General features: G+C 42.0%; 15 protein-coding genes across 16 annotated transcripts; 6 read left to right on the top strand and 9 right to left on the bottom strand.

The window, feature by feature from the left end:
- Positions 1–9953: 9953 nt before the first annotated feature.
- On the top strand, positions 9954–11251 carry LOC131262605 (proliferating cell nuclear antigen). The gene is made up of 3 exons (XM_058264648.1): positions 9954–10082; positions 10183–10685; positions 10751–11251. The coding sequence occupies exons 2-3, from the start codon at positions 10190–10192 to the stop codon at positions 11035–11037; spliced, it is 783 nt and encodes a 260-aa protein (XP_058120631.1). The 5' UTR covers positions 9954–10082; positions 10183–10189; the 3' UTR covers positions 11038–11251.
- Positions 11252–11331: 80 nt separating this feature from the next.
- On the bottom strand, positions 11332–14228 carry LOC131262067 (DNA replication licensing factor Mcm6). The gene is made up of 4 exons (XM_058263982.1): positions 14067–14228; positions 12948–13981; positions 11640–12853; positions 11332–11575 (listed from the first exon to the last, which is right to left on the bottom strand). The coding sequence occupies exons 1-4, from the start codon at positions 14156–14158 to the stop codon at positions 11468–11470; spliced, it is 2448 nt and encodes an 815-aa protein (XP_058119965.1). The 5' UTR covers positions 14159–14228; the 3' UTR covers positions 11332–11467.
- A 16313-nt stretch (positions 14229–30541) lies between these two features.
- On the top strand, positions 30542–34531 carry LOC131262507 (short neuropeptide F). The gene is made up of 5 exons (XM_058264526.1): positions 30542–30629; positions 31906–32063; positions 32180–32365; positions 32502–32714; positions 33099–34531. The coding sequence occupies exons 1-5, from the start codon at positions 30542–30544 to the stop codon at positions 33153–33155; spliced, it is 702 nt and encodes a 233-aa protein (XP_058120509.1). The 3' UTR covers positions 33156–34531.
- An 8858-nt stretch (positions 34532–43389) lies between these two features.
- Positions 43390–51925, bottom strand: LOC131261922 (serine/threonine-protein kinase 11-interacting protein). The gene is made up of 12 exons (XM_058263783.1): positions 51895–51925; positions 51355–51597; positions 50179–51240; positions 49205–49342; positions 48586–49113; positions 48403–48517; positions 48065–48330; positions 47738–47968; positions 45392–45587; positions 44467–45324; positions 44224–44399; positions 43390–44156 (listed from the first exon to the last, which is right to left on the bottom strand). Exons 2-12 carry the CDS (start codon positions 51479–51481, stop codon positions 43609–43611), a joined length of 4245 nt encoding a protein of 1414 aa, XP_058119766.1. The 5' UTR covers positions 51482–51597; positions 51895–51925; the 3' UTR covers positions 43390–43608.
- Positions 51926–52635: 710 nt separating this feature from the next.
- On the bottom strand, positions 52636–56009 carry LOC131265501 (uncharacterized). The gene is made up of 6 exons (XM_058267773.1): positions 55798–56009; positions 54742–54868; positions 53564–53742; positions 53109–53482; positions 52850–53041; positions 52636–52786 (listed from the first exon to the last, which is right to left on the bottom strand). The coding sequence occupies exons 1-6, from the start codon at positions 55948–55950 to the stop codon at positions 52636–52638; spliced, it is 1176 nt and encodes a 391-aa protein (XP_058123756.1). The 5' UTR covers positions 55951–56009.
- A 461-nt stretch (positions 56010–56470) lies between these two features.
- LOC131262761 (protein disulfide-isomerase A5) lies at positions 56471–59190 on the top strand. The gene is made up of 6 exons (XM_058264831.1): positions 56471–56650; positions 56751–57185; positions 57248–57468; positions 57529–57967; positions 58031–58172; positions 58235–59190. Exons 1-6 carry the CDS (start codon positions 56624–56626, stop codon positions 58873–58875), a joined length of 1905 nt encoding a protein of 634 aa, XP_058120814.1. The 5' UTR covers positions 56471–56623; the 3' UTR covers positions 58876–59190.
- Positions 59191–60294: 1104 nt separating this feature from the next.
- On the bottom strand, positions 60295–61576 carry LOC131262227 (large ribosomal subunit protein eL24). The gene is made up of 4 exons (XM_058264181.1): positions 61443–61576; positions 61290–61365; positions 60917–61164; positions 60295–60604 (listed from the first exon to the last, which is right to left on the bottom strand). Exons 1-4 carry the CDS (start codon positions 61445–61447, stop codon positions 60472–60474), a joined length of 462 nt encoding a protein of 153 aa, XP_058120164.1. The 5' UTR covers positions 61448–61576; the 3' UTR covers positions 60295–60471.
- A 1131-nt stretch (positions 61577–62707) lies between these two features.
- On the top strand, positions 62708–63950 carry LOC131263738 (transmembrane protein 138). The gene is made up of 3 exons (XM_058265993.1): positions 62708–62909; positions 63001–63248; positions 63312–63950. Exons 1-3 carry the CDS (start codon positions 62776–62778, stop codon positions 63416–63418), a joined length of 489 nt encoding a protein of 162 aa, XP_058121976.1. The 5' UTR covers positions 62708–62775; the 3' UTR covers positions 63419–63950.
- Positions 63951–64378: 428 nt separating this feature from the next.
- On the bottom strand, positions 64379–68243 carry LOC131263157 (Krueppel homolog 2). The gene is made up of 5 exons (XM_058265315.1): positions 68106–68243; positions 66702–66863; positions 65378–65627; positions 65170–65303; positions 64379–65071 (listed from the first exon to the last, which is right to left on the bottom strand). The coding sequence occupies exons 2-5, from the start codon at positions 66860–66862 to the stop codon at positions 64831–64833; spliced, it is 786 nt and encodes a 261-aa protein (XP_058121298.1). The 5' UTR covers position 66863; positions 68106–68243; the 3' UTR covers positions 64379–64830.
- A 532-nt stretch (positions 68244–68775) lies between these two features.
- On the top strand, positions 68776–69640 carry LOC131263158 (protein-lysine N-methyltransferase CG9154). The gene is made up of 3 exons (XM_058265316.1): positions 68776–68986; positions 69050–69215; positions 69275–69640. The coding sequence occupies exons 1-3, from the start codon at positions 68840–68842 to the stop codon at positions 69637–69639; spliced, it is 678 nt and encodes a 225-aa protein (XP_058121299.1). The 5' UTR covers positions 68776–68839; the 3' UTR covers position 69640.
- On the bottom strand, positions 69492–70154 carry LOC131263160 (prefoldin subunit 1). Its single transcript, XM_058265318.1, has 2 exons — positions 70134–70154; positions 69492–70058 (listed from the first exon to the last, which is right to left on the bottom strand). The coding sequence occupies exons 1-2, from the start codon at positions 70152–70154 to the stop codon at positions 69693–69695; spliced, it is 387 nt and encodes a 128-aa protein (XP_058121301.1). The 3' UTR covers positions 69492–69692.
- Positions 70155–71056: 902 nt separating this feature from the next.
- Positions 71057–72678, top strand: LOC131263159 (uncharacterized). The gene is made up of 2 exons (XM_058265317.1): positions 71057–71800; positions 72069–72678. Exon 1 carries the CDS (start codon positions 71081–71083, stop codon positions 71600–71602), a length of 522 nt encoding a protein of 173 aa, XP_058121300.1. The 5' UTR covers positions 71057–71080; the 3' UTR covers positions 71603–71800; positions 72069–72678.
- Positions 72679–72900: 222 nt separating this feature from the next.
- LOC131263466 (uncharacterized) lies at positions 72901–74300 on the bottom strand. 2 transcript variants are annotated; one of them, XM_058265667.1, is made up of 3 exons: positions 74272–74300; positions 73803–74182; positions 72901–73725 (listed from the first exon to the last, which is right to left on the bottom strand). In XM_058265667.1, the coding sequence occupies exons 2-3, from the start codon at positions 74129–74131 to the stop codon at positions 73296–73298; spliced, it is 759 nt and encodes a 252-aa protein (XP_058121650.1). In that variant the 5' UTR covers positions 74132–74182; positions 74272–74300; the 3' UTR covers positions 72901–73295. The 2 variants fall into 2 exon arrangements, with proteins under 2 accessions (XP_058121650.1, XP_058121649.1); XM_058265666.1 differs by lacking the exon at positions 74272–74300 and having other exon boundaries at positions 73803–74265.
- A 534-nt stretch (positions 74301–74834) lies between these two features.
- Positions 74835–76004, bottom strand: LOC131263209 (mitochondrial import inner membrane translocase subunit Tim23). The gene is made up of 3 exons (XM_058265376.1): positions 75868–76004; positions 75528–75777; positions 74835–75466 (listed from the first exon to the last, which is right to left on the bottom strand). Exons 1-3 carry the CDS (start codon positions 75920–75922, stop codon positions 75175–75177), a joined length of 597 nt encoding a protein of 198 aa, XP_058121359.1. The 5' UTR covers positions 75923–76004; the 3' UTR covers positions 74835–75174.
- A 1720-nt stretch (positions 76005–77724) lies between these two features.
- LOC131263517 (insulin gene enhancer protein isl-1) lies at positions 77725–115442 on the bottom strand. Its single transcript, XM_058265726.1, has 8 exons — positions 115295–115442; positions 89260–89449; positions 89014–89144; positions 88737–88949; positions 82488–82608; positions 80064–80226; positions 79778–79990; positions 77725–77931 (listed from the first exon to the last, which is right to left on the bottom strand). The coding sequence occupies exons 1-8, from the start codon at positions 115440–115442 to the stop codon at positions 77725–77727; spliced, it is 1386 nt and encodes a 461-aa protein (XP_058121709.1).
- Between the last annotated feature and the right edge of the window lie 24919 nt (positions 115443–140361).

Here is a 140361-nt window from a genome sequence, read left to right as displayed (position 1 = left end):
TCATTAAGAGAAGTCGAGCAAAGTCAACTGTCAAATGGTAACAAATATTTGAAAAAAATTGAAAGTGTACTGCAACCTTTTATAAACCATTATTTATATAATAATGGTAAGCAATCGAGGCACAAAAGTTCGTTTCTTTGATTGCTTTATTGTATGATTTAGTTTTTTTGGATTCGTTTAGGATATTTTCTGCACAGTTTGTATTGTATTGGTTTTCTTTCTTTGTTTTTCTATAAAATCTTCGCTTATCTATCTCTTGTCAATTACGATATGTTACCGTTATAGAAATTTTTTATATTAGTTTCTTTTCCAACGACGCTTTGCTGAACTCGACGCATTGCTAGAGTATTGTAAAAATAAAGTATAAAAATGTATTTGGCTTTAGTGTTTGTCGTGGGCAAATTATTATTTCACGCCATTTTTTATGAGCTATGAAAGAAGCTTACTAAACTGTTTGTTTATGAAAAGATCTAGGAATTACATATAAAGAAGACATGTTTTTTCTCATCTGGATTGTGCTGATGGAGTGGTTTTATAGGTGATGATTTCCTACATTTACCAACACAACATTGTAGTAGCTTAGTTCATGTTTCTCATCTAGGCCACTAATTTTAAAAAGGCATCAAATCCTTTCACCTCAGTCGCGTGAAGGTCCTGGAATGAATTTCCATAAGAAAACTGAAGTACTCAAGCTACGATTCTTAAACATTACACTCAGAAACGTGCGCGCGGGACCTCTTCATACCATGAATACAACTCGTTGAGTAGAAGACTTCCGGCTAGAACCGTCGGGCCAGGACGATGTTGTGTCCCGGAATGTTGAGAATTGCTTGCAACGGAAGGGATACAACATTGGACTTCTTGTAGCGTAGAAAATGTATGTATCTTTGAAGTTCTGGTAGTCAAACATAAAGCAGACTTTCGTTTCAGTAGAAACAAAGTTGTCATACCATGAGCCACCAATGTCCGCTAGTTGCATAATAATTGATATTCGGACGATTTGAGACGTTACAGACGTTGCGCAAAGAATGGCCTTCGTGTCGTCCAATCGCCATTGATTGGAAATCAAAACGTTAATAATGCAAAAACTCGCCCTCATCGAGATGATAAATGAAGCCAGCAGCAGCAGCACCAGCGGGATCATATTGCACACGTGCCTTGGCATCCGGCATGCAATGCGCGACACGTTTATTTCATTATTTTGCAGCCCGTTCTTCTATTATTCATGAATTATGTGCTCGAGACAATCGAATTCATAAGTTTATTAAATTGTTTGCTCCTCAAGCTGAGACGTACACGGCACCGGAAGAATGTCGCTGGCGGCATTCCCACAACACCGCCGAACAGTATCGAACACCATTTGGTAAAACAATAGTCATAGAGCATCGGGGTGCACGATCTTGTCCGTTGTCAAGGTTCCGTGCTGGGAATTGTTGCGGGCGCATACTATCACACTAATAGGAAAACAACAGCCTGACTCCATTGCATGCCATCGCCACGCATGCCATCTTCCCAGAAACGACTACGAACCTGCATTTTACCAAACCGATAGACAAAACAGAGTTTGAGCGGTAATTAAATTGACCCGATTCAAGTTCAATCTGTTCGAAATTATTCGAAATGTAGATTTTGGGTCAAAAGGGTTTGTGTATAGATTGGGTGTGTTGGTATTGGCATCTATGTCTAAAAGCATTAGCTTCTCATTTAGGAACGCACGGTGCATGTCGATGAGGCCATGGTGGTACACTCCTTTGAGATTTAACAAAACGTGTACTTCCATCCAAATTTGTAGGAAAAATTGTCACAAAACCAACGTCTAGAATAAACTGAGCCAATTATACCATGGTTGTATCGCAGCTTGGAAGGTTTATCACTAGAACTTAGTTGAGACATACTGTTTCGTTTTACATTTCTTCCTCTTTACTCCTGCCTGCCTCCTCCAAACTTAATAAAACAAATTATATGGCCTGTAGTCTATATGTAACAATTTTCTTTCTTTCAGCTTGGTTACAATGTTCAAAGAATGTCGAGGAGCAAAAGCGTGCTAAACAACATTACATGTTTGCCCAAGTCTCACTAATGAATCTGATAGAACCCTTGATGACAATTCATGACGAAACCCTAACGACCGCCGGAAAGGAAGTAGTAAAACGTTACTGACTTTTCTGTACATAAATCACCAGTGCAGCAAAAATGTCTTCCAGTTCCATCAACTTTACGATTCATTCATCACTCACACAAGAGATTTCAATTAACAGCAAATCAAGCGGCTTATCAAGCACGACTATTTACAGTACAGATATTAAATGCCGCTGGTTCATAGCGGTGGTTTCTGTTTTACACCCCAACCATCACATTTAGAAGATTAAGCTGAAAAAAAACACTGAATGTGTGTAAAGACAAGCAGCAAATAACAACATGAATTCAGCGAATGATCGTGCAAAAAGGTAAATCTGTTGATGCGTTTGTTCCAGTTCTCCTCGGCCGCTTTCCCATCCATTTCTTATCTCATTCTCTTTTCGACCCTTTCAGTACTTATTTTTGTTTTAGAATTTATGCCCGTTTTTTTCTTCCAATTCTTCCAATCGTGCACCAAGCTGTTTCAAAGAACTGCTCATTTTCAACGTTGAAAGAAAGCGGCAAAAATGCTCTATTCGAAGGCACTATGAATGGCTAGCGGCCATGATGGTGGAGGTCGCCATCGAAACCCTCTATGATATGATTTATAACGAAAACGTCCATAATACAGCCGCGGCCCATCAGCCGAGCCATACCACCATGAAGCGCCTCCCGGAAGACACCGCCAGTCGTAGTGACCGCCAGTCGGTCGGTAGTTGTCGATGCTTAAAGAAAGGTTTAAGCATAATTGCACAGACTACGAAAATCCTTACCACAAAAATCTCTTTTGATATAACCTTTCACGCTGATGAGAGCATTCTGCTTACAGAAGAAATTCCTTTTCCATCAAACATAGTCCCTATTTTACGCCCTCGCTGTTGAAACTACAGTTGTTTATAGCGAATTAGCTCACCTACTTTATCCTTTAGCTGAAGAACATTCATGCTTTCCGCTTCTCTTGTCCTACATTGTACATTAATGGAAATGTAGAGTACATGAGGCTTGTTAAGAAATATAAAGATGTTAGTGGTAATATAGTTATGTTTTGAATTTATGAAAACTGTGAATCGTTCTAGCACGCTCTTTCGCATTTATAATCATAAATGGAATTCTTTTAAATATGTGCTTGTATTTAATTTATTTTATTTCAATGTATTTCAATATTTGCAACATTCAATAGATTTGATTGTCTTTCATTATTTCCTTAATATATTTTATTAAACTTTTCGTTCCTTTTTATTACTTTCATATTAAACAGTTTTCACAAAGTGCTAATTTAAAACGATTTAAACGAATTTAAAATTTGTGTAGCAATATAAAAAAACACCCTGCATCGTGTCTTAGCTCTTTTCTAGATGTCATATTTAATTTTGCTCTTTACAACCTTCCAAGTATATCATAGTCCCTAACACAGAATCACTTCTATAATCACTTCTTTTCACCAAAACCAACCTTCGCGACTCTCCGGAAAGGTGCCAAAAAGGGGCCAAAGTGCAACGGCAAAAAACCCATCGCTCAACGGCCACTTAAAATTGTTGAACCGTGGTAGCCTTCCTATCAACCTAGCCATGTTGCCGATCGATGGCGGTCATGTGTGAATGAATATCCCCATCTCTCTTCACCTCACAGCCTTATAGAGTTTTGAAGCGAACTAGAACCAGGAATTCGGTTGCGTTATTGAATTCCGCCGTGCGTCAGAACGGAGTTGGCTGGATTGGTGCTTCCGGTGAAAAACTTAGAAAACTCAGATGAACGCTCATGCATGGAAAATCAGAAATCGATACGTTACCTTCACTTGTAGCAGGGGCGAGTGCTAGCCGCAATGACTTCTTAAAATGATTTATATGTTAACTTGTTCTGAGAAAAAATACTTCTACTTTTGGGAAACTACAGCAAAAAGACCGAATTTTGCGTTTTAACATCACATCTCATCATAAGCAGCAACCAAAAAAATGGATGTTGTCAAAGCGCAAACAATAAACCGTTTTAGAAATGTCACACAAGATAAGTGTTTTCTTTGCTCAAATGCTTGCCACCATTTGTTACAGGGCAGCAGGGGTATTTATTCGCGTTATGCGCGAAATAATCAACATCCACGGATAGAGTATCATATATAATATAAGCTGACCGTGTCAGGATTCGTCCTAACGAGCGCGCATAAAAGTACTGAACGAAATTGCTGGGAGCGCTTTTTTCCTCTACTCGTATTGATTTCTTATGGCAACTGCAACTTTATACCTTCGACCCTGTGTCGACAGGCCAACCTCAGGGATCATTGATCCTGCGATCCCGGCGTGATCAGTCAGCTGATCGCTGAAGTACCCTTTTCTTTGATCACTATCGATCGGGCTATATTTTCTTTACCCAATCGATCCATCACAATACCAGCACTTCTTACGAAAGGGTTTTCTCAATCCACGGAGAACAAACTGTAGCAATTCCATAAAGAAAGGCATACGACCTGTAAACTTGGTTAGGTGATACATTATTTTTGATGATTGGTGAATAGACCAATATAAAAAAATGAAAATTACTCAAACATGCTGGTTGAAGCTTGACATGTGTTGAAGCTTGCTTGTTCAAGCCATGTTTCAAGTTTAAAAAAGGTTTATTTCATATTTTTTTTAAATGTGTAAAAAAAATCCTTTCATAGTTTTGTATATTGATTGGTTATTTGACGGTGGTTACAGTACAAGTACAGTCTAGCTTATTAAATAATTTTATTTTGTTTTGGGAAAGAATTCTATACATGATAATGCTTTAATAATTGTGATTGCTTTTGAAGCAGTTTGAAACAGAAACGAGAAACCAAATATTTCTAGATTAATATGAAACAGATAGCTTTAAGGGACATTTACTTGAAGTTTAGTTGATACTGTTCTTAATTTTTACAATCAAGGGGAAATTATTGTTTTGTTCATCGTAGCGATATTCCAAAGTAAGGTGAAACAAACCCGATCTCGTACACATTCGACTGGATATTTCAACAAGGTCTATTCATTCAATATACTTGAAAAATATCGAATTCATACAAAATTCTCATAAATGTGCCTTTCCCGATGTAGGCCGTTGATTTACCTGGGTAAAAAAAATACTATTCAACATATATGTTGACTAACATTCCCCACCATCGATACACAGAGAGTGACCCTTGCAAACATGGACAGTTATCATCTGTTTGAAATCAGTAGACACTGCCAGGGTAGGTTATGCTTTCCGATATTCAATTTCAATCAACGTTAATAGCAGTTCCGCTGAAGATGCGGAATGCGCGTACAGGTCGAGAATCGCGCGCTCACTATCCATTCACATCACGTTTGGCTGCGCTAATGCATTGATGGTATCATGTTTAATACGAACGGATGCAGCAGGGGAAGCAGAAAGTGCAGAAATCAAAGAAGTTTCGCTGTGTCGCTTTCACTAGCATTCCTGTCCGGGTTAATAGATGTATCGGAACGGAGAAACGAGGCGCTGCTTGAGTATCGCAACGAAAATATGAAAGGAAATCAATGTCCAGTTTTTGCTTGTCCATTACATGGGCAAATTGTTAGTCAAACGTTAAGTATCGTACACAACATAAAAACAAATAATTGACTAAGATGAAGCTGGGCCAGGAACAGGAAGACATCCTCATGGTATGCAGTGCTGGTGAAGGTTGCTTAAAGAGTTGAAAATAACTGCGCTTATTTCCTTCTCAGGTGGAGGATGTAAGTTACTGTAAAAATGCCCAATAAATCAAACCGTTCGTCTGTTTCTTAAGGTGATAGCATGCTGCTTTCGGTAAACTTTCTAAAGTGATGTATTGCTCCCAGAAGAAACAATCGAGCTAGTTGAGATCGTTTGTAATGTGCTGCATGCTAGGAAGTACAACACCTCAACATCTACGATGGAAACTGGATGACGACAATGGCGACGTCGACCGCAGAGCGTTAGTAAACACCAATTCTAGTGAATTTTTTCCCCCGTGGTCATCGTCTTCACTTATCTTCCGGTGAGTCCACGATGAGTATACGATTCCCGCTGGCGTAACAGAATGTTCGCAGTATATAGGTTGACAGTAGCTGGCTAAAACAGATGATGATCATGTGGAGGAACAAAAGAGTTGAAAATTAGATAAATTTTCCAGCAAATAATGACAAATATGATTTGTTTAGTAATAACGTGATTAGTGTAGCAAATATCTTCCTTAACTCTGTCAATCGGTAGCAATGCTTTTTTCGGATATTATGATAATTGTGTTGCATTCATTTCCGCAAATTTCGAGTTTTGTAAGCTCTTTTTAAAGTCCTTTCAATTGATCCATTTATTTCGTTTAATTTAATCAGTTGGCTTTTAATTATTTCCAAGCATATTGTGTTTTTTTTATGCTGGACATATAAAATAGTTCGTTATTTTTCTACAAAAAATTATTTTGTAAATTATTTCAAACTAGCATTTATGTTTCACCTGACGAGAGTACAGAAATTGGTTCTGGAAAAAAAACAATCAAAATAAATAATATGTAACTGTCGTGTATAATACTATCGCGTCTGAAAAATGTAATATTATACGCACGAAAATACGGTAAATAGTTTTTTCTAATATTTTTGAAGTACTCATACGCCTATGGAGTGATAAAAATTGAGCGAGAATAATATGTAAAACTGTCTGCAAATGCATTCAAAATTACCGTTAACCAATGACACTATCTGTAGATTGCAGGCTTGCCATTTGCAGGCTTGCAGCACGAAGACAAACAATTCACTTTTCCTTTTGCTTATTCACGCTCATTAGCTCATCTTCCTTTGTCCATTCTTATTCAAAACACATCAATCACTTGAGTATGATTGTATTGGAAGAAATGGATTATGTAAACTTACAGACATCTTCCAGGTGGGAAACTCTTTTCTTTTGGTCATGTTTAGGCTACGTGAGACAGCCTTTCACCAACTACTTCCCCTCTAGCATATCTCAGGGAACTCAGTCGGTGTTTTTTCCGTTCGTAAAAACATTACTTCCAGCGCATGCTTACTTTGCAGAAAAACACGTGTTTAACGACCATCTACGGGAAGTCGGTAATGCCGGTGTGTTCGGATTGCTTTGGGGCGCAAGCATAAACCATAACATGAAACAGCACCGTACAACATGAGGTATGAAACACGATGCCATATAAATGTATTAACGCGCGATAGCGTCAAATAGAAGAATCGCTGCACCGGCTCGTAACGCCATTGTAAATCCGGGGGACATTTGTTGTTTCCATTAGTCAAAAAATCTCGGACCGATTTATGCAAGGGCTATTCGTACCGTACGCCTAACGTCAACCATGCTGCCTCGGTTCCTACCGATTTGACGTAAAGTATAGTCGAACCTACGTAGTTGCATTCGCAACCGAGTCGGGTTTAGGTGCAGCAAGTGATTCGTGCTACATTGCCACAGGCTTTAGGTCAAATCGGTAGCATTGCAGGATGGAAGAAAAACATGCCCACAGCAAAACCTACGCACCATAATGCAAATGAAAAATACCTACGACGTTCGTTCAACGCAACAAAGGATATCTTACTTGAAGAACGATTTCATAGTATTTTAACCCATTTCAATTCTTCTCTTTGCTTTTCTAAAGTTTGCATGACTTCAAAGTTTGGTATTCTTCATTTAAAATCTGACCCATTATCATATTTATGCAACGCTCTGTTACGCAAAGTGTTTTTTTATGAAAACATATTAAAATGCATCCGCTTTGATCTACCTATGCAACATTGAACTATAAAAATCCTATAGATGTAGTTTTTCTCTTCGGGCTATGATTTATTTTTAGACTTCCACAGTTTGCGTAATGCGAAACTCTTTCAGTCGCACCAGGAAAAACATTTTGCACGTTGCAGTTGTAGGCGCCACGATTGTACAAACTATCAATATATCAATTTTAATGATTGTTCCTTCCACGTTAGCCTACAATATATAGATGTATCCGTTTCGTATTAAATTTGAATACTTTTAAATTGCCACCACATCATCCTTTATCCTTTCATAGCTTCCAACAGCGTACCGAACAGTGAGCCTTTATCGGCTAGCCATTTGCTGCCCCGACGCATTACGCCTTCCGACGTTTTCCAGGAAGCCCAACCGACCGTGGCCACATTCTTCAAGACAGTGACGACCCATACTCAAGCACTTTAACTTGAGCCATCAACACCACTGACCAAAAGGTTTATACGAACGTATTATGCTCAATTATATGCAAATTAGATAACACCGATCAAATTCAAATTTACATACATCAGACACGTACACCTCAAGCTTTGTAATTAATTTCTTGCAAATTTAAACGCATCCTCCAAGTTCGTGGTGCTGTTTGTGAACATACTTGCAAACCTTCTGAGCCAATGTTCAGCGAACAACCTTCTATTAGAAAAATGACCGAACATCGACTAGCATACGTGGTACATCATATATCACAAATCCGTCGTACTTATCTATAACAACGTGCCGACAGCGGCGAAAGCACCATCAGACACAACAACCTTCGCCAACAGGAAGACGAAAATGGTGGTCAAATTTTCGTCCACATATCCATCAATTTATTCAGCATCGCGTGAACGAACGGAGGCATCGCATGCCATCTGTTCTTTTTGAATACCTGGTAACCATATACCCTTCGCGGACGTTCAAGTCCATTTTTGAACAATCGCTAGTCGGTACGGTCCTTTTCATTGAGTGAGTGATCTGACCGTTTTCACAATACCAGGTGACTACAATTCTATAGAAAAATACAATAGAACATTATAGACATCACACAGACTGGACAGATAAATTATTTGTTGTATTCTGTTCCACACATTTAAATAAAAACAAATGATTTGGATCTAAACAATCCAGCCACAGTGTGAATTGTTTGTAACCCATTTTAAAGTCTTTTAATAGTGAATTGATACCAACATAAAACATACATAAATAAAGCTATCAGAGATGACGAACATTCTCCATCTCACGAACATTCTGTAAACCACATTTGGTATTGTCAAATGCCATGCTAATAAACCAGCAAACAGTAAGTAAACCGAAATTAATCCGTCTATCGTAACGATCCGTATAACAGTGAAGGTCGATATGGTAAACACAGGGCGATTATCAATTTAGGCAAAATTTTGTCAATTTGTTAATTACTTCTGATTCTTTCAACCGATCTTCACAATTGACACCTTAAATGAAAAAAAATTGAAAAAGACACGCAAATTGACGTGAGATTTTCGGTCCTGATCAGTTTTCACAAAACGTGATGGGAAACTCCATCCTGAAGCGAAATGAAACAGCACCCTGGGGGCGGATAGTGAAAGCGATCTTGAAGACCATTCGCAGAATCGAAAACATTTTTGTATCAATCAACACTTGATTGTCTAATTGTTTCTTTAACACCAGATATGACAAATCGGCAAGTTAGATGTGCGCGAATGAGATGACGGATTATGATTCGGATTCAGAGATCCGGATCTCCCAATGGATTTGAATCGAAAGATTCGAATCCAGCCTTGATTTGATTTTCCCAACACTAGTTGGGAGCTTTAAAGCTCAGCTATGTTCAGGTGATCCAAAACACTACCAGCACCGAGTGTTCCGGAACTGGTAAAAGAAAAACAATCGATTGTTCCTAAATTATTAAGTAACAAATTAACAACAGTGCAGTTATTAAAGACCATTTTCCTTATCGTAGTTACTGAAGATTGAACGATTCATTTTCAATTCGTCTGGCAATTTTTACTATGTCGATATTTACATGGAACTAAACTCATCATTCCATAGTTAGGAACGGTGCAAAGTTGTAGGTTCAATTTAGAACTGTCAACCCTACACTTCGCGCCAAATTGTTAGCATCGTCGTGTTGAAATTGCAGCAAAAATTTTCATTCATCTTCCAATTGTCGTGTGAGCTGAACGTCTGTGCCGATCTCTTGAATATTCCTGTCTGTTCAAGGCCTTGCCCTACTGGTAAGTATTCATTTTGCCACCAAGGCTTCGATATCACTTTGTTGTTTATCCACCTATCTGTACTCGTAAACTTTCGTTTACGTCTTGTTTCAATTTACAGAACCAAAATGTTCGAAGCGCGACTCAACGCTAGCAGCGTCCTGAAGAAGGTGCTAGATGCCATCAAGGACCTGTTAAATGAGGCCACTTTCGATTGTAGCGATTCCGGTATTCAACTGCAAGCGATGGACAACTCCCACGTTTCGCTGGTGTCGCTATCGCTACGCTCGGATGGATTCGATAAATACCGATGTGACAGGAACTTGTCGATGGGCATGAACTTGGCAAACATGGCCAAGATCATGAAGTGTGCCAACAACGACGATACAATTACCATGAAAGCACAAGACAATGCCGACACCGTGACGTTCATGTTCGAGTCACAAAACCAAGAGAAAGTATCCGACTACGAAATGAAGCTGATGAACCTGGATCAGGAACACCTGGGCATTCCGGAAACCGATTACGCCTGCGTCGTTCGAATGCCCGCGATGGAGTTTGCCCGCATCTGCCGCGATTTGTCGCAGTTCGGTGAATCCGTCGTTATCTCCTGCACCAAAGAAGGTACGAGATTCTTCCGCCTGGTATTGAGTCTGATTCAATCTAACAAACGCTTACCTTTACTACAGGTGTGAAATTCTCCGCTTCGGGCGATGCAGGGTCAGCAAACATCAAATTGGCGCAAACCTCTTCCGTAGACAAGGAGGATGAATCGGTTATCATTGAAATGCAGGAGCCAGTTACTCTCACTTTTGCCTGTCGCTACCTGAACTCGTTTACTAAAGCCACACCACTGTGCAACCAAGTGCAGCTGTCCATGTCTGCGGACGTCCCGCTGGTCGTCGAGTACCGAATCCCGGACCTGGGACACATCCGTTACTACCTAGCCCCTAAGATTGAGGACGATGAGAACTAAGTTAAATAATAACATTCGCCTATATTTTTTAACAAAATGTCTTTCTTGTCTTGTATTTGCGTCACGAAGACCAGTAAACTTTTAACGGAAAAACGATAAAGTGGAAACAAGCACAGAAGCATTTTGAATTCAATCATACAGACAGGAAGTACGTTGTGGTCGTTACCGATAAGAATTATACATTAATAAAATTATTGAATCCGTTCAACACCTACATTATAAGTGTTTCGTTGTATCTCATACTTACCTGAGAAAACCTTCGATCAACAACAATACAGCATTAAATAGACAAGCTTCGTTCATGGCATTTACCTAAGTTTATTGAATTCAGATGTGTAACGGCATGTGTAATTAAAAGGTCAGTACACACACACACGATAAATATGGTAAAAAAGTATAAAATACGTCAAACAAATTGAGAAAAAGAGATTTAACTTTCCACGATGTAGTTCGGATGCACGACCAGCAGAGGATCTTCATCTTCGGTTAACGCCTTTTCGCCCAATGTTGCCATTTTCAGTGGAATGATAACTTGGTCCTAAAATAAAAGTAAAACCGAATTTGTCAAAAGAAAAATACCCATCATTAAATCCCATACTTACATGGTAGATCAGACGGTCGACCACCTTCTCGATCAATGTTTTTCTTTCTATGAGCTCTTCTTCGGATTCAATCTGCTCGGCTACTTGCTCCAAATACCAATTGATCAGTTCCGACTTCTTTATGCCCTCTACCTCCGCTTCCTCCGCTTCCAAGCGGCTTTCCTCGTTTCGCATATGGATGACCAGCATGTTCGACAGGTTTTTGTACTCTTCAAAGGAAAGTGTCAGCTTCTTCTTGGACACCGTCGCCCCTCCATCGTGTCCGTTCTCATCCGTTCCATTCGTATGTTGCGGCGTTCCGCTGGCCGTGTCCTCCGCCGTGTCCATCATCGCAATCTCATTACCTTCCTCTTCTTCATCATCCAGATGGATGTCGGGTTGTTCAACGCGAATGATCGATTTGTTCAACAGCCTGTAGGCTTCTTTCACGTGCTGCACGGTGACCTCCTCGCTGCACTCCATCTTGGCCATAGCCTCACTCAGTCGAATCATGCTCTCCAGCTGCCTAACAGTAATGCGCCAGGTGCTCTTACCAGTCGTGCCCGTGTCGCGTTGCCGCAAATGTCCGTAGTTCTCAACGAGCAGATCCAACGCTTCTGGCGTGATGATCGGCTTGAACTGACGAGCAAACATAATGTACCGAAGGACGTCCTCCCGCGAGTATGCCTGCTCGACACGATCCTCAATGTGCGAGTGTAGATCGACGATCTTGCGTGCGATCGCGTAATCTACAAGCTCGTTGCATTCATCGACGAGAATAAAGAACAGATCAAAACGCGACATAATCGGTGCGGTTAGCTGAATGTTCTGTTGCAACGATTTCGAACGGTCATAGCGACCTCCGATGGGATTGGCGGCAGCCAGAATCGACGTACGAGCGTTCAGTGTGGCCCGCACACCTGCTTTAGCGATCGAAATTGTTTGTTGTTCCATGGCCTCATGGATTGCCACCTGATCGTGTGGGTCCATCTTGTCGAACTCGTCGATACAGCAGATGCCGTTGTCGGCCAACATAAGTGCACCAGCTTCGATAACAAAGTCGAAGCTTTCCTCATCGCGCACCACGGCGGCAGTGAGACCGGCAGCTGAAGAAGCCTTTCCGGAAGTGTACACGGCGCGCGGAGAAAAATCGGCCACTTGCTTCAAGAACTGAGACTTTGCCGTACTCGGATCGCCGACAATGCAAACGTTGATGTCCCCACGAAGTGTAGTTCCTAAATTCAATCAAATAATATCAAGAGAAGAACATGGATATTTTTGCCAAAATATTTAAATAGAGTTTTGCCTTTCTTGAAACGAGATACTTACTTTCTAGGGTAGTTTTGGCCACACCTCCGAACAGCATTAATAGGATTCCGCGCTTCACTTCGTCATTCCCATAGATAGACGGAAAAAGGCTATTAATGAGGTGCTGATAAAGTCTCGAATCTCGCGACATTTCATAAACCTTGTTCCATTCAGCATCCGTCATGTGCTTCTTCATGTCCTCCGCAGTGACTTCGCTCATGGGCCGATCGGTGCCTCCGAAACGCGATGAGGTCACTTGAACCGAACAGGCAAGGAAAGCCATTTTATAGTTTAAATCTCGCACACCCAGTGCCTTCAAGCCACGCACTCCCTCTGCCGCATTATCGCCCTGCTTGTGACGTGATCCAATCTCAGCCTTTGCCCCCGGCAGCTGCAGGGCTCCTACGTCCGGGATGACGATCAGTGTTCCGGTGAAATCGTATCGATCGCCCGCTTGCACCGTTTCCACCATCTCTGCGCGTAGGATCACCTCCACCGAGCGGGGAATGCATCCACGCGGAAGTTCTGCTTGTGTTTCCTGAATGCGCACTTTCTGGAAATCAACGAACAGCGACTTGTCCACCTCGAGCATGAACCTGCGCCGATTGGCACACACCGGATTGCGACAGATGGTGGGATTGGTGAACTTGAACTGCTGCTCCACGTCCCGTATTTCTGTCTGACAGTCAAGACAGACGAACGTTCCCGTCACCAGCTCTGGGTGAACCGGGTGCGTGCGTACAACCTGGCCGGAGATGCGGATAAGCGTACCAATTTTGGAAGTGCTTAATTCGCGCACCTTGTGGCGCGTCGGCACGTCCACGAACGATACGTAGCATTCCTTGGGCTTCTTAAGGTTGGTGCGGTCGCGGACAAAGTGCGACACCGACTGACACAGGTAAGGGAATATGCGGTAGTATTCTTCGACGATGGCAGTAGCGAGCGTTTGGTTGTACTTTTCCACATCGTCGAAGCTTACTTCCAGCGTCGAGCGATCAGGATTGACCAGACCCTGCACGGTCGTGAGATACTTGATTTCACCGTCTTCCTTATACCTAAGACAAATTGAAAGAAAAAGGAAATAACACCTGGTAATCGACGCCGGGCGTACAAACAACCAGCCAGTGGGCAGTTACTTACTCTTCCAAAAAGTCCAGGAACAACTTTTGGCATCGAACTCCAACTTCGTCACGTACTCGAAGCTGCCCAACGTGTGCATCAGCTACATCCATGATTATTGCACGAAAGACACAAAATAAAACAGCTTAGAAAGTTATGAAAATGGTCCAGAACAAACAGTGCCTCCACAACAGAGCCCGAAATATTTACGCTTTGGGCGGGCGTGCTTGTCAGTTTGCGCGCCAAAATATAAGCCACCACCTGAGTTCAAAGTCGTATTCCCACCCCTACTGCCTATGTAAAGTGTGTATTAGAGTTGGGAAATGAAGCTCCGAGAAGAGATACAATTTTCACGCTCCGATCCAGGAAAGGAGCGAAACCCTTCATTATCTCCGGGCTCGCGAATAGACAAACAAAAGAGCCCTCTTAGAAAAGAGTCACCATATCGTTGCATTCATTGTATCGATCATATAACGATAAACTTGGTATGATAGTGTACAGTAGCTTTCGAAGCATGTAATATAAATCACATTTTTGAGTTTATTAGTTATTTACACTAAAAAACTATCATTTCAACAGTTTGTCAGTATTTTCTCCCTCTTGTATAAAATTTTTGGCCAACTTAAAAAATACAATTGGTAAAATCCCAAATGAGGCCAAGCCGTCGCCGCATCGTGCAATAGGTGGCACATCTATTCAGTTAGAATATTTGAACCGTTGAATTTCCGTTAGAAGCTGTAATGATTCCAACTAATCGGTTAAACTGGGCAAGATGGACAGCATAAACCAATGATTTGGACTGAGTTTGAAATGGAGTCGCGCCAGATCTATCGAAAAAGGGAGTTTGTTATAAATTTGTGAAATAAGAGGAGCCCGTTGGCACCCCCCCCTCATACCGCACTCCTAGGTTGATTGCGTAGTCGAATTTTCATAAACTCATGCAAGCAAAGCATGAGGGAGTTCATGTTGTACATCCTTTCCAGTATAACCATAATCTTTAATTTAACGAGAAATTCAATTCAAACGGTTCACACAACGGCATTTGTTTCACTCATTGCATACCTTTTAGGTACATCCGCTCACAAATGGTGTAGCCACGACAGCGATTTCGGCTAGGGGGGCTTCATTTGGAATTTTAATTACGTATTTTATGTATTTTATTATTTAAATAATTTTTAAAATTTGACCCAAACCGGGAATTGATTTTCCCAACACTACTCCCAACAGACTGATGTGTACGCAGCCTAATATTTATTTCAAAATTGTTTCGGAGTTAATTCCAGCGTAAGGAACTAAGTTTAGAACGATCCTTACAGGAATGTACGCAGCCGAAACATTAAGCAACCGGCTGAACCGGTTAAAAATATTCAATTTTATGACTGATCCGTGACTGATTTCGGTGAATCAAATCACCGACTTTGATTTAAATAACATGCGATAAAAGTAATCAAACCCATCGTTTTCTTCTCTTTGTCTTCCGTAGTGTATCGTTTATTTGAATGATATTCTACATCTTAGAAACCGGAACTGTTTGTTGTGTGGTACTCTTTTTTGGTATAAGTTTCCGTAGTCACAAACAATTTCATAACATAAAGACACTTTGCATTGAAATTATCTTAATAACATATTAATTATCTCGTCATCCTTGTTAGTGCATATATAAGTTTTCATATAAGAAGTATTAAAGGAAGTCCTGATTATGGTCAAGAAAGGTGCACCTTCCAAACATTTACCTGATATAGTCAGAAAGTTATTGCACCATGCCCCTGAATGTTTACAAAATAATGTCGCTAAATAATACTGGATTTTTCATTCGATTTTAAGTTTTCATCTTAATGAAAATGCAACAGTTTCAACGTTACTTCAATTAAAATAAAGAAAATGTGCCTTATTATAACATATTTCCGAAGGACTGTCACTTAAAGTCAACGTCCTTGTTTGAATGTAACCAGTTATAATGATGTTAATGCGTTTTTAGTTTTTTTTTGCCATTCATTCATAAAACTCATCAATCACTTGATGTGCGAATTGAATAGTATTGAATATCATTTTAATGATTTCCATACACGAAAAGAAGGTACCCTATCGACTCATCTTCAATGTCTCTTTTATCTTACATTACCCTAAGGTCAATTGTTGATGTTCACCATTCTAAATCCATATGCACAATCATTTAAATAGGTAAAAAGTTTATAAACAAAATAAACCTATTGTAGTTTGAAGATACAGAGCTTAGAGTCGTGCACAATTCGGTTAAATATTCAATGTGATATCTTCTAGAAATGTTTAAGTCATATCAAATGTACCGAAATGAATGAAAGTGTTTTAAGAAACATTTTCACAATATTTCACCAAAAAAGGAGAATTATAACCACTATGTAATCTCAGCTGACGTCACCCTTTCATCTTAATTTAGGCCTATAGCGACTTCTATCCACGCAACGTAGATAATTGCAATAAGTTCATGCCTCGGAAGCATATGTGAGCACGGGTAATATAAACGTTTTGTATAGAACTAAAAGCATCATGTCAGATTTCAATAAGAATAACACTACCGAAACAACACAATACTCCAAGTGATATAAACATCAGACCATGAAAAACCAATGGATTTAGTTTGGGATGTTGTCTACATGGTCTAATTTTAAATAGTAAATGATAAATACTTGATAAAAATAGAACAAGTAGCACGAATTTTCGTAACAATATTTAATATGATGAAGTTTTAACATTGTGTTTTGTGTTACACTAAACGTGCTTCGTCGTAGCTTCGGTACAGGAGTGCTTTTCGCGCCATACTTCTGCGCATTGCTACTGCGCTGCTAGCAACGGATTCGCAATTGAAGTTTTGTCCTCGTTCTAAATAACCTATCGAGTACGATTTCGTGGAACTGAATGCAGCATCCGCCCGTGCTTTTTATAAATACGTGTGTACTAACGTTATAAGCGCCATAAAGTTCCCACAGTGCGGCGGGAAAACACAGATAGACCTCCGACCCAAGTTAAACTTACTTTTAACAATTGTTAATATCCTTATTAATTTTACTGAAGGGCGGTATATTGTGGAGTGCCATGTGTTTGTGATTTAAATAGTGTAACCAAACTACAAGTGAATTGTTTTCACTTTGAATATCACTTAGCTAAAGTTTCAGTGATTTTTGAATACCATTGGAAAGAAATACTACGGTGAGCTATTATCAACATATATGTTGCTGTGTATTAATTTGCCCCCCAATATGGTACGATGCTAGTGGTCTTTTGCAAAAACAAAACTAATATTTGTCTCTAATAAGCGTTACAAAACAAACATTCTGAAGCAAATTATTGATTTAAAGCACATTAAACGAATAGTGATTTGATTCATAATAATGTCTATACTTGAAGTGTTAACTTCATAACTCACGACCATGAACAATATTGCCATGAATAAACTCTCGCCAATGCTTAATGTAAAGAATGGCGACACAGAAATAACAGCTTGCATTGAATGAAGCATTATAAAAGTCGGCAATAAGTTTACGCACCATTCTACCTAAGTGATGTGGAATCTGCAGACGGCTGCACGTGTCTTGAACAGTTGATATTCTTACACCTGCTCGTGAAAACCTTCCAATGTTCTGCTACGCGACAATGTGGACTGCATGATTCAATTTAACCATTAATTTTGTAGTCATCGCAATTGCCGATATTTTCCTGTGAAATCCATGTCCTGCGTATTCTCATCACACAACATGCAAGTTCTAATGTACGAGTGTGTACGCATAACCATAATGATCAAATCGTTTTGTATAATCATTATATTAGAAAAAGGCCGTATTATATTTTGTTAAATAATCAAAGCGTTTGAAAAATTTATTAAAATGTAAAATTTACATATTTTTAAATGCAACTTATAGTTTGTTTTGCCAAAAACTACTACAGTCTAATGACTAATGTTTCTATTGCTTTGAGATAACTATGTGTGAATTATTTGTTTCCATTCATATTGCATTCTCATTTGTTACCCTTTGTTACACATATAGAAAAATACCGTAACTTTCATTCATTTTAAGCGAAAGTTTCGAATGATGTGTGTTTGATATATTCTCAACTATACTTATTATTACGAATTAAAGAGTCTGTTCCGTACGTCTTTCACAGTCATTATTTCTAATCTAATAATCTTCTTTGAGACAGCCTTAACATATGCATTCATCGAGGTGTAATTTAACCTAAATTTCCATTTACCATCGCATGAAGTCAGACGGGCTCCAAGTTTCGGAGCCAGGTCGGCAAATCAATTTGAAACTCTCAAATTATTCACATCAGGTATCGGAGTGGAAGTTTCTTTCTAAAGAATTCTTTTGTCACAATTTTGTCACCACGGAGAAGCGAAGAACAGACAGATGATACCGGTGCGATAAAAAGCAAATCAAACCACGCATTCAGTTACCACCACGTGTATTGATCAAATGAATCGGTGAATTTAATTGGTGTAACAGGTGGCAGACTGCTTCAGGTAAAATGACGATGGCGTGGTTTTGGAACCAAAAAAAGGATCACCCTCCAATAGCACATCAAACATATGATGATGGTTAGAGATAGGACACGGAGTGTTTACATCACAAGATTTATTTATAGAATGCGTTTGTAAAAAATAAACTACGTGTGTCCCAGTCGCTGTCTAAATGTTGTTCATACCCTTCCCTTTGTTGGACACCGTTTAAAACTCGTATGCCCTCGTATATGCTTCCTAAAACCCCTGCCATAATAACCACCATTGCGATAAATTACGCACCCTCATCACGTGGGTCTCGCGGCAAAAGGTGGTGAGATAAAACATGCTCCATCAATCCGATGACATGAACGATAATTGCTTTAAATCAAAGCTGACATGAATTCATTATTTTCGCGACTGGAAGCAAACACTCATACGGCCCCAACCCCCGAAGCTGTATTTACTGTGTGAAGTGGATCCTTTTCCGGAAATTATAGTTCCTACCTCGTCAATTGGCGTCAGATTTGTTTTGAAACTGAACAAGCTTTTGTTTGCGAAGTACAAGACTGTTAACCGCTAAAGGAGCAATTGGCGAGTCCAAGAAGTAGCTTATGGTTGTGTTCAGCTAACCACAGGAAATCAACTAATTGGTAAGTTGGATTCTAGCTCTCGTAGATGATATCTTTCAACACTCGATAGAGTGTTTGGGTTAACACAAAATAAATGTCCTCGACATTGTTCTTAAATAACCTATTCAGAGACGCTGCAAACCGGATAAATTTTCAATTTGATTAGATTAAGTTTGGTTAGCATAATTGCTGATTTTATCAGGCATTTAACAGGGCTGTGCATTATAATTTCTCCATGCATTACAAACATATTTTTCTGTACACCCGGTAGGTGTAGTAAATTCAGCTAGGGCCGAGTTTTTAAAGATTTTTCTAATTTATAAAAAATGACGGCGTTTATAAGAATGTCATTTGCGCAATAAATTGAACTATTTATTATTGACTGCATTTTCCCGTGTATAATAACGTCTTTTCTATCCTCAATACTATTTTGGAGAGTACGGTGGTGTTCTACACAATCCGTTTCACCTGTCTTTATTTCGTAACAATTTTCTAATATGCTGTAGGATTCCGCGACCAAAAGACGACGAGGAGTTTTGGCCGGTAAAAATCTGGCACTAGGCACATCTCTTTTCTAATGTTAAATTTTCAACCATTAACTTTTTGTTTAGTCAATAATAATAATAAAAATTAATATAGTTAATAACTTATTTAAAACATGTTTTAAACGTAAGAAACGTACAAAGTTTAACAGGTGAAAATACGGTAGTTACTTTATGAATATTTATTTTGACAGAAATAAGTTTATCTCCTTAGAGTTATGATTAAAATAGCCTAGACCGCTCTGTTCGTTAAGGGCAATTAATTAACTTTTAACACGACTATAGTTCAATTATGATATTTTTCCGAGCAAATCCCATGATAGTCTTGTAAATCCCAGTATTAATTATTTCAAACAGTTTCCCGTTGTCACATGCAATTGTTCAATTGAAGATGATATATGGCGGAATATTTGAAAACTTTTCCCCACAACGCTGTCCATATCGCAAAATCCCAAAGGGCACAAGCTGCTTTCTAAAGGGAATCGACAAAGGTAGGGAATCGTTTTCTCAAACTCGTCCACGGCGTCGTGCCGCAAGTTTTGGGACTCGATGTCCGGTTCGCAAGCATAGCAAATTACCTTCACCAATATTTGATGGACTCAATATCCCCAATCCGGGCCGTTCTAAAGTTGGCGCGCTCATTAATTATTATAATATCATTCAAAGGTGCGGGCCCTGGTAACGAGTGTCCCTTTCACCTTTGATTGCAAATTATGTTTGCATATTATATCGAACCCGATGACGCCTGTCGATAGCGTACAACAATGCGTCCACAGTTTACCGGGGTGGTGCTTGGGGGTTGAAGAAATATTCCAAGCTCAAACGGGGCAGCCTTGAAGAACCAAGGTGCCAAGGAGGGGATACAGGATGGAGAAATTTATAAGAAAACGTTCATCAAATGTTCCCAGCAAGGAATGCGTTATCGATTAGCGTCGGTGCCCAGAAGACACGCGAACCCCGGCTAAAATTGGGCAACAACTCCGGAAGTGCAACAGGTTCGGCAAGGTGTCGGGCTGAACGGAACGCGATGAGTATCGGCTTACGATTTAACGATTTAACGTTTGGAACGCCCCCGTTGGAGCAGTCTACAACAGGTCCCAGTCATGCACTCGCGGTAGATCACCTCGCTGAATTTTGCTTCTTGTGCTTAATTACCTGCGTTTAAACTTGACACGTGAACCGTTAGGGAAACGGTTCTACGCTTCCCAGTGATCGCCGTTGTGCTGAGGTGTGCGTTTGTTGATGCGAACGGCCGCAAAGTTTATTTCCTCCTGTGGACACGTGGGTAGCGGCGGCACATGATTTATGTTCCTCAATTTTTCATCCCATGCACGAGCACACATACACCGCCATACGCCAACTGGCGCTGGTGGTAGGACTTTTTACGGCAATTCTGTTCCCTATTCCCTTATCGTATAATGAAGTGATAATGAATTGTGAAAACGTGCAATGATATACCATTTTGTAAACCATTTAACCATGGAGCTTTCCCATCAGTCTCAGCGTCGTTTGTTTTTCAGTCTTGTTTCACTTCGTCCGTAAAAACAACCTATCTTGTTCGTCCCATCTCTTACACTCCAATAGGCGCTACTTGGAGCCACGCGCCACGCCGAAAAGGGAAAACATAAACATCCCTCATCCAAAAGTCCATTCATCCTAAAGGGATAACGAGCGCAGGATGAGCCCAACTGCATGTGCCTTTTTTCCCATCCAGTGGTCATTTCGATGTGATGTATCTATCGGCCATGATTCAGTGGATTAATCGGCGGCGTAAATTCCGAACCGTATTAAAGAAGTTTTCAAATTAACAGTTGCTCTGTAGTTCATCAACAATGTGGCTTCTTTCCCCTAAAACCCGGCGTTTTTTGAATTGTGTTGTTGTTCCTGTAAGGAATAAACATACAATTTAGCATAAAGGGCATATGCCACTCTCAATAAATGCGACATCCTTCGCTCAACGGTGTCCACCAAATGCTCTCCCAACGCATCCGGATGGTGGAAATTGTGGGAAATTTAATTTTCACAACAAAAAAAGTTTTTTGCACAATCCGGCCAATCCATCATTCTCCGCACACCGAGGCTCCATTACAAACCCCGTTAAAAACAGTTACACTGTTGGCAAATGGTTCTGTTTTATCCACACACACATCCACACGAATGCAAACAAATACAGTTCAGGATGTTTGGTGAAGTTGCACGATGGAGTTTGTTGAATAAATTATTTAAATAATTAAATTGTTTCCCTTTTCGCTCGTAAACGACGAAGGCGAATGTATTCTCTCGGCAGCAGGTGACCAGACCCTGCATCTGGGAATGTGCCCAGCGAAGCGTACGGCATGCCGTTGCAGTCCCATGAAAAGGAAGAAGAAGAATCTGGCTAAAGCGTGTCGAATGATTCGTGTAAACCAGGTGAAATTGTTGAGCGTTACACGCTGGCCGTTGGTACTGAAGTTTTCAAATGAATCGGTATGGTGGTGAAACTTTTTTCCTACCATTCATTTATCTTCTAGCTGCGGCTGTGCTCTCAAGGCATCTTCTGTTTGGTTGATTTTCATGAAGGGCGGTCAACGTAATCAAAGAAAACTGTATGGAGTTCATTCAACTATCAGCTTTTTGCCTAATTGCTTGCCACAACATTGAGTGAGATGATATAACACCTGCTTGTATGAAACTTCTAATGTAAATTTTGATTGTTTATTAACTGTCTGATGACTATGAACAAAAACATGTTTATCGGGTAAAAAGAGACTGTTGATGTTCAATGTGAGGCGTTTGAAACGACGAACCCACTTTCGGTCAAGCCACTTTCTGCAGGAACCAGCAATCTCGCTAGGAAAAAGCGATGACAACCAAGTGCATGTAGTCACTTTACAAAAGAAAAGCCGAGATAACATTATACGCTTATCGTCCACAGATGCCTTGCTTATTATAAGCGTTCTACCAGCAGTGCAAGACGAAGGAGCGTTCGGCTATTGTTGGGCGCAAAGCATCCCGACAATGGGGCACAATTGCAGCAGAAGAATTTTCATTGTCCTCACGCGGAGGGTCCTACATAGCATGCCTCGGAATGTTGACAGGCGTTCAAGTGTTGATGTAGCAAATGCTACCACGCCGTCTGGCTGAGTGACTGCTTGATGGAGAGATGCTCGCTGCGATACTCCCGGCGGTCCCAAGTGGCGAATGGAGTGCTGCAGCTTGGAATTGGAACCATGTACGAAAGGTGTGAATTACATGGACGTAAATAAAATAGCACCAATCTGGGGTTAAACAGCTCATCTCTCATATCTACCTTGCATTCGTCGCATCACATGCAAGACCGTTGCATTCCAAACAAGAGATTATTTTCGCGATATCTATGCGTAACTGAGTATCATGGTAACATAAATGAACATGTCGACATTTTTGTCTTACTGAGGTCAAACTTTATTTGGTCGACGTTTGAGACAACGAGCACGCTTAAGTTATACTTATCCCATTCGAAAGTTGCTTCGTGTTTGTCAGCTTCTCGCGTATTGTTTATCTACACAACAGATGTGTATACGAGTTGCTTGACAATTCTGACAATTTTTATTTTAAACATGTATCGGTGAAAGCCCCGGTCAAATAACCAGACTTCAGTAAAAATATCTCAGCATGGTCATGCTTTTCCCTAGACCGTGGGTTGACAAAAATATGGACTCTACCATAAAGGTAAAAAAATAATCCTTTTTGCTAACCATTTGTGCACACTTGTTTGCAGTGAAAGGAATCCCATGCCCGACTCCCAGAGGCGTATAGGATACCAGTGCGTGGCAAACGAACGCCACCGATGTTGACTGTCCCTTTTTACCAGCGGCATGCAGCTAAAACAAAAATCTAAAAAAAACAGCCTACCCATGCCGCTGAAAATTGTGACCCGAAAAGCGTCATCCGGTCTGCACACGCGATGCGATGGTACCCGCGACGATACCAAATTCAAACATTCGGTTTGTTTGAACAGCGATTCATAATTTATGAAGCCAGTAAGCTTATTTTCCTGATACTGTTCACTTTCGCGCCATGGCATGCGCTGGCATCATCTCATTTGGTGTCTAAGGACGGCAATCGTGTATTGTTTTCGTACGTCAACAAGGCGCGACGACGTCCGGAGCGTGATGTAGGCGACACATTAAAAAGTGCACAAGAAAAAAAAAACAGGAAAGCGCCAATGGAAACCAACCTTTTCCACCTACACGACCTACACACCTGGTCGGCTCGTAAAATGGATAGGAAATGATAACTTTAGAGGAATACTGCCTCGGAATCGATTTTTTCCGTGTTTTACACTCTGAAACGATGGCACCGAAGCCACAGGTCGCGATGCCACCCAAACGGTCATAGAAACGTTGGCATTGGCTCCATTTCAGCGGCAGCTGAGCACAATTGCCAGCAGAAGTCGCCAGCAACGTGGAGAAATAAATGGCTTAGACTAAAATCAACCGCGAGCCACATATGGGTCCCCGCATGCCAACCCCCAGACTGGTAGGCTATTTGTTTATTTAACTGAAATTTTTCACTCCATTAATTTTTCTATTTGCCACTTTATTTGCTTCCACTGGCAAGTGTCCGTTCCATACGAATAATCCAAAGAAATCATTAAAACACTGCAAATGTTGTTGTGAAGGAGGGCAGAACATACAGCGCGTAAAAAATAATTACATTGCACTCGTTTGATAGAGTTAAATATTTTGTTTTACGCGGAAATCCTCTTTTACTGAAAATGCGTATAGTAATTGAATTATACATATAGAAAACATAAAGCTATCGTGAAATCTATTCTATTCCTGGTTGTTATGCATTCGTTGGAGAACATATTCTTCTTCTTCTTCTTGGCGTAACGACCTCTTTGGTCATGCCTGCCCGTTAAGGACTTACGAGACTTGTTTCCCTATTGTACGTAGATAGTCAGTCCTCTCGTACAGGGGAGGGTCCGGTCTCGGTTGGGATTCGAACCCACGCCGTCGAGGTGGGGAGTCCCGGCGCTCATGGGCCGATTTTCTAACCGGCGCTACCGCTCGGCTGTCGCGGACCCCCTATTAGAACATATTAATCTACTTAAATAATCTTTCTAAGTGTTTGATCTCGAATGGTAGATCGATTTTAATTTATCCTTTAACACCATTTGGGCCACCTAAGGGGGCACAGTGTTGAAACACATGCTTTCGTTACCAACCGCCACCGACGGAGTCAGTGTGTCCTCATGCAGAGCTTGGCGGCTGCATTTAGGACGAAATTAATGGAACATATGCTATTAGCAACCATTACCAACCCACTGGTGCTCATTCGCTCACTTCAATGCAATGTTGCCCCAAACTGAACGAACCCACAAGAGATCAACTGTGCATGGGCACCTACTATTTGCTTCCAGACCCGAAGTCAATATTCAAACATAATGTCAGCAGCTTTCGGCGCATCGTTGAACTGCGGGACTCTTGTGCTTAGCAGTTTTCATTATTGCAATGCTAATCGCATAACGAGTACACAGTGCGGTCGTAAGCGAATGTAGCAAGTGCGATATCAAAGGTGTTTCGTACAGGTGCGGTACAGAATACCATTAAACAGGACGGCCTGGTTGCACTAAGTGACCGGTGCTACTACCCGCATTCATGAGATATTTATCAATCCATCGTAAACCTCGCTCCGTGACACTTAATAAAATACCGATGGGAAACTGGAAATAATGTGTTAATGAGAGAATATGTAATGAATCGTCGATTTTATCCTTCTTAAGTTTATTGGGAGTTTTGATGTTAATGTTTCTCCTAAATGTTTTCCCATACCGTTATTTGAACATGTTGATTTATTATAAACATAAATTACAATAACACTCAAAAAAGAAGAGTTTGATTATTTTCTAGTCCATGCATCTTATCATTTCTTTTTATTATTTTAGAATTTCAAATAATTAGTATTAGTATTATCATTTCAATCAAATCTAGTCGCAACATTTAGTTATGCTGATCAGATCTTTCTGTTTTTCTTAAAATGAGATGAATTAACCAGAAAAGCACAAATCCTAAAGAATCTCACAAAAAGTAAGGTTTCCTGAGAAAACGTCAATGAATAAGAACCGAACGGCTAACATCTCTGGGAAGCCTCACATAACTAATTTTACATTTAAATTGATACCCCCTACACGCGCGAAAGTGGTAATCACTTTGTAAGTTGATAGACTTTCTTTCAAAGCGATCCGCTTAGCTCGGATGATTGCTTACGGAGATTGTGTACTTTAACACCGGAGCGTCTACGATGTACAGAAAAGAACAACTTTTCCTCTTTTAACTCCAGCCTTCCCAACGCGCTAGCATATCTTCGTGATTCCCTTCTCGATAAACCTTTTCACCGATTATACAAATGCTTTCGTATTTGTGTGGACAAAATAAAAAGGCGGCTATGAAAGGGAAGGATTACTCGGGGCGTACATGTGAGCATTTTCATTTGCATTTGGAGAGATGAGCCGACTGCGGTACAGACAAATGGTTTGTTCAGTACATCGCATTTTAATGTAAGGATAAGCCACACTGTGAGATCCGTAATGATTTGGTCGTACTAAAAGTAAGAACAATTTTGATCTAGAGCCAACGAAGCCGAGAGCAAAATAAAGTCATATATATAAGAAACGATTTCATGAATCAATTTTAATGCAGTCAAATTAAATAAATCAACACTTAATTTTTAAAATAAGGAATCATTACATAGTTACATTATAAAAACGCCTGGTTAATAAATCCACCACTTATCTGATGAAATATGACTGTCTCTGACTGTGTGAATGGAATCATTAAAACGATATTTGATCCCACTCAATCAACGAGCTCATTTTCCCCTTCGCTATACGATGGAATGGTATTCACTTCATCATCTGCTCATGCATAAGCGATTACAGATCGGTCGCATCAAGTAACTAAAACCTCGCTGTCACTACCTTGCTGCTGCCTGGTAAAAATAATATCGTGTCAAATATAATAATTGAGCCGAAGATTGATTGATCTTATGCTTCCAAAGCTCGAGCAATATGTGATGGGGCGACACTATGGACCGATAAGCCTGAGCATTTCAATTCGCAGCTTCGTTCGACGACAACACTGATCAATTAAGCAAAAGCTCAGATCTGATTACTATTAAATGACCGAACGTGTTACATATATCTACCGATATTGTTGAAAACCGGTCAGTTATAGACACTTGGGTTTTTATTTTTATTTTTTCCACTAATCAGAGATTCAAATTCATTATTTTCTTTCTGCTGTCTCTTAAAAAATCTCTAAATATCGTGCTACTACATTGTAGCTTAAAATATCACCAGGCGAGTTGTCTAAGGCCCTTGAGATAAAAAAAGTAAAACCTCTTCAAATGCGTCAATTAAGATAGCTTGTAGGTATTTTCACTGCTATACAGGCATTGATTATCATGCTTTCGAAAGGGCCAAGTGATCCATTAGGCGACAATAAATCGATATAACTTTATCCTTTATACAACGATCCGAGATGCATACGATAGGGCGTATGCTAAAATCGATGTCCATTAATCTATTATCTTCTCTTAGCTAATAACACCTGATTGTACCTGGCACGCGCTGCAGTGTTCAAACATTATAAGCACGTAGACGTACGCCATTTAAAAGTCGCGTGCAAAGGAGTTAAAAATTACAAAATACATGATTTAGTAGCACTTCTAAAGTTTCAAACACTAAACAATACTGCCTTTTAACTATAAGAAACATTACAAAAGTAATCAATATCATTGTAGTTACGGTATTCGTTTCTGCTTAAAACCGCATGTTGCCATGTTTTATGAGTTTACAATCACCATGAAAATAACAGTATTGAAAGTTGTCTTCTTTTAAAACTTGTAAAGTTCTGTTTATGATGTAAAACAATGTGGCAAAAAGTAACACAATCGAGAAAACAGGAGCACATAATTCATCATTGTCGATCCCGACCGGGCTCGTGGCTCATTACTTAACGTCAGGCGATTCATACTCATTACTGCAATGAGTAGCATGATTTTACACGGTGTTTAGAGACGCGTTTTCTCTGAAATGCAACCAGCCGAGCCGTGGTTCATTCAACGATGAATTATTTTCCCGCCTAACCGTACCTGGCCCGTTGTGAGCCATTTTCACCGTATGTAGTGCTCGTTTTGTTTTATTATGTATCTCCCAGGCGCCAGATACGTTCCACCCGTTTTGTATGACAGGTTTGCGCGCATAAATAGAAAATCGCGGTTATCAGCATGGCCGCAACAAACCGTTTGAGGCCAAACCCAACGAAAAGCTATAGCTTGCTGCTTCAACCATGTTAGGCAGAACACGCTGGCAAAGCGACGGTAATGCAAACTCAGTTATGACCCGTTCGCCACATGCACTATAATCCACTAGGCTTCCTCCTCGGCCCGGTTGTGCGGAAAACAACACAACAAACTCCGCGTAAAAGTTTTTCTTTCATCTTACCCAACGGCAGCACAGCAGGAGTTTGATTCAAGTTTATTCAATAACATCAATGGGGCAGGGGAAAAAGGCATGTTGCCCAACACTTTCCTCCCGTTTTCGTTGGACTTCCCACCGACGGCAATCAGTCTGATCAAACCTGTCAAGAAGGATAATTTGGCAATTTGGGCGCCCTGCCTGATACCAATCGGTGATATCGTTATTGTTTTGGGTGTACCTAATTTTGTTTGAGAAAAGTTCAAAACGAATTTCCTTACATTTTAACGTCACAGCGTGTTTTGGCTATGGTTTTCCTGTTCCAAAGAAGAGTACATGAATAAACTTACGAAACGCAATTTATCTCTTGTTGAAACTTTATATTATCATCATTTTTCTGAATACAAGGCCAAACATGTGTTGCAAAATTAAATATAATTTCTGTACCCTAAACTTACTACAAAACGACCAAAAAAGTCTAAAAGTGTCCCAGCATAATAACGAATACAAAATATGCATCGTGAAGGTGTGCAAATGAGGTTTTCATACATTTTTCAAACATGCGTCCATTCGAAGCCAGTGCTCGCAGCAACATTTTAAATTCGCATCGCTCCGTCGTCGATGCAAATGGTTGACGTGTAAGTGTTCTTGCCCGAAGGGTCAAAAGGAAGGATGATCCACATACACACACAGAGGACCTGTTGCTTGTCGATAGATGCAACAGCGTGGCGTAGCGTTGTTTCATCGTTTTACTGTCCTCTTAAAATGATCCAATCAGATTTGTGAGGTTACATTTGGGAAGGGGTGTCCGTGCAGGTCGGTGAAAGGCAGGGGAATGGAAGTAACTTGGCCGCTTTTGCTGAGATCGTTCGGCATAGCGTTTAGCGCCCGCCATGGGTTATTAATATTTTATTGATTTTACATCACTTCCACATACCTGATACTGATGTTATCGGTGAGGTTGCGCCTGAAGTCCATATGCGCGCCTGATTCCGTCAGGCCGAGGCCCGAGAAGAATGTGACGCTCCGGTTCAAGTCGGAGGGATGGCCGAGGCTTCGCGGCAGATAAAGTGGCGGAGTGGCGAAGCAGGCAAGCTGCCAGAAGCTCTCCGTAAACGATGAGCGAAGAAAGATACCTGTTGATTTTATATCCACCCGGATCGACCCGGGAGCAGGTCCAACTGCTCTTATGCTTCCATCCCGCTGCACCGGGCGTTGTAGTTTGTGAGTACTTTGGCTTTGGTGCAAAACGTGAAGATGGGCCAAAGCAGCTAGATACCCGACTGTTTAAGACTAATAAAAAAATAAACCAACGAAAAACAATAGCACAAACGCTCGGCTGCAAATGTCGGCCTGCGGACAAACGCTGCAAATAAAAGGAAATAAAAAACGGTGTAATCTTCTCTAATACGACTATCACCGTCGTTACGAACATACCCTTGTTAATGGCGGGAACGTGCCGTACGCGGAAAATGGCACAAACGTTGATTGCAGAAGTATTGTTGCGATAAACAAATCCTTGGGTACGCCGACGACAGATCCCTTGATTCGATCACCTGTGAGTCGATACGCAACCCAACCATGGTACCTGTTGCGTGGGATGTACCGAATAAAAACAAAGGCCACCTATTTAAGTGCATCCACGTCACCGGTGTAAGATATCAGCAAATATTTCTTCCAAAACGGTTAACAGTCAACACTTAAACCCCAACATCCGACCTAACCTATGTCTTCTTATACGAGGCGACGCAGCTCGTCAATTGCACTTTTATCGTCAACCATCCAGATTCCGGGTTTTATGGTAAGAGGATTTTGAAAGTGACAATTCATTTTACGAGCAAAACTTTTCCGGTGAAACATAAAACAAATCATCTTGTTGAACTTCTGCCGCTTTGTTAGGGTATACCCAATATATGAGCAATAAGTTTATTGAGATACGATGAAATGGTAGACGATGCAACTGAAAACAAATTTCAAATTCATTAACAGCAAGACGATACAGAATAAAATGCTAATAAAAATATTTCCAGTATTAATATTATTGTTCACATAATCAATATAGACTTCAGACTTCCTGATTCCATGAAATCAAAAACTGAACATAAATTGATGAATAAAATATATCTTTATAATTGAATTTAAAATTTTATTAAATTTAGCTTTATTATCAACCCAATTGCATGACTTTATACATTTTTTTATAATACTGTTTGTATCAAAGTACTTGTTTTTCCGACAATTTGGGAATGGTGGTACCATTTAGAAAAAAAAATACAGACATTTATAGTAATCAGGTTCATCTTAAGTGCCTATTCTTTGAAATCCAAACAAGTTCTTCAATCGTACCAGAGGAGTAATATTGATGATACTTTTTCGTAAATTTCCTCCCCTCTTTTTTGCAGACAATGTATCGAATAAATGTAACCACATTCACATTACTTCTGGTGCTCACAGTAGGAAGCTTGATGTCCGAGACTTTGCAGCCATCCGACGGTAGGTACTGCGGGTGACATTTCCTTTCTTCGTTGCTATTATAGAAGAATGCCAGCGGCAATTGGTATCTTGGTGTGCTTTGAGATGAAGAAAACTTATTACGAGCCATAAACCATGGAAGGGTACCAACCAATCATCGAAGTAAGACCCCCTTTTTAACCAGGCATACGGTCAAAAATTAACACCATGCCCGAAGACCAACTTAAAAGTCAAGAAGGCGAAAAGCAGATTAGGTCTTTAAAGTAGCTATATTTTCCTTCATCCTGCACCGAGCCCACCCATCCAACCTCCCACAGGAGTTTAGAGGCTCCAAGATGTGAACAACCTCCACCTCCAATTCTGCACCGGGGGTTAGGAGCAACAGTTAAGTAATACCACAGCCTCGAAACCTCAAACTCCGCAATTGACCGCACCGGATGAGACGACGACGGAGAAGTAAATGGGGCACCAAGCATCTTCTCGAGGATCGAGAGCCAAACACCCCTCAAAGTACTAAATGAGAACCAAGCCACCAACACCACCACCGCCACCAACAACAGGAAGAAAGGTGGGAAGGTCTTTTGTGTTTGACTTTTGCACCGTCTTTGAATTACAAATGCTGTGCGCGAATTTAACCCGAAAGTTTCCGGTGTCACCCAAAGCAAGTATTTACTTCCTGCAGCTTACGCCAATTCCTTCGGGCGATGGCCACGTGGTTGACACCGAGCGCTGGAAAGACGCCCCAGCAGATGGGCCAGGTGTGAAGCAACCGGTCGGTAGGGTGGTTAGCAAACAAATGCCAAATGGATTTTAGTCCCACGAAAGTCGCGTAGTCGTCTACTCCAATGACCAATGATGAAAAAATTGGAATAATGTGCACGGTATCGTTGTCACCTATAACGACACTCCGAACAATACATGGGTATATTTGTACCCATTAGGGGTTATTATGGAAGTCGCTATCTGCATCTGGGACCTGATGAGAAGTTGTTGGTAGTACTAATTGTGCGAAGACTTATGATGTCTAACCTGGTTTGTTAATACTTAAAGAAAATGAGCTATCCTTTTCACTATAGGATTTATCCCCATAGGTTGACCATTCGCCATTGCTGCAAGCGGGCATAGATGCAAGCATATAATAGTACAGCATTGAAAATAACTGCTTCGTGTATTTAATTATGATGGAAAAAATAGTAATGCAATAGTTGGTTGGAATTGAAGAATCCAGTTTACTCTTGTTTGTGACTTAAATCTTTTTGGCAGCAGAAACTAATTTGAAGCTTTCGTTTTGCCTCAGGTGCGATCAAAGATTTGTACGAATATCTGCTTCAACGGGAATATGCAGCGCCAGTGTCGTATGCAGATCACCAAATCAAGCGAAAAGCCGTACGTTCTCCCTCGCTGAGATTACGGTTTGGAAGAAGAAGCGATCCGTCGATGCCGATACGGCCGGACGTAAGTTTGGAAGGTTTTTGTCGGTAGCCGATTAAAATATTCATCCTGTCGTATGATGTCATTTCGATACCAAAAACTATTTCAACAACAAAAACTCCATCTGGCACAATACGCAGAACGATGACCTAATGGAACAGAAAGTCATCCGGGCGCCTCAGCTTCGTCTGCGTTTCGGACGGAACGACCCTCTCTGGAGCTCGTTCAACGAAAACGCGCTGCTGGAGGAAAACTTCGAAAAGCGTGCTCCATCGCAAAGACTGCGATGGGGTCGGTCGAACCTGTTCGGGAATCTGGCCAATCAGGTAAGATGCAAATATGGGAAAATTGGGTAAACGCGTGCAGGATCTGCTAAGGAATTGTTATGGAACGAAGCACATCGGTTTATAACGCACGCTCCCCCGGCCCTTGTCCATTCCGATTCCATTTCATCTCATTCAGCAGGACGACGTTATGCAGCAGAAAACCATACGGGCACCGCAGCTAAGACTACGCTTCGGCAGAACCGACCCATCCTGGGCCATGTACAATGAACATCAGATCAACGCCGACCCGGAAGCAGCGCTTACCAACGAAGCCAGCGAAAAACGAGCGCCAACGCAACGGCTTCGATGGGGACGGTCGGATCCAGCGCTGGTGAAGGATTTGACGGAGGTAATCAATTGTATCTCATTATCTCGACAAACCAATCATCTTAACATACTAATTCTGTAAAGTTTGGTACTTTTATCGCCTAGATTCAAGCCAATAAACTTTCTTTTATTGCCTTTTCTTGTTTAATCATAACTGATATTTACTTGTTTTTAAAACACAGATTCAAGTACTTTGCCAAGAGTTTCGAATTTTCCAGTAGGTAAAAAATAAACCACAGAAATTGTCAGGCAACTCGGTAATGTAACAATTCCTCAAGACAGAAGAAAAAGATAACGAAAACATTAACTTAAATGGCGAAAACGTATAACCGCATAAGACAATGCACGTTTTCACACCTTCAATTGCACTGACATAGCATTATGTATCCACTCCCATCGCCCACAGGACAACAAGGCTCTGGACGCGGAAGAAAGTGAAACCAACGTTGCTGATGACAAGTAAACACTCGCCGTAATTACCTGAACCCCCTGAAATCCCGCCGTTATCAACTGCATATATATCCTCGTGCTGGAACTCTTCAAAGAACGCCCTTCTACTACTAAACAAAATAACCCAAAACACACACCTAAACACAAAACTACTGCTGTTATAGGCTACCATGGCCCTGCACCGAGAACGCTGATAGGGTCTGCAAGTTCCGATGCTAGATCCTCGTAATTATAAAATGTTAAAAAACTAAACGAAGGGAAAAGATGTAAGGTAATGGATGTTTGTTGGAAATTTTAACCGTTCTACTCTCACATTTTTGTTTACGGCCGATGACGAACGGTCGAGGGAGTTCTTTCCTATGGCTTCACGAATGTCTGCACGTAACATGGAGAGCATTTTCATCGAACAATTACTTACCACATAAGCCCCAAAAGATAGGCCAATAGAATGTTAATCAAACGGTTCACTGCTGCCGTCACTTGCGACACTTGTCCAGTTATAAGTAGCTCTCTTACCGTCATAGAAAACGTACCGAAGCGTTGTTGGGCGCGCGTTGAGTACCGAAAGCGGCAACCTGTTGCGATTTTGCTGTGTTATGCAGTGTAGGTGTAGGGAAACTCAAAAGAAGGCTTTTTAAGGGAACCGCCCGGTGCAAAACCGGTGAACCAGCACGCGCACCAGAGCACGTAAGAACCGCGTTGCCGGCGAAAAATTACCTCGCGGCTCTTACGGTGAAAGTTTATGGAAAAGTTTTCGTTTCTATAAACCGTCGGTTGAGACAAATATGAAGGAAAAACAGGCTCCGTAGAGGAACGGCTTCTCTGCCCGCTGCTAAACACCCAAACAGAAAATAAATAACAAACAGAGCGAAAAAGATAACTATGCTGCGCGAAGAATGTGCTCTTCGGGATCATTCGATTGTTCTACAGCCGTTAACCTCTTAAACATACCCCCCATACATGCACAGTAAATAAAATAAGCAAACATTGCTGCATCACCTGCTTGTTTAATGTGGCGGTGCTATGAGCATACGAGCAGCAATCCTGCAGGCGTGCACTTGTACGCATTCCATTCCAGTCTAGGACGAGCGAACGAAAAGAATTTGTAGCCGCCAACAGTTTAACATATTCCCACTCAACTGCCGGAGTTAACAAACAACCTTGTGGCAACCATAAATACAAGCATTTCCTCAGACTATTACCACCAACCGGATGGAAGCAGTGCTGCACAGTATAGCTGTAGATGATTGAGCCGTTAAAGATGTATACTTCAAATATATTTTAGAGTTCTCTGCAGTTAAACGAAGCAGCAAAACACAAACAAGGAGACAATGTTCATCATGTGTGTGTGTACATATATTAAACCAACATTAAAGTATTACTTAGCGGATATAACCGTAACAGAGTTCATTACTTTTTCTTTCAACATGATGACATTATTGATTCTGTTTTCTCGCACATGTAGTGTACTGATCCCAACCATTCGTTAACCTTGAGTACAATAACATGTTTGCCAGCTATACAAGTTTAATGTAAAATATTTAAAAAAAACGATAAACCATCGGCTTCGTAGGGTGGGAAACATAAGTTAGCTTTTTTGTCGTAAAAGTAGCGCAAAATTCATTGCATTGAAGCATGTTTGCAAAAATGCATGAATCTCTCCTGCGTTGGATGGTGAATTTTATCTCCGCTTTCGTACCAGCCATCGAACGGCATGCGTATATTGCCCGAGCAGTCGGAGAGACTTTAACACGAGAAACACAAGAAACATGGTGAATGTTAGCCTCGAAGAAAACATGAAATCTGTATACAACGAGAAGCACGTGTCGATGTATTTTTTTACTTTTTCTCTGTGATAATAAATAAAGGTAAATTCCATGAGGCACTGTGTTTTTTCTGGTATTAAAGTGTTGTACGATTATACGCGAATTGATATTTCCTAAAGTAGCTACAGTTAAGTTAGCTCAAAAGTGTTTCATTCATTTTAATTGTTCCAGGTACAAAAACAGTGTTGCTCGTTCCATAATGTAGTTTTCATCCTATTAAACCACCGCAAAATCGATCGGCTGCTAGTCATCTCTAATCCCAAGCCAAGTTATTTTAAATCCACGAGTTCTTGATTGTGGCGCCCGTCAGGGTAGAAAAAGTCTACAAAATTCACTGCCCTTCGTTTTCTTCTGAGGCCTGCGGCAGTGAATAAATGAGATAAAATTGTCCCCCAGCATCCTCTCAAGTTTCTGAATGTCCGCAGCAGCACCTACGACCGTTAAACGCTGAATGAAAGTAAAACAACGTTTATCGCAACTCCAAAGTAAATAATTACCTTGTCATGACCAATCGTTCACGAATTGTAACACACCAAGCAAAATTTTGTTAAATGGCAAATCAATTCCTGTCATACTGATTATTCCATATACAAAGGAACTTCCGGTTTTTTTTAATGATTTTTTTTAGTTGGTGGATGCACATAGTTTGAAGTAATTATCATTTGGCAATGAAAACAAGTAGAAGTTTTCAATTTATCTATAACACATCGATTAGTAATATTTTGCAGGGACAATTGGAAAACACTTGCCGTAATAATATATAAACACATTCCTTATCACCTATTTTAAGTTTTCAGCATTTTAGGAACAATTGGGGAAAACTTTGGACGATTATATTTAAACACATTTCCTATCAACTGTTCATAGATATCATTATGTATGCACATATTAATGGTGATATCATCAAAAGCTAGGATTGGTTGAATACAAACAAACATTCAATACATGTTTCACAACAATAGTGCCTTCGCGTCGTTGAACAACTGGCAATGGTGTTGTTAACGCGTACGGTCCCTTAGGTGTCGGATAACTTTCTTCGACGAATTGCCATTGCCTGTTGCAGGTATGTTGACTTCATGTTAAATTTAATTGCCTACATTGCAAATGCTCCCACCTTTGCCACGGACTAGTAGCAGTAGTAAGTCTCTTTTTTGTGTGTGTCAAGCAATCACCTTAACTCCTCGCATGACCGCTCATCGCCAGTGGCCATTGTCACCAACCACAGCAGGACACACGGTTGACTAGTGCAGTACACTTTGGGGGAATCTTACGTCTCTCATCACGACCAGAAACGAGCCAAATCGTTCTGGATGTGAGCGGTGTTATTTATTATTTTATTACGCCCGAGCACCGCCTCGGTTGATGCTGGTGATGATGACGATGGCGATGGTGCCTCCGGAGCTGGTGGTCGCATCATATCGTCCCGCACGTTACTGGTATGGTTCAGCGTAAGGAACCGAGCGGGATAATGACCGGAATGGTTCGGAGGTTACCTACACACTTCCTGGTGTGCATAGTTTTCTCTTCTCATCCACATGTTGTGGACAGTTTCATACTCCTGGAGCGTGTGCATATTTTTGTAGTTGTTAGTACCGGCAAACTGTTGCTAACCTAATGTAGCCTACACCTTTTTCCCATGTGCATGATGATTCAATCTGGGACGAATGCGGCCTAACCTGACACCGTCTGTTCGTAGACGTTCACTTGGTAATCCATGCAGTTACCGTTTAAAACATACATAAAACCTTGGCTGATTATGAGCAGCACTGTTTCATTAGCATCTTTTTATAATTATTTAAAACTTAATTAGCTTTCGTAGTGGCTACAAATTCAGACAAAGCTGACGGTGTCTATAGTTATGAAAAGAATTTCTAGAAAATACAAGAAGTACTCCTATTAACTCGAGTTTGAACATAACTTATATATTGATACTGACTTAGATGGCCCAAAGTAATCATTAGTAATGATTTTCCGTCATAAATACAGTTTTAAAAAGTTTTAAAATAAGTTTAATATTTTTTCTAAAATAAGATTAATGCATTCTTTTGTGAAGATTACTTTATTTTCTTATATTTCTTATATTTCACGAAAAACCAATAATTCTATGGATCTTGTACGGCGCTATTGAGAGCCTCCAAATTAAGTACTTTTTCTTTTCGTTACAATAAGAATTTCACTGCACAATAAGCCACTTCCGGTTGGCAGCAAACGGTTCCCAACAACGGATCTGTTCATAGCTCAAAATGCGTCCAAAAATCAAACTATGGTACTTGGTTCGCGCGGTTGTAATTTGAAACATCGATTTCGCTTCTAATGAACAACACTTGATGGCTGCTGTACAGCCTCTAACGGTACACAGTGGGTTGCCAGTTACCCTTCGAACGGGTGTATTGCCCGAAAGTGTGTTTCGTTTGGCGTTAAATGGCCGAAAGCTGTTCCACAACACCCAGTGCATGCAATCGATAGCAATTTCCGGATGGACCGTGTCCATTGCAACTCGTTGATCGGCGGTAAAGATTCATGATACCTGTCAAGGCATCCGGCTCAGATGCAATTTTGGCAAGTAGAAAAGGACGATACACGATAGGGCAAATGTGGCAAAGTTGCATTAATTAACTGCACTTTCGATCGGAAAACAAGAAATCGTCGAGAGCCATGCTTAATACTTGAAGTGTGTGGAAAAGTTGCATTTCTCCTGAATCACATTGTTTCAAATATATTTGTGCGGCATACATTGTCATGAACTTGATTCATGGAGACGCCTGGTCTTTTGTGAAGTAAATCCTGAATGTTTAGAAAAGGTGTCATATTTGATTGATTTTTATTTGATATATTTTTATAAAATGTAGTATTAAAAGTTAGTGACCTTATAAGTAACACTATATATACATATTATAATCTACAATAACTGTTGCATGATTTAAGTGATTTTTGATTGTAATATTTCATTAGACAACCTTGTTCTTTTGTCATAGTTCTGCACATTTTCTTGTTATCTATGTTATGCTTCGTGCCTAACAAAACAGTTCTACTAGGTTGGCCAATTCGTTTACTCGCATGTATATGGTAAAAACAGTGCAGCTTTTTTCCACACTAACATTTACTTAGAATACATCAATTGAGGTCGTCAGAGCTCACATACAAGTTTGGTTGTTTAAAGATGTGCAATGCACCATGTTGGCTATGGTTCCTTTGCATCCTTCATTACATTATATGATAGGTGCAAGATACTAGGTGCACTAAATATTAGGTGCAATAAAACTGGTTGAAATGAATATCTATTCCAACCAAAACTCTATACCCACATACTTCATGAACCGAAATTTTAAACTTTGAAAATATCATGGAGCGAATAGTATAGAGGTCAAACTTCAAGACTCAAACAACTCAGCAGTTGCATCGCCACATTGTGTGTTGTGGTCTTGTTCAGGCCCAATCTGTTATGTTTTCCAAAGAGATGAAAAATGCAGTAAAAATGTGGTAATAATATAAAAGAAGATCAATCGGAATTCAATCCATTCGATGATGGTCACAAATGGCAATTTAATCGAAGATTTACTTGCTTAAAAACATTGACAAACAATTCCCTTTACAATAAATAAGTAAAAGAGGTAAAAGAGTAAATGAGGCTCCGGGCTTCGTTTTTTCGGTCGTGGCTACACCTTTTGTGCGACGATATACCTAAACGTATGCAATTGGTGATACATTAATTCGTTAAATTCAACATACGAGTATTTGACCCGTAGTGTGTACCGTTAATTTCGATTACGCATTATTTCTCAAATTTATAACAAACTCTCTTTTTCGGTAGACCTAGCGCAGTCCGCTCGCTTCGCTCGCTACGGACGCGCCGCCGTTTCCAAATTATTTCTTCGGCTAAACTCATTGTTTCATGCTGTCAATCATGTAATCATGTATGGTATAATTTACAAAGTAACTTAACATGTAAAAGTATATTAACCTGCATTTAACCTCCACTGCGTGATTAGTTTAAACCGTTATGTTCTTTTAAGCGAACCGTTATCGATCAAATATACGAAAAGAATGCAGGCGTCGCACTTTGCATAGCTTCAGGTGCTTAATGTGAACCAGTAGGAAGAGGAGAATCTAGCCCGAAGCCTCATTTACTCTTTTACCATAAAAAACTACATCCTAAAATTGTTGGGGGTATTTGAAATGTTGTCATTGCTAAATGGTGGAAACTTTATCACGCATACGGTACACCCTAGCAGACCACCAAAGTACAGAAGACCTACACTGCGTCCCAAAATGATAGCCTCACCTAGTTTTTTCTGTGCAGGGCAAATACCGAGTATAGGATTTGTTTCAAAAAATACACAAGTATTTGTAAGTATACAATGAATACTTTTCATAGATATTGTTGAAGAAAACGAGTAAACAATCCCTTCTGCACCAAGAAATTCAAACCAGTTGTGTCCCAAAATGATAGCCTCACATTTTTTTTATTAAATTATGAACAAAAATAGCATAAATGGATTAAAAAGTCATGATTTAGTAATCAGTGGGTCTTCCATTATGATTCATTGCTTGACATTTTTTTGATGGAATGCTCTCCGATAATTTTTCTAACGTATTTACTGATAAGGAACGCCAAGCATTTCGGATAGCATGTTTAAGGTCCTATATGATCTCGTAATGTCTCCCATCTTTATAAATCTCTTGAACTAGCCTTCCACAAACATTTTCTATTGGATTAAGGTCTGGGGAAACGGCTGGCTAAGACATTGTTTCGATACTCGATCGTGCATGGTGAGTTCTTGTTATCTTGCTTGCGTCCACGGCAGCATTTTCTTGCTTAAAAATGAGCTGTTCAGTGTTGTGATTTTCCAGATAAGGCTTTAAATGATTGTCCAGGACGTCGATAAACATATCGCTGTTCACACGTGTTGGTACATTAGCCAATTCACTTCTACTATGACCACTGAACGCAGCCCAAATTATGACCGATTCACCTTCAAAATTGCGACTAGAGAAAAAAACGTGGGTAACGTCTTAAATCGCTCCGGTAATGGATGTTTCCATCCGGTCCATCAAGATTGAACATTTTTTCATCATTATAATCCACCTAACATGAATTATTATAACAATACTACAAAGTGACAACTTACGTTTCTCCACCCATTCTTCCATGTCATATGTTCGGTAGCAAACTCCAATCTGTCGACTTTTTGGTGAAGTTTGAGGGCAGAAACTTAATTCATGGACTCTCTTACAAAATCAGAATAAGAATTCAAAGCTCGCAACACAGCATTTGTGTGTACATTCAACCAGAAATCGTTTTTTGTCCTACGGCAACCTTTGGTTGAATTGAAAGCAACTTAAAAAATCCTCCGATTATCACGCGAGAAATGATTTTGAAGACGATCAGGAGACTTCTAAAGCCCATATTAACTGGAATCTTTTACATAATCGTTAATGACGTTTGTGGATCTATTTACGAGGGCTGACAATAAAGTAAGGTCTCCAATTTTTTTTTATAGAAAATTACATTTATTTACAAAAAGCGATACACCGTTGGAAAGGCCAAGGTCTTGGCTAATTATCGCACGTCGGTTTTTGAGCATTTCTGCCTCCACTGCTTGAACAATCGCATCCGAGACCGACGGTCGGCCACTTCTCTCCTCGTCGTGAACATTAGTGCGCCCGGAATTGAACTCGCGGCTCCACTTACGCACGTTTTTTATGTCCATACACTTTTCTCCGTAAACTTCAACTAGTTGACGATGGATTTCAATAGGTGTCACCTTTTTCGCACTCAAAAAACGTATTACAGAACGCAATTCGCACTTGGACGCTGACGCGAGGGGTACCTCCAACGTTGACGGCTGCTCAGCCAAGACTGACCGGTCGGGGAAGCCTCACCCAGCAGCAAAGTGGTAGTGGGGGAACCAAGGAACACGGCGGTGTTGCCAGATTTCGCCTAGCGCGTGATCCGGCGAAGTTGCAGCTTTGGAGACCTTACTTTATTGTCAGCCCTCGTATTAGCACACCAACTTCACGATTCGACTTGCCATTAAAGTTATAGGCATCAATTTGACTTTTTTCTCGTTCCTAGAGTTATTTTCCGCTTCCAATGTTCTAATAAAATTACAAATTAATAGAAGAGAACTTATAAATTACTTTTGGTAACTGGGGACGTGGCTAGGAACTGGGTTGCTTTGTTAATTTGTATGATTTTTGCAGTGAGGCTATCATTATGGGACACTCAATGCTTTTAATTTTTGACCAAAATGTTATAAACAAATATGTTTCTGATAAACTAGAACTGAAATACATTTCTTTTAGATAAAGAAATATGTTTCGGTCGTTTATTTTACCTTGCGATCATTTAAAGTGGCATAGGAATGAAAAAACTAGGTGAGGCTATCATTTTGGGACGCAGTGTAGCAGGCCGTTCTGTGCTCCAAGAGAGGTCCGTGAAACAGCAGGTCCTAACAATGTTGGCAGTACGTATAGGTGTTCAATCTAAATAGAAAATACAATGTTATTTTCCTTGGAGCTGTCGTCATTTTAAGACTAATGTTTTCTAAAACTTCAGGTTTATGATATATTGGACTATTTAACCCGTTTATCGAGAAAAGTGGCTCACAAAAAGCGAATCTAACTGGCACTGACCTTTAAAACAAAAGAACACTGTGGAGCTTGGCACTCGGGCATGTTTTTCCTAGCTGCTGCCCAAACTCGTTTAATTTTTTGCTATAGGACGGCTTGCCTCGATTCGCTCATTACACCCTCATGCGTTAATAGTGAAATGGTATGGCCTCTCTGGTCAATGACAAGTTGAAGCGCTCAACCCTGAAGATGCAGTCAAAAATTTACGTCGATATCAATGGCTGATTCATGTTACTACGCTACTGCTTCTGCTATTTTTCTACTCTGAACGCCTAAATTGAATCACTACATCTTTTGAACAAACAGAGCCTCGACTTAGAGTTATAGACCACGACCCCAGTAGCGTTGCATTCGCTGCATAACGTTGCACATGCAGGCGATTCTCTTCCAACAAGCTTATCAAGTTAGTGAGCTCTTAATGAGTAATCAAAGAAAAAAAAATAAAAAGTCTGGTAAAACTGTAACCATGAATTGTGCGGACGTCAAAGTGTTAATCGTCCTTATTGGCGTTGCTGACTTTATTCGGCCCGTAAGAAAATGTTAGTGCTTCATACAAAAACCCCATCTCAATTTTTAGCGGATTTGTTCACGTTTTCTTGCCAAGAATGAAGATTAGCATTGTTGAACAAAGTGTTCTTGTTATATGTTGAAAAAAAATTAAAATTCAACAAAAATAAATATGAAAATCTTTCAAAAAGTATTACCCTAACAGTTTCAAATATTTTATCTTTTGCCTCTTTTAATGTAACTTTACTATTTAGAAAGCTTTATACTCTATTCAAAAGGGTACTACTTTCAAAACAATAAATCATCGTTTAAAGCAGGGATGTCAAACATACGGCCCGCGGGCCACATGCGGCCCGCAAGCACATCGGATCCGACCCGCGACCCCTTTGAAGCAATACATCAAAAGTTTGGATCTTTGAGTATTAGCTATTGTTTGAATAGCAAAATGTTTTTTGTTGAATTGAATGAATTGCAAGAGAACTGAATGAACGTCAATTTCAAAAATTTCTTTAAGAAAGTGATAAAAAACTTTGATCCACATCACGCCGATATGTTGCGGTTGACAATAGCAAAGATTTCACACAGATTTTCGAGACAAGCGAATAAATAGTGTTCATACAAACAAACGTCATGAACTACAAAAGCATTCTTCATAAAATAACAGATGTGGAGCAATAAGTTAGCTGTAGTAATAATGCACATTTACTTTTTTTAAATCTTTACCAAAATGCACAATAGTGTTAAAGAAAATTTATCTTTTACTGAAAATTGTAAATTTTATAAAAAGTAATATAATATTTTAAAAATTTGAAGGTGTTAAACACGATTAACTGTTTGGATCAAACCACACTGATAAGAACATGTTTTCATCAATCCAATCAATTTTACGTTTTGGCCCGCGAACCTATTTTGGGGCGAAATGAGGCCCGCGAGGGCAAACGAATTTGACATCACTGGTTTAAAGTATCCGGCCAGCGCTTTCGGTTTCTTTTTAAATATCTGGCCCTTCTTAAGAAATGTATGTCGACTTTAGACCATGGAATTTGATGTACGCCTTTCTGGTTCAAATTGTTTTGTATCTTTGTTATTAGCTTTTGTGGCAGTCAGAGCATTCTTGGCTTGACTAAGTCCCACTCGTATTTACTCGGTTTTAAAATGAAAACTAAAACATAAATTTTAAGTGCACTGTAAAAACCAAAGTCTTCTGTAATCTCATCGATTCTGTACACCACTCCGTTATAGTTTAAGAGAATGAAAACGAAATTAACAATCTTTTGAGTTTATTGAGACACACATACAATGTTTGATGTATAACTTACAATATATTTTGAAATATTTATTTTGTTCTACCATTAACTGAATGGGTTCAAAAGTTGGTACAGTAATTTAAAAATTCCGAGACAAGATATTGCTAATATCACCTTTTTACTTTCGTCGCTTCTACTGTCACTTACATAATCAAAACACACGTAATACGTTATATGATTTCCCTACAAGATTTCAACTAATGTTATTATTGTTGACACTTTTGCTACTACTGGTGTTACGATTGAAGTTATTGTTTTCACTGTTTGTGTTGGTATTATTGCTCGCTATCGCATTGTCGTTCATCAAAGGCACACCGAAAATATTTTCCCATAGATGGCAAATGGTGCTGACAGTGCTTTCTTTCGCCGTTGACGTAGCAAAATCGAGACTCCACGTTTCGTACTTGTCCTCTTTTTCGTCCATGTAGTTCAGCCGACAGGACAGCTCGTTCACGTCTTCCAGCTCAACAATGTTTGTCAAGAGCTGAGTAAATTTGGGCTCGATGGGATAAGCAGAACTCTCATTGAGCCACGTGATGTCTGGTGTGAGCATGAGTTTGTTCTCTGTAACCACCAACGTCGATAGCTGCACGCTTTGTAGCTCATCGTTCGAAAGTACATCACAAAAATTAATGACCATAACCATTTTTACCGATTCACCGCCCGCCGCCTTCCGCAGTTTTCCGTTCAACAAATCCGACGGCTGATAATCGAGCGTGCAATATTGTGGAAGAGGATTTTCTGGAAGTAGACACATACAAAATTGTTAGATATCATTAGTAAATTTCAAAGCTTCCGCAGTACATACCGTTAAAAAACAACATTAATTTATCAGTTCGAACAATGTCTTGTAGGACAAGATGCACTCCACCAATCGCACTGATGATAAATTTAAACCCAATCTTCCACGGCAATGGTTGAGCTATCCCAACGCGGTTGATAGTGCCAGTTATATGTTTCTTCATCCACGTCGAAGGATCATCGCTGTAATTGGAGAATGTTATTGCAAAAATATGGTCAAAGCTCTCTGGACAGGCGCAAGAGTACATACTTTTCAGCAGCAACTTTCTTCATCACGTAGAATTTTGTTGTTGACATTATGAACAATCCATCAAAGCCAGAAGGCCATTCATCTACTCGATTGTCATCAAAGACAATGCAAGACACTAGCCATTTCAATGATTCATTGGCATCCTCGAACAAATTCTGGTACAGATACAACTTCAGTCGATGATCTACGTTAGCGAAATCGTTATAGTTGTATCGTATTGGTTCGAAGAACTTTTTCAACAAACTTTCGTCAGACTTTCCCTTGGGATTCTTGGCCATGAGCATGTTAGTGGACTGAAATAGTCCTCCCAGTACACTAGTTAGGACGGAACTGTCTGCCTTCGAGTTACCTACAGCCACCGTCGTGGAAACTCTGTCAACTGGCTCTTTGCTTGCATTTGACGTAGGTTCCAGCAATGGAGGCGGCAGCTCACTTGCTGCGGTCATGGAGTCCTTTGCACCTGATTTACCATTCGGACTTTCTACTTGCAAACCTTGCGCCGATTCATACGCTGTACACACACTGTCCGTAACCGACCCGGAGCTCGAACTTTCCGTCAAATTTACGTTGAGCAAGAAACCTTTCTTCCCAACATGTGCTGCCGTCTGCTTTGCACCACTTGCAGCTTTCGTAGCCGATACATCCGACTTTCCTTCGACGTTTATCAACGTGGCAGAGGTATTCTTTAGAGTATCGTTAAGATTCAAATCCAAACTTATCTGGCTTATTTCAGAACCCAGTTGCTTGACTTCCACACTTGGGATGGTTGGATTCGCCACGGAATCAACAGTGTTATCATTTATGGTTTCCAGACTGGATATTCGCCGCTCTTCCGAAGCTTTCCTGCTAGGATGATACCTACAACAACAAAAATTCATAAATGCAACAGTTCTCCTAATTTTCCTATCACGAACCGTACACTCACCCACGATCAAGCACCTCAATACTACTCTGGCTAGGATTGCTTAGAACTTCAATGTCGCTATCGTTGCCAAGCAAATCGGCGTCACGATCGCGCTCGGAGTTCGTACTTCCCGCCACACTCTGATTCGAATCGCAGGAACTGCCAGGGTGTGATACGCGAGAGCACGATGATGAATCATTAAATGACTCGCTGGATTCTAACGGAAGAATGGTTTAAACATATATATTACAAAGCCATATTTCAATTATACAAAATAGTGTCTTCCGATGTACTTTCTTATTCTAGGTATTGTAAAAGATAGTGTAAATATATGTATGTTAACCTTCAGCTATATGTTGAACCAATAAATAAATTCTATGATATTTTTTTTTTACTCGAGTCTTTTTTCCTCAAAGATGGTGTAAACCAGTCAAGGCATTAGAAGTAGTAGTTCAGTAGTTTACTTAACAATTAAATGAAGACTAATTAGACTAATTGAGAATTAGTTTTACACATCAATACGTTAACTAGAAAAAGATAAATAGGCACAGAACTGTTTAACTATAGTGTTAAATTTTGCATTATTTTGAAAATAATTCTAATAAAAACCATTAATCCGACATGGGACATTTTAGTTCAAAGTGTAATAATTAAAAGGGTTAATTCTACGACATGATTCTAAGTTGGTAGTGTTATGGATAAAGTATAATTAATCAAGTGCTTACGTATTTTATTTTTCACCGGTGATTTCCATGCTCCCGGATGTCCTAGCCACGCAAACACAAGCACACGCACACACACACGGCACACAGATTTCGGTAGACAGTATTCATAACAGCATTCAACATGTGGTTATTTTTGTTAATTCAAACCAAGTTCCATATGTTTTAAATCGTTGTTGCCATAATCAAAAGAAGATTAAAGAAAAGACGACCATCAAACAAACTATGAAATAATTTGATTCTTTAATACGGAAAATGAAGCTACGGAAAAGTGCAAGACGCGCGAAAATGGATTTCTTAGAATGGTGCAAGCAAGCGAAAAGTGGTTTAAGAAAAACTGTGGTTTAAATCTTTATAAGTTTTTGGATTATTAGCTAAATAGTATTTCGTATATTCGTATGAAAAACATCACCCTTCTATAACACCACCTCAGTATTTCATCTGTTTTACTGAGATTTTTTTTTTGTAACAGAATGTTCCTTCAAGATTCTCTGTATGTATTACAAGGAGTTATTAAAATTATTTTGTATGATTTGGTAAAATATGTTAATCATCCTTAATTGATGTGCATTAAAAAAGTGGTATTACACACGCGAAAATACGATAGTTTGTTTTTTCTAGATAAAATGAAACTATCGGGTAGAGCACGGACTACGACCGGATAAAATCTGTTCGACGGTCGGTGAAAAATGAACTCTGTGCGTTTATACCTTACATGTTCAAAGGTTCCTTTGAAGCCTCCAACTTCGTTTATACCTAAGGCGTTGAAGTGTTTCAATGTAATGGATGATTGTTTCTTTTCAAACGAAGTCGTTGGTAATCATTTCAATAATTACACAATAAGATAATTAATTCATAAAAACTACAAATAGGATCCCCAGAAAAGCGATTAACACTCTTTTTTTAAATAAGCACCCTCAAATTTGCGAATTCGTTCAGAATCCGCGGCTTAAAACCTCGCGGATTTCTTCCCATACAAACGGGAACGAACGGATTTGCCCAAAGAGCTCATTTCGTTCACATTCAAAATGGCAGGTAAAATGAACATATTTAAGGGGAGATGAGTGAAATTTTTCCCGCGCTTTTTCACTTGAGTGACCTTTGACAATTCGATTCGAACGTATATTTTTCGATCGTGGTCCGTGCTCGACGCGTATAATTTTTGATTGAAAATACAGTAGACTCCCGATTATATGCGGCCGAATTATCCACTCGTCGGGTTATATTTAGTAGTTCCAGTTTTTACATTGTCGTTCTTTTATGTTATCAAAAATGTTGAATCAATTTTTCTGACCTTCGTGTAACACCTTGGTGCAATAATTCCCCGAAGACGACGGACAAAATATACTCACTACTGAAAATACCCCTCAGCACAATGCTATATTACAGAAATTTCTATTTCTCTTTCACAAATTTGTACTTGTTTTTAGATTATGAACATTTTGCCGTTTACAGGGAATAATCGGGAGCCTACTGTAATTAATTTTTCTTCTTCTAAAATGTTATAAATAGTAGCATAGGAGAGCGAGAACTGGGCGAAATATAAATAATTGATTTATGCATCAAATTAAATAAACTAAACATTTTTAACACCTACACAAATGCACTGAGAGTTTTGCGATTTTATGGAAAGAACAATACATACCTAAACTGGTCTTGGAAGGGCTCGTACGAATCGCAGCCGGCTCCACGGTACTAGTACCAGACGGCCCGGGTACTACACTTGACGCATCACCAGCACTGCCTAGCGTTGCACAGTTAACCTGATTTAAACTTGCTTCTGCCGGATCAACTACAACGAATGCAGCATCCTTTTCCAGAAGTTTTTCTTTGATTTCAATACAGTACCCTCCACGACACTCCGGACACTGCAGATCTGCATTTTAAATTCCAATGATAAAGCAATGTTATATATAGATATAAGCTGTAATAGTAATTCAGAATAACAACTCTTCTTACTTTCTCAACTTACCGTCGCTCATACGCTTCGAGTTGACTTCTCGAGAAAATTTGGCGTTGCACACTACACACTTGTACAATCTTTGATTCATTTCCGATAGCGGACGTTTCGATAATATATTCCGAAGCCTATACTCCAGCAACTGGCAGTCGTGTGGGTCCATCTCATACACACGCTCCCTTTTATCCCGTTTCATGGTGTCAAATGTAAGCGTAATCCGGGACGAGGTGGACCTTTCACAAGCTTCCAGTGTTTTGATACCCCAACGAGTTTTTGTTCTGTGGAGGTAAAAGCAGAAAACAAAAATTTTAAAGAAAATGTACAATTGCCTATTGATCTAATCTACGTACTTTCCCAACATGTCTTTTTCTTTTATGCTTTTATCGGAAACCACAACCGATAAATCAGTTCCGTTTTCTCGCGTCGAAACATGGTACAAGACTTCATTATCTTCGATTTCAGAGTCTGTTGGAGATTTATGAAACATTATGAAAACATCACGAACAATATTAATGCGCTGTATAATTGTTTACCTTCATCAATTTCCTCCCGGTTGCTATAAATATCCGTTAAATTCAATGAATCCCTCGTTGTAGCTCCCACCGTTTCCTGATCTACTGAAACATACCGCGTATCATTGTCTTCACCCGGGACACTCTTGTAATCTGATTCGGTCGTTTTACTATCTGATGACAACACTTCCTCCCGACTCTTTGCTATCGGTGATTCTTGAGCTGCCTGCAATTGGAACGATCCCTGGAGGTCTCCAACCGGCGTACTTGTACGTTGAACTTCTTCTTCTGACGGGTTTGCCTCTTTACGCCCGGCTGGTATTTTATGAACATTGTCCTGGCCAGCAGCGGTGCCAGATTTTTCCACTTCGGTAGAAGTTTTCGTTCGATGGTAGTGTGCAACACTTTCGAACTCTTTCGTTTCGCTCGGATCAAATCCGATAACACTCCGCACCATGTGTCCCGCCTGGCTTTTCAACCAGTCATTGCCATACCGTTGCCTAAGCGTCTCGAGCGCACGCTTGGTTTCTAGATGTTCGCGATTACTTTCTAAAGAAAGAGAGAAACATCCTTAGTTGGTAGCCGTTTACCAGAATAGTATTGATCTTTTGCTATTCTGAAAACAAATCTTCGTTCTTACCTAAATTTAAAGAACTTGTAGGTTTAGATGTATCAGTGTCATATTTGTTTATCAATGGAGCTTCGTTATAATCTTCTGAAATCAGAGCCCGTCGAACTTTTAATTTCTTTTGACTTGAGACAGATTGGTTCATAAAGTCTAAAAAAAGAAAGTTAGATTATTTTCATATCACACTTTACTGCCCATACTCGCATATGAGTCCCATTTGCAAAATCACCATTTTGAGAAAATAACGATTGAACATTTTTACATTAGAAATTGTTTTGCTGTTATTAGTGATACAAAATACATGATTGGTTGATCACAACTATTGTATTGTAACATAAACATTTCGCTGAGAATGACATTTTATATAAAATACACGTTTTTAATATTAAAATGGTGAAAATAAACTAGATGGGACACGATATGCGGGTACTTTCGAAGGCGAAAGCAAAAGTACTCGCATATCAGTCCCATCTTATAGCATACTTTGTTTACCTTGCTCGTCAAAACGTCGATGTTCGGGATTTCATTCCATACGGATATTTGCAATTTAACAGTGTATAATTCGTTAAAACCACTTGAATTACAACCATTTGTTGATTATTTTAATTGCTTTATATTACAAAATTGTTGAAGTTTCAATAACTAGGACTTTTCTTTAATTTAAGCAAAGTAATCATATATGGGACTGTTATGCGGGTACTTTCAATATGGGACGCAGTCAATTAGGTATTTTTTTCACATTAGCATGCACTAAATGGCCACTTTGAGATTTTTTTTGGAAAATATATTGAAAATGAACATTAGTCATGGGGCTAACTCAAAAGTGATGAAAAGTCAAATGGGACTGATATGCGAGTATGGGCAGTTTATATCAAGCTCAATTACTTCAATTCAATTACTGTTCCATATTTTATGCATGATAGGCATGATAAAAAGCTAGAATATGCAAGAAAACGGTGCTATGTTTATCAAAGGCTAACATTTACCTTTCTCATCAGTTGTTTTAAGGCTTCCACTAGCAGCTGCTTCATAATCTCCCTCGGCCGCTATGGTCGAAGCATGCGATGCTGGTGTATTGCGACCACTCGAATTTAAACTTGGCCCTGGAACCGTTGTGGGTACAAGTATCGCCTTGTAACTGTCGTAGTTGCCAGTGAGAGTTTTTTCATATCGCGAAAGCGGTTCGTTATCCAACACAAACTTCCCATCTGAGGTCGCCTTGTTCAGATACCTGGCAGTTGCCTGTCGATGCTTGGGATGACACGCAAGTGGATTATTCAGCAAGTTAACACTACGCAGTGTTACCAACGTGCTTAGGGGCAGCAACGCCCCATGATCTACGATGAAATTCCCGGAAAGATCCAGTTCCTTTAGACTACCAGAAAGGCATGCTACCCCTTCGAGATCTTCCAAAAAATTGTTGGAAATCTGTAGCACCTGCATTTTGCGCATGGCCTCTGGGTGAAAGACTGGCACTTGATTCAGGCGATTGTAGCTAAGGTTGAGCTCGCGCAAATTGGGCAAACAACGTATAGCAGATACGCTTACCAGCTGGTTGTGGCTCAAATTCAGTACCTCCAGCCATGGTGTAAACTCCAGCGAACTATCAACGTAATCCAACATGTTGTATGCAAAGTTAACGCTGTGCAATGATCGCCAAGGTTTTCCTTCGTCAGTCTTATCCCCTCCACAGCCAATCAGGACATCCGCAATATCGGATATGCTTCGCACACAAGCCAGGTCGTGCAGCTGCGACCGAAGATGTTGAAGGCCAACAATTTGATTCACCGGAATCTTTTGAATCTCTAGCGTTCGTAAGCTACGAAACTTGCTAATATCCACCGCAAACGCATACGGGTCATCGTTGACGAACTGGTTCAAGCTGAGGATGACAGTCTTTTGCACGAAATCGTACACAAACTGCAAATCCCTGAATACATCCGACTTTGCATTGTTCGGTTTCACTACCTGAAAGCTCTGGGGCGGAAGTATCTCATTTTTGTCCACGATCAAACTAAAGGAATCATTCAGAGCCCGCAGCAGTGATCCTACGGAAAAAAGTTTAAAGAGAAGAATAACATATATGGAAAACAAGCGCAGTTTTAGTCACTCCTTATCGGTTACTAGTGATTTTGTAAATACTCATAAAAAAACAACCGTACCTGATAGCGATAGTTTGAACTGCGAGTTCAGCACTTTATCGCCACTTTCTTTTAACAGCTTCGCCAACGCGGTAATTTGTGTAGGATCCATTTTCGACTTTTGATCGTTGCTCACCGATTTTTTCATACGTACACACACTTAATCTACAACGTTAAATCAAACCACAATATTTGTTCATTCACGATTACGTAGACGTTGTATGATGACACTAGCGATCATATTTTGTTCACTGACCCGCAAAACTAAACAAAGAAAAAAGTGGACACCAATGATTCACTTACTCCACCCGTACACCCCAACCAATGCGCAATGATTCTGTTTGTTACTATTAATGCTACTTTCATATTCCCGAACTCAAGATTCACTAGTTATCAATCGCCCTAGAAAGATTGTAAGTTGAATCTTGAAATATCTATCGCAAACTGAGTGGAGGAATGTTTCGCTCAAAATAATCTTCGCGGAAGTGCAACACAGCAATTGCGACAGAGACAACATTCATGTACAAACATTAGAATTGTTTAATCAACAGTGCACTATACCACCAACGAACTGCAATATTTTCTTTATTTCTTCCGGAGAATGTAGCTAATAATTATTCTAGCACAATGAACGGACAAGTACATTACAAGAACGAAACGCATCCAAAACAAAGCTTGTAGCACACAAAAAATTATTTTCATCTGTTTTCATATACAATGTCATTCACTGTCAGCTGGCACGACAAGAGACACGTTTAAAACTGAATGTCCAATTCTGTTAGTTTTGGCAGACCATGGTCCTGCAGGATTCGGGAGACTCTCGAAGATTGGATCCCATTTGACGGATTCGGATCAGTTTGATTCGCTTGGGATTTGAATCAGATTTGATTGGTTTTGGACTCTATTGAATCGATTCTGACTTGATTTGGTACAGAATTGATCCGAATCTATTTGAATTTCATGTTTTGTGATGTGATAAAATGTAAATATGGTTGATTCTAGATCAAGGTCTAATTTACAATTTTACCCTTGGTCTAATGTAATACTCATTATTCATGTATTCATAAACCGTGAATTTTACCGTTGTCTTAAAGCTTTTTTAAAGCAACCCCCAGATGTCACGAACATTGATGGTTAGAAATTGGCCTTTAGGCACTACCTCGATGGCGTGAGTTCGAATCCCAATCTAGAGAAAATTTGCTCTTTTACAAGAGGACTTTCTATCGACGTACTGTAAGGGGTTCTCCTATTGTACACAAACGAGGACTGCATTGGCCCATACAAACGATGTTGGGTTTAAAATTATATAATTGATTTATTGATTAAATTTATTGATTCTTTTGACATGTCAATTATTCGCGCTACTTCCATTCTTTGTTGCATCAATATCTGTTCCAGCAGCTCATTAGTTTCATTTAAATTTGACACATATTTTTCGTAATCGTTCAATTTGCTGCAAGTAAATAAAGGAAGAAATTATTCATAGAGCCCAAAAATTAAAGACCATGTATCTTACCTATCATTTCTCTTTTTACTTTTATCAAGCACTTTCTGTCGTACACATAATTCTTGTTGGCGTTCTTCCAAATGCATTTCAATCTCTGTGCAGTTTGAATTGAGTGTATCAGCCATACTCAACAGACCATTAAATTTTATCTCAGCCTTGTCACATAACGACGTTAACTGCTCTACGTCACTGCGTATAGTCCTACAATTTAAAAAGATAATTTTAGAAAAATGTGTTAAGACTGGGATGTACGTGTATAAAAACATACTTCCAAGAGTCATCTAATGTTGACTGGAGCAGTTTCTCTAAAAGTGTTATGCAAGGTTTCATTTCACTTATAGTTTTTACATGAATAGCGTTTGTTCTTTGCATTATTTTTTCACTTTCCGTTAGTGATTCAATATCCCGTTCTAGTGCCTCATATGTAGCTTTTAACGCACACACTTCTTCGTCTGTGATTTTCTGTTCAGTCAGTTCGACATACTCTAGTTTAAGCAGCACTATTTTGTCGGCCAGTTCTTGCTGGGCTGCTTTTAGAGCCACTAGTTTTTCATGTAAATTCTGTTTACATTGTTCTTGCGATTCAATTTGCCGACTCATCTCAGGGAGTTTGCTTTTCAAATCATCGATATGCCGGTTCATCTATGGTTGTTAAATATAACAAAACAATATTAATTACATGTTTACTGATTTATAAAAAAAAAAAAAGAAATTACTACATACATTACATGCTCGAATTTTCTTCTCCTCATTTGCTGCTTGCTCCTGGTTTAGTTTGGCATTCAATTCAAAATAATTTTCGATGCAATTGTTGGCATTTTCCAAAACAGTCTCTTTTACCATGTTAATGTAGAACAAGTAATTAAGAAGAATTTTAAGCAAATGAATAACTTTTTTCGCCGCTGAAATGAAAAGTCAAATTCATATTTTAATCATTGCAAGCAAGCTCAATTCTGTTTTACATGCTATTCGTTACTTTGACTGAGTTGGGTGAAAATATAGTGGTACATTCCAATGTTTATTACCGATTCCATATTCCAAAATATATAAGCCAGACCATATAATCAACTCAATTGTAAAAAGTATCTTTGCTCTACCAAACATTTGTTATGATTTATATTATTCTGTCTATTTTTGATATTCCACAAAACACTGAAAATACTTAGATGTAGGATATTCGAGTATCAACAAAATTGCAGCGGTTTAAGTCAAATTGTTGGAGTCGTAAGTTGAAGGAGATACACTACATTTTATATTCTTGCCTTCCAAAGTATAAATAGGGAAAGTGCTCCTATAGTGGTGCTAGTACCAATAGTGGATGTAGTGTAATAAAATTCCAGCTCTACGAAGATGAACCATCCCATTTCGTAATAAATTAAGGCTCCAAAATTAATATTTTCCGAACAGGTTGCACTAATATGCTGGATTTCATGAGAATTTATCAGGTATGCTATGATTTCCTTAAGGCTATAAATCACTACAAAATGCATTGGTTTGTGAGAGGTCTATGAGGCCAATGCATTGGTCCTTGACCAAAACAATGCATTGGCCTATGAGTATTTGACTGTTCTGTTTAAAATATGCTTCAAAAATAACTCACAGTCAAAATATATTCAGTCATTTCCAAGTACTACTACCACTATAGAAACGCGATACCACAACTATACGAACCATACCACCATTATAGGAGCAACCAACTCGGAAGAAATATACGCTTTTTCTCGTCTTTTTTTAATGTTTTCGGGGAAAATAAATGTTTTCTAGAAGAAAAGTCGTGTTTTGATCATAATTGGTACAAATATGTAAAATATTGTGTTCTTTTAACACTTATAAATTACATCATTTTGTTAGTTACATTACTAAGTGCATCACTATTGGTACCGTTACACTAACATACTTACTAGGTTTCACAAGATCGACATAGTAAAATGATGTTTGCTTAGAATCCGAGCATAATTGGTAAATGTAATTGATCCGGGCCACGAACTCTCTTTTAACAGTTGAAGTATCAGCCCCCTCGGTGTACATCTGAAATATGAGTAAAAATAATTTACAGTTACGCCTACGTTCAAAATCAACTAGACGAATGCTAGTGCACCGCTGCTAGAAATGAGCCACCCAAAGCAAACCAGAATAACCCTCTCAACCACATATCATATGACCATTCTCAGTACGATCTTGGTTGTAACGCTGTTCTTAATGCCAGGAGAGAAAATCCAACAGATAAAATATAGCATTTTTCCTCGTTTCATTCTCACTTTTCCTTCCAATTAAAATACATTTGCGTTACTATATACAACACTTTACTGACATTTTTTCCAAACTCTCCAAAAGTTTGCATGTTGTAAGATTGTCGAAAATGTTCGCGATAACATAGGAGCTTTGAAAGATGAATCCAAATTCCAAGCTATTTGGGAGTCTAGAATGGTTGCAGCAAAAAATATGTTATGGTCTCAAAGTATTTTCATAATTGCTTGCAGTTAACAAGTCGTATTCTAAGTGTGCTCGATGATAGAAAATCGGCCACGCTCAAGAAATCATTATAGGTTTCAAGCTCGTGAACTTTACTCCTCCAGGATCTTCGTCATTATTATCCTTTATATAGGACAATTCTTGGATGTGTTCCACCAAAAACATACCATCAAATGGATCTAGTTCACAACGAAAACATATAGAAAATCCAACCGGAGTACCGGTTTTACGCCAACAGCGACGACATCGGAATTTGCTTCTATTTGTGGTTCAATTTATGAGGACAAACGAGCTGTAGGAATTGCGGATCAGAAAAACAGCAGAAAGAAAGCAAGCAAAGCATCGATGACGGAATCAAAGCTATTACAAATGAGGCTTATTGTGCCGGGCGTCAATCTAGTATGCATCGGATCTCAGACCAGATTATGAAACTCTAGTAGCAATTACATAGCAACGCATAGCATAGCATTACATAGCATACTCACATGTTCGTAGATCGATACATCGTAATGCATCAATTTGAAAATATGCAGCACTGCTTTGTACAAAAATTGCTCAGTTGGTTTTTCTAAATCTGCAGCCTTGATTTTGAACGGGATAATGCTATTCCAGTCGTCGATAAAAGCCGTGTTACTCATGTTAACTTTCTCACGAACGATATGTTTTCACAAATGGTGCTAACCACAACTGATTCAACTATTTTTACAAGAACTTTCGTCGATGCACGGAATCGAAAGACGCTGCGTGTTCGGTTAGTCTTGTTGTTTTGAAAAGTTTTTCCGTTACTGCAGAGAAAAGTTGTTTGGCAACTAGGACAAGGTATACGCAGTTTTGCAATAGGTAGTGGCATGCTCAGCATTTTGACATCGATGATGAAAAACATTCAGAAGCGAGATTTGACGCTACGAAAATAGTTATCTCTGAACGATTCAATTTATCCACTTATCAAATAAAATCTTTTCAGCTACATCACTAAATATTTCTTCCATACGGGTAGCTTCAGTTGTTTACACTCGATTTGGTTGGCGATGTTTTGTAGTGTTTAATTCCTTAGTGTCAGACCACACTGTTCAATTTCGCCTCAAGAAGTATGTATAAATTTTGAGCTGGCTTACAAAAACCGGCTGTCATTAAGAAAACGTCAACGTCAGCGAAACTAATAAAAAAAGAATACAAATCAAACTACAAAGCGACTATTTTGGCTACATTTTGGAAATCTCCAAGTTCAAAGCAACATAATCGGGATATAATACGTGTTCAGTGAATGGTCACAACTTCCCTGAGAGAAACGTGTATCTTACAACGTATGCGATGAAGCTATTTCATTGCATTGTTCTGGTAAGTGTACCTCCATCAAGCCATTCTCTATGTTATCAACCGTCTAGACGCCAAACTGTAGGCTAGAGAGAAAAAACATCTAAGGAAATTTCTTCCACAGATTGTCTTTCTAGGCGTTTGCCATGTGCAGTCGAAAACACAAAAGAGTTCCGTCGTTGATGGGATAACGGATATGAAGGAGCTAAAGAAACTATTCCGTACTAAAACAAACGTTTTGATACTGTTTGTGGCCGGCTTGAAGGAAAATACCGCGGTGTTAGCATCGTTCAAAGAGGCGGCTGAAACTGTAAAAGGACAAGGAACGCTGGTTCTTTTTGATTGCAACAATTCAGAGGTTAAAAAGATTTGCAAAAAACTGAAAGCTCAACCAGCGCCATTTGTTTTGAAGCACTTTAAAGATGGTGACTACCACAAAGACTACGATCGGCAGCTAACGGCAACTAGTATGGTGAATTTTATGCGTGATCCTACAGGAGATCTGCCTTGGGAGGAAGACCCGATTGGAGTTGACGTCGTACACGTCCCGGATGCGGTGGTATGCTACCGACAGAGCTCGAAAGCGTGAGAAAAGTGATAATAATACTTTACCAATTTTAGACCTTGGGCAAATATCTTAAAAAAGAGACCAGGCCGACTTTGGTAATGTTCTATGCACCATGGTGTGGGTTCTGTAAAACACTTAAGCCAGAGTTTTCGGCTGCTGCAACGGAACTGAAAGGACGATATGTCCTAGCAGCAATTGACGTGAACCGGCCCGAGAATTCAATAATTCGCAAACACTACAACATTACTGGGTTCCCGACGCTGTTATATTATGAGTAAGTACCAATTGTAGGTAGGTCCAAACGAACGAAAATGTAACCTTTTCGATGTTTCAGAAACGGGCGTATGAAGTATACGTTCGAAGGCGAAAACAATAAGGCTGGTATCGTGGCATTCATGAAAAACCCATCCGCTCCTCCTCCAGCCAAACCAAAAGAGCCGGATTGGGCATCAGAAAGCTCATCGGAAATTGTCCATCTAACGACTGGTAATTTTGAGCCCGCGCTCAAGGACGAAAAGTCGGTTCTGGTTATGTTCTACGCCCCGTGGTGTGGCCATTGCAAGAAAATGAAACCCGAGTATGAGAAGGCGGCTGAAATTATGAAAATCAAAAGCATTCCCGGTGTGCTCGCTGCCCTCGATGCGACCAAGGAACCTTCCATTGGCCAACAGTTTGGCGTGAAGGGATACCCGACGGTAAAATATTTCAGTAACGGCGAATTCAAGTTCGACGTCAACGTCCGCGAAGCTGATAAGATTGTTGAATTTATGCAGGTAATGAGAAATTGTAGCCTAATCAGTGAAGAGGTGTTTTTAACACAAATTCATTCAATTTAGAATCCGACTGAACCACCACCGCCGCCAGCCCCAGAGGCCCCATGGGAAGATGAACCGACCGAAGTGGTCCATTTAAATGACGAAACGTTCAAACCGTTTCTGAAGAAGAAAAAGCACGTACTGGTTATGTTCTATGCGCCATGTAAGTTTTTGTGTTAATGCTTTGCTTGAATGGACCATTGTATGAGCTTGTTCTTCACACAGGGTGCGGTCACTGTAAACGAGCTAAGCCAGAATTTAGCCGAGCAGCAGAACACTTCAAGGAAGACTCCAAAACGGAACTGGCAGCGGTCGATTGCACCCGCCATAGTGGTGTGTGCTCATCTTTCGAAGTGCGGGGCTATCCTACGATCAAGTACTTTAGCTACCTTAAAACAGTGCGCGACTACAACGGTGGCAGAACAGAGGCAGACTTTATTGCCTTCCTTAAGGATCCCAACGCTGCCCCTTCGAAGACTGAGAAACCAGCCGAACCATTCGGTGATTTTCCTGGCTCGGATAAGATACTGCTCCTAACGGACGCAAACTTTGATGAAGTTTCGAAAAAAGAACCGAACCTGTTGGTTATGTTTTACGCCCCTTGGTGCGGGCATTGCAAACACATGAAACCAGACTTTGCAAAGGTGGCTCAACTGTTGGACGATGAGAAACTGCCCGCCAAAGTAGCCGCTCTTGACTGTACGATACACACGAAAGCGGCAGAACGGTTCCAGATTCGTGGCTATCCCACGCTAAAATATTTCTCCAAGGGTCAATTCTTGCGCAACTACGAAGGCAAACGCACAGTTCAGGATATGTTGCAGTTCCTACGTAGCGGTGGTTCGCGATCTAAAGATGAGCTGTAGAAAGGTGCAAACAATCTTTAGGGACTGCATAAACACGATAAATCGGTCTCATTTTCTTCTTAGTCTAACAAATCAAATCGAACAAAAGCAGTTACAGACTCATTAGTGTAAATGGGTAAGCCGCCAGCTGCACTCATTTGCACCACCATGCTCTCATAAGGATCATTTATCTAACGCAACATACGTCTACCTCTTTTCTTTACCTACTCGATGTTCTTAGTTGATTGAGTGTATATATTACCTTCTACATGTCGTGTGTAACGAAGAACATGCATTTCTACAGTTAGCAACTAATAAACAAGGTATTAATATGTATATTTTTCTCTTGAAAGCTTTATTCAGAAAGAATTCGACAATCTTAAAGTATGTACCAGTTGATACGTACGAAAAAGTAATTAGGGTAAGTGCTCCTATACCTGGTAAGGTAAAGTAAGTGCTGCTAGTACCAATAGTGGTTGTAGTGAAACCAAATTCCAGCTCTACGACGAAATAAATACAATGTAGATATTTGTTCTTCTATGAAATGTTCTTTGATCTTCTGCGGAGTGTTCAAAAGATAAACCTTTTCATTCCGTAATAAATTAAGGCTCCAAAATTAATATTTTCCGAAGAGGTTATACTAATATGCTGGATTTCTGAAGAATTTATCAGGTATGCCATGATTTCCTTAAGGCTATAAATCGCTGCAAAATGCATTGGTTTGTGAGAGGTCTATGAGGCTCTATTGTCTATTGTCTTAGTCATAGACCAATGCATTGGCCTATGCGTATTCTGGTCGTTCTGTTTTAAGTATGCTACAAACATATTATAGGAGCAACCAACTCGGAAGAAATATACGCTTTTTTCGTCTGTTTTTAATGTTTCACGGTGAAAATAGATGTTTTCCAGAAGAAAAGTCGTGTTTCGATCATAATTGGTAAAAAATCATATTGTTAGTTACGAATACTTACTAAGTGCATCACTATTGGTACCGTTACCCTACCTGTTTTAAATCAAATCAATCATGTTTCAGTATCATTCAAAGCGATTATGCTAATTTTTACTCTGAATAAACATATTTTAATGATCCTTGTAATAGCACAGATACTGGATCAACTCAAACTTCTACTGACGCTATCGCACGTTTCACTTCTGTGGTTAATAGTTTTGACCACTACAATGGATACAATTAATTCTACAAATGAATTACATTGATTTTGTGATCAATATTGATACAGCGAAAATCAAATCAGTTCAATGTTAAATCCTCTTCAAACGATTTTACTACAAAAGTTTGCTATAATTTCACCTACCTGATACATGGACAATGTTTATCAAACTTCAGCATTCCCAGAATAATGTCTCAGTTTAAAAATATATCTTTTAATGAAGAACAACTAGTTTCGGATAATATTAATAACTACAATAAATTTCTTGGCATCCACATTCAACAACCTGTAGCTGTTTTCTTATTTCACATTTTCCAAGTTACATTTCGATTGTGTCTGTTGTGACCGAGTGTAGATGTTTTAACTTAAGCGTCCCAAAAACACAAAAATAAAACACCCCAGGTGTGTTTACGGTAAATGACGAAAAGGGAAAATTTGTTCTCACTTTTTATCGTTTACCTCCAACGCGCGGGGCGGCCTTCTGTGGACCCTTTGTGGCCTTGGTTTTCTGCTGCTTCGGGTTCGGCTGGGCCTTGACCTTCTTATCAACCTGCTTAGCCTTCTTGGCTTCCTTCGCAACCCTAAAAACAAACAAAATTCGTCGACATAAGAGACTTTCAAATCTTTTTCCAAACATCCGTATCGGGTGATCCGCACAATGAAGAGGAAATGTTTCATTTTGAAAGACTACCATTTCGAGCCAGTGTGTCCTAGTAGCTGATCACACCCTAGAAATGGCAGGTGAACAAAATGAATGTTAACCATTTCTTTGGCCCATCGTTTCTGCCGATCGATGCATTACTTTGTCAAACATCTGACCAGTCGCGCGACGGGCACTTCTCATCAACAAACGAAACTGCTAGGCCATATCTGAGGCTGAAATGTCAACTCACTTGATAGCCTGATCACGCTGAGCCTTTCGCACTTCAGGCTTCATATTACGCTTGGCCATGATGTCAGCAATCGAAGCACCAACAATGGCACGCTGGAACTTTTGCGTGCGGCGGGTACGCTTCTTGGTGGCTTCCTCCACAAGACCCTTCTTGTGCTTACGACGGTACAGGACCGTCCACTTCACTTTGCGCGGGTTGCGCTTCATCAGGAACGAGCGTTCACATTTTTTGTTCAGGAACGTAAACGTCTGAAAAAAGTTATCAACATTTCGGTACGCTTAGAACAATTTGGCCGGGATGTGGCTGTTTGGCACAACACCACACGATCAGCGCTACACATCCATCGCCTCTCTCTCTCTCTCTCTCTACCCACCTTTCCATCGGCTTTCACCAGTGTCTTACCACTGGCCGGGTAGATTTTGAACCCGCTGAATGCGCACAGACCGATCCTGCAATAGAAAGTGGTACATTTTAGTGCCTTCCTTCACAGTACATACACATTCAAGCGATTGATCACGATGATTACTTCATTTTGCAAGCCGAAACTAGCTCGGGTTCACAACACGCTTGTTTCCTTTCGAAACGTGGGGCAGAAAAGAACTTGGTCTGTAATGTCACGTCAATTCAAAGCGCTTAGGTTGGTAACACTTGTTGTCACTTTAGTTACCTTTCAGCAAGGTAGACCAACTGTCAAACGACCAAGATTCTTAACGCCACTGACCTCAACAAAACGTCAACAAAAAGTTAATTGCCGGCTAAGGCTGGTGTCAGTGCTTTGCCGCGTCAGGTTTTGACAGACGAAAATGTATGGGATGTTCATGGGATTATAGAGATTTTGACCGATTAGGTCATTCATCTAATTATGGGATGTGACTGCTGCAAGCAAGCAAATCCAAATCATTTGATTTTATCGGATGGACGCATCTAATTAACCGCTGGTCACAGCTTTGCGCAACCGCATGCGGTTGCGTTTTTTCCCATGGGAGAGATAGGAGCTGCCATGGGCTGTCACCGCAGACGCAAGACCTTGCGGTTTCTGTACTAAAAAATCAAACGAGTTTGATTCTTGCCGCAGACTCTTGCGTTTTTATATGTCAACAGTAAATATTGTTCCTAGTAGACTTTAATGAGATTGTATGCTCATATAAGTGGTATATTCAAACATTAAAGTATTATTTTTGGCAAAAAGCTGTGCTCGTTTGACAGATCAAAAACATTCCGCATGCGGTTGCGGAAAGCTGTGACCACAGGTTTACCGCAGGTCCACACGGCGCTGCGACAATCCTGCGACACTTTTGACATACGAGACGGCCGACCTAGGCTATTTTTTGATTACTTTGACACTTCCGTGTTCGCAGAAACCCCGGTCGCAGGAAAGCCATTGCCGAGAATTATTCCCGGTTGACAGAAATTTAACTTGTTGCTGGTATTATGTAGTTCCAGCAAGAGTCCCAGCAATCTGCCATGGAAAAACTTGCCGTAACTACATCCCTGGTGGCAAAATCATCATGCTTTCTCGTTCTGGTGGTATCAATTGTCAATTGGACAGAATGAGAAAGCATGCTGATTTTGCCACCGGCGATGACAGCTGCACAAAATTTGAATTTTTGTCAACCGGGTTGTTATCGTCTGGTTGGACCTAATCAAATCTTTAGAATCTGTCAGATGGGATTCGAATCTTGGAATCCGTCAAATAGGATTCGAATCTTTGGAATCCGTCTAGGGATCGAATCTTCAAGTCTTCCAAATCCAAATCGGAATTCTGCCAACACTAGTTAGGTTTCGGATCCGCATCGCAGCGATTGTTTTCATTTATACGTAAATTGATCTTACGTTGCAGAAGGTTCCACGGCAGTAATATGCTGAAGTTATCTTTAAAACGGTTCGCCACGGTGCTGTTTTTTCAAATGCTGTTTCTGGTAGTCGACCTGGGTATCAACAGCTTCTCGTATCTTGCCCGCGGCAAGCATGTTGCGGTCATTTTTCTCTTCATGTAAGCATAGCAAAAATGCAGAAACTTGTACATCGCGGGTTGTACCAATAGTGAATGATATTGTTTAACACTTTTTCTTTCCATCATTCAGTGCCCAAGACGTTTGTTTGATGCTATCATTTACGGCGTTCGTGTTCAGCCTGTATTCGACGTATGTGTATCAGGCTGGGATGGCAAACGTGCTGTACGAAAAGTTTCGCACTCCTCTGATAATCAGCATGACGTACTTCTTCCTAAGCATTGCTCTCCATCTGTGGCAAGTGGTTGGCCATGCTGAAGCCCCGTACCAATTCCAGTGGCCGAAGGCACTAACGGCGTTGTTCATCATTCACAGACTCTGTAAGTGTGTCCGGATGCTGTTAACATGATGATGTTATTAATTCTTGTGCTATTTCTTTTTAGTCTCTCCAATCTACTACTACTTGTACAAGAAATCGGCTTTAAAAATGAGCGATCCTCGATTCTATGAAAATCTAGATTGGATTGCATCCCAACTATCTATCAAATAGAAAGATATTTCGTTCGGCAATGAACAAGACGTGGCTGATTCATATTACTACGAAATCCAAAATTAATGTCCAAATTATCTCCCTAATTGTAGTGGACATTAGCAATTCTACAAAGCGTTCTTAATTAATGGTTACGTTTTCATCAACCGTAGCATCAACAAAGGCAATATTGGGAACATTTTTTAGATTGAGTTCATGCAGTTGATTAAGTTGTCTATTTATCATTTGATAACGTTTTTATTTTTATCAGAAAAGGATCTCATTAAAAGTATTACCGAAATATAATGCAAGTAGATTTATAGAGGCACGTGACATCTAACTACGACTTTATGTGTATCCATAGATTTCATAATCAATTTCGTATGGAATTTAACAAGTACGAATATTAGCGTAAACAGCTGTAATTGCAAAAGGAGTTTTAATCGTTGCTCCATTACAAACCAAAAGCTGTTTTTCTAGTCGACAAAATGAAAATATCTCTTATGTGAAGCAAATATATAAATGTGTTAAACATATCACAATAAACTGTTCTAAACGGAAACACATTTGTGTAAATCTTTTACTCGAACTAACCGGATATTTCATAGCTGTACAACAAATTTGCGCACATTCGGCAGCGACGAACAGTCTTGTCCTATGACGTTCAAGGCGTCCATACTAATGGAAATAGCCACAGATATTAAAAAAAATGTTTTTGCATTCCTCGTAATGTCATCACGAACATGGCTCAAATCGTATATGTTTTATTTTCGTCTAACCAACAATAAAACGTTTAATTACGCTTGCCATTAGATGTTTCAGCACACACAGAGTGCCCTAAGGCTTAACGGGTTTTTTATTCGTAAAACTAGTACATTTTTTCAGGAAGGCTTAATTTAAAGGTCTTGTTTCTAGCCAATGAATTACTCAACCTCTTTAAACAAAAAAGAATGTTCGGGAGTGATAAATGAAAAACAAACATCTGTTTTGTTTTAGTATTTATTTCCATTTCCGTAATGTTTACAGTACGAATCATTCACCCTAAACATATACAGTAATTAACAAACGGTATGTGTGTGTATGTGTGGATACAAACAATGAAGAGCACGAAAGGGAAATATAAATCGAGCAGGACCCTAAATTTTACACCACAAAATGTGCATGTTCTTGCGGACCAATAGTTGCTCCCACCCCAGTAACATGCTAAAAAAAAGACCTTTCTAGGCCTTGTATGAGTGACATCCAGGGCAATAAAATACAACCCGCACAATACAATTAAATCGGAGAACAGCAGTCAATTAAATTTCTACGCACAAAAGCACAGTAATCTAAACTGCTTAAAAGTAACATACGATGTGTTTTATGTGTTGGTCAAGTGAATGTAGGTGGTGTATGCAAAACAACATTAAATGGGTTTCCACTGTTCCCTTTGTTTACTGTTGCTGCTGCTGCTGCTGTTGCACTTGCGTCGGTGGCGCTAACCGGCTGATAAAGCCGATGCCTCCTTGGAGGGCTTTGCGCAAAAAGGGTGGCGTGCTGGTTCCATTGGCAAAGTTTTCCGCCACCAAACGCATCTCGTAGAACATGTTTCGCGTGTAAGGATTGCGTCGAGACGAGTAACGCAGCACAAGGAATTGGTAGTACACCAGTGGGGTCATAAGTCCCGCTTTGCCACTGTAAAAAAGAGTAAAAACAAAGAAAACAAAATCAAAGAAATGCTCTTTCTCTCCCTCTCTCTCTATAGCATTTTAAGTTGAAGAAGAATTACTTACGAAAATACAAACAGCACCGTGATGGGCATGATGAAAATTTCACTGAACGCGGCCAATCTGAGAATGTTGCGGGTTTGGAACTCGACCAAGGAAATCAGCAAACGCGCACCCCACCATGAGTTTTGTCCCAAAGTCTAGAGTAGAAGAATATTGTTCAACAAGATTACTTAAAAGAGGTTAACGATTTGCATTACTGCACTGTACGTACATCCAGCAGGGTCAACGAGTAGCTCGTGGAATGCAGAACGGCAAACAGCACAACGGGGAAAATGATAAGCAGCATCGGTTGCACGTACAAGAATATTAGCGAAAAGAAAAGATAGTGACAGGAATCCTCCAAAAGAGTTTGCTGCAGGTAGGCACGGGATAGCTGGAAGGGAGGCAGGCGCTGGTGTAACCGAATGGCACTGGTGGCAGCATTTGCCATCAGCACTTTGTAGTATGCATTTATCGGGTTTCTGTGGAAAGATGTTTGCACAAAACAATGAAAATGTGTAAGACATTTTGCATTTGAAATTAGTAGATGATCCTTTGATTACGCATTATTGAATATAATCAACTAAAACTCTCATAAACGTAGCTGCTAGCATAACGGGGAATCTCTTGATCAAGTCGTTGATAAAATCTATAATGGTAGAGGGTAACAACTGTTTCCAAGCGTAATTCTTATTGAATTTCATGTTTTTCGTACACGCTCGTGCACAAATCTCGTTTCCCTCTTTAAGCCATAGCTGGCAAACTTTTGTTATTTAAAAAAATCTTAACATCACTTTACTCGTGCTGTAATTTAAATATTTATTTTGCGTTTCATATGGCGCACCTGTATATTTTACTGTTATAGAAGTCAATGCGCAACTAATATACTACAGCTTCTTGTCATGGGTTATCGAAGGAAAAATATATTTGTTTTCAAGAAGAATAACATTTTCAAAATTGACTAAAAGCTAGCCTCCCTTTGCAACCTAATTTACACTAAATAATATTTCATTTCTGTAATTTGAATTATTCTTGGAGCACCCAGATTAACGAAACTTTATTTAGATAGTTTGCCCTTCGTTTACCCAAAATTGCAATTCCTTCCAGTAAAAACTCAAAGCAATTTTACAACATCTTACGCTTGTATGAACTTATGCCTTTAAGCGTTTTAATTTTTTTTGCTAGTATCCAGCCATGCTATCGTAGTACCCGTTGCCATAACTACACCGTTCGTTCCTCACATGGAGCTAGGAACTGGTTGCTTCGCGATTTCTTTTTCCATTTCATTACGTAAGTTGATATAAGTGGCATACGAGTGAGGCGAACCTGGTTCGTCTTTATGGAGGGGATAGGTAGGGGGTGTGATGTGCAAACGTATACGCATAAACACATTTTTGACCCGCTATCGCCACCGCCAACGATGCAATGCAATCAGGTGTTGCACTTTCAAATCTAGTATCTCCCTCCTTGGAGTGTCGTAATCGGAGAACGTTGGAACGACATATCACCTTCGCCGCGGCTGAAGGCAGACATAATGAAATGTAGTACAAACTTACCCGTAGAGGAACGGTAGGACATATCCAAGTGCGAAGTAGATGGTTAACACACGGGACGCCCATAGCGTTGTATCCAGTTTATTCGCTTTAACATGTGCTGTAAGTGCCTCTATGGCCGATGCCGGCCGTTGCGGCTGTTCATCTCGCTGCTGATCGCTCATCCTAGGTAGGTGGGTTAAGGAAAGTATTGACTTAGAGATACCGAGTACGGAAACACACAGTTTGTGGTAGAGAACTCTACACATTGAAAGCAACAAGTCTCGATTCACTGCGAACCGATTGATAAGCGACGACAGTTTACAGAGCCCTAGCACATCTTACACGTTTATCGTTATTATCAGTTTGAGTTTCGATTTATTGTATCACGGCCCGCACCCTATCAGTTGCTCAACTCAAACTTCGTCCATAGTGAGCCGCCACACAGACCTTTTGCTATTCACAGCCCCTACTAAAACGGCAGGAATTTAATCAAAAGCTGGGTCGAACTTTCTGAGTTTTATCTACTAGTAGCTTTGATCGACGGATGCTATAAGAACTGAAAATGTTAGCAACCATTCCCTATTTAGCTAAATAGTACAGCTTTCTTTTGAAGCAACAACAAAAATACCCGAAAGAAAATGAGGAGAAATTTTAAATGAAAGTACCCGTTATGGTTACGTTTCACTGAGCATTGTTGCATGCGAAGCAACATGTTTTAACAAAAGCTTCAATTTTCTGGGCTTGGCCATGTAACACGTGAATCATGTTTATTATCCCAGCAATACAATTCGTGATTAGTGATTAGCGCATGATAAACGCATTATGTTTTTCCAGCAGATAGGACAAAATTGTTTTTGAAGTAGTTCAAGTGACGTCGCCGAGAAATCTGCGAGCCGTGATCATTCCGTCTTGCATCCAACACGCATTCGCGCATTATCCAAGCTTGCGTATCATTGTACGCAGCACAATAAAATAGCTAAAAATAAAACTTTCCCTTTGGTCGCTGCCCGGACTAGCGCGAAGTAATTCAATATCAATATGTTTCCGACATAAGCGACTTTACTTATGTTTTAATAATATTAATGATCCTCAATTATGAATAATTGAACTCCAAGGGGTGTCCTACAAACATCCATACACACACAAACATGCACGAAGGCGCATTTCACATGCACCCGCGCATGATTCGAAAGTCTGGTGAATATCAGCTGCGAGAAATGGATTCACAGGTGCATTAAGTGGTTGTAAAAGAGTGCCAATAGAAAACTTGCTTTTACTACACTGAGTCTGCACTTTTCTTCCTGCTTCCACCACCCTACGCATAATTCCATAGCACGCTTTACGGTGATTCGTCAACCTCTTTTGATGCGCTGCTGCGAATCTATTTCACAGCATAACTTTATGGAATGATATGTTTTCAATTACCTGTTGAACTATGGGATATATTGTCAATAAACACTTTAATAATCCGAAAGTTCCAAATAGTCTGGAAGTACCACACAACGCGAGACCACAGCTCGTCCGATGACTCGTAGTTTCGTAAACTAAACTTCACGACGTTTCGCTTACAAATCACAATGTGTCGACTAGTGTTGGCAGAATCGCGATTCGGAAGATTCGAAGATTTGATCCCTAGACGGATTCTAAAGATTCGAATCCCATTTGACGGATTCTAAAGATTCGAATCCCATCTGACAGAATCTAAAGATTTGATTCGATTAGGATTCGAATCAGATTTGATTGGTTTGGGTTTTTCATTAATTGGTAGTGGCCAACGATGGCAGTTTCTTCGGGTAACCGATAAAAGTAGCTGCGGTAACACGATAATTGTTTCGATACATTCAGATTTTCAACAATCCATTTCAATGTGTCTGCGCCGGCGGTGCAGTGAGCTTACCTTTTCAAGGAATCTCCTTCAGCACCTTTACTCGTACGCTGTCCGTTTATACCATAGCGTGTTCGTACTATTACGTGTAAAATGCACTGCTAATCAACGTTCAAAGTTGTTTGAAATTAATCGTTTCAAACAACCTTCAAATGAGTTGCTGTCACTGGTCAAGTCTATCTCGTTCTACACATACCGCTTGACTGTTCGCACGCCCCATGAGCATTGGAAGGCGTAGGAAATCAAAACAGAAGAATCAATCTTGGACCAGATCATGGAAGAATCTACCGGTGTAATTGGCGACGATGAGTGTGTTCTACCAGAAGATACGATGCTAATATTGCAGCAATTCCTGCAGGAGAAAGCAATGAGGGAGCGGTCGGAAGCTACGGAAACAGATGGATGCTTTGAAGAAAACTGGGTATGTGTGCATCAGATCGTGCTCGATGGAGAGTGGCTAAAACATTGCATTTCTTTTTTGCAGCAACTAAGTCAATTCTGGTACAACGAGAATACTAAACAAAAGCTTGCCCTTATCGTGGAAACGTTACGAAATCGTCAAGTTCCATTACTTCCCGAATCAAACTTTAAAGTCGCATTACTGTCGGCGCCTTCTGCCTTGAAGCACGTGCAAGCTGTTCATGAGGATGGTTAGTATTTCTGTCCCTGCTGCTTTTTCCACGAATGATGTCTTATTTATATATTTTAGTAATTTTGTTTGAATTTGACGAACGATTTACGAAATACGGCGAAAGGTTTCGCAAGTACGACTACAACAAAGCATACGAACCGGAATACATGGACGAATTTTGCCATCAGTTCGATCTGATTATTGCTGATCCCCCATTTCTGTCTCAAGAATGCATATCGAAAATGGGTACAATAATCAAAAAAATTGCAAAACAAGACGGAAAAGTGGTACTTTGCTCAGGTGCAGTTGTACAGGATTGGGCCAAAGAGCACCTTAATTTAGATTTATGTGATTTTCGACCAGAGCATGAACGCAATCTAGGCAATGAATTTCGATCGTATGCGAACTTCGATTTGGATGGTATCTTAGATAAAGCAAAGTGAAGAATAATTAATTTATTGTTTCATTGCCAAACAAGTCGACACTCCCCGCCCTTTCACTCCGCCGGTTTCCCATTTGTTTCGACTGTTTCCGCCTTCTTCTGTTGCACCAACTCGCGAAGGCTTTCTTCCTGCTCCTTGAGGTTTTTGATGAGAAAATCTTTGTTCTTTTCGCACTGCGCGATCATCTCTTCGTACGAGGTTTGCTTCGACTTTAGTTGTTCGGTGAGCGAAGGAATATCATCCAGTACGTACATGCGACCCACAGATGCGTACACTTTGGTGCTTGGATCGAGTATAGAAATGTGTTTGTTCGTAACCTCGGCCCGTTGCTTCGATAACTTCAATCCCTCCGTTTTGATATCAAGAAGCCGAATCTTCTTGGTCGATTCAATCTTATTCACCTGCATCTCCGTGAATGCCTAAAAAGGGAGAAGTTGATAGGTTTGATATTCCTAGCGACTGCTAAATTACCGATTCCTGGCATTCACACTCACTTTCTTCAACTCCAAATCCATTTTTGATGGATATTATTACAAAAAGCCGAGCTTAAATGTATGTTAAATGGATATTTTTTCGGCAATCAAGACTTGTTTTCGCATGTGCGGTGTCTTGGCGATCTTTGACGATTTTCGTTTGCCAAGGATTTGTCATAGTGTTGGCAGAATCGGGATTCGGAAGACCCGAAGACTCGATCTCTTGACGGATTCAAACACGGTTTCCAGATTGCATCGTCGCGTAACGCGACTACGCCTGACAGGCGCTGAACTCCACACAAAAAAAAGTGACAGAAATCGCGCTAGGTTTTTTTTGTATAGAGTTCAGCGCCTGTCTCGGGGTCCACACCACAGCGCGACATCGCCTGACAGGAGCTGAACTCCATATCACGCTTTCCAGACTGCACCGTCGCGTAACGCGACGTCGCCTGACAGGCGCTGAACTCCATGCAAAAAAAACCTAGCGCGATTCGCGCGACATCGCGCAAGGTTTTTTTTATATGGAGTTCAGCTCCTGTCAGGCGATGTCGCGCTGTAGTGTGGACCCCGGGTATAAAAAAAACCTTGCGCGATGTCGCGCTAATCGCGCTAGGTTTTTTTGCATGGAGTTCAGCGCCTGTCAGGTGACGTCGCGTTACGCGACGGTGCAGTCTGGAAAGCGTGTGTCAGGTGACGTCGCGTTACGCGACGCTGTAGTCTAGAAACTCGTGTGATCACATATCACCCGGGGTCCACTGTAGTGTGAGTGACAGCGACGTCGCGCTGTAGTGTGGACCCCGGGTCACGTCAAAGGAACCGAACCTTTCACCTCGCTTAGGACCCCACCTTGGTTTACATCTCCTCGCGACTGTTTGATGGATTGGGACTCGGATTTGGGGATTCGAGTCACTAGAGTACGATAGCATTCTCTCGAACGTGATCTTTAGAAATTCCCAATTCCGATCACAATGGTCGACAATTCCGTGGTTATCAAAATCCACGACCTGTCCGATGACATCACGGACCAGTGCGTCGCCGAATTCTTCGCTCGCTACGGAGAAGTACGGTCAATTCGTTCGGGAGTATGGCCCAAGCCATACCCGTGTGCCGGAATCCCTGACGGATACCGCTACGTCACAGCGGTTCTTTCTAAGCCGGTGCCGTCATACGTCTCGGTTGGAGGGGAAGAGACGCTGGTGACCTACCGGGGACAGCAGAAAACGTGCCGGAAATGTCGGCTTTCGACACATCATGCGATGACCTGCACCCAAGCCAGGAAACTTGTAGCACAGAAAGCGAACAACAGCGAGAGACTGTCGTACGCTTCGGAGGTGCAGAACGGCACCGAAACACCTGCTCCAGAAACAATCTCTCGGGCGATCACACCGACCTTCCCGGCGAGCACATCGTCCGGCCCAGAGCACACCGTGGCGGCGTCCGAGTCACACAATGGACGCACCAGTACCGAGCAGTCCGGTGCAGGCCGCTAGCGTTGCGGCTAGTGCGCGGACCGTCCCGGTAGCAGCAACCTTCATCCGGGCAAGTGCGTTGACCGGCAGCATCGACCAGCAATAAAATGGCCATCGGTGGACTTCAGGCGGGCACCGATGCTTCATCGACGTTCAAAACTCCTCATGTCCTTTCTTCTTCCCCTACAACTGCATCCCTTTCCTGACAAACAATGGCAGGTAAGAGAAAGCCGGACGATCATACGGACAGTGACGCGTCGTGCCAGTCTGTGGAGGAACCGGCCAAGCGTAAGGCAGGTCGTCCTCCAAAAAAGACTAACGCTACGGCAGCGAAACCCACAGTGGTAACTGACATGGATACACTGTAATTTGGTGAAAATAGATGTATCGCTAAAAACGATCACTATCGCATCGATCCAACTCCACCAAATTAGACGTTAAACGAAGCTTCCTGTGGAATATTGATGCTGACGTTATATTCTTGCAGGAGGTTTATTACTCTGACTTGAAACTTCGCTGGGCAGTTTCAGTTCGGCGTTGCATCAGAGCGGATGGTTAGCAGTGCACGAGGTTCCTGAAATAGTTAGCGGAAAAGTAAGCCACGACCGCGTGGTGTCGCCGAGCAGGAGCTCAAGTCAGAGAAATCCTAGCCAACGCACATCTCGTGCTGTTTGAGTCATCAAGCGGATCACGAGTTTCGTGCGGTCTGACAAACGGAAGGAAATATTCCTTTCGTGACGGCAGGTGAACAGCCGCATTTTGACTGCGCACTAGCGTGGCTGGCTAGCGGTGCTCCTGGCCGCATGGTGGCAGTCAAAATGTGACGCCTACAGAAAATCAGAACAAACACAGAAAATCAAGACATATGGCCTTTAGTTGCCAGTCCTTAAACAATAGAGGTCTATGTCTCCAGGTTAGCTTGCGAAGGCCCAGGAAGCTGGATTCAATAGCCGTACTGGAGTAAATCCTCGACGAAGAGAAGAAGAAGAAGACACTCGCTGGGTACAATATTGTAACGAACGTCGACCACGGCGTCCCAAGGAGACGCCACGCTCAAGCAACAACTTAGCGATAATATCGTTAAGACCATTTTTGTAAGCTCGTAAACTATTTGATAATAAATAGTATGTTTTATGAAAAAAAGGAGAGAATAAATGTTCTGATCACTTTAAGCCTGAATATTTGGCGGGCTACTCAACCCTGCGGTACTAAATTTTTACTACATGTTTGACCAACATTTTTCATAGATTTCAAAATTATATGAAAATTCTAATCAAATCCGGTCGGAGGATCGTCATAATACGAAAAACTAAATTGCTATCAAGGCCCCTAGGGGTATTTTTATTCAATTTTAATAACTAATCGTGACGCTCGATAAAAGTATTTATTAACTCCTAAAATGAAATGCATAGATATTTACGTACGCACGTAAATATGCGTAAAGTTCATTTCATTTGAGCAGATTGGACGTATCAACGAGGTAAAATTTTATTTAAAAGTAAATGGAATGTATTTTGTGCATTGGTTTGTGATGTAGAACTAAGCTACATGTGATGCATAATCTAATACTATCGTTTGTAGCTGCCCAATATTAATACTACCGTTTGTAGCTGCCCAATTTACAAAAGGCACATGGCTGGCTGGGAACATTAAAATGTAAGGCTATTAAAAATGGAACGGAATTGTTTTCTTTAGTCGTCTCTGTGTTCTCCTCTCAAACACGTAGTCTTTGACTGGCACGTGCGCGTTGAACGTTTATAACTACCGTCCAAACCCACAGTGCAATGCAGATCCACGAGCAAGTGACTCCGATAATCAATGCTGCAGCGGTATTAATTCTTCCTTCGCGGCGTCTATCGTACGAGACGTCCAGATGCAAAAAGTCCATAAAATCAAACACTGACGAGCAGGAAATACGACTTTGTATGATTGGTACCAGGCTGCCGTTTGCCTGCATGTACTTGATGAGCTCGTACCGCTGTTGCTTGCAGGTAGCTAAAAACCCGTCCAAATACATCGCTGCATGCACCAGCGTCAGCACCGCCATCAAGCTGCCAATAACGCTTGCTGGAATCCAGTAGTAAGGATTAATATCCTCTTCCTCAACTTCGCTGTTGGTGGTCATGATAATAACGTCTCCAGATCTGCGCGAAAGGTTAAGAACGATTAGCAAAACTGTACTAACTGGTGCAGTGTATCATTGCGTCTGTTGCGTGCATACTTTTGCCGGACGGTTGCTGTTCCAGGGTAACGTCTACGGCGACTGAAACAGACCCGCGACACATGGAAAATTCCAAATATGAAGCAGAATATTATGGGCAGAACCAGTCCATAGGCCGCCCAGTGGCAGTACGCTACGTGACCTCCGGTGAAGTAGGTGGCCGTCGATCGCCCGTGCAGAATGCAGCCGCAGTTTCGCTCGATACAGGTATCCAGCACATATCGCCAATGCTGCCATGCCACCGTCGTTGATATGCAGCATATGAACGATAACGTCGCGATAAGCGGATACAGATACGCGAGCTGCTTCTCACTCCTATACTGATTCATTGCACTGTGACTGTACTTCTTGGGCAAGCGAATTAAAAGTGATCCACACTGCTGCAATTAATACAATTAATTCATTAAATCCACGGTGTCTAGGGTTGAAAGTGAAAACTGGGTGTGTTCAAACAAAAACACCAGCTTACTCTGGCCGCGCATCCACTTCACTCCGCACCTGTTGCGCACTTCTGCATCGACTAATTGAACTAGACGCTAAGCGCTTTGAAACAGCAACACGAAAGAAGAAGCAAAAAAAGAAGTGATCCAACAGACCAAGAACGATTTAACGACAGGTCGGGTCAAAGCTGTTTTCTGCTCCGCCATTGCTGTGACAGTTAGTTTGAAAAGTGCTTACAAACATGCTTCCACTATGTTGAAAATCTTCACAAAAATCCCATAAACGAAATAGGAAACGTTTGAAAACACAATAAATTCAACTGAATCCAAAATCATCAAATATTTGTAAATCGTTTCAGATAAAGATATGTACGGTCCAATTAAATATTATAAGATTGGCGATTCAATAGAAAGTTACTAGTTGTTGGACACGCTTGGGCGACAGCCTTTTACATTTAAAACTTAAGCCGTAAGTTTGCCGGTTTGTTATAATATTTGAGATAATTTGATTATGGCCAACCTGATAGATTCCACTTCTTCCTCAAAAAAATCATTATTCAACGAATTCATTTTTCGGATGTTTGGAGTGGCGCATAGTATCCAATTGTTTTCCTGTTATATCGGTTACATCGTACCGTAGGTATTTATTAGCTTATAATAAAGCGCCACATTTTTAGTACCCCGCCATTCCATCAAGCGTGTGGTACTGGTACAGATACCTAGAACAATGGACTTTGAGTTGTAATTTGTGTCAGAAAACGAACCTCTGGCAATGAACTTGAGATTAATCCTCGTTTCTGTATCACATATATGCCACTATACTGGGTAATTAACTAAGCGCACTATGTGTTGGGATGTTGTTAAAAAGGTCAATCGTGCACATATGTCGGTTTCACAAGTTATCGAATATTCCTAGAGCTACCCAAGTTTGTTTACATATACGATTTAAGATCGCTCAATTTTCTCGATCCACCACCAGTTACGTTCCACAGTACGTACAACGACGTTAACGCCAAACCGATTCCGCCACCGATCGCGCACTTTCGCAAACCAGCGGTAGATTTATATAGTAATCCGGTCGCGCCGCCAGCGGCAATCGTGTTGAAATCATCGTCCTCACCACGGGCATACTGAAGCACTACACCGAAAGCAGAGTACATGACCGCTATCGTGCCGAACGTGTTTGCCGTAGCTGCGCCTTGTTTCATTACATGATTCAACAGTCTGCAAAGTGTCGGAATAAAATATTACAACCTTTCACCGATTGAGGATTCAAGAAACATACTGTGTTCGGCGCAGTTTGCCAGTTTGGTTTGCTAGTTTTGTAGCATTGATTCCGTTGTACATTCCGCCCATTCCGCCGATGCACGCACCGATCATTGCGGACGAACCGATCTGTGAAAAGGCCAGTTCGAACCGTCCTCGCTGCTTGGAGGCTCCCTCGGGGAAGATAAACTCTGGCTGTGCCTGCAGGTAACGGGAGTCATAGTTCAAATATGGTGATAAAGGCTGCAACTGTGGGCTCGCTGTGATTCCTACGGGAAAGTATGAATAGAAATGATGTACCTTGCAGCAATGGGAGAAGGTTGCGTAATTCGTATTGAATTCCGTTTTTATGTACGTACCAGAAGAATTCGGATTCCCAAAGGAAAGCGGTTTACTGAGGAAGTCGTCACTCATCGTGTATTTTGCGCGAATAATAGGGAAATACAGAAAGCTGCAAGATTTCTTTAAAATGTGCAACTCGTGAAGTCTTGTTATGGTTAGTGTTGGCAGAATCGGGATTCGGAAGATTCGAATATTCGATCCCTAGACGGATTCTAAAGATTCGAATCCCATTTGACGGATTCTAAAGATTTGGATCCCACTTGACGGATTCTAAAGATTTGGATTCGATTAGAATTCGAATCAGATTTGATTTGTTTGGGACTTGATTTGATTCGATTCTGACACTATCATAGTGGTGGCAGTATTGAAAGTTTCGACTTGACGAATTCGAAAGGATTGATTCCCATTTGATAGCTTTGCTTCCCAGATGGCTCACGAGAGGGCGCTAGCATAGGCCACTTTGTCTGCAGCGTTCTCTGGTGGTCCAACCTAGCGCCCTCTGATGTGGATATGTTTTATTTTTTCAAATTTTTTTTTCAAATTTTTTCAAATTCAAAATTCAAAAACATCGGAAGGTACTTCACTTTCGAGCCTGCTGTTGGAAAATATGTCTCAATACATTTGAATAGAGGTAAAAGAGAAAAATGAAATCCCATCTTTCTGTTTTGATGTAGTAAAACGCAGGTCCAGACGTGAAGTCTCAAATCGTATGGTCCACAATGATTTATGCTAGCCCAAGTACGTAGCTTATAACACTACACTGCCACTATTTTGGATTTAATTTATCCATGCAATGTGAATAACAACATTTCAGGGAAAAAACACTTTTTAACGTTTTGTTTTAATTTGTTTTATTATCGTTTTTTATATGTATCTTTCACTTTTTTCTTTAAATATCGATAATTCAAATATGATCAGATGATTTAAACTTATCGTCAACCCTACTCCAGCGTGTCTCCCGTTCACTCAGCCACATTCACCCACATTACGCCTCATTCAAACATGCACGCATTCAGTTCTACTCCTCCGCAATCCGGGATGGATTGTGTGTTGGTTGGTGTGAGAAATGGTGGTGTATTGATCTAAAAGGTCTACCTATTTCTTCAACTTCGCTTGTCTGCTTTTATACCACTCGAAATTTGTCCAACGTCTTCAGTTTGCACCTGTGCTTTGTTCTTCTGCTGTTTGGCAGAATAATCATGCGCTATTTGTTTGACCATCATTCTTATGCTAACGCAACTCCGGGGGTGCTGGTTCATCTCTCTTTAATTTTGCATGGTTCAAGTCGACGCAATGTGCCCTCATAAATGCTTGTGTACATGATGGTGAGTGAGCGAGTGAGAGATTGTGTCGGGTGGACGTTCACTAAATGTACTATGTTACATTATTTACAAAATTCCTGCACTTTTAGTTTTCTATCTCCTCCTCCGGTATAGCTCAATCCTTCAGTAAACCGATGTTAAGAGCTAACATTAATTTAATTCCAGTCCCGTTGTCTAGCGTTCCTTCTTCATGTTCACCATAGACCCGCGAAAAGTTTGTTAAATAAAGTTTATAAAATGCCAGCCGACTACTTAAACCTCGAAGAACGAAAACCAAGGACCAATATGCCAACAGATCCGAGAGGATCTAATGGACCGAGGATCGTGTTGCTTCTCATTTGGCTAGTTATAATTAAAGGTAAGAGTCCCCGGGGGCCAACCTCGCGTTTGCTTCGTAGGAGGTTTTCCGGTCCAGCTTTAAAATATCATTCCCTGGTGCGCAACACAATTGCGGTTGATTGTGTTCCTTTTTTGTCCTTGCCGCAAAAGCAACCGGATGGTGTTCGATCATTCCACCGGAAGTGCGCCAACTGCACCGACGTTGTGCCGGTCTTATGGGCTTCCCTGCATACTGTCGTCGCTTTCGAGATAGGTGACGTAAGAGTCCGTGCTGTCCGGATGGTGGTGCCCGCTGAGATCCATGTGCGAGCCTAGAGGTGGTCCCTGTCCTCCCTGGCCCGGCATCGGCGGCATGCCACCGGGGCTACCACCTGGACCACCACCTGCTCCGCCGCCATTGCCTACGTCATAGCCATGCATCTGTGGAATGAAACAAAACGAAAAAGTGGGTCCTCGTTAGCGCTCTGTTGGAAATCTTTTCTGCAAGATATAACACCAATATCTCGCAACATTTTGTTAAGTAATTCTGTTAAGTAAATTCTTTCTCCAAAATACCCAAATCCAACACGCAAGAAAGTAGATCTTATTTAAACATAAATTTAAATATCGGCTCCGCAGCCAGTCTCATGGCAAGTAACGCGCAACTTGAACTGAACAAAGAAACAGAAGTGAATCCAAACAAGCTCACAAGAAAACGGTGATCCCGCAACGCGCCCATGAATTGGTGCATATTTCATGGATTGTTATGGCCGTGGTATGCAGAATCGGTTTCGCGCCGTTTTTCCCCACCCCGTTTTGCGACGCAACCTCGCGGGTTCCAGTTCCCTTTCGCTCCCTTTGGATTGAAACGGATGGTGATGAGGCCATCCTTGTGCCTTTTTTGTGCCACGGGACGACTCGCGCGGCTCGGTTTAATCTACGGATTAACGAACGACAAAGTACGGAGCAAGGAGCAACGAAACAAAGCAACGATGGAAGAAAACGGAACACAGGGAGAGAAAGGAACAACTAAAAGCAGTCGCGATTCGGTTGCCGGACGGCGTTTGTTCAAGCCGACCAACAAATCCTCCATTTTGCATCAATCCACACTCCATTTGCTCCAATCCGCCGTCCCCGGTGGTGTTCTTTCTTTTTTCCAGAAATCCTCCCGAGAAAATTTCAGTCCCATACTGAAATCCCGCCGTCGGTTGTTGCAATCATTTTTATAATTTATGAGGACGTTCGTAAAGGCATTTAGAAGGATTCGGAGAGCGGAACTGTGGAACTGCCGTTGTAGGTTAGTTTGGTTAGCTCCAAACTTTTTTTAACGCGGGCGGCATTGGGTGGAATAACCGTAGCGTTAGGCCACATTTACCCAAGCAGGAGAGGGTCTCGCGGGCCGGAGGGATCTCGTTTGGAGACCCCTGGCTTAGAGGATCCCGGAAGTTCTTTTTTCTATAATTGTTCTGAAATAGTTTAATACGTTGACTGCCTAGTGCACTTTTTTAGTACAATCTTTTTCAATAAAATTTGTTTATAACATTTATTAACACGTTGACTGCCTAGCGTTTTTAGCACAATTTTTTAGTACAGTATTTTTTAATATAATGTATTTATAACATTTATTAAACCAACGTTTTTTGAAGGCTAAGCAAAAAGTTAGCTTCTCAAAGTATTGATTTAATATATTACTATAATTTTTATGTAGCATTTTCATTTATTGATCGGTCACAAACTTTTTAGAACTAGTTGCTGCAGTCACCCACTTTTGGGTGACGTGGTACTCAACGTATTAAATTGATTTCTTCAATATTAAATTAAATATTTTTATTTTATAGATTTTGAGAAAAAAGCATACATAATGACGAATGTGTATCGTTGCCGTATGTTTTAGAACAATTTTTCACTTGTTCGATGGATTAAAATTTTTGGGAGAACCAACCAAATAGATTCTTTGATGGATTGAAATGATTAACATTTATCTTGCAATTTTTGAATAATAAAAATGGCCTTTGAATTAGTTTTAAAAGAGAATTAATAAGGGTTTTATCCACGTGGAAGCACGTATTGCCAAACGTGTAAATGATCCAAAGAAGCAAAAATAGTTTGGTTTACATGATATCATAAAGGATTTTCGCCAGATTTGAACAAACATCTTTCGAAACATGGACTAACTTGTCAGGTAACTTCACAATGACATGGAGTGATGTTTATATGGTTCTATGAACTATACTTTTTTATGTGTTTCTGATCTGCTGGATTACGCGTTGCCCCTCCCGTTACCTACCTGATTGACTAGATGCTGGAACGCGGGTGCGTGCGTGTTGATCGCACCGTTGCTGTCCAGGTCGGAATGGAGGGCAAAGTCGGATAGCGCTTTCCACGGCGGTTGGTAGGCGGTCACCTCCAGGCCGTGCAGGTTGAGCGGTGAGTCGTGCCGGACAGGCGAGCTGGCCACCATCGGAATGCCCTGCATACCGTAGCCGAGCTTTCGTCCTTCCTGGAGTGAGAATCCCGAATTTAGACGACCGAATTGAACGCTTCGCTGGAGCGGGCGACGAGTGACCACTTACCTTCTCCTGTTGCATCTGCAGCTTCATCTGTATCGTTTTCTTCTTGTCCTTGCAGCGCTTGTTCTGGAACCAGACCCGTATGACTCGCGGCGACAACCCGGTCATCTCGACCAGCTGCTCCTTCATCAGTGCGTCCGGCCGAGGGTTTGCGTTGTAGCAGGTGCTGCAAAGAGACCAGAAGGAGCTTGTTTAGAGTGTGACTCGGTACTGGGCGCAAGAGCTGGATTTAATAGGTTGGTACGTCGTGCTAGTGCATAATAAAATGCACTACAACTTTGGTGCCCCGATCGGTCACTTCTGCCCGTCGAGTTTCCGCACCGAAACTATGGGCAAACAATCTTCGCCGAACAGGACCGCGTGCGCAAGTGCAACTCGCGTGCGCCCTACCGACGTCCTCATCCAGCACTGCATTATGGTAATAATTTGTACAATTTGTATTTCGCTGAGCAATCAATATTAATAATGGGCACCGCCGGACGCCCGCCGGTTGTGTTGTTGCTTGCATTCGTATGCACTTCTAATTAGAGGCAATTCACAGACCCTTCCACCCAGGCAGGGGGAGGAAACGGCTTGAAACGGTTCCGGAGGGGGTGTCTTGCTTGCGTGGTCAAGTGGCTAGCGGCGCTAGTGTCTCAAGTGGGTCTGGAGACAACGCGAGGCGCGCTCGGCCGAAGGATGCCATGCAGATTAATGTCGCGACTACTGCAGACTAGGCTTGTGTAAAATTGATGTTTGTATTTGCACAAGTAATTTCTCTCGACTGTCTCACAACAAAGGCCCTGGACGAGGGCAACATTTTTGCTATGCTTTCTTAGCCATAGAGGCCACACGACCATCAGGTTTTTCTTGTTCCAATACAGGACACGTTTGAAGTTACATTGGTCGTTGAATAACGTCGCCAACAATCATTGGCTAATGAATTGTAATAGTATCAAGAGTTGCCGTAAGGTTACGTTAGTGTATCTTTTTTTATCACATTTTTATGAAATAAGTTTCTCTAATCCATTTATGTTAAAGCCTTTCACTGGACTATTTACCTTCACAATCACAAAGCAATGAAGTCAGCCTTCTCACGATACGGAGGCACAAGTCGTGTCGAAAAATATCAGGAAAGCGTAGAAAACATTTACGGACCTTTTGTAGCGAGAACATATTTTAATCTTCTACAACATGAGGACGGCCCCTGTTTCGCAAATTAGTGCATTCTTGTATTGTTTGTGTATATAGTGACTTGGCATATAATAAAAGGTTGCTTATAGAATAGAGCGTCAAATATTACAATAGTTTTTGGTTTTAAAGAACAACCATCTTCAATGCTGTGAATGGCCATCGAAGTCCAATAATTTCAGCGATTTGTAAAATTATGAAAGACATACAAATTTACAAAATACACTTTTTCAGTACATCAAACTGTTTCCAAACGTTTTAAAAGCGATACCCAAATTCCGCGATGATAATTTGAGTGTTTGAAAAGTGAACCCGAAGAGTAAATATGAAACCTTGCATACTGATCGTTTCGGCGAGGCGATCATTTCTTTGGAAAAAGCTTGTCAAAACCTAATCGAATGCAGTTCATAAAAGGAAGGAGATATTTTCATAAAATTGCTTATCAAACTGAACCCAATGAATGATAATTCGTAAATACTGTATCATGCTCGTTCGATTTGAAAATAGCTCAAAACGGCACCCCATTTGGGCGATTTACATCCGTTCGCTTGCACATTTGCTTTATAGTGCCATCGCATATAATTGCAGTACGGTTCGGACTGATCAGTTTCACATTCACACCGAGCGCGAGCAGCGCTTGTGCGCGGAATCCATTTGCTTTCTGCCGCAAATCGTATCATAAATCCTAACCGGTACAAATTGGACCATTTTGAAGCTGCGCCGGAACGATCACCGATTACGGGCGTAATGATTCCGGCCGCATCATTATCATCCATCATCCAGCCTCCTTTCCCTAGCGCACGGCCACCCGGCACTCGAATACTATCTGCCGAAAGCAGCGATGCCAGTGGTGGGGCAGTTCGATGTGTCCGTGGAAAGTATCACATTTCACCGAAATGAGCCCTAAGCACTTATCACAATTTTCGGTAACGAGCAGCGCGGGTTTGCATCGATTCAACTGCTTCCGATCGACCTTTTTCATTTTTCCGATCCATCCAACTGTTTCGCACCATTGCGATAAATGATCGCGCTTTTGGTAATGGGCGCAGCGACATAAACGTTCACAACCGAAAAAAGCAACCCCAACATAAGCAACGGGGTGGGACGAGTACCCACTAAGCGAGGGAAGGTGGAGATTCCAATTGGACCAACGAAAGAGAGAGAAAGAGATCGTTCAAGATTTATGTCGGTCGGTTTAGGGGGCGAATGGTGGGGTGATGGGGGAAGTTTGGTTTTTGGCTTGTGTTGTATACATACCGAAGCGTGTGAAGCTGTTTCTCGTTCAGCACCGTCCGCACCCGCGTCGGCTTGCCGTCCGATGGTCCGGTGGGTCCTTTGCCTCGCAAACTTTTATGAGATCCCGATTCGCTGCCCGAATCTGCAAATTGAAATGAAGAGATGGTTGAAGGAGTGGTAAAGAAAGTGGTCAGCGGTGGTCATTGCCTCGAATGTGGTAAGATGGTGTGGCTTGGTCACGGGGTCGCAATAGAAACGAGTCCGCTAGAACAGCGTCTCGAATAGTTCGCCTCTATAGGTAACCAACTTAGTTTAAGTAAAACTATTACCGACAGTAAGGGCAGATTGCGAATTATACAGTTAATCTAGGCTGAGTTTGCTCAACAATCACTAGTGTTCTTTGAAAAATTATAATGTTTGAGTTAAGGAAGGTAACAATGTAAATCCTGCAGGTTTAATATTCAATAGAACATTACATCATTTGTCCAGACCTCAATATATCAAATAACTGCTTTGTCAACGAATACACTTGGACTTGCAAAGATAATTTGAAAGATTCGTTTCTATTTATTTGTGAAGTTTAGCGTAGAACAGAATGGTATTTTTTCCGACGGATGATGGGCAAAAGTTGGACTAAAATTGTATAAAATTCTTGAGTTACTCGAATTCTAATGATCTTTCAATTTGGGAATCACTACTTAAGACATACAAATAACATTTTGAAAGGGTATTTGAATTTGCAGGCTAGTTTAAAACATTTTATGTAGGATTGATCGACCAAACTTGAGGGAATAAAATAAAAAAAATCTTTATATGTCACAAGGCACCTCATGATCACCAATAGCATATCGTTGAGTGTAATACTCGCTGTTCAGATCACGATATCACAAAACGAAGTTTTATCATGTTGTACTTATTTCTCTATCACATTCCGATTTTACGGCACGAAAGGATGAAATCAAACACATCACGTAAATATCGAACAGCATTGAGGGCAACTTTTATGCCAAATGGTAAAAAAATGACAAAACGGAGGGTCAAAATATCCTCTGATTAAACCATTTCCAACAAACCATAGTGTAAGAATTAATCGGTAAGAAACTGGTAAAAATATAGATTTACAAGCTGACCCAACGAACTTCGCCTCGTCCCATATTAACAATACGCTAATATTGGAATAACAAAGTATTGAAACTCAAGGGGGGCTTTATAGATTCGGTGCATGAAGATGTCGACACATAACAATAACAGATCTATCTTTAAGTCGCGACATATCCGACAAATCCAAAGAATGTTTTAAAATTCCAGTTTTTCCATTTTTTTGTTCAAAATTTCCTTTTCAAAAGCGATGTGAAACATCTTCGGCGATGTCATTTTTATACGTATCTCACAATCAATGGGACTTTTTATGGCTTCATCGAAATAATCTTTCTATTAAGTATAGACACTTTAGTCCTCTCCTTCAATGCCAAAAAACGCCATATCCCATCAGGCGACGTACTTGCAAACTTGTTTGATAGATTTCCCTGAACTTAAATACTCAAAATTCATATGTGTTTAGCAAGAAAGCTCTTTCTGTCACTCAACAAAATACATTCTACGTCTACCAGATCCAAATATACGTGATCTAAGCGATCGCTTGTTGATTATCCGAGATGAAATTATTAGATGATCCGTGAATTCGGACTCATTATTTGTCACAATTGTAATCGGTATGGGTAAGAAGCCTTTAAAATTGGCCAAGCGGTTTTCTTAGTTTAAATTATACATCGTATATTTGATTTGATTGTATGGAAAATGCAATTTTCACAAATCTTTCCATTTTCCGGCTTTTCCTTAGACAATATTAAAGTTGTCTTTTTTTAAACCTGAATAAAAACTAACAAATAATCAAATAATATCGTCATGATTGGCTCAGCCGATTTTGAGTTTTGGCGTTAAAAACAAACAAACACTCATTTTTATAAGTTTCAATTTTTTTATGGAAAAAAGAATTTTTCGAGTTTTCTGGGTTTCTGGCTTTTCTTAAGGATTTTTCTAACTTGTATTGTTTTTATTGGGCCAAAAAAAACAAATCATCAGAAGACTTTGTTGGGATAAGTCCAACCATTTTCGTTAGAGAAAGTAAATAGTTTTTTTTTATATGGAAAAAGCCGTTTTACTGAATTTTCCCATTTTCCGGCTTTTCCCTGGGAATTTTCAAATTCTCTTTTTTTGTAAACCTTTCTTGGGTAAAAAGGAACAAATCATACGAAGACGTCATCAAGATTGATCCAGCCGATTTTGATTTTGAGAGATTTTGATTCCAATTACGTTGCAATCAATTTCAAAGTTGTTACATTATTGTTTCAGTGTTCTGGTGCAATTTCTGTTCCGCTTGCGAGACAAACTCGATACCAATATACCAATATGTTAAACGACTTTAATTACAGCCTATTTTTGTTATCATCAAATCAGTCCTCTCGATTGCTTGCAAATCTCTCCCTTTTCGACGCCCAGAAACGATCCGTCCATTCTGACTCCGGCGAACTGAAGCATCCCCAAGAACCGTACCGTTTCCCCAGTCGTGTGGTTGGTGTGGCCCACGATTCGAATTGATTGAATTCGTGTCACCGTTCAGTTCACACGAATTTCATTCGTGTATCTCTCCGCCACAGCGAGCGTCTTCTTTCGCTTTGTTTTTACTTGAATCTTGAAAACGATCATCAATTGTGCGTTCCCATCGGGATTCAATTTGGCGCTGGCGGGGATGATGTACCGGCGTGTGTTTTCTTTTCGTTGGTACATCATCATCATCATCATCATCATCATCATCGTGAACATCAGAAACGGGCGGGTCACACCGCACAAGGCGATCCCTTCGTATCCTTCCCAACCCGTTCGCTGTTCCTCCCGTTCGCGGTACAGCGCGATTACATCTATTATTGTGATTTCTCGTGTTTTATTGATTTGCCGCCCCACGGGCTCCGCTAGATCACGCCGCCGCCGTTGTAGAAAGATGGTTCGGTGGAAAGGGGGAACGGAGGAGAAACAGCACATGAAAACAACAACAATATGAGGAATAGACCGGCCGCTAGTACACGGTTGGGTGAGTCAATTATTCGGTGTGTGTTTTGTGTGTGTGTGAAACGGGGTGAAATCACCCACGAGCACAACGCTGGGCCCGGGATGTGGGAAGGTTTGGAGCCTGGAGGAACCCCACGGCGAATGTAAAGCAACATCCCGAAAACAATCGAATGCCGAAATCGAGTGGTGAGTTGGGCTCGGCGTGGGGGCGATTCGCGATCGCCTACGATCGATAATTATCAATACACGTCTAATTACGGGCGGGGAAATCGAACCGCAATCGGAAACTCGAGCCACAAATGGACGACCACGGGCACTGGAAGAAAACGAGCAGGACCGGGGGGCCGGAACGGAGGGTCTGAACAGGGAACGCATTTTCACCGACATTTCTAGCCGATGCTAAGTACACTTCGGTGAGCACACAATTATCGGCGGTGCGGCAGAAAGATACCCGGCTGCTGGTGGACCCGTGTCGGCCCAAAGGCGATTTAGTGGGCTGATCCGGGGCCAAAGGGAGGGTTCAAGAATGGAACGGCGGGAGGCCTTCAGAAGCCACCAGCCTGCGATGGCCGCACCGAAGAAGCAACGAAAAGGGGAAGTACGTAGGCATCAAATTGGACCAAAATCGGTACACCCCGCATTTGGTTACTCGCGCTTGTCTTACGATGCTCCCCACAAGATCGGCATTCCTTTGTGAGCCCAAACGGGAGAAAAAAGCCGACACGGGGCTGCGCGCTCTCAAAGGCTTCGGGGAGGTAGTTTTCCTGCCGCGGCCGTGGCATGAAAATTGCTGCAGGAAAAACTGGAACCACTAACAAGCGAAGTAAGGAAATGAGTGTACTCGGTGTGCAAGTAGGTATTGGTCGAATTAATTTGGAAATTTCATATCAATTGTGGAGAAATTCCGGGAATGACGTACCAGTAGAGTTAACAAATGAAAGTATAAAAATAAAAGTATAATAAAATAAATCACTATTTTTAGCTAAATTGCCACGCAAGGAATGAAGATTTTGTGGCAAATTTGTTCTTAGATTTCTTTTCCCCTAAATAAGATCAACATTTTGGTGTGTACAATTATCTAAATAAGTTTCTACAATCCCAAATGTTGGTATTTTGATTACCTCCTAATTAATCTCAGAAAACAAAGAATATTGGTAAAAAAAAACAAAAAAGAAAAGAAAAATAAATAATCCCATTCTGATGTTAGTTTTCAACGACTTTTTACAAATTCTTGAAAACAGACAGGGAGAAATTGTTATAGGAAAACATGCACCTCATTTGAAACATGCATAGTTCAACATCTCTTTTTATCAACAAAACTAACTGGAAAACAAACATAATCCAACCTAAAACCGATCTTTCAAATAAACCAGTTGCATCCAAAAGAGTTTAAAAAAAATGAAACTATTACTATTTGTTATTTGTTTTGCTTCTAAGGCGAAATTTGTTTAGTACTATCATGTAGAAAAGTATCCCAACTGATATTTATTTCGTTTTAGCTAATGTTTTAATTCGAGTTTTTATTCGAGTTAAAATTAAAATCATTTCAAATGTGTTAAGATGCATGGCAGACAGAATATGCGATTGGTGGTTTTTGGTTGTTGCCTCATTATTTACATTTTAACAGCAAGAGTATTTTGCCTCATATGATTTAAAATGTAGTTTTACTATCAGTTACTAGTTAAAATTTTCTGATCCAAATGGTATTTTCTAGTTTTTTTCACTTACTCACAAACCTACGAGAGAAACGGTAAAAAATCATATTCATCTGCAAATTACACGATTTGTCTAACGCCAAATGATTTTTATCCTCCCCGGCGCATCTTGGAGCATTTTCTCCTTCATGCGTTTCATTTTTGATTACTTTTATTTAGTATGACATTATCAATGATATTGATAACGAATCAAAAGAAAAACACTTTCTCGCAGCAAATTAGATACGACTCTGCATCAAATGTAAACTGTGCCAAAACGAAACACAAACGATGGTGGAGGAGAAGATTTCAATCGCGCTGTTGACTGATTTTCCTAGAAATTTCGAGCAGTCCGGGGAACTGCGCGATAGCAACCTGCAGGCAAATGGCGTCGGTATTTGCGAACTCTCTCCTACCGGAACCGCAACCAGCCGGCTCCGGATGTGGCGCATGGCGAAAACTACGACTGATAAGAGACTTGCACAAGAAAACAAAAAAAAAGAAAACAACAACCCGAAGATAGAATAACAGTAGAAACTAATGCCACGCACGTTCGAACGGATGTGGAGCTGGCAGCGAAAGGAGAGAAGGAAAATCCGCTTTGATGTTTTGCGCCACTATTATCATCAAAAGGCAACCGAAAAGTGAGCCCCCTACCTGTCGGCCCCTTCCCCGCGAACAAGGGTCCGAACAACGGCCGGCGACAAGTTTGTCCTATGTAGACCGTGTGTCTGGAGTATTTACACAACCGAACATAAGTGGGTACAAGCCGACCGACCGAGACCGGACCACGGGACGGACGGCGAAGCCGAAGGGGAACGCGCGGCGACGCAAGGCGAAGAAACACGGGCAAAATAAATACCGAAACCGGACATTTTGCGGCATCTGCCCGAGGGAGGTAGGAGGAAGGCTGGAGGCAGTGATCGGTACCGGATCGAGCCGGGCGCGAAGCTGCACGATGTAGTCGTCGGTGCGTCGGTGTGCGTTTCCATGTGGGCGAACCCTTTTGCGCCGATGGCCCGAAGTCCGGAAAGTCCGGAGACAATATTTGCCCGCGAAGCACTTGACCAGATGCCGATGCCGATGCCGGCCGGAGACGATGCGGGCGGATTGGGCGGCATTTCTTTATGCTGCTTTATCGTGTGGCAGACACCTGACGCAAACCCCCCGCCCCGGCCCGACAAGTGCGCATCGTGTCACATTAGGGCGGCCCGGGGCCGGAACATACTCGCGGTACTCGCGACCGACGACGGGCTACAGTTGTTTGCAAAGATAAGGGATTGATTATCTGGCCCGGTTCTGTGAGTAATGAGGAGCCCACGCAAGGGAACAATCAGTGCCGTGTGATAACAATTTACAGCATGATGTACAGAATGTTCCGAAAATCAGTCACCTTACAATCAGTGCCGCTTCGTTTATGAAGTGTCCTCTTCATCATTTTCCGATGGTTTTCGGAATTTAAAATTGGGCGAACAGATAGAAAGAACGGGAACCAAGAGATCTAACTCACCTGACATCGATCCTAGCTCACTCGAGTGGTTGTTATTGCTTAGGCTATTGTTGTTGTTGTTGGTGCTGCTGATATTGTTGTTGTTGGCGTTGCCGCTGATGTTGTTGTTCGGCTCCACGCCCGCGATGAGGCCGTTTTGGGTGGTCTTCTCCAGATGGTCATGATCTTCCTTGCAATAGAGCGAACCACCGTCTCGGAGGGCAAACTCATCACCTGCAACCGGAACAACTGCGTGTTAAAGAACCCCAAAAGCTGGCCAACGCGTACTGTTACATACCCGGTATTAGCTGGCGGGCGCACGCCGAACAGCGGAAGCATTCTATGTGGTAGATTTTCGTTTTGGCGCGCATCACAAAGTCGTTTTTGCTGAAGGAGCTCCCACACTTATCACATTTGGTACCGAATAATCTGCGAAGTTGAATCAAACGGTCAAACCATCGGCCGGATCGTTACGAAAAGTCTAGCAGAAGAAGGAACCACCCCCGGGGGTTCCGGATCCGGCTCTGGTGCAAGCGTTCCTTACCTAACGTAGTCCCGCTTGCAGTAGGTTTTGCCGTCCCGCACGAAACAGGTACAGCTTTCGTCCAGGAACTGCCGGCATTCCTGGCACTTGAGGCAGGCGGCGTGCCACTCGAGGTCCGGTGCGACACGCAGGATGTACTGGTCGTGAATTTGGCCTCCGCATCCGACACACAGCGAAAGGCGCTCTTTTTCTGATGGAAGGAAGAGAAACATAGGTATAATTTTAGTACAATTTAGAACAAAGTGAAAAGATTGTTATTCAATTCCGTGTTTGTTCGTGTCTAAAGAAAATTTGTATCCATAAAGGAAAGCAATTATTAGAAAGTTGAACTTTTTCAATAATAACGGAACTAGTATTAAAAAAAGTCAACATTCGTTTTAAATAACATGTTCTACAAAATAATCTTCCTTTCTCAAAGAAGTAAAATATACTAGCTTTTCTATGTTCAATAAAGTCTTTCTATAGAAGGAGAGTTCTACTTTAATTGGAAATTTCTGACAAAAGAAAATATATAAAATGGTAAAGAACATAAAAATAAACTTGTTCATAGGTAATTTAAACTTGAATAAATAGGCTGTGAAAACTGTAAAATTCAACATATATTTTTATCAACTTTCCTAGTTCTGAATAAGTTTGCTTTTCCCTTTAATCTTAAATACCTAAATACTGCCAGTCATTGAGGTGGATCAAAGAAAACCATTATTACATCATTAAGATCTAATGGAAATATACTGGATTGAAAGTTTATTTCATGTGAACATCACACTCCTAAATGTGAAAATGAAATTCATTTGTCGAAAACAGACTAAAAACATATTTAAATAAAGTTTAAAAGATTTGTATTATATTGGAGGGATTTAAATGTTGACATGTCAATAGCTGACTTCCTAGAAAACTGACTGCAAAACATTTTAGAATATTTTATCGATTATCAGTAGAGGGAACAACATGTTACACGATAGGTACTATATTTGAGCAAAACAGATAACCCCGAAGGGAGGTTTCAAACAAACATTCTGCCGGATTTTTCATCCTTTCAAGCGTGCAACGAAAATGAACTCATCTTTCCGCAAACCAAACTGAGCTCGAGTCAATCATTAAAGACTCAAGCGTTACATTACAAGGACAATGTTTGGGCTTTTTGTGTAAAATCGCCGCACAGCGCAGGCCTTTTTTTCCCTCCACGCACATCATTCAGAGAAGCAGATTTAATTTCGCCCCCGAAGCATGAAGTACGCACGGGAGCGGGCGTCGCGGAAGGTTCCGGTGGTGCGGTGAAGTTTGTGCAGGGCAATAATAATAAAGAACAAGGCGAGCAAGAAAAACAGCACGCAGAACTCCAACACACCAGCACCCGGGAACCGAAACCTGCGCATGTTTGCTTTTCTTGTCCTCCGTTTGCACGGCTCGTATGTACGCGGCTTGCTTAGGTAAAACGAAAAACGCACCGTATTGTGGGCGGGGCCAGCAGCAGTGGCGTGGCTTATGTGTAGCGAAACGCGTATATAAACAACGGTCGACATACACCACTACACCCCTACCTGGTGGAAGTTGGTACAACACATTCGACCAACCCCACGTTAACCTCAATCCCCCCCAACCCCACCGCTTGGTTTACTTTTCTGGTTCGAATGACGAAGGTGTAGAATCGATGAAAACTGTCCACCTTTAGCTTGTGGTTTTTTCTTCCATTTTCCATGCGAAAAATTTCTGACAAGTCCCGAAGCTGAAAAGGAGGACGCCGCTCCACAATGGCCACCGGAGCCTGATGTTCACAATCCGCGAAAAGCTCTAGAACCTTCTCGACAACACATTTGCACACACACGCACACGCAAACACACCCCCCCGAAACAATCATTCGCGTTCGGTGACAGGCTCCTTATCTGGTCACCGTGTTCCCCTTCCCTCCCCGTCCCGCAACGCTTCTGTGGACAATCCGTGGCTCCACTCCCGCAACGGAACGAAATCTCCGAGCAGGGAAAGCGGAAAACGTGTTAATTCCGGTCATGCGATGCGTTTGTGTCCGCTTTCGTGACTCGCTGGACTCGACCGTCCCGTGCGATTTGGTCGCTTCAGTGATCGGCTCACCACCACAACCACCACCCGCTATCACGCGAGTACAGTGTGCCGCACAGTATTCGCCGGGGGCCGAATCGGAGGGCCTCGGATTGTGGTTTTGGATCGCGGTACACCCGCCGGCCCTGGCGACAAAGCGGTACCGATTTGGGGAGTTTTCCTACGGTACGGTCGTAAATTTCGGAATTTTCCAACGATCGAAGCAACATTTTCCCTCTTCCCCTATCGTCGTTCGTTGGTTCGTGTTTTTCTCTTTTATCTTTATGGCGGAAAACACTTAAGGCCGTTGGGGGAACGGCTGGTTGGCATCCCCTGGTCGAATCATTTTCCATCTTTCAGATTTTCCCCCTCGAGTTCCCCGCGGTAAGAACGCGCAAAAGGGCGAAAGAAAAATACATACGCGGTAATCCCTCTCCCTCCTCCTCCCCCCCTCCCCCCCTCCCCGCACCCCCACCGCACACCATCTAACTTCAAATGGCTTCCCATTTTCGAGTGGAAAAGTAGAGAACACGTTTCCTTCGGTAAAGCATTTCCCATTTTCCAACCACTTGGCCCAGCGAGAAACGCCTATCGAGGCAAAGGCGCCCACTACTTTGTCGGTAGCGCCAGAATCGGAGTGCCCTCGGAGAGAGAGCCTGTATTGAACCGACTCCCTGCGAACGCATCGAAGTATTAATATTATGAATAAAATGGTTCCATTGTACTAGCGACAAGGAACGAACTGTTATTTTTAAGGGAGTTTTGTTTTGCGAATCGTCAGGGAGGGAGGGTTGTTTTAAAAGTTTGGTTTGGACCATCTTTTTTGATAAAAGCATACTTTAATCTGCATTCATAGAAAAGTGCTTTTTTTCATCATGAATTTTTAAAATCTAAACTCGTCGGAAAAACAGGCTAGGTGTTCTTTAAGGTGATGTTTTGCGGAATAAGGTTTTGCATTCCGAAGGAGTGTTCAAAACCATCAAAAGGCTTCGGTGAAACTGATAAGCAGCAAAACGGCGCGCACTTATAAAAACCAAAGTAACAGCGAACCCGCCGACGATCGGAATCGGCAAAGAGTCCCGACGCCTGTGAAGCCGGCGAAACCTTTTAATCAACCGCTGAAAAACACCGCCGTCGAAGAACAACACACTGATTCCGCGGTCCGAGAGGCCATCGCTGGGCCGATAGAAACTATTAAAAGAAGCTCCGATCCTTTTTGCTTGCCGATAAGATAAATGGACGGTGGGCTCATCGGGGAGATTCATCTGTTTTGTTTATTTTTTTTGTTTTCTGTTCTTGTTGCTTATTGAGTTTTTCGTCCGCGATTGAAAAACGGAGGCCAAACAAAGCATTTCGAGTCGAAAATTCCACCCATTGCGATATTACATCCTTTAGGATCGTTTTGATCTGGTTCAAGTAGAAAAGTCATCGCGACACTCATTTTATTGTGATTTCGTACGAGTTGTGTTGGGCCTTTAAGTGACAACTGCTTGTTGTGCTGTAAAATTTCCTTATGACACTGTTTAACATTTTTTCACACACCAAATTTAATGGTAAAAAACCTTCCCATAGGCCTACCAAAGAGCCATGAAAAACATAAAAAATACCTAAAAAAATACACAAAAAAAAACAAAGTGTGTGGAGATGGAAATGGTTTAATTATCGCGGAAAAACGGTCCACATTAACAACTTAATTCGTTTAAATCATTCGTTCAATTAGTGACAGATTAAAGCGGCACCAAACATTGCTTAGCAAATGTCTCATCCCGGCGGCCATAAAGCGTCATTCAGCGAGTGTGTGTATGTGTTGGTGGTTTGCGAATGCGATGAATGTTTCTGTATCATTCGGGATCGTTTCTCTCATTACTCGCCGCTCGACTACTCGGAGCTGCAATCATGGCACGAGTGATTGAAACATGTTCTTTTTTTTTGTTCCAGTTCTCATGATAGCGGCTTTCGGCGGTTGAAAGTGTTATGCAAGTTGTGTTGGTCGCTTACACCATTTTTAGGAAGTTTTTTCGTGGGTCTTTTTGTAGCTCAAGGGCATTTAAAAAATCTTTCATCTCACTGTAAGGATATCAGTATTTTTTCACTCAAAACCATTCCATGGATGGACTATTTCTTCGTGTAAATGAATTATGTACTCAGCCAAACACTGTAGCACACATGGAAGTGGTTTGTTGGGAAATTCTAGTGTCCACGCAGCGCAAATCTGAGAACGGAGAACCGGAGTTTGTGGCTTTCAAGTTTACGTTGGTGCTTTCAAGTTCAAGTTGGTGCTTTTGTTCTTAGGCACAGAAATAAACATGTCCACCCTAAACATTCAGTGAATACGTTTACATTTTTAACTTTACTGTTTCCATTTAAGTTTGGATTATAAGCGTTTTCTTATTTCGGGATTTTTGGCCGTCTATTAAAGTGTAAGATGATTCAATCGAACAACTGGGAAACGATTCTAAGATTTGGTTTGGTCTGGCGGGATCGATTTATAGCGATGAAAAATATGTCTACAATTATAACATAGTTTATTTTTATGCTTTTGTGCTAAGTCTCTTTTCATAAAAGTCATTTGGAGACAAATTTAAATTTAATCTGATGTCCAGAACTTTAAATTTAAAAAAAAACAAAAGTAGAAAGGATTTTGAAAACTCTTATTTTTCCAAATACTACCCTAATTTTTCCAAATAAACTAGCAGAAATGAGAATGAAAAATATGTTTGTAAACCAGTATATATCTGCGGAGTGCAGATATGCCATTTTGGTGGCAACTCAGAAATATATTTTTTTAAATTTTTTTAATCGTTTGTTATGAAGGATATATGGCGATGTAGAATAGCCAGTCAAAATGGGTTTATGTAAAGCCAAAAGAAGCACACAAACCCTTCAGTCTTCATTTAACAACCGGTTCGAAACAATTATTTTCTTATTTCACAACACAAGAAAAAAAACAGCGAAGTCACAGATAACATAATTTGCAGAGTCTAATTGACAGACTTCTTCATAACACGATAAAATGCAACAATCTGAAAAATCATTAGACCCGACATAATGAACACAAACATGGAATCTTTGTCGGCTCTTTTGTCAGTGTTTGTGTGTGTATGTTTTATCGAAATTTCATTAGTCTATCGAGCATCATTAGCACTGAACAAAACACACCGGTGCGATTACCCGGACAACATGCAGCCCGATGCAGCTTCGGTGAACCGATGGAGGACATGTTTGAACAACTGTACGCGCGTGCCCACGCTTCCGTCACAGTAGAACGATTTTATGGTGCGATTAATGTTACATTTCCGCCGTTTTGACTGCGCGAAAAGCAGTTCCTAAATGTCAAAGGCATCAAACGCCAAAGCGGAACCTCACAAAATCTGTTACAAACCGAGACCGAGATTCTGGCGGTTCGGTCGATGATAAACAGCTGAATGCAGGTAACATCAAGGTGAAAACCGTTGATCGTGGCTCGTATGGCTATTCACCGATCATGTATGGTGCTTTTGATCTTTGGGTTGATCTAGTTTTCGGCCTGGAATAAAATTGTTGGCAAATTCACTTTTGGCTATTTGGGCGCTCTTCGGAAGGTGGGTGTTGTTTTGGCTGAAAAAGGGAATCAACATCGCATGTAGGAGCTTCCCCCGACCCCGAGGATGGTGATGGCGCTGTTGACAAGTGACAGAGAGAGGTTGACCTTCTTGCAACGCACGACCTGTCCGAGAGGCAAAGGAATGAAACGAGCCGGAGGAGGACTGGCGCGTGCGAGCGGGAAACGCAGCAACGATAAACTTCGGAACAGGTATCTTGTTAGGTTAATTTGAGGGTGTTTTGTTATTTGGTGCCTTTTTGTTTCTGTTGTTTTAATTTTGCTGCCCACCCCTCAAAGCGTTTCCCAAAATACCTGGCCCGTTCGTCGATCGCCTTTTTTTTACTGTGCGTTCTTCAGAGATTTGTCGTTTTCTTTTTCTGTGCCGGAGTCTGCCTTCTAGTCTCCTTGGGGGGAGATGGTTTTTTGCCTTCCCATTTTTATTACATCTTTATGATCACTTTTTTATAGTCTTAGAGATGCGTGTTGCCCGACCGGGTGTAGTGGTGCGCACGTGTTGCGCAGGGGGTTTTTGTTTTTATCAGCTTTCAATCTGCCGTTGCGCGTCGAAGATGTGCCTCTGCCGAGGTGCTGGATGGAGTTCTTTTCCCTTTTCTTCTGCCAGTCGCTAACGGTGGCACAACTGGCTGGCCAGATTCCTCTGACAGACAGATCATCATCGTCGACGCGTCTGAGTGACGTCCGAAACGTCAAGTGATGATGTAAAAATGGCTGGCGAACTCACCCAGAAGTCTGACCAGGGGGGGAGTTTGTTGGATTTCTGATGCTCGGGGGGGTTGCAAATAATGCTGGGAGTGCTGGATTTTCCCAGTTCCTTCCACCGACACCGTGTCTTTTCCCCATTAATCCTCTTTCCTGGCGCGCCCTGTAGATTTTTGGGTTCCCGGGTGAAAAGTCGGTAGTGTTTATCTAGTTTATTACGGACGCCCGTCAGTCCGGCTCGTTGTGGTGGTTGGGCATGAGAAAGCGTAAAAAAAACGGTAAAGAAACAAAGCCAAAGAAAAACCCGCGTTTCGGAGGGAAAAAAGCTCCTTTACGAGAATCGGGCGCGACAGAACCGTCCGCCCCGGACCAGCATCCACCGCCAGCCAGGTCGAAGGCAAGCCTGGTTTGATGGCCGGCGACCCTCGCGAGCACATAAATATGTTGTTTGGTTTAGCTTCCAACCCAGGCGCCGTCATGGTCATCGATAACTAGCCGCCGCCGTCGCCGCTGCTGCGGGTCCCGTTTGGATGGCCATGCATCGATGCATTTCTATCTCCGTTGTTTTAGCTTTGCCCTTACCTTTCTTCCGTGTTTTTTTCCTGTCTGTCTTCCTAGACTTTCGAGGACCAACCGACCGCTTGGTCTAAGACGACAACAACGGTCTTCCTGGGGTCCAGGGGTGGCTCGTAAACAAACACCGTGGCCGGACCACGTTGTTTTCCGACGGTTTTGGGATGCTAATGATGGTGATGAGGTTGATCGTCATGATGAAGACGATCGATTACCGGAGCCGGTGACGGTGAACAACACCTACAAAATGTGTCACCTTCGGAGGTGACCGTTTATGGGTCCGGGGCGGCCCATTTGAATTGGTAATCTTTCACTCCGAAATCGCGCCCGGACCCAGCCTCCTCCCCCCAGTCCAGCTGATGCTGCGGTATCTTTCAAACGAAGCCAGCCTCCCCTCAAGGAGCTCGATGGCATTCCGCGGAGAGGTCTGGTAAACGTTAAAGCATCGATGATGGGTATTTTATTGATAATTACAATCGATTGCATACGGCGATGAACAAAGCGTTATAGACTATTAGCGACGGAGCCAAGAGATTGCGGCGGGCTTCCAGGGAAGACACGCACGGTTGTGTTTCTATTTGGTCGATTTTGAAGTCGTTGCCCCACATCGGAATTCCCGGACACATTTCAATCCATCAACAGCTAAAGTGGCAACGGTGGAATGTGCCATTCGGTGCCATTGTGCAGTATTCTCGGTTATTCGCACCTCCTGAACGCCACTTCTTGCTGTTTTTTTCTCGACCACAGTCCAAAGACATACATCGTCTCAATCCTCAAAAAAACGACGAAAAACGAGTCGGCCACATCAAGATAAAACGGTTTTCCACAGGCGCCACCGTCTGGCGTGTCAAATAACACTCGCCGGGATACGGATGTCTTCATTCGAGACTCCGTTTCGGGGCCTCCGTGCCTTGCCAGCAATCAGCACGGCGTTTCGGTAAGCTTTTGGCCCTTGAACAACCAGGCCATTTCACCTCAGCGTCGAAGTCTCGATCGGTTGGTGATCGTCTCGCTTGCCGGACGTCAAAACGGCACAACATTTTGACACAACGGCTAGCAAATTTTCAGACCCTAGTGAGTAATCGCACTTAATGACCCAATCAACCCCGAAGCCACATGGTGACACATCGAAAATGAATGTCTGTCATCGCGAGTGGCTTTGCCGGGAATGACGAATGTTCCATTCGGCCGTTTTCATCTCTTTTTCCCTCGCTTCTCTTCCTCATTGACTATCCTGAAGTTCTTTTGTTCCTTCTTGAAGATGGGGAATGGGGGGGGAAATTTAAAATCTGTTACGAACGGTGATTGAAATTGTAAACAATCTTTCTCGAACGACCTGACCGGCGCCGTCTTTCACTGTTCATGGCGAGAAAGGTCATGTTGTAGGTTACTGCGCTGGTAAAGCAATCCAACGGAAAGAGCTGACAACTCAGCAACATTTTGCCTCAAAATGACATTCTAACCAAAGCAGAAAAGGGGAAAAATACAGCAACAACAAAAAAACCTAACCCATGGAAAACTCCCTGCTACCACAAGCTAAAACCGGTCTCGAGATTCGTGGAAAGAAAATTGCCCGCGCGTTTGCCGGCGAGAACCCTGCGATGGCAATAATTCTCGTTTAATGGTTTAATAATTTGATATAAATTATGCTTATTTGCCGTTCGTTTGCGTTCGTTTTATGGCCGCCCATAAATCATAGTCGAGTCGAGTCGAGTTGAGGAGGCTTCAAAGAGAATAAACATAAAAGGTTGGGCGAAATTCGGAAGACACTTCGGGTTTCCTTCGGTCTCGGTTGGGAAAGCGCGGGGGAAAGAGCAGATCAACAAATCTAGTAGATAACGAAAGCGACCAGAGGCTCATCAGGGACGATTTATGATGTCTCATGTCGAAGATGCTGCTGTTTGTTTGTTCGCTGACGTCCTTCATCAAAAAGGTGCACTCGAGGTGTTTTCCCGGCAGGAGTCAGTGTTTAACTATGCAAATATTTTCGGCACTGGTTGCTTTACGGCCATAACTTTAGGGCAAGATATAGGTTGGAGAATGGCTTTTAAATGCAGAGTTTAACAGTATTACAATGGACACATTATCTGGATTCCTCCTAAAAATCATATACCCGATTTCAAAAGCGCATCACGTATTAAAATACAACCAGATTTCACCATTTTGGAAGACAACTTGAAGTCACATCATTGTATCCCATTTAGCGAGACGGTTAAATAAAAATGTCACAACTGACAGAACATTTCAAAACGTGTTCATGTAGGAGGTCCATTACGAGATCAAAGCAAGAATGCAGCTCGGAAACCATCATACGTGATGCAATCGCCGGGCGTACGACGCATCATTGACCTCAGCGCGATCGGCACGTATCCTTGGCGTTAGCGTTTTCCCATGCGCACGATTTTTCGAAAGGAGGAAAAACTGAATAAGCCCACGAATAAGCACACAGCGATGCGCCGATGCACCTCCCGCGCTTAGCAAAAAAAAAACCACAAATCGAACAAGATTCAGCTCGCCCTCTCACTCCATCTCAGTCATTCTGTCTGGTCTCTGGCTACTAACACACTCCCACAACGTACTGCCCCGAGGTGCAATTGCAAATCAGAGAAGGTGGAGGGGAGAGATGTAGCTCTCGATGGTGCACTTCAACGATCATCAAAGCGCATCGCCGAGCGATCGTAAGTTGGCGTTAAAATATTGTTCGGTCCCGCGAGAGAGCATTATCGGACGCATGTTACTGCCTGCTGGCTAGTGTTTGTGTATGAGTGTGTGTTGCATCGGATAGTTGCTCTATACCCTGTCAATCCCCCCCCCCCCCCCCCCGCCCCTCATGTTGGTGATGGCATGTCGAAGCTATTAGGCAGGCTGATCAATACGAATGGCAGAGATTCTCAAGCATCATTTGGAAAAATACTAGCTAATTTTCTGCGAATAACAGAAACAATTCGAGTCGGTGAAAATTGAATAAAAAAATTTCTAACAGCACCTGTCAACAGAAACTTTCCTTGAGTTTACGTAGGAAGGATTTAAAAAGCGAGAAGGTTAAAAACGCAATTTTTACAATCGCTGTCGATGGAAAAATAAATTGTCACTCACATCAAATTCCCGAAAATACTTGAAAGGTTGCATAAACACAGAAAATATTCGCAATTCTATTATGAATTCAAGACGCAGTTATATTTTGTGGAAAGTGGTATCTAGAATGGTGAGCTCAATTAACAAATAGTTAGAAAAATCATGCGTTTCTTTTGGAAGATTTAATTGAAGTTTTATTTTAAAAGTATCGTCTGATTAGTGAATTGTTGAAAAATTTAATTTGAATAGCTAGAATTAATCAATTTGAAATGTGTTCTAAATTGGGTAAAAGAGTAAATGAGGCCCCGGGCTAGATTCTCCTCTTCCTGCTGGTTCACATTAAGCGCCTGAAGCTATGCAAAGCGCGACACATGCATTCGTTTCGAATTTTTGAACGCTAACGGTTCGCTTAAAAGAACATAACGGTTTAAACTAATCACCCAGTGGAGGTTTAATGCGGGTCAATATACTTTTACATGTTAAGTTACTAGTAAGTAAACTATACCACACATGATGGACAGCATGAAACAATGAGTTTAGCCGAAGAAATGATTTGGAAACGGCGGCGCGCCCGCAGCGAGCGAAGCGAGCGGACTGCGCTAGGTCTACCGAAAAAGAAAGTTTGTTATAGTTTTGAGAAATAAGGGGGGCCCGTGGGCCCCCCTCATACCGCACCATTAGGTTGATTGCGTAGCCGAAATTAACGGTACACACTACGGTTCAAATACTCGTAGGTTGAATTTAACGTATTAATGTATCACCAATTGCATACATTCAGTTTAAACGTCCACAAGAGGTGTACCCACGATCGAAAAAATGGCGGCCGGGGCCTCATTTACTCTTTTACCCTAAATTGAAATGCGTTTATTTCACTTAAATCCGACTGTAACGTTGAGAATCACTGCATCCTGGAACAGAATCGCTTGTCCCCGGATTCGCGCCAGAATGGAGGAGTAGAAGACGAACCGACCAGCAAATCGTTCGATGTTTGCAGCGGAACAGTGGAGTGTCTGTCGCTTGGTGGACCGTTGTTTAAACGGCCGCATTTACTACTTTGAACTTCTTGCTGAATCAATCTCTCTTTGTCCGTCGGTGGTTGTGTTGTTGCGATTGTTTCACGAATGTGCAAAGGAATATGTTTTGTTTTAATGCCGCGCGCCACTCCGGGTCCAGCTTCCACGGGATTTATTTGACTTTCGCACCTGAGGTGTTGTAAATTTATAAATTTTATAATATCTATTTGTGTGCCCCGGGCCGGTCACCGTCTCGGAGCGGGTGACGTTTTGTGCTGTGGGGCATGGTCCGAGGAAAAGTTCCCATTGCAACCGTGCCGGTTCGAGGGAAACTATTTTACGCGGAAAATGAATGATTGCGATTGTTCTCAACGCTCAAGATGGGCGATCAAACTGTCTCCGGCTTCCCGGGACCGACCTCCGTGCCGCTGGTGTCGCCTTCTGACGCATGCCCAGCTCGCATGCGGGCTCAAGGTTGTGTGTGATGGGCGACCCAGGGCAGCTGCATCGCGAGTCGTGCGATTGTGTGCCGATTAATGTTTGCCCCGCTGGTTAGCGGGTATTAGCGGTGTGTGGGGCCAATTAGCACGTGCGATCATTACCGAATCCCAGGCCACGCACCGGTAGTGACCCCACGTCGAGCTCGCCTCCCCATTCCTCCCGGCTCGGGCCCCGGCTCGGGCTCCGTTTGCGGGTATAGGTAGCGAAGATAAATTAGCGAATATCGCCGTGTCGGGTGATCGTGTTGCGTCCCGCGCGAGCCGTTTCGTCATCGTGTGCCGAGCCACACTCCACAGCCACCTCCATCCGTACCGCCAGTGCCCTGGTATGAGTCGTATCCATAAGTCAGTGGATCCGAGGCAGCAGCAGTAGGAAGCAAGCAAAAGCCGTCGGTTAGTAGTGTTCACCGTGCACGAGGATTGTATCCGTATTTTACCCCTCCCCACGGCCTGCCCTCCCAGCGATTCTCCTCCGGATCACCGGGCAGACCGAGCTTCCTGGCGGCCGGTTTTATTTATCGCAAGACGCTGGAGATGCAAAGCAGCGCCCGGGATCACCCGGAACCGGGACGGGGGAGAAGGCAATGGGGTTGACGCGGAACAACCGAACAACCACGACCGATAAGGAGGCCATAAAAACAGGACGAACCGAAACCGAAAAGTGTCTTTGATCTTGCTGCGAGCTGCTGCTCCTCCGTTCTGGTGCACGCGCGTTTTTCTTTTCACCCTTTCTTCTTCTCCCCAGCGGAATGTGATGCCGGGGATGGAGTAACCCCTGGGAGAGATGGGAGAGGAAGAGGATAAAGATGGCTCCGTGGCGGGGATTAAGGTGAAGAGGACGATGAAATGCGAAAACCGGGAGGGGAAAAGGAGGACGAAAACACCGATGATGAAAAGCGGAGTAAAGAACGGCATGAATAATGTCTTCCATCATTCTGCCGGCGTGAGCGTGAGCACGCGGGAAAACTGATGAAGTACCGACAACTCCTAGCCCTCGACCCACGAGAGGCCGCGGGGTTGCGTTTAAACCGCGAGAAGCTGTTGAAAACGGCCGTCACGAGATGAGCCATTCAGCAAGAGAGAGAGAGAGAGAGAGAGAAAGAGAGCAAGAGAGCGAAGGAAATAAATCGATAGAGTTTGTCAGATGGTTAGGTTGGGACAGGGGAGGGTGGACATGGAATGGGGTTGCCGGTTTTTTTCCCGCGCCGGGGAAGGGTGGAGTGACAAAAACATCATCGGCATGAAACTGTATATGGCAAAGGACCGGCTTACCGCTTGGAAATAAATTTTCTCGTTTCGGAACATAACATAAGAAAACAAGAGAAGAGACAAAAACAAAGAGTTACGGAACAAAAAACGAAAAAAACAACAACATCGGAAGAAAGATACTCGCGGCGACAACATATAAACGGTCAGCGCGCGATGCTGTTCGGTTCCGATGTTTTGGTAGACTGGAGAATTTGTTTGAAGATAAAATACTTCCCGAAAGGCCGCAAACGGTTTGGGGTGTTTGGGTTTGGTTGGGCGCTGGTCAACCAACTCAGCCGGCGGGGGAAGTAATGCTTCATCGGGTGTCCATGGTATTGCGGCATGGTCCGGCGGTGGTACCGTATGTCGCAGCAGCGCGGCCAAAACACCTGACCGCTGGAATGATGGAAAGCGGCAGGCATACGCTATTCGTTCACTTTAAAATCCATTGCCCTGATTAGAACGGCTAAACAGTTCACATATTGTATGTAGGATTTGCACAATATTTTACAATAAACACTAAAACTACTTGTTTTAAAAATTACACAGGTATTTAGTCATTATGTATTACACAGCTTTGCAAAAATCTTGAGAGACCTGATTGGAATTTTCGTCAGCCGTCGGTGCTTTAGCACGCTTTAGTTTCTGATACTATTATCATGCCTTTGGCTGTATTCAAACATTGCATAACGTAATCTACCCTGGACGGAAAAGTATGCTTTTTCTAAGGCAATTTAGAAATTGTACATAAAGATTCGACAGCTCAGTTAAGATACATCCACTTGATTAGAATATATTATGGCTTCATTAGATATGCTAATGTGAATCAGAATAAACAAACAAAACAAATCTCTGAGTTTAAACTCGTTTGCTTGTGTTTGTAATGGTTGCTTAAAGGAATATTAGAAAAATAATTATTAGATAAATGCCTCAATCAAATGTAACGTAAATTAACTAAAATTTGAAAAATACTCTTACCACGACAAAGCATAATTTAAGTGGATTAATTGTCAAATCAAATTGTAGAGGTTATCTCATACAATCATGGAATAAGCTGAAGCTAACAAAAATACGATCAATTACGATCAAGTTAAAAAACATATTAAAGGTATAGTATTTATTGAAAGAATTGAGGAATTGCAATTATTCGTATTGCATTTTGCAATTATTCGTGTCGTATTCGACGTCAGCCAAGATAAAATTCCTGATCTTTAATTGTCCTGATCCAAGAATAAAAATCAGGAATAGGAATCAGGGATCGACATAATAAGGTGAAAATGTTTTACTAAACACTACATGTTTTACTTTTGAAACTAAATGATGATTGTAACGAAAGTAAATAGAAAAAGGTTTCCATTTTAATACACTTTAATGTTTGGTAAGTGTTTTCGTTTATGAATTTTTATTTCAAAATCATTCGAACAAAACTACACTGTGGCAATTTTTTAAAAATAACAAAAAATCGCCTAAAGTACTTTTCCTTAACTCACAGCCAAAAAATGCTTTGAAATAGAAAACCGGTTCACGAATATCTCCGCGTAACAACGGTAGCACGCCGTTCGTAACGATCAATATTTTTAAACGGAAGTGTGAAAGCACGCTGTGCCCACGAGAGGCCCAGCTTGTTAGCAATGCGTGTCATCTCGCATCCAGACGGGACCAACTTTCTGTCGGAGCCGATTGCGGTTGGGAGCAAACCGGGGTTCCCAGCGGCCCTACGATGCACGATGGCTGCTACAAGCCCGAGGCCCTACTACCGAGGCCTGGAACGGCTCCGGCGAACGTTAGGTTTTGTTTCATCGTCTGCCCGCTGCGCTTTGTGCTGCGCCTTCACACTTCAACATGTTAATTTATGAAAAATGTGACTCTAATAAGAAAAGTATACATAATTTGTTTATAAATCTATAAAACCCGACCACACACAACGATCGATAGTGTGTGGCACACGGACGGTTGGCAGGTCGTTTTTCTCTCCTCCTCCGGGCCGAGGAGCCGTCGGACTAACGCTTTCACTACGCCGTTCTCGCGCTCGTTTTGGTCGGTCTTGTGCGTCTTGATCGTCTCGGTGGTCGTGGTCCTCTGTCATCGCGTCATCGTTTAGTCAGTCCGTTGACTTGCGTCGACTGTCGTCAAGAAATCGTTAGTCTAAAGGGGCAAACCGGCAGGGAGCCGCCGCACAAAGTCGCGGCCGAGTGCGATCGTGCGAATATGCTGATGATGGAGGAGCCCGCGAGTCGTGGGGGGGGGGGGGGGGGACGGCGCTCGCCGATCGCTGCTTTGGATATTTATTGCACCAAATCCAGAAGGTGGCAAATTGTGACGTTAGCGAGCGAGGTAGCGATTTTTGAACCGGCTTCAGCGCCTGGGAACGGGCCGCTTTATTCGTTTCCTAAGCTCAAGCCTTATCCCCGATTTTTGGATCCACAAAGAAGCAAAACCTGTTCCCCGGTGGACGGAGTTCAATTGCTGCCGCCGCGAAGCTCCGCTATCGCATGCTGCTTATCGCATTTCCGATTGACAGATTTCCGATTCCAGTTCATCGGTGCCTCGCGGGAACCCAAGAATAACGCGCAAGGCGCACAACAACGGGCAAATCAAAGCGCCCATCCGATCCGATCCGATCGCTGGCCGAGGCCCAAAACTGTTTGCCCAATCGATCGAGCTTCCTTTCCTTTCGCCTTTGGGCGCTGTCCCGCGCGTGAACCCAATGGCCGGTCTGGTTGGCCTTTTTATTTTTGAACATCACCTTGTTTGCCGCTTGTTGCTTTTGTCTTTTGGTCGTTCCTTGAGTTCAGTTGTGAGTCCTGGTCCGCGGTCGGTTTCCTTTCGGATGACCGCCGTTTTGCGTGGAGCTTAATTTGCATTAACATGGCGGCAATTCCTTTGCCGAGAAGTACCGAGGACCGCGGGTTCCTGCGACCGGCAACAGTCGGCGGCAACGATCAGACGTTGCGAAAGTGGAAAAAAGGGAGGAAAATGAATAAATAACATACACCCAATCACACATGGACCATGTCGCATAGGCCGCACCAGAGGAAAAGGAAGCGCAAGACAAAAACCGGACGAACAAATCGGAACCCTACGGAGGTTGCCTTGGTTCGGTGGATTCTGTGTGCTCAGCTCCGCTCTGTCTACCGAAGCTGGTAGATTTATGCAATGAGGGTATGATACTTGGTTCGCGAATGGTCACTCGGAACTGATGACCATAGGTTGCTCTTCTTCATTCGAGGATCGTGTGTAATGTAAAAACCGAAGTATCTATTTAGTACCAACCATATTTGTAGCCCTTCTGATTCCCTTCCGATTGGAACCCAAAGATGTAAGTGTCGGCCATTGTTGAATTGCATAGAATCACAACTTGTTCTTCTCTGCAAAAATGGAATCCCTTATAAATTCCACAGGAAAAAATCTGCCAAAACGAAGAGTCCTTCTGAACGGCGTGCGCAAAATCTTTCTTCCGGAAGCCAATACTGGCCGTGGATTTGCCGATTCGATCATGCGGAAAAGGATCGCCACTGATCAACAAAGTGTAAACGCCGCTAGAAACCGGCAGCTGTGGAACCTTTGAAGCCGCGCTCGGAACTGCGTCCGCGTGTGTGATAGAAAAAGAGGCGGCAAAGTGGGAGAAAGATACCGCCACCAACAGAGAAAGACACGCGGTGGACAGTGAGAAAAAGCAAAAGGACACACGAAATTGAAGAAATAAAAAAAAGAACAACAACCAACCGCGACCGCAATGATCCCGAGTGCGAAAGGAGACAACAGAACTGGAACGGAACGGAACCGAACGGAATGGTAATCAAATTTGCATAAAAATCGTGGTGTGTCGTCATGCTGCTGTCCGATCTTGCAGCTTTGCCTCCTGCCCCCTTCCGTCCTTACCTTATTTCTTTCGCTCTTTCTGTTTCAGGCTATTTTTCACCCTCCTGTTCTTTTTGCTTTGCTTTGAAGCCGCGCGCACGCGGTGTGTATTGGTTTTTAATAAATTATTTTGCAAATTTATTTTGAAGTTAATAGAGGAATTTAGGAAATTTATTTTGCTTTATTATTCGCTGCGGCATGCGGCGGCGGTTTATGGTGTTGACTTTTGGCGGTGGTGCTGCTCTGTTCATCGGGGTGGTGAGGTAAATTAATGGAAGGCAAGAAGGCGAATACAAATAAATAAACATACGCACAGAGGAGAATGCCGCCGCGATCGGGAGGGACATCTGATCGTGGAAGGGTCGCTTCTTAGCCGTGGCCGGCCGGTCGGGATTGGGGCAGGTGGATTGATGTGCACGGTTCGACTTTCGATTCCTCGTTTCCGTTTCGTCTTGGTCGTTTTAGAGGGAACGCTGTTTCCGTTCCCGGCAGAGAAAAAACGGGAGCGACAGATTCCAAATTTGGGACGACGCGATCTGCTAAGCGATCGCAAGGGTTCTTATACGCGTTATGGATGTGTTGCACGGGTGGGTACCATTATGGAAAGTGAATTGACAGAGCTTAGCGCTACTGTTACACAACAACGCCAACATGCGGCTGGTCACTAATATGGCCATACCGTTCTGTCGACTGGCTAGATCCCGAACCGTCCCCCAACAACCAATACTCGAGCCTTGGGTTCATTTGGCTCGGATTCGATCGGGATCGGGTGGCGGGTGCGATCGATCGGATTCACGTCACGTCAGATTTACGGAGTGATTAATTCCTCTAATGCCTAGTCTCAAAACCGGCCGGCGGGTCCGGGAGTTGATACGTGTCCACCGATGTTGCCCGTTGTAGCTCCGACGCATGTTTGACGGTCGGTTGACGGGATCTGTCGCTGTCGATTGAGCCGTGTCCCGATCTGGTTTCGATTCGAACCTTAGAGGTGAGCATTTTTCGGCCAGTAGCTAGCAATTAATGTTATCCAATTAGTTGCGACCGGAGAGTTTCGTACGGTGACTTAGATTTTAATATGGTTTGATCACATAAACATGCGTTCTCGATACTAATTTATACATTTACTCAGGTGTGAGGTGAGGTTGTAACATTGTCGTAAATAAAATATCACTTTTACACCACCCAGGGCCTTTGTTACCGGACGGAAACGAGAGGCATTTTTAATACTTCCCCCCAATCAATGCGCGGGTTGGGGATGTTTCGAGTGATAAATAGAACAGGATGACGATAATGACAAAGCGGGAGTACGAGGGCAGGTAGCCATGCCGTGTATCGAACCACAACCGAATCCGGGAAATAGACGATCAATTTTTCAATATTCGGAAGTCGTAGTGTAAACAGGGATTTCGGGAGCGAAACGGAAAACCACCCGAGTTCCCGTTCGTCCGGTGCTGCGGAAATGGAACCGAGTTCGGAAATGCATATCGAATTCCATTTCTTGAGTCCCGCCGGAGTGATGATGTAAATAAAATACGCCATCCCATTAGTGAAATGGACAATCGGATGCACCTGCAACTTTTCAGTCCGACATCGCCGTAGTTTGCGGCACTTCCGCAACGGTGGGTGGGATGGTTGAAGGGTTGATGGTTGGCTGGGAGGGTTCCGATTCATCGATCACCGAAATCAGACTCGAAGAATGTAATCAATTTGTAATGAACGCTGGTGTGGTCCCTTGGACGCGCTATAATGTTCGCGTCTAGTTCGAATTCGTCCAATTAGTGAAAACCGGCCGAAGCGCTCGTTCCCAGAGTCGGTATGGGGTCAGTGTGAGGGACGGTGGTCAGCGACGGGGGAGACGCGGTCCGCCCGGATTGTTTGTTTACACTTCGTCGACGGAAAACACCGAAACGGTCGTTCGGCGAGGCTCGATCGGGCGGCATCCGTCAACATGATGTTTATCGAGAACCGGGGAGCGGGTTTCTCGCGGGATTCTGGGATTTCTCCCGGGGGCATTCTCGCCGCCACACGGTTCCCTTGGGAACTTTCTCTTCCAGAAGAAGAATCTTCTGGCGCGTTCGATCGGCACGGATGAATAATTGCTGCCCCCACGGTATGGTAATTGAATCAACAACATAGAAACATGTTTGCGATCGTCGGCAAATCGAGCGTCCCAAGTGTTCCGGTTTGCGTGCCAGACCATGTTACGAGCCGGGCAGGTGTTGGGCATAATTGGAATATGATTGCTGGAGTTGCGACTTTCCCGGGCCAGCTGCATCACCGAAGCTGCTTTGCAATGTAATTCGCCCAGGCTTCGGATCCGAACGGCAAGAACGAGACTAAACTAAAACAGAGATCATCGCCTTGCCCGTGCGTGAGAACGGTAAACAACCGAATCTGCCCAGACAAGTGGAATGTTTCCACCGTGCGATAGTTTGCAGATTACTTTTGTTTAAATACACAAATGGCATTCAGTAGAAGTTTTCTAGTTTCAGTTTATCACATCCGGGTATGTTGTACGTTTTGTCTGGGAATCTTTGGACACTGGAACTGAAGAGCAACAAAACGTTTTGTGTGATGACTACAAAAGGATGTCTTCTTTAGTATTCTTGAACATTTTGATTTTTAGGTAAGCATTAGAGAATGGTATAATGTACTTAGCTTAAATTTTCAAAAGTATTTATCTAGTTTAAGTCTGTGTCTGATAGAGCCGAAGCTACAGATTTTCAAAAACTAAAATCCATGGATTACCATACAAAACGTGCGACACATCCGTGTATGTTCGGTGACGTAAGGTGATTGCATAACGGAAAAAAGCATTCACCTTTTTTCGCTCTATACGTAGACATTTTTTTAGTGTACGAGCTTATTTATTCCAGAAAGTTAGGCCTTCTATTTTTAATCGAATTTCAAATAATTTTATCTATGAAATTCGATTATCGTAAATTTAAAAATTGAAGAATGAACTTTGAAATGAAGCTTTGATTATCGTAAATTTCAAAACTGAAGAATCGAACTTTGAAATGAAGCTCATTGTTTTGAGTAAATTTTCATTAAATACGATGAGTTGTTGTCAATTGAGTTTACATCGGGTATTTTATATGATTTGTTTAAATTTGTTCACAATTATGTTTCCTAACTTTTAGTGATAAAATTGTTTCACTGTATTAGTGTCTTATTCGAACAGTTACAAATTCTCCTTCTTCTTCTTCATCGTCGTCTTCTTCTTCTTCAGTGAGTATTTACTCCAGTACGGCTTTTGAATCCAGCTTCCTGGGCCTTCGCAAGCTACACTGGAGACATAGACCTCTATTGAGTTAAGGACCTTCTACTAAGGTCGTATGATTTTCTGTGATCCTGACTTTCTGTGAATCTAATTGCTGTGTGAGTTATAGTTTGACTGCGACCAGGAACCCCGTACACTGCTAACCAACCCCGGTGGTGCGCTGTTTTCGACTGTCGCGACTGTAGTTAACAATTGAAAAAATTATAGGTTTGAAGTATGTGATATAAGCTGATTGAGATTGTGGTAGGACAGGCACGTGAATAATTCTAAATGGTAATTAATCATTCTTTAAAACGCTCTGTTCAAGAATGCGATCCTCCATATTATAATGCAATTAGAAGAAAAATGTGCGGAAGCTCTCTAAGTAATTTCTAATAATGCAATAAAATAGCAATCCTACTTTCAAGATATTTAAAAAATGCAGTTTTCATGGAAATGGTCGGTAAGACATAAATTTTCAAAATGGGATCAAACACATTGCACCATTGTTGCGTAACTTCTAGCACCAGTTTTGTCTCTTTATACAATGTATAAACGAAAAGAGTCCACTGGAAACAAGATTATCATAATTTTATCCGCTAGCTAAAAGCGCCGCTTTTCCCATACGATGATGGGATAATTTTATGCCGTTGGTAGCAACTGGATTAACTCTTCATGGCCGACGCTTTTCGTAGACCGACGAGCATGACGCACTGGAAGGAAGGAAAACCGGCCGAGTAGTAACGCTCTTGCGCAGTTGCCTTTAACGGATTTTATGATATACGACATGATGCCGGCCAACATTCTTGCCATCTTGGTGCGAGCCTAGGGATGCAACGCAACGGGAAAAGAATAAATTGGGCTTCCCGATTGAGATGATGGTCCGAAACGCAACCCTGTTGCTGGTGCTACTGGTTGTCGGCCCTAATGAGGATGATTGAGGTGGTGGTGGTGGTGGTGCTCGGTTGAGTGGAAAATAGATACACCAGAATGGATCCATCACCACCGGCCAGGCAGCGGGGTGAAGGCGGGGAACCGGGGGCCATGTGCCAAAGGCAGTTAGGAAGAGAAAGGAAGAAGGAGATGAGGGGGTTATGTGTGCCCGTAGGCATTTGGGGCTCCGTTTTCGTTTTCGTGAATTCACATTTTACAAACTCATCTTGGCGTGCCTTTTCCCAACCCCCATCGAAATGTTTGCATAAACAAGAATAAACCATATTTATGGTAATCCATATTCATATTCCTAACTAATTCTATATTTTACTGTTTATTAATCATGTGTATGAATAATGCGTGCTCGTTCGGGTTTTTATTTTATTTTCTCCCGCGAGGTTTTGACACTTCCAAGTGGACGGTGTTGAGTAGTTTCCGTGTCCTGGTCCATGTGATCCAGCGGCAATAAATTTGAAATATGGAGTGGAGTAAAGCCAAAGAGAGGAAAGAAAAAGTTGTAGCAATTTATGCATCATCCAAGCTCGGGGTTGGATAATCCTAGCACATTGGTATGCGGGACATTCGTCGATCCGGACGGGACAGGACGAAGGCTGTAAACTTTACTTTCCGTGAAACCGAACTGTGAGTTGGCAAGTAATATCACGCGTTTGCCGAATACCTCTTCCCCGATGGGTACAACCTTTTCTTCGTGCCCTTTTCCAACACAACAAACGAAACAAACGAAGCAAACTACATGTGGAAAATAAATTCAGTTGTGCAAAACTGTACACGAGCGGTCTGGTTCCGTTTCAACAAAAGACCGACCGCTAAAAGGAACGAAAAAGTTGGGAGGCCGCCGCCGCGAGACCGAACGGTCCTAAAAGAAAGGCTTTAGCGCTTGGCACGCTGGCAATTAAATAATTTTCTTTCACTATCGCCTAACAACAGAAAATCTTGCCTTTTAATGGTTTTGGCGCGTTTGACGGTCTCGGAGTTGGACGCGAAAATCGTTAAAAACGTAGGGCCCCGCGAGAAGGAGGGAATGCGTCGCCTGGGAGGAGGGCAAAAATGGGGAACCTAATCAGGTGCGTTCCGGCGGTCATTCCAGAGCGCACGATGGTCACATGGCACAAGCCCGAACACCAACCGCGAGGATAACACGAGGTAAGACCGGTTGAAAGTGAGGAATGAAGGAAGGGAAGAAGAGACAGGAAAACGGATGGTGAGGCTGGCGGAAGGTGGAATCACCTTCGGGGGATGGGAGGGGGGATTCCAAACGACAAACTGGCCCCGGTTCGTCGGGTCGCTTCGCCGGAGTCTGCGGTGTTCGTCCCCGGGATCTCGGTGCGATCGTAAAATAGTGTGAACTTTATATTCACCTTAAATTATCTGGTCGTTTATCGGTTTTATGGAGGTTCCTGCTTAGGGTTCCCAGTTCTCTCTATGACGCCGCGCGGCGTCGCCGACAGCGCGAGTGTCGGGAAAAAGGCTGGAAAACACCGTCATCGTCGTCGTGGCCTGATGTCGGTGGCGGCAAACGCTTTACTTTGTGGCGGTTAAGGAAGGCTAAGGTATTTTTTGTGTTTCTCGGTGTGTTTTTGTTTTATTTTGGCTTTGCGTCGACAATCACCTTCACCGTTCAAAGGTGACACCGGCCGCTCGAAAAAGTGTGTGAGTGTGTGTGGTTTTTATAAGTTTAATTTAAGGATGATTCTTGGGCGGCATTTGGTCGCCGGTCCAATTATGATGTACTTCGTTGGGGTCGGCATAAAAGCAAGACGTGAGCGGGCAATGTCGGATCGCACTTATGGTAGATCATCCTGGACCATGGCACCCTTTGAAGTCGGAGTCCCATCGGGGCGACACACGTCTACGCACATTTGAATGGACGCTTTCGCTTCTTTTATTTCCAAAGTAAGAGAGTTGTTAACCAAAAACAAGTCCAATTTAGTCCAGTCGAAGTTACAGCTTAGAGTGACTTGATGTTTGGTATTACAGCGTTATGGGCCGATTCAAGAAGAATTGAAACCCAAAACCTGTAGGATTGAAAAAAGCACTGACTTTAGCCAACAGAAAAACGAGTCGTGAACAAACCAATCAAACAATTGAGTTAGTATCAAAATCTTGTTTAAAAAACCTGTTCCTCGATCGTCTCGTTATCATAAACGTTACTCACTCATAAAGCTTATTAAAGATATTCATTACATACGTTTTGTGTTTGGTTATCACTGAAAGCAAATATGAACATTTATTTGTTGTGCCAGGAGTCATGGCTTTTATTTGAAGAGTATCTTGTAATATTAATATAAAAATTGCACAGCATAACTACAAAATAAAGTTAAACGAACCGTTCAAAAGAAGCTTTAAATGATGCACGATTGTGGTTTTATTTAAGACTAAAAAATGGAAAAATGTTGAAGTAGAGAGTTTTGAACCAATTTTTTATTGTTTTCAATGCTGCAATTTTATTCTTACTTGATTGCTGTACGTATGAAACTTGTGAAAAGTATTGATCGAAACATTTTACCCGACATTCCTTTAATAGATTCCATTGTTTGAATGGACCGACGTAAACAATCGTAATATCGATGTAGGTCCTCAGATTCAATTCTAATTTATTCTTCATTTAGCATACTAATGTTAATAAAAAGTATAAACAACCCGAACAGGTATGCGTTGCCTAACGTTGTGGTTAGTTAATTCGCAAGGATTCGCCACGTGCTAATTTAGCAAACGCCGTCGGCGAAATGCACTAAGACGCAGGTTGCACAATTACATCATACCAAAAACGGCTCACTTCGTCAAACTACAGAACACTGATGAACTAACGGTGTTCAATGGAACCAGCAGTAAGAGAGTGTTGCAATCCATTTGATGTAGCACTAAGAGAAAACCTATCTGAACATGATTGACAGATTCAAACAATCAAGGAAGACAGATGGAATAAATATTACCCAATAACAGTCTTGAACTATGCCCGCCACAGTGTTGTGATGAATGTGTATTTATAAAGGAAAAAATGCGGTCCGCGAGGCACCCGAATGCGTCTGTACACATGTTTTATTTCCTCACCTCTCCCTCCCACCGAAGTTGCCGTCGCTTTTCCGGCCGTCTTGATCCATTTTCCGACGGCGGTTGGGGAAAAACGGCTGCTGACCCCGCAGGAAAGGGCGAGGGGCAATCGTGAGTAGCCGAGCCTCGGGAAACAACGGGAAAGTGCATTTTGAAGTTGGGATCGCGGACCAGACGACGGTGGACGATCGCCGCCAATGTACCATTAAAGTGAAGTGAACTATCCAAACTGTGTCCCTTCGAGCCCTCCCACACACACACACACACACACACAGGATGGATGGGTTCCATTACGGAGTGAGGCTGCTAGGCGGGCTAATGGAGCCGGATGGAAACTGAAAATCGCTCCGATCGTCAATAAAACACTTGCTCGTCCGCTCGATGATGGATGACGCGTTGGATTGTATAACACGCGTGCGAAGGAGCGTGCGTTTCTTCTCGCCGGGAAGTGATGTGTTTGTGTATGTGGGTGTTTGGATGCGTCGTCGTCTGTGACCCGCGGTGCAGCCGAGAGATTGACACTTTTGTGCGTACTGCGTAATGTGTTTATGGAAGATCCACGCCAGCTGTTGTTCGAGTCGCGGGAGTCGGGAAGGTCGGTAATGGAATCTTAAAAGGGAAACCCGGAAAGTATGAAACGTTCTCCCCGACTCCGGTATGGCAACCGTTGTAAACACCAAGGAACAATTTAACGCTGATGGTGTACACTTGAGTGTCATGAAATAAAAAAAAAGAAACTAATTTTCGACGATATCCTAAGGTCGAGAAACCGACGACCGGTGGCCAATAAATTACTCACCAAAGGGAGGCGAATCTCAAAACCCAGGCGCGACTGATGAAGATCGACATTTCACACCTCAACGCGCATTTTCGCTAACAGCCGTCGGGTAGTTGAAGAAATTTGACTACCAAACGCTTGCCAAAAATGCCCGCGTTTCAATGCAAACTACCGGTTTTACTCACGTCGACCCGCGCGTTTCAGTGTTTGGGGGTACTTTCGGAGGAAAGCGGCACGAAGGTGTGGGAATTTCCCTCCGAACCCGAAGTGACCATTTCTAACCGGCTCGTTGTAGGATTTCCCAGATTAGGTGTAATACCGGGACGTGCAACGTACGTAATCCGCCAAACAATGGTCCCGGAGGTTGGAGAACATGCGTTAAATAATTTGGAAAAACGTCAATGAACCCTAGGGAGGATCTTTCTAGAAATGCGAATGAGCAAATGCGTGTGTCACTTTCTCACCGTTACGTAAATTGTGTAATCGATGCTCTCTTAAGCATGACTGTATTTGATTTAAACAACTTAAAGTAATCTACATAAGATGTTCATTAATGTGCATGAATTTTGCTATAACCAGCTCAGGAAACGTATTAAATTATGATGGTAAAAAAAATGGTTATTATGGTTTTCTGTACATTTAGTTCTGCACTCGATTTTCCTAACCAAAATCCAAACATTTGCTTAACATCTGTTCTGTTCATGAAATCGTGTTTTCATCTTTTTAAGAGACTTTAGAACGTCTTAACAACAAATCAAAATATCCCTACTTGCGATCATTCCAGGACTTGCATTAGAAAGGAAATGCCTCCTAAGGAGAAGCTTTAGCAACGATCGTATCAATGTGTCATCCTCCTTCTATATAAAACTTCACAACTCGAATCAATTCCCGGCTTGCAATAGTTCTACCTTTCCCGTATTCAAATATTTAACATTTTCCCCAGAAAAGGTTATTTGTAAAAAAAAGGGTGGAAAAGTTACTTCAAATTTGGTTTTCAATAACCATTCCTCAAACGCCACCTTTCGCATGCGCCTTTCGCATTAGTCCGATTCAATTAAACATACCAAAGATATAAGTATCAAAACTTTATGAATAGCTAAATATGCGATAAAATATTTCCAGTACAGATATAAAAATGTTGCGTACGTGCTTTAGCACCCAATGTCATACGCAATCATATCAATGACATCTTTTGTAAGCTGGTCTTTTCCCGCATGTCCTTTTCAATAAGAGAATATCATGGGATGAGATCCGAACGATGCATTAACGACTTTTCTTTTCAATGGTTCTTCATTACAACAGACAAAACTTCTGCCTATGAATTGTAGACCAACTAGTAGAAACAATTGAGTAACACTTACTTGGATGTATGTTTGGTCCATGGCAACCGCTACTGTCCAGGGAGTCCAGGTGGTGGTTCATGACCAGCGACGGTTGCACCAGTCCACCTCTATGATTGTGTAAGGGTAGTTGGTGTGCCAATGGGCCACCGATCTCTGCCATTACCATATAGGAAGATTTTGGTGGGAATGATGTGGTGGAGCGATCGGAGGCGCTTTCAGCTTCCACGGCTAGGACTACCTGCCACGCCGAGGACTATACAGGGGGACCACACTGAAGTCGCTTCCGTCGCCGGAGCTTTCGCTTCCACAACCGGTGCGTCCGGATTCGCAACACTACTGGCACGCGTGTGCACAGGATGTACCGGATCCTTTCCACAGGATACACAATTCTCTCTTCTATGCCCCTCTCTTTTTCTTTCTTTTTGTTTTATTCAAGGCACACACGGAATGCTAATTCGGAGGTTTGCGATCATTCGCTCCGCTCGGTGTTGTTGTATCCAAAGAATTCTCAGCACGATAGATGAAAGGGGTTGCATTAGCACCGTACAATTCCTACAGCGAACAAGAACTGCATATCACTCGTGCACATATTCACTATAATCCTGGATCGTAGAGGGACTACTATCATTTAATTGCACATCTCTACTATACTTCAATAGACTTTCCTTGCCCGGGGGTCACTTCTCTCTAATCACTAATCCTTCTGGCGTGCGGAACGACGGGGTAAACAGGACGACAGAAAGGCAAACATCAAATCAGTGAAACCATCTTCGAAACGTCACCAGTGTCACCTCACAATTTTTTCCGGACGTGAATCCAAGAACTCGAACACAACCATTGAGCTGGAGAGTGGTGGAAGGTGAAACGCACGTCTGACTCCTGCCTTGAGCCTCCGATGTTTTGACGTTTGACGTTACAGAAGGGCCACGAACGACTCGATCTCGCGGGTTCTACGCTTTTACCACACGACACGCGTACTCACGAACGGTCTAGCACAGACTGAATCGTTCGCGTTTGTGTGAACCGCTATTCCCGGTTCGATGACCCTGCGCTACCGATTCGATGACCTCTGCTCGAACAAAACTTGCTATTCGACCGTTTCACGAACCGCTTCGATTACCGGTTGGGCGGACCAATCACGACGCTTCGTTCTATGGATTTGTCACTTACACAAACGCAACTGGCACGCAATCAACTGCGATCGACACACACACTACTGCTTTAGGAGTCCTACCGGTTCAAGAAAGTACTCACACTCTCACAAGCTCGTACCGGTTCGATACTTTGTTTCACCTTATCGCTAGCTTTCTTTTTCCTTCTTCCGTCGAAGGCGGAGTTAGTGCGTTAGGTATCGCCGATCTCCTTCGCTCTGGCGTCGGTGGTTGCTTCCGTTCCTCTTCACACTGCCGGAAGGTGTCCGTAAGCGAATCAGATTCTTCGAACACATAACTAGACAAAGGCAACGGGCAGAACAAAATGGTCGACGACGGATACGCGTTCCGAATATCCGCGTTCGAGAAGGTCGAAACGGTTCCCTCGCTTTTTATTGCTCAAACAACCTGTGCCCGACTGTGCGGTAAGGATTTGGAGAGTTTTCATTCCAACGTCCCTTAAGCTTAACCTTCCTCCCGGGGACGGGGGTTGAATAGAAGCGGCCGTGACGAAATGTGATCAAGGTGGTGTAGGCGCGTACTTTCCTCGTAACTCGCAAGGCACCCTTTAATGCGTGCACCTCCACGCTACAGCAATCACAGGATCTAGACAAACCGGACCAACACGCTGGTTGTAGTACACCGACCCTCTCGCCATTGTCCGCCGCCCTGATCCTCTCAAGGGAGGTCATTGTACGTGATTTCACGTGTCCGCACGACGAGCCAGTTTCATCGACAGCCGGGAGCGTTCGTTGTGGATTGTTGAAAACGGTATTTTGTCGCATGGCTTCGTTTGCGCAAGACACGACACTCCGCGTAACCGCCATGTTCTCCATCCACGACCGGTGGTGGCGAAGAAGGACGAGGACGACGGCGACGATTCTTAAAGGAACACCTCGGCGCACGCAACCCGCGCGCCGTTACGTTTTTTTTTTAATTTTCCTAATGGATATCGATTAGGAGAAAACCTCGACCGGGGCGGCGAAATGGAGCGGTGTTGCGTATACCGCTTTTTTATTGTTTGTCTGTCTTGCCGGATGCGTTTAACCCCTTTCGGTGCCACCGGACGAGTCCTTCCGTTTCGAATGGCGCGAAGCTACGAAGTCCACCTTCTATCGAACGCTCGCTGGGTTTTCGTTTGGCTATGTGAGGTTGTTACTGCCTAACGAGCAAGTTGTTTTTTACTACCGAGCGAATGACTCGTAGTACATATTTCACCGCTGACAGCAGTCATTGATGTGAGACCGTTTCATTGGGTACAGAGGGCCTTGTATAATGCTACAAAAGTTCCTCTCGAACGAACGAATGAAACAGCACTTTCGAAGACGTGCTCCAAAGAAAACGGGCTATATAGTTCTTGTTGTTGCTTGAAAATTCGATCCAAATATTTTCATATCCAATGGAAAATCCGTCAGGGCGGTGAAGTTTTCGTGGCGTTTCCCTTCTTTAATAAACTTCCCGAAATAAACAAAGCAAAAAGTTTCCCCGCGCCAAAAAGGAAGTTATAAAAGCGACTTCGAATTGGTTGTTTCCGCCCGGTAGGAAGTTTTTAGCGAGCAAATAAGGAAACGAGCGAGCAAAAAGGGAAGCAAAAGCAAAGCCAGAAAGAGGAAAAAAAGGAAAGATGGCTACGGAAAAAGACAAACGATGGGCAGGAAAAAAAGGTGGTGGTTTGAGTGGTCGGCGGTAAGAAAAAAAACATCATACCGCGTTGCCATGGAAACCCATAACCGCATTTCGGTGACAGTAAGCAGAAGCAAAAAGCGGTGGATTCCGAATGCCGTTCCTCGCTCCCGTCTCTCGAGCATAAAGAGACGGAAAACGGTTTCACCAGCGTCCTGTGAACGATTGTGAAAAAGTATTTCCCAGGACCCCACCGTTGCGCCATTCTCAGCGTTACGCTTCAAGAGCCGACTAGCCGGAAAGTGCTTGGGAAAAGAAGAAAGTAGTTTGAAATTTGATTTATGCCACCGCCGATCGTGGGTGGAGCCGCCGGCGCGGGCCGCGGTGGCTGTGGCGATGAGAGAAAGGAAAATCTTTACGCTCTTCGGGCGCTCTTCCGGGTTTCACAGGAGGAAGGGTGGCAGGTGGTCGTCGGAGGGTGGGTTTTTCTCCATCAGATGCGTAGAAGCGTTGATTATGATAAAGCGAGTAGTTGAAAATGGATGATGGAACCAAACACTTGAAGCATCTCATACTTCTAAAGTACCATTAAAGTTGTACCGAACGTTTCGGGGTAAGTTTTCCTGGGTTTCATTTGAATTCGAAAAGTATACTTTTTTAACCATAAAATTCAGCTTAAATAAGACAAAAAAAAAGTAAATGAAATAAGCACGTTGAAAATTTTGTCAATTAAATTATACAAACAATAATAGCATCAAAATGAGACAAAAATACGTGGCTCATTGGACAAATTTGCTCAACATTGCTAACTAAATTGGCTTGCAGCATCCAATTAATGTTGTTTCGGAGCGGAGTTTCCCATGCCAGGAGACTTTCGGAATGAAGAGTACTTGTAAATAAATAAACATTCCACCAGATTCCGGGAGCAATCTGGTGGTCCAATTTATGGACTGGTAATGAAAGTATGAAATTATAAACACTAAATCGTCCGAAAGCGGGATCGCTTCGTGTGTGGCTCGTCTGCTCTTCTGAAGAAGGCGGTTTAAAGTGCTTGCGGCATGATTGTTTATTTTCAACCCACGATCAAACGGAAGATTAGACCAACAGACATGGTTAAATGGTTGCGGCGTAACAGAAGAAGCTCGGTCTAATTAATCACATTCGGCAGCTCAAAAAAAAAAAAAACAAAAACACGCACACAATCGCCTCGGGAAAATGGGAATTGCTCTTAGTTCGGGACTTGCGATTGAGGCGAATCGGTTTAGATTTGATTTGAAAGTAGATGCTTATTGTTTTCTTTTGAAAATTTATCTCTTTCAAGATACAGTCAATCAGCTTATCAATTTTAATATTTTATTAAATCATCTCTAAAACTACAAATGTTGTTTGATTATGCATTATTGGTTAGTTGGAAGTTTATAATCAATGAATCGAGGAGAAATCAATTGTAGCGGTTTAGATCCTTATTCGGGAAACAAGCGACCAAAACCCAGTGATTACACTGACCTTATTCAGTATATTAACACAAGTAAAAGACAACAAATTATTAAAATGTACTTGCAGCAATTAGAACGTGTTCTATCCAAAACAAACTGGGTATGTTTACATCCCCTATAGAGCTGTTATCGCTCCAAAACGATGCGTTCGACTGGAAATCGATACGGTTTTTCGACACCGTACGATGTTGCCGGATATCAAAGTGTAAACCATGGCTTTTAAAGGTTATTGGCCAATATTGGTTATTGTTCTTCCAGGATCATTAAGAAGTTATTTATATTTGTTCGACACAGATTATAAATTTAAGTAAAGTGTTTAAAAAATGTCGGGCATAGTATCAAAAATGCACAAAGAATAATTGTGAATGATTTATAACAATATCCAGAAGATTGTGTCAATAAATTTATAAATGGTGAAATCCTACGTGGATTACAAATAAAGTAGTAAAATAGGAAAGTTAAGCTCGACAACCAAAATTGGTTGTATTTTTGTCACTAATAGTAGTGCACTACAGAACACAACAACCCTTTCTGCTGTGGATCGTGAATGAGCTTACTTTAACAACAAACTCCAATGCGGATCGAATGAACGGGACCCTTCACATATTGATTTATTGTAGCGACGGTTGTAATGATTTATGAAATGGTGAAAAAGGGCTACCACAAAAAAACTCGCTAGGAAATCAATCAACGATTTCACAAACTAAAAATCGAGCATCGAAGAAGGTGTCGGACGTGTCAGCATCACGCGACAACAATCCAGAGCCACTGCAACGGTTCTGTTGATATATGCCGAACAGGATTGTTCTTCCAACACAATAATAATTGTGCGTTGCTGATTGTTGCATCAAATTACGGATTGGTGAAAACTAGGGACACAATCGAAACTGGCTGACGAAAACAAAGGCAACCGTACATGAAACAGAGAGCGAAGAAAACACAACACCGGGTATGTGTCCACCGATACCGGCAAGTACCTTTAATGCGACGCCTTTAAAAAAGCATTAATGATTTGATTTATTGTTATGGCCGTTCCATTTCGGTATGTTTTATACGGTTTTCCTCGGCGAGTTTCCCGTTTTTTTGTTGTTGTTGTTGGCCAATATGCGCTGTTGCTTCGGCACCGAATGTCCTTTCGTTTCGTAGCGTGCTTTGTTTTGTCGCCTCGCTTGACGCCGGCTGATGACGGCTTCGCGCAATAAAAGTGCGACCCTCCTCGACGGGGTCAAATTAGGGGTTGACGGAGGTTGATTGTGCCGGAACGAGGGGGATTGATAGGTTTTTCCGTTCGCCGGGGACGCAGGCGCGCTCCACTCACTCAGTGCTTCGCCACGCTTGAGCGATAACAATGGGCAATGTTTGTTGTCGCTACATATGTCCAGATTTGTGGAACAAAGGTAGACAAAAATTGTGTGTATGAAGTAAAGCGAAAAAAATGAAGGAAAATACTATTGTCACTTCCGACTTTTTCGAATCGGTGCAAGCCCAATCGTGCGAGGTGCAACGTGCACCTTTATTGTCAACCATAATTAATCAATATGTATCGTAATGAATGTCTATATGGTTGCCTAACGAGCACTTTCAAGCAGGCATGTGCGTTATTGCTTCGCGCTCTACATCGTTGCAAAAGAGAAAACCGTTAACCACGGACACGATGTTATGTTTGGTATGCTCTTAAGCTTATCATTTAATTTAGACAACCATGTCAATCAGACGTCTGATTTTTTAATTTATATTGGTGTTTTTATTCATATTCAAGCCATAGACAAATTTCAGAAACGTAGTTGATCTTTTTTATTAAATAGAAGAAGCGCGAAAACAAAAGCTCTGTGTATGTTTTTTACAAAAACAAAAAGTATCTATCTCTTTAGAAAAATGAACCAAGTTGTGAATAAAATTAATAGGTATTAAAAAATTGAGCATCGAAAATTTAAAAGTCGAAAATTTTAACAACAGTCTTCCTTGATTTTGTAGACAAATTGAATTATGGTTTCAGTTTAGAAAGTTAAATCATTATTGTTGTCTACAAATCATTTTAAATGCTTCTTAAATACCCATAGTTTTGGTAGTGTTTCAGTGCCAAAAGTTCAGTGTTGATCAATAATGTTTAAATGGTTTTTTTTATTTTAGTTTCTACTGCAAACTTTGATACCAGTTAAATTAAAGTTGTTGGCTAAAACCTAATTGTTTGCATGTTGGCGTCATATGTATGTGTTGATTTTTTTTTTTAATTTGAAAACATACAATTTATTATTTTAGACCATTTCAAAAGTACACAAGAACAATACAGCTCGTTGGTTACCATATTCATCAGCAGTTATTAACGAAAATATTGAACTGAATAAAAAATACCAAAACAATAAAACTGAACAATCATCGCAGAAAAAACCCTAAATGTGGGAAATATTACCCAAAAGAGAAACAAGTCTGAAGGATTCGGGACTTCCGACCGGTTTGCCGTCTGGAAGGAAGGATTTGCTTCCTGGCCCTGGCCGTACCGTTTCCTGCCTGACCGGTTTGCCTGCCCGGAGGAGGCAGTATGTTTACGTTAAGTGTAAACATTATCATCGCATTAGGTGTCGTTGGCCAGACGCTGACCCTGAACTGGCGGCGACAGTGGCCATCGCAATTTGACTATCGACCTATCGGCGCGGTTCGGGCAAGGATGGCCGGATGCACCGGAGAGAGAAAGCGAGGGAGTGTGGTCGTTCCGTGGGAGAAGGTAAAGGTAGCAAGAAAGCCAAAACAAGGAGACATTTTCTGCCCTCAAGAAGTATTTGCAGCGGGGACAGGCGGCGCCACCGAGGGCCGCCGGAGCATGAGGGTCCCACTCGCTGTGACCGGGGTCTTTACGGTAAGTCGTAAAGGTAAAAGGCAAAGGCAGATGAATACCAAAACATATTATTATCGCTCGGTGTCCGGGAGGATTTTTCGCTAAGCCGTGTTTATGGCATCCCTGCTCCTAACGGCTTATCCTTTAGCCTTTTCCCGACATTTGCGACGTTTGTTTGGTTGTTGATTGCGACTTAGCCGGGCTTTGGCAGCGCCGGAAAGGATCGGAATGTTCTGCGCCGACCTCGAGCAACAAAGTTGTTGTCTCGATCGCTAGTCCGGTCCTGTCTCGCACGGTCGGGGCAATAGTTCCGCTGATAAAGATGTTCAAGTACCGAATCCGGGTCGTTACCGTTACTTCCTTTTCCTTGCATGGGCGGGAAGTAACCAATTTGCTCAGCCCTCCCTGCCCTTGGACAACGTGGATGAGGTTTTCTTCCTTTACGAGTTAGTTTGGCGAAAGCCGGTTTCTCTTCTCTCTTCGTCATTCATGTCTTTTTTCTTGTGGGTCGTGTTTTCCCAACCAACTGTGCAGGATGTCGCATACCGGAAGGTCCTTGGGTGCAGCTTCATCGAAGAGAACCCGTATGACCTGGATGGAGTTGTTCGATCCGTTAGTTTTACTGCAGCTTTGTTTGCTCGTTCGTCGTGATTTTTGTGGAAACGCACAGAAAGCGGAAGCGAAACAAAAAAGGAACACTGAATGCACAAGATGTCATGACCTTTCCCATATTTTCCTTGCTCGAGTGCCTGTCTAAGTTCGGCGTTGCACTGCTTTTATGTCTGCATTTTCCCTGCTTCGCTGCGACTACCTCCGAGCGCCTGCATTATGGCCATGCTGCCGAGAGGAACCGACCCCGGTGTGTGACAGTCGAACATGACAACGTTTGACATTGACTCCGACCGTTTTGCGCATGAAGTGTGCATCTCGTGTATTCCTCCGGGAGCCAATGTGCGGCTGCTGTGCATTAGATTTTGACACACGTCAGCCGTGGCTCCTGATGTTCCGATTTTCTTCCCTCCGCGGGAATACGCATCACTTAGGGGGTTTTGATTGTACCGATCTCAACGGGTGCGGTATGGTTTTCCGGCAAGCACGTGCTCGAATTTCGGTAAGGGTTACGAGTCTCAGTGGTCATCTTGGGGTAACAGTCGTCAAAAGTGGCCTGTAATGTGATATTGTTACCATGAACGTTCGTTTAACTGCACATCGGTAACGATGTACTTTTATTGGGAAGTCAATAGTTAGACATCTGTAAGATGATTAAAAAAAACTAACGCTTTATTGATTGACATGTGATCAGTTTTCATAGTTATGTGTGATCATTTCATTCAAATGAAAAATGTTCATGTTGTTTTCTTCATTAACAATCTTTTTGATTTTATTCTTTAAATAAGACAACCAAATTAAAAAAGAAAAATTATTATTTGACAGGTTGAGTAATGTAAAAATATAAACACATCGAAGATCAATGTTGATAACGGTTTGACCAACATCTAGTGATGGAACAAATAATGAAAGTGGTTTAAGAAGTTCGTTTAATGTTTAATCCCAAAAAATGGCGTAGAAATCAAAACTGTAATAAATAAACGAAAGTCACAAAATACACGAAAGTAAAACGATTTATCTGTTTTTAGTCTCATTCATTGTTCCCATTGTTTGGATTGGATGGATTGCTGTTTTGGAATTAAATAATACTCAGTGTTAATAATAATTCAGTATAAATAATACCTTATAGTTGGACGCGTAGAAATAGATAAAAGAAACTGTTTTAAATCTCAATGACACACAAAACCATAATTTTAAAAGATACATAACCATTTAGATCGAGTAAATCATTATTTGCCATAGTTTCACAAAAGAATGTTCCAATTAAATGAAAACGGTACTAGTGCAATAACATTTTTTACTCTTTGTAGTGCAAATAATAATCGAATAAAAAGTTTACTGTTAATATTATTTAGTATTTGTACGTATAATATTTTTTCATAACGTACGTTTGATGTACTTATTACATTTTTTGCATTGGTTAACACTTGCTTCTGCGTTTGCAAAAGTATTAATTAGCATGTACGGCTATTGCTATTTTTTATGTTACGTTCATTGTACGCACCAGAGTTTAAGAATAGTGAAACTATCTGTCAAGAGTCAGGAATTCGAGATTAGCTGCGCCCACATCTCCTATGTCCTATTGTGTGACTCACGTCAAAGGAATGAACAAAAAATTCTTCACTTTTCATACGTTTACGCTGGGGTCATTCGTCTGCACTATGGCGACAGTTTCACAGCCTTTGGTAAGAATGAAAGGGAAGCGGACTGAAAAAGATATTCTTCGACGGTGGATATTTCATTCGGATTGTTTTTTAAGGGATTTACTTCCTAGGGACATTTGAAGGAGATATCAAGAGACGCTCGTAAAACTTTCGCTTTTGACGGTCGCTCAGGTTCGGTCGGGTCGGGTCGCGCCGGCGCCTTCGGTTTAATCCACCGGACAAGCAGCGATTCGGAACAGAAGAACAAAACGACAATGACCACCGCCGCAATCTTTTGCTTGTCCCAGAAAGCTGTCCAGCTCGCCCGTGGGATGCGCAGGTCCGACGAGGGCTGACGATGTCGGCAGCGTGTCGTATTTGATAAGCGGATGGCGCTAGCGCTCGGCCCTCCACGTTCCGAAAGGTTGTTAATAAAATTAATATGAAGAACCCCCGCCAGCTTGGTCGGGCATAGAAAGCGAATGGGTTGAGTTGATATTACGGTGATTACGATTATTTTGGGCGCCACCCTTTATCGGCCCAGAGTGAAGACGCTATGAATCGTCCCTTCTCCTTTGGAAGAGTCACCGAGTTTCAAGTGACCAGCGCCAGTGGATCGCGATCGGATGGCGGCAGAATGCGAAGAATGTCGCCGAGCTGAGGATGATAGTGCCGCTGGGCTGAGGAATTTCGGTCTCTACGGCTTCCAGCGGTGGAGTGACGCGTCAAAGCGAGGTATCTGGGGGACGTTAAGTCCAATTTATTGCCACTGCCCGAGTGAGTTACTTAAACTGTCAGTGCTGGGGCGTACCAATCGTGTGTATGTGTGATAGCTGCAACATGGCCTTCGATCATACGCTCGTTCGAGGCCCAAGCTGGTGGTCACTAATTACCAATAGTAGATCCAGAGAAATCTTGTACTTAAAGATGTAGCGTTACTTTGTAGAGGTATAGAGAAATGTTGATGCGTTTGAAACATGGCGCGAATATGAGCAAACGTAATACCATAGTTATGTAAATTATGTAAACATTTTTTATCTACTACATCTCAAAGGATTAAATTAATAAATACCAAAGGTTGAGCTGCATTCACGATTTTCTTAATTAAAGTTGACTAGGCTACCTTCACAACACCATCGAATACATCCACACATTGATAATAAACAACAGTGAAGGTCTGATGGTGAATAAATCTTGATGTGGTAATTTAACTTATAGTGTATTTACTATTTTTTAACAAAAAATTACAATCGAATGGGAAAAATTTCATTCAATGGATCCAATTTAAATAATATGGTTGTTATGTCGAAATCAATACTAAAACATTTATAATAATGATATTTATGATGATTTCTTATGACAAATTAACCAATCCAAAGCAGAACCAGAAACAAACTATCCATTCAAAACAATTTCATCGAATTCAGAAACAAAAAAATCATGCTCGGAACTTACAATTTTTCTTTATCATTAATAATAAATATCCTAAATAGTCACTTACGGTATGCTGGAATCATTAACTGAACTAATTTTAAAAAGTAGAGTTTATGTTTTGTATTATTTTATAATCTATTTTTTACACTTTCAAAAATATCCTCTAATGCCATTCCTTGGTTTATCTACTTTTTTTTTATTTTGTTTTTCAAACACATTGTATATCTACATTGCATTAATGTACTGTAGTAATTGCAACACATAAGATGGTCATAATATTTTCACATCACAAATGCGATTGAACAGTAAACAATTACAAACACAACGTTCCCAAAAAAGGAGCAAAGAGATCAGGCCATATGCTTATGCGAACAATTGAAACAAAAGATTCACTAACCTTGAGATGACAAGCTACCGACTAGCTTGTTTCGAACCTATTACCCGGTTGTGGTTGCCGGTGGCGCCTGGCATGTGAAAATCGACTCCAGCCACTTGAGAGTACAGCGAACCGGGGACACTTTTCACATGGGTCGCTTGAAAAAACGTCTGCTTTGACAGTGGCAATTGGTTTGTTGGACAGACGTTTCTGCCCCACGAGCCTCAACCAGACCGTAACATTGATCAAGCCACATACAAGGACGATGCTGACGCCTTTGACAAGGCAGCTCGAGAGGCAGCATCTATTTAACTGCAGCCGGCATCCTTGTGCAGCTGCACACCAGTATACGAACACATTCTCAATTGGCTAGCTACTCCCAGGATCGATGACAAGCGTAAGAGGTAAGTGCCGTGGGGTGCATCTTGTACGGGGCGCTTCCCGACTGCTGGCGCTTCTCCTTTGACCCAAGCCGAAGGCTCTTTGAATATGTTAAGTGGTTGAACTAGCTGACGTTTCACTTCGATATGTTTTATGTGCTGTCGGCCTCGTTTGCTACCGAGAACACACTTCAAAAGTACATGCGGCAATACACCAAAAAAGTGCTCTTCCGAGCGATGGAGGTCTCAGAAGGAATGCCGTTCCGAAAGCGTGGGATTTTCATTATATCAATGCATAGTACAGCAAAGGTTTTCCTGAACGCATATAACACCACGATGAAAACAGTTTGGTAGTGAATTAAGTTTAAATATCGTACCAAATTTGTTTTAATAACTTATAGTTTATGAAGTCGAAAATGTAATCAACACTGTGTGAGGCTTAGCGAAGAAAGCAGGCCTTTCGATGCGACAAGAGTGGCTTAGTTTGAATGTAAATATTGCAAGACGTCAATATTCCACGCAGTAATTGACCAATCCGCGCAAAAAGACAATGCCTCAAAAGGGTATCAAATGTCACCGGCTTTGGTTCATGTTACACTTGGAACATGTCACCCGTCCGTTGGCTTCGGGTTGTGTGACACAAAATCGCGTTTTGATGCGCCCAAAACCTTGTTCTGCAATCGGACCGGGGATCTTTCCAATTCCCTATCGAACGATCGATCGTGGGCTGTCGTTAAACAGACACCCGCTCAGCCCTACACACTGTCCTTACACCGCGCGCTCCCTCTCGAGGGCCTATCATCACCCGCGTATTTACGCCGAACTTCATTAAACGCTCATCTGTCGGGCGGTCGAAAACCGCCTGCCGGCCGGACAGTTGCAGTGGACGGTATACAGAAGTCCTCCGGACCGACTGGATGACCCTTTTAGTGGCGTTTGTTGGCTTTCGGCTGGAAATGGTCCGGGGACAGGCTGCACCTTTCGCTCGCCGTTTCCCAACCGGTAGAACCGACGCACTCGTATGCATTTTACGGGCCATTTTTAACACTGACCCCAGAGCCACAACTCGCCATCATCGCTGGCTTTCGGCTCGGGTAAAAGGCTACAAAAGATTTATTTTACGACTATGGCCACGGGTACAACAAAGCGTGTGCATCGCACAGGGATAGGGCTGGTGAAATAGATCCCGGTTCCATCGGGACGATTCGAGCCTTGCACAACACACTTGTGCAAACGTCGTCATGGCCAGCTGCACGTGGAGTGGATCGTGTTGACGTGTTTGAAAGTGCGATGCAGGTCTGTATTTTGTTAGCAACATTCATTTCGTTGGGTGCTTTTACGTTAATATAGGTCTTTTTGGAAACATAGTCACTACCATCATCCACCAATGATATTTAGTCTTCTTTAATTTAACGAAATACGATGGTTAAATTGCATTATCTATTCTAGGACATGAATGGTGCTCTACCATGTATAACTTCTCTAGATTTAGCTATGACTGCAAAATGTTCATAGTTTGCTTTGCCATCGTTCTGCAGATTATACTATTCCTATTCATGTGACGTTACTGGTTACTGGAAATGTTGAGATTTAAAAAAACAATGAAGAAATTCTTTATCGATCCATTTTTGTTATCTATGATGTAGCACGCCTTTATCGTGCAGCCTTTTTGTTTACGCTTTAGCATTCCTTAAAAAATTGTATGTCGAGAAATTATTTTTTCACTTTGATAGCTTAAGTTTTTGCACAACTTTTGACAAATCATGTCCTCAATCGAGTTCTTAGGAATAAGAGAATTTGTGAGTAATCGATAGTAAATCTGAGAGAAAAAACATTTAAATTTTCAAACGCCAAACAAAACAAATAAGCTAAAATTTCCTTAGTTTTTCCATCTCCAGCTCACCAATTATGAATATGTCTCACACGGAAAGAAAATGGTAGACTTTCCAATGCAAGAAAAGAAATATTTCTGGAAGTTGAAAACTTTTTTTTGTAAAATTTCTTTTGATTGCCAATGGCGTTTAAAAATAAGAGATGTTTTTCTTCAGCAATATAGAACTTGAAAGTTTTTCTTTTAAGTAGTTTAAATTCCAATCTTATTTCCTCATTCAGGTCCACGGTTTCTTAGCGTGTGTACAGAAGTCAGAAAAGAGTGTTCTTTAAAATATTGTTTTTGCTAAAACTAAGAGCTTCAAAGTAGGTTTTAAATTATTATTTTAATGTAGAAGAGATTTTAATGATCAATCTAAGAAAATTTTGGGTCATTTCCTTAGTGGGCTGCAACAATTTTCCATGCCATCTGATACGAAAATCAAGGAAAACAAAAATGCATCAGACAACGGAAATGGGACCTGAAGTCAGCATTTCCATCGCCGGCTAATCATTAAGCAAGGATGCACTATTCATCACACCCCCCTGGCAAATATGCGCACACAGACAGAACACGCACGTAGCGATTATCAAAAGTCACGATCGGCGTCATTAGTCGTGGGTCATCGAAGGTGTGTGGGTTTTCCTGCTCGAGGCAGCAACATACCAATCATCCCCACCCTCGAGAAGACAGCGTCCTCCGCAGCGGTTGACTGATTGACTCGGTCGAAAATTCCGTCCGGCCAGAATAACTCCCACCCGGGGCAGGCGGGCTTTATTACGCCGACAGATGACTTTCAGTTTGGCCCCGTGCGGACGCCCCGACGATTGAGAGCACAATCGTGGGTTTTGTGTTGCGTGCGGCGTTTCCGGGACGGTGGCTCACCTTCGAATGGGGTCGCATCCGCGATCCGCGCACGCCGCATGCTTGCTGGGCTTGGCCCAGACGACGGGACATCACGTCATCGCGATACCAGCGCTGGCCGACCCTCTACGGTGTCCTCTCCCCCATTCGGAAACGCGTTCTAGTCTGTTTAAGGAGCGGCGACGGCGCGATCCGAGGGGATCTATGCAATCGGTCAAATCGGACAGGGTTCTGGGAAGGGATTTTGAAGGGATAGAGGTGGGGGTGGGTGGGGACAATGGGCACGTTCACGATGGTCAGCGATGATGATTCATGTTTTCGGTGTATTGATTTCAGACACGCAAATCGGCACTCTGCCAGCTGGCCACATAATTTATGATAATCGGACAACACAACGTTCTCCGACCGGAGCTGGCCGGAAGTGCAAGCGGGTGGAAAATATGCGCATCCCGTGGACGGAAGTTGCTCCCAAACTGGTGGCCTAAACAAAAAAAAAGTGGGCAATCACTGTCGGGAAACCCAAACGGGATACGAATGAATTCCGACCGCTTCCGTCAACGTTTCACTTGGCAGGATCCAGTTCCGGTGCTATCTGAGGCGGACTTTGATTGAATGTCTTCTTGAGGTTGCGGTCGGCAGGAAATGGCTATCATTAGTCAATCAATTAAGAAAATGTGTTGCTGAACAGCGGAGCTCTAGTGACGGCTGTTAATCGGTCAGGTTGGTTGATTGTGTTGGGGTCTAAATGACATTGCTTTTGATTGGTGGTGGAAAACTTAATATCAATCTCAGATAGTTGTCATGCTAGACGAGTATTATATGCAAAACATTTTTAAAAAGATGTTGTCTAGGAAGTGGAATAAAACACATATTTCTTAGACACAATGTGCGGTTTTGAAACGACTTAGAATATTGACTACGTTTTCCAAACTCTGCTGACCAGTGAATTTTAATGTAGTGAGAGGTTGAAGGAAGAGCTACGAGATAGATTAAAAAAATTATAAATTATTCATGAATAATTAGTAATTCCATACTGTTCCATCATTTGTAACGCACCGGAAAAATCGATTTCGTTATCAATCGTAGCGATAGCTTTAATGAAAAATGACTCTCTGTGCTTTCTGTGCAAATTTTGTTATTCACTTGTATTTATTATTGCATATTAATATTTATCGATTAAATTTAGGGTTGATGTCTATTTGATTGAATTTTTAAGATTAATGTATAATACTACGTGGACAACATATCATAGTTTCAGAAGATAGTACCACATACTCGCGTGAATCACCCATCTTTTTCGTCCATGATTATGAATTGTAGGGTTGATGTTATACATCATGAGTTGCACTGTTTTTCAGTACATATATCTGCATTCCTGTCAGTTAAAACTTATATTTTCCAGTGAGATTTCTATTATATGAATATAATTCATGGAAAAATATTCAATTAAATTTTTTGATTTTTGACAAAAGACTTACAAATAATTTCAATTACCTGTAAACAAATTTCAAAAACATATCGAACCAGATCCTTTTCGGAACTGATATCTGGTTTGGCAAAGAATAAATCAATCGAACAACTAGTTCACTGCGACCAAAACTGTGATAAGATATAGAGCATTGATAGTGCATTTTGTATTAGGGATGAGAAATACATTTTTTTTAAATAAACAAATTGATAAATTATTCTTTGCACTGCTTATAGAAAATCTCTAAAAAGAAGAATTGTTACAAAACCTGGAGTGATGTTATCCACGCGACATGTCTATGATCTTCTAAAAAGTTTATTCGGTAAATATCAAAGTATTTAGCTAAGTAGGATTTTTTTAAAGTTAAAGCTGTATATATCTGTTTTTTCATTCAAGATTGCGGTACCTTTTCTAGCTTAATTTTTAATCAGCAAAGGTTAAACTTATCATAACCTCCAGGTTCAGCCTTCAATAAACTCACAAACCTGTTCCACCGATATCCACTCCTATCCATATGGACCATGTGGTAATGTTGTATGATAAGCCTGCACTCCAAGGGAGGGAGTGAGATTGCGTACCTCTCCAGCACGGATTTATATACCATCCATCCCATTATCGATGTCAGCAACGGATTTGCAACTCGCCTGCTTCCCGCGCCGCTATTCCATCGCTTTAATCTTCGGCCAGGGAAAATCTGCATCCCTCGAGAGTTGCCGGAAGTAGTACATCGCAATCGAGGATATGGAACTCAACGAAAAAAAGAAACCGAAACAAAAACAGCAACGAAACCTCGCCGAAAACCGCGCTCGAGAGCAGGGTACCATTACGATGCGCATGTTCCCAACATATGTCCTAATATTTCAATTTCCAACTTCCAAGCTCGAGGTGCGGTGGCAGCTTGTGGGCTGTCAAATGCGCAATCCCGGGGCCCTGAACCTGAACCTTGCGGACCGTGACGCCACTGGCTGCTGCTGCTGCTGCTGCTAAACATCCTCTCTCGTAAAAAGCAAACCCTCAAACGAACCGGAAAGGCGCAAAGCGAAATCCAGGGACCACAGGAAGGGGCGCCGGAAGAAATGTAAATATTATGCGACCGCATCATTGGTTGCAATAGCTTATGAATAAATTTTCCCCGTAATAACTATAATCATACGGACGGACTCGGGTTTGCCTGCCTGCTTGCCTTGTTTCGACTGCGGAAGGGGGAAAAATGGAAAAAAGGTGAAGGGAAGAAAGAAAACTCCTGTGATGACGGTGAAGAATCGCGGAACATCTCCGCAGAATGCGGCAGTTGGGCCGATGGCTGTCCGAGGGAGCCGGAAAATCTAGCCCACCACCCCATGGCCGGGCTGCCGGTACGCGGGTTTGTTGAACCGTGACGCCGAGGGAGGGAGAATAAGTAATGTGAAGCGTGTGGAAAAAAGGACATGAAAAGGAATGAATAACTAGCAGGACGGGGGTGGAGCGGCCGTCGACACGGAGGGAGATATTCTCGTCATCGTCGGATTCCGGGCGCCCGGCCGGCTTCGAGCTTTTCCGCAAAGTCATCATAATCTGCTTAAGTGAAAATCTTAATGTACGTTATCCACCATCGGCTAATCGATCGGGGGCCGATCGGTTGGCCGAATGCATTGTTCGGGTGACCATGATGGCCATCCTTCGACTGTGTCGGGCGTCATTTATCATAATTATTTAAAGTGTGATCCTTTGTTCACACTCATGCTGCAAGCATTCGTCAAGGAAAAATGGCACAAGGATGTTCCGCGCAACTAAACTAAATTTAAACGATTTCTCTCGGTACTAAAAACCTTACCTCATTGTTAAAGAATATTTTCATTAGATTTCCCCACTTCACTTTTGAAAAATACCTAGAAATCTCTCTATTTTCAACGAATACTTTCCTACAGCTGACAGCACATTGTCCAACGAATACCTTGACAATCTCCGGTGTCACTACCGCTTCCCTTCGGACCATATGGTCCATAAACCTGCCGATACTGCGCTGCGCAGTCGAGGGATTTCAATTGATTTGATATAAATTTCCTCCCCAGCGTCCTCGTTGGGAAATGGAAAAAAAAAGAAATCAAGCGTCAGAGTCCTTGTGTGCCTACCGAACCGTACGGTTACGGATGTTGTTGCTCTAATGTCTAATGTCCTTCTGGAGAATTTTTTTCCCTCGTGCGCGGCCGGAACATGGAAGATTAAAATCGCACCCGAACGATGATGACTGTTTATTGTTTGTCCCCGGCTTCCCGTATCGGTGTACTCGGGTTTTGCTGGCTAGCTTTGCACTTCTAGAGTGCGACACTCACCGAACTGGGCGAATGTTGGGGTGTTTTTAATCAGGATTGATTGATTTTTATGCCCACCGCGTTCCCGGCTGTTGTGCCCACGGAACGGGGGATGTTTAGTCCCCGGGGGTAAGAACGCCAGGATCTGCCGCATTCGTCGAGGGGTTCGGCTCGGGTCCCGGGCTCTCGTAGTGTGCCTTCGGTACCCCTTTTTCCCTTCCCGCCGGAATGAGATCGGGACTCCGATTACTCCTTGTTGTGCCGGGTGTTGTTTAGGGTTGATTTACACCACCGAATAATAATCATTCACGGTGTGCGCTGCGCCGCGGAACGGTTAGGGCGATCGGCGTAACGTTATTAGTTGATTGCATTACCTATTACCGAGATTAGCGCCTTGGGACGCGCCAGACAAAGTCATCTGCAGTGCTCAACTATCGAGCAACATTTTCGAAATGCAGCATCTTAGAAGTGAGCTTCAAATTTGACAAATTGATATATTTTGATAACGAAACCTAGACACAGTTGAAACGAAGTAAAACCAAAGAGTATCGTATTTGTTTGCTAAACAACGATGCGTTTTCTAAGCCAAAACCTTGTGACATATTGTATTTTGCGAAAAGATGTACTTTATTTATTCTTTAGTATAACAAATAATACAATATTCAGAACATTCTACAGAACCGGCAAAGTGATGTCCTGATTTGAATAAAATCCGTAGAAACATTTGTATCCGGGATTTTTAATCTGCACAAACATTTGTGAGTCATAATGGAACTGTGAAATGTGTATACAAAAGATGATGTTCGAGAAAGTGGGGCAAAATGCAAAGTTGGGGTAAAAGCCACAGGCATGTTTTAAGTTTAACCAAGCAATTGAAGAAGAAAAAAAAAGAAACAAAAAACAAACTTAAAAAATTTAAAATGTCCCTTCCATAGTTTATGGTAAGACAAGTGTTTCAATGCGTCGTAGAGAAGCTTCTTTAAAATCTAAATTTTGGAATTAATGGTTTGGTAGACCTGTGAACTTTTCTTCTAAGATGTTAAATCTGTGGTATGGAATGTTTTTCGGCAATCTTTGCAACGCATTTCACATTTCATTGTAAACAAACTAGGACATCAACATCAGCATAATGACAGATATGAAAAAACTTTAAACACATAAATGAGTCGATGAGTAAAACATGGTTTAATCCCTGGATATGAAAGCAAAACTATTATATTGAAAACATCTCCTGAGTCCATTTTCTCCATTTGTCAAATCTCAACAAGATGGATCGTTTGCCAGATTGATCTGCTATCGTTAACACATCTCAGCATTGAAAACCCAGTTTTACATATAAACTACTGTACTTTTTTCTCCAGCTAACGAATTAAGTATTCACTCACGAAAAAGTCACTCATCGCATATGCACATGTTATCCGCAAACATTGGAATTCCGAGGCGATTGACATGCAGGCTTCGTTCCCTGAGTAGTATAATTATGCATTCGATGGCATGGTGAACTTTCTTTCCCTGGCGGCGAAAGTCAAAGCGGTAAGTGATCTGTTGAGATGCAGTCGGATCAAGGATCGTATCGGGTCCATAATTCACCGATTTCGAGCGAACACTAATTTACAAACAAAAGCCACCAAACATCCAGCCGATGCAGGTGCAGATCGATGCAGATCCGAGCCGCATGTCTAATCCGTCCGAGGAGTTATGTGTCTCGCGGCACAGCTCCAGCGTGCGTGTGTGTATGCGTCAGCATCCGTAGCCGTTTGAAAATTCGCTTTCATTTTCATCGCCCTAAAAGCATGGCATGATTTACAAGGGACGGTCGTTTGTCGTTGGGTTTTCGGCTAATTAAAACACACAAAAGGTTTCTAAAGGTTACACGCGACGTCATGAATATTCACTCCGGAGGTGTCTGGCACGAGTGGGTTGGTCGTTGGGCCAGGAGCTGGAGGGTATCGGTTCCGGAGCTGGGAAATCCGGGATGGCTGGCGTGGCTGTAAAGTTTATAAATAAAGCTGAAGTGACCGGGGGCTTTGGGGATTATTCTACGGAGTGCTGCATCCGTCGTCGGATGGACTCGGGATCTGAAACGGCAAAGGCGCTTGAGGCAAAGGCTGATCAGCAGCGATGTTCTTAGTGTAAGTGAAACTTCTTATTGGCCGTGCCTTTGGGAAATGAGAAGGTCCCGTTGGTGTTGTTTTATCCATTAATTGTGCACTGCTAACGAAGAAAGATACCCGGTTTGTAAGCCGTCCATGTGCTTGTTTGTTGTTGATGAGGGTAGTGCGTAGAAGTTGACCATTATTAAAATAAACAGTAGAGTTTTTCAATTAAAATCTATTAAAGACACGTTTTTTGGGTCGAATAAAACAGCTCTGAGCCATGCTAACCGTTTGCTAATCTTTTTTCCACAGAATAATTCTTCTTCTTCTAATGTCTGGACGCAGTTCGCATTCCATCCAACAGATGAAAAATGGTGCTATGATTTACATGGAAAACCTCAAACCAGTGCAAACAATTGAAGGATTTTTGATGGCTAGAGTGCGTGTGGACCTGACGAAGTTACGGAGCGAATCACAGCTTCTAGAGGATGGGTTTGCAACGCTGCGTGAAATTTGTGAGAACCTGTTGGCCACGGAACAGCACGATCTCTGCGAACGAATACTGTACGTCGATCAGCAGGTGTATCGAGTGACAACTGACATGATGGAGTACATAAATAGCATGGTAGCTGCGAAAACACCACAACACCATCGTTCTGTACGAAGATCGGACCCCATTGCTGACTCAACTGTGCGACTAGACATAACCTCTTCTCGAACAAACAATTTAACTGACCGGAGCTCCCAATTCGTTGACAACTTCCAAAAATTTCTATCTGACTTTGACAACGCAACAATAGATGAAGTCGACCCTATTATGGCGCGATTAATGGTAAAGAAATTGAGTGCTACATTAGTTCCACTAGCTCGAGTTGTCCAATCCAAACAAAATGCGTTTGTGGAGTTCTTACAACCGGTACCAAAAGGTTTTAGTGTTAAAAAATTTCTACAGCTCATCTCACCAGGTGAAAAGAAACAATTAGTGTCGGCTATATGGAATCATACTTCAAGGTTCAATTCTCCAAACGCTCACAATATGCGGACAGTTTGGGAAATTTTCAACTCAGCTGATGTTCATTGTACGTTCGCGAAAGACTTCATTCTTGTAAAGCTGCGAATTCCCATGCCATCGCAAAGCGTTTACGAAGCAATAAAAATTACCATTCTGCCACAAATAGTCAGGGGTGTTCTCGCGTTTCCCCGCCCTGGCCAAGACGTTTTGCTGATTGATCGATCGCAGAATGTCACTCTTTCGGTGGATCATGATCGTTACAGAACCAACTGCATTCATTTGACCGAGGTGGTCTTGTGTGACTTCATGTTTGGTGTTGATTTGGGCAAGCTCTCCGCGAGCAGAGACCTCAGTTGCCTACGCTCGCTGGTGTTGGAGGGTTTAGACACATCGTGTCAAACGTTCCTGGTGCGCACTTCGTTAAACTTTTGGCTTACGACTGAAAATCCAAACGTTTGGTTGCACATTTTACCGATTCCGGAAACGATAGTGATATCTTTAAACGGTAAACGGAACACGAGTGTATTGAACGGTGTAGGAATGTTAGAGGTTCATCCAAGAATGAAAGTTCAAATCGGCGATCGGGTCCTACACCACATCGAAAGTGGTACAACCGGCACTGGTAGGATTGTATCTCTTAAGTTCAAAATAAACAACGCAATACTCAACTTCCTCAAATTTCTCGAAATACCTGTTGTAAATCTCCAAGACACATTTTTGGTAACGGAAAAGGAGAAGTTCGAGTTATTTTCACAGGCTGTAGACGAGAGGATGGTTCTAGCGACGTGGGACGAGACTCAGGAAACAAACATTGAGGCAAGAAATCTTATTTTGTACAGTGTATTGACAGTGCTGACCATGTTTGTTGTGCTCCTAATTCGCATTACTCTTTCGATCTGCGCAAATGGGTCAAAACGAGATGGAAATCTGGATAAAAATCATGCCATAACAACATTGCGAAATAAACGAAGGGAAGTTAAGCAAAGCATTTTGGAAGATGAAGAACGCAGAAAACAAGCTGTACTCCGCCATTCTGATTCGACGAAACATAGCGTTAGTGAAAATGTTGGTAAACAAGGAAACGACCCTTGTGTTATATGCCAAGAATAGCAAAATGATAAATTATATAAATAAATAACCTGAATATCAAGACCAGTTTTTGTTGTTTCACGTACAAAAAAATACTAAACAACTAAATCCAACGACTTATATTCCGAATGAACGATTTTCCCTACTCCAACCCCTATTACGGATAATATAAAACATGAATTTTCCGCTCTGACCAGAACGAACACGACGCACCAAAATAGAGTCATAAAAAAGGAATTTAGGTCCGATTAGTTGATGGGCACGCTTCAGGTAGGACCGATGTCCCTTATCGTCCTGTACTGACTGGAGTATCTATTTCCGACCTTACCGGTGGTATTCCAGTAGCAGCCGAGCTGTTAGAACTCGTAACGGTTGCGCTTTTTAACCTTCCAAAAGAAACAAAAAACCAAAAAAATCCGGAAAGTCGTCAATGGTTGATATAGAAGCGGTAGAAAACCTGCTGTGTGTCTGGGCTGATACGAAAAGGTCTAGGTTTGAGGAGAGGAAATAAAAAATAAAACATGGCACTACAACGTGGCAACCGTGGTGCAACCGGAACTTCCCGTTGTCATTCATTGGCACAGGATTAGGGGTCAAGGGGTACTCTTCAGCTGCAATGCAACTGCATGTTCGGGATAAGATAGTGAATGCCGTACGCCTAACCACTGTACGCATGTACATCAATCTTCCGCCGAACAAGGGAAACTAGAGACTGGGGAAAGGTGCAGACAAAAAGGGAGATAACAGTGGCCTCTAAACTTCTTCTGCGCTGTTCCTTTTTTGAGGCTTGATAAGATACATAAATGCGTAAAGAGAATGGAAGTGAACTTAATTTAAGAATACAAAGAGTAATATTACGAAGACACGTAGTTTTTAATGTTAATTTTATACTGAATTTTTTTCGTAAAGCATTGCCTGAATGGTATTTTTTACTTTTTAAAGCAAGGTACATATTGATTACATTTTGGAAATGAACAATAATCGCACAAATGAAATGAATAGTTTCAAACAGGGGATTGATAGTGTTTGTGCTAGTGTTGAACAAGGATATGTCTTGACTTACACGATACATCCGACCGGTTCTGCTTTGTTCACTCTTTTTATGTTCCAAATATGATTCCAGATTTTGAAATTCCAAACAATTTCCCGATATTTTCTTGATTTCACTACCGCCCAAGTATTGCAAAACGAGTATAAGGTTCATAAACAAGCGATCGAGTTGAGAAATAATTCTTAGTTTGTTTTTTACTGAATAATAATTATGGTAGTAGTAATAACATTCGTAATAACATAAACATCCACTTTTTGATCAACATCAATCAGCCATTATGACCAAGATCATGAACATCAATTGTTTCATATCCTGTCGTCAAAAAGTTTTCAATCTAGATTTTGAGGTACTTGTCTGTGGTTATGCTCTTCAAATCCATGTCTGTGGTTATGCTCTTCAAATGGTTAGATAGAAAGCGGAAAACATGTTGATTATTAGGTGTCATGTTCGCAGAACACGGTGGTTGTTTTTATACTGGATCTTCCATTCGAGCTCTAAAATAGACAGAGGCGTTGTTGTAATAAGAGTACGACCTGGCTTAGAGCTGGCTTGGTATCATTTCTGTAAAGGACTTCAAAGTTCCCCATCTTTGCTTTCTCTGGAAGTGTTGAACATAACATAATTTTTGAAATAGTAAAGCACAAAATTTTAGCTAAAAGAAAAATAAAAACTCAGAAAAAAGAAAAATTAAACAGTATAGTGGAGCAGGGCAATGTCAAGTTTAAATTGGGAATAGTTTTTTGCTAATTGTTTAAATTACGAACTCATTTCTCAGCCCAACAATAGCAAAATCCCCAGCGTATTTGTTTTTACAGGGTAAATTTGACATAATGTAGTTTCAAGCATCAATAGCTTTATTTATGGTTACCAGGTAACACGTTTACCATCTCCGCAATAGGAAAACAGTTCTCAGGACGGTGTGTACATCCATCATTTAGTCACTTGTCATCGTTTATCGGCACTGCGGAGGTCGCGTGCGCCGCTTGTGTACATCCCTAGGCGAACAAACATTAACTGAACTAGATTAAAGAAACAGTGCGCCGATCGAGTGTAAGCTTACCTTGCCTACGCCTATCGGCGCGCCCTGTCCACCCTCAATACACCCGCGCAGAGTCGACGAAAGATTCTCTCACGCATTCCCGCTTCTTTCTCTCGAATAACAATTCATCGTCATGGCCCAGCGGGTGCACGTTTTAGGGTTGATAAATTATTACTGTTTATTTTACGCTGCTCGACAGTCTCGGCGGTTTGTCGGTCGTGTTTGTGTATGGCGTGGAGACCGCCGACAGAAGGCAGCCGGCCGGACATCCTTCCCGAGCGCCAGCGCCCAGCGGCTTCCCGCGTCACTGCACATCAAACGCCACGAGTCTAGCAACTTTCGACCATATTTTGACAATTATCTGTGGGGAATGATAACACGGTTTAATCGCATTAATTTTGTCCTCGGCATATTTTTCCGATCGTCGTTCCCGGTTCGTCGCGGTCGCGGGGCATCGGCAAGGCGACGTCTTCAGTTGGACCGAACGATGGTGGTGGCAATGGGAAAACGGAAATGCTGAAAATTGGGTGCAATTGTTCGGGCCACGTGCGATTGACGGTCATGTGCGGTCTACCGATGTACACGTGACGCGCCAAAAAGCATTCGAAAACCGGATTCCGGAATGGAAATGATTCAAATGGGCCGTTGACTAGGGACAATGCTCGAATGTGTGACTGCGGGTGATTTAGCATTACGTTTTCAATATTTGGAACATAATAACACCAATGTGATCCAATGAAAATAAATAAAACATACTTGC

The sequence above is a fragment of the Anopheles coustani genome, chromosome 2, assembly GCF_943734705.1.
Source record: "Anopheles coustani chromosome 2, idAnoCousDA_361_x.2, whole genome shotgun sequence".
In the NCBI taxonomy this organism is placed as follows: Eukaryota; Metazoa; Arthropoda; class Insecta; order Diptera; family Culicidae; genus Anopheles; species Anopheles coustani.
Note: the sequence above shows the minus strand (reverse complement) of the source record. Positions and strands in the feature narration are given on the sequence as shown.

What these genes read in the sequence shown, in the direction of transcription:
- LOC131263157 (XM_058265315.1), bottom strand. Translation starts at nt 66,862, where the DNA reads ATGAGCGATCAGCAGCGAGATGAACAGCCGCAACGGCCGGCATCGGCC. An exon ending in ACTCGTTGACCCTGCTGGAT is followed by an intron (nt 65,304 to 65,377) that starts GTACGTACAGTG and finishes CTTCTACTCTAG; the next exon opens with ACTTTGGGACAAAACTCATG. An exon ending in ACGGTGCTGTTTGTATTTTC is followed by an intron (nt 65,072 to 65,169) that starts GTAAGTAATTCT and finishes TCTTTTTTACAG; the next exon opens with TGGCAAAGCGGGACTTATGA.
- LOC131263158 (XM_058265316.1), top strand. Translation starts at nt 68,840, where the DNA reads ATGGAAGAATCTACCGGTGTAATTGGCGACGATGAGTGTGTTCTACCA. An exon ending in GATGCTTTGAAGAAAACTGG is followed by an intron (nt 68,987 to 69,049) that starts GTATGTGTGCAT and finishes TCTTTTTTGCAG; the next exon opens with CAACTAAGTCAATTCTGGTA. An exon ending in GCAAGCTGTTCATGAGGATG is followed by an intron (nt 69,216 to 69,274) that starts GTTAGTATTTCT and finishes TATATATTTTAG; the next exon opens with TAATTTTGTTTGAATTTGAC.
- LOC131263160 (XM_058265318.1), bottom strand. Translation starts at nt 70,154, where the DNA reads ATGGATTTGGAGTTGAAGAAA. An exon ending in TGGATTTGGAGTTGAAGAAA is followed by an intron (nt 70,059 to 70,133) that starts GTGAGTGTGAAT and finishes CTCCCTTTTTAG; the next exon opens with GCATTCACGGAGATGCAGGT.
- LOC131263159 (XM_058265317.1), top strand. Translation starts at nt 71,081, where the DNA reads ATGGTCGACAATTCCGTGGTTATCAAAATCCACGACCTGTCCGATGAC.
- LOC131262067 (XM_058263982.1), bottom strand. Translation starts at nt 14,158, where the DNA reads ATGGATGTAGCTGATGCACACGTTGGGCAGCTTCGAGTACGTGACGAA. An exon ending in TTCCTGGACTTTTTGGAAGA is followed by an intron (nt 13,982 to 14,066) that starts GTAAGTAACTGC and finishes AATTTGTCTTAG; the next exon opens with GTATAAGGAAGACGGTGAAA. An exon ending in GGCCAAAACTACCCTAGAAA is followed by an intron (nt 12,854 to 12,947) that starts GTAAGTATCTCG and finishes GATTGAATTTAG; the next exon opens with GAACTACACTTCGTGGGGAC.
- LOC131262507 (XM_058264526.1), top strand. Translation starts at nt 30,542, where the DNA reads ATGTATCGAATAAATGTAACCACATTCACATTACTTCTGGTGCTCACA. An exon ending in TCGGGAATCTGGCCAATCAG is followed by an intron (nt 32,366 to 32,501) that starts GTAAGATGCAAA and finishes CATCTCATTCAG; the next exon opens with CAGGACGACGTTATGCAGCA. An exon ending in TGGTGAAGGATTTGACGGAG is followed by an intron (nt 32,715 to 33,098) that starts GTAATCAATTGT and finishes CATCGCCCACAG; the next exon opens with GACAACAAGGCTCTGGACGC.
- LOC131263738 (XM_058265993.1), top strand. Translation starts at nt 62,776, where the DNA reads ATGCTGAAGTTATCTTTAAAACGGTTCGCCACGGTGCTGTTTTTTCAA. An exon ending in GCGGTCATTTTTCTCTTCAT is followed by an intron (nt 62,910 to 63,000) that starts GTAAGCATAGCA and finishes TCCATCATTCAG; the next exon opens with TGCCCAAGACGTTTGTTTGA. An exon ending in GTTCATCATTCACAGACTCT is followed by an intron (nt 63,249 to 63,311) that starts GTAAGTGTGTCC and finishes ATTTCTTTTTAG; the next exon opens with TCTCTCCAATCTACTACTAC.
- LOC131262605 (XM_058264648.1), top strand. Translation starts at nt 10,190, where the DNA reads ATGTTCGAAGCGCGACTCAACGCTAGCAGCGTCCTGAAGAAGGTGCTA. An exon ending in TATCTCCTGCACCAAAGAAG is followed by an intron (nt 10,686 to 10,750) that starts GTACGAGATTCT and finishes CCTTTACTACAG; the next exon opens with GTGTGAAATTCTCCGCTTCG.
- LOC131263466 (XM_058265667.1), bottom strand. Translation starts at nt 74,131, where the DNA reads ATGAATCAGTATAGGAGTGAGAAGCAGCTCGCGTATCTGTATCCGCTT. An exon ending in ACAGCAACCGTCCGGCAAAA is followed by an intron (nt 73,726 to 73,802) that starts GTATGCACGCAA and finishes CCTTTCGCGCAG; the next exon opens with ATCTGGAGACGTTATTATCA.
- LOC131262227 (XM_058264181.1), bottom strand. An exon ending in TGGTGAAAGCCGATGGAAAG is followed by an intron (nt 61,165 to 61,289) that starts GTGGGTAGAGAG and finishes AACTTTTTTCAG; the next exon opens with ACGTTTACGTTCCTGAACAA. An exon ending in CAGCGTGATCAGGCTATCAA is followed by an intron (nt 60,605 to 60,916) that starts GTGAGTTGACAT and finishes GTTTGTTTTTAG; the next exon opens with GGTTGCGAAGGAAGCCAAGA.
- LOC131261922 (XM_058263783.1), bottom strand. Translation starts at nt 51,481, where the DNA reads ATGAAAAAATCGGTGAGCAACGATCAAAAGTCGAAAATGGATCCTACA. An exon ending in GAAAAAGACATGTTGGGAAA is followed by an intron (nt 48,331 to 48,402) that starts GTACGTAGATTA and finishes TTACCTCCACAG; the next exon opens with AACAAAAACTCGTTGGGGTA. An exon ending in CTCGAAGCGTATGAGCGACG is followed by an intron (nt 47,969 to 48,064) that starts GTAAGTTGAGAA and finishes TTTAAAATGCAG; the next exon opens with ATCTGCAGTGTCCGGAGTGT.
- LOC131262761 (XM_058264831.1), top strand. Translation starts at nt 56,624, where the DNA reads ATGAAGCTATTTCATTGCATTGTTCTG. An exon ending in TATTTCATTGCATTGTTCTG is followed by an intron (nt 56,651 to 56,750) that starts GTAAGTGTACCT and finishes TTTCTTCCACAG; the next exon opens with ATTGTCTTTCTAGGCGTTTG. An exon ending in CCGACGCTGTTATATTATGA is followed by an intron (nt 57,469 to 57,528) that starts GTAAGTACCAAT and finishes TCGATGTTTCAG; the next exon opens with AAACGGGCGTATGAAGTATA.
- LOC131263209 (XM_058265376.1), bottom strand. Translation starts at nt 75,922, where the DNA reads ATGAGTGACGACTTCCTCAGTAAACCGCTTTCCTTTGGGAATCCGAAT. An exon ending in TGGGAATCCGAATTCTTCTG is followed by an intron (nt 75,778 to 75,867) that starts GTACGTACATAA and finishes ACTTTCCCGTAG; the next exon opens with GAATCACAGCGAGCCCACAG. An exon ending in GGCAAACTGCGCCGAACACA is followed by an intron (nt 75,467 to 75,527) that starts GTATGTTTCTTG and finishes GACACTTTGCAG; the next exon opens with ACTGTTGAATCATGTAATGA.
- LOC131263517 (XM_058265726.1), bottom strand. Translation starts at nt 115,442, where the DNA reads ATGGTAATGGCAGAGATCGGTGGCCCATTGGCACACCAACTACCCTTA. An exon ending in TGAGCTAGGATCGATGTCAG is followed by an intron (nt 82,609 to 88,736) that starts GTGAGTTAGATC and finishes TTCAATTTGCAG; the next exon opens with ATTCGGGCAGCGAATCGGGA. An exon ending in TCCAGCATCTAGTCAATCAG is followed by an intron (nt 77,932 to 79,777) that starts GTAGGTAACGGG and finishes TTCATTCCACAG; the next exon opens with ATGCATGGCTATGACGTAGG.
- LOC131265501 (XM_058267773.1), bottom strand. Translation starts at nt 55,950, where the DNA reads ATGAGTAACACGGCTTTTATCGACGACTGGAATAGCATTATCCCGTTC. An exon ending in TGTCGATCTTGTGAAACCTA is followed by an intron (nt 53,743 to 54,741) that starts GTAAGTATGTTA and finishes TTTTCATTTCAG; the next exon opens with CGGCGAAAAAAGTTATTCAT. An exon ending in AGAAAATTCGAGCATGTAAT is followed by an intron (nt 53,483 to 53,563) that starts GTATGTAGTAAT and finishes TAACAACCATAG; the next exon opens with ATGAACCGGCATATCGATGA.